This window comes from Elaeis guineensis, chromosome 9 (assembly GCF_000442705.2).
Source record: "Elaeis guineensis isolate ETL-2024a chromosome 9, EG11, whole genome shotgun sequence".
Lineage (NCBI taxonomy): Eukaryota > Viridiplantae > Streptophyta > Magnoliopsida > Arecales > Arecaceae > Elaeis > Elaeis guineensis.
The window spans coordinates 96,889,162-97,033,340 of NC_026001.2; the positions used below are offsets into that span (position 1 = coordinate 96,889,162).

Consider the following 144,179-nt stretch of genomic DNA (forward strand, 5'->3'; position numbering starts at 1 on the left):
AATGATTTCATATTTGTCATATGAGTGCTATATTTCAGCAATCCTCGGTGTTTATTGCCTATCAATTCTTCCCGATCAGGGTGGCAAAAGGTTGTTACAAGAGCCAGAAGTAGTAATATATTCATTCTCCTGTTCATTTGTTTGATAGGAAACTCTATTTCCGTCGACAAATAAAGGAGCAGATTCACTGCAGACTTTGGAGACTGCACAATTTCACTCGTCCTTTTCTTTTTTTTTGTTTTGTGGGCAAACGCGATTTCCATTTGTTAATGCCATTCCACCAGTATAACTGCATGATGATTGCGTGGTAACACATGAAGCAGAGTTTGTGAGCTTCCAGTTATCTATTTGTAGTGGTTAATTTCTAAAGCGGATTTAATATCAAATAGATTCCTATCATCATAAACTTGCTCCAATCGCTTGGATTAAAACTTGATGGTGATAATCCGAGAGATTGCACTGAGTATTTTTGAGAGGAGCTCCTGATTTGGTTTTGTTTGTACACGGGCTATATAAAGGATTAAAGTGTTTTTCTTAAGACGTCAAAAGGTCAGAAATCTAGATCATAAAAGAACAACATCAAGCAACCACTCCGGCATAGCATTCGTCAATTTATGCTGTCTCGATGAAGACGACTTAAAACCACATCTTCCAAAAAAATAGACGAGAAACTGACGTTGTTTCCCCAGCCACGCACATCCGCGAGCTCTCTCTCTCATTGGCAAGCCAATCCCACGTCAATTAGACAGGGTCAATTCCCTTGCACCCACGTCGAAACCAAACCAAACCAAACAACCACGCAAGGCGGACCCTTAACGTCAACCACCCCACTAGCTCTCAATTCAGATTGCAGACATGGTGGGCTCCACCTACAAAAGAAATATGCGGCATCGCACGATGGACAAAATAGTTGGCATCCTCCATCGAGGTTCTTCAACGTACCGCTACCAGTGCATTCGAGTCTCGGAAATCTACCAACGCAAGACCTTTTTCTCTTGAGAGAAAAGAAGAGGATCCCCCAAAGGCTTAAAACCCATGGCCGTTCTGGTCTACCACATCTTCGCCTTCTTCTCCCTGTCCTCCTACGGCCTCTACCACCTCATCTCCGCCACACGGGCCCACCTCAAACACCCTTCCCCTCCCTCCTCCTCCTCCTCCTCCTCAGCCCCCCGCGGCGCCGGCGACCACTTCGCCCATCCTTACTACCCCCTGCCCCTCCCCCCACACCGCCACCATCTTCTCCGCCACCTCCCCCTCTACCTTGCCGCCATCTCTCTCCTCATTGCCATCGCCCACTACGCCTTCTTATCCCCCGCCGCGGCCGACGGTCGCTCCCCCGTCCACCGCCTCGCCACCCTCCAGTCCGCCGCCGCACTTCTCCTCTTCCTCCTCCTCGCCGCCGCCGCCCTCCTCCTTCCGCACCCCCTCCCTCCCGACCTCCTCTTCCTCCTTGCTTCCCTCGCCTTTGCCCTCCTCACCGCAGCTTCTGCCCATTCGGCCGCTGCCTACCAGACCATCGACCTCCAGGCCAAGTGCGACTCCCTCTCCGCAGCCGCCTCCGCCGCCTCCGCCGCCGCCTGCCTTGCCCTAGCCCTCAACCCGGGCCTCTTCCCCGCGGAGCTTGCCCTCGCTGGCTCCATCGTCCTCCAGGGTCTCTGGTCCCTCCAGTCCGGGCTCTCCCTCTACGTGGACGCCTTCATCCCCGACGGCTGCCACCGCCTTCTCGACGTCCCCGCCGGCTCCGCCACCCGCTGCGATCTCGAGGACTCCCGGCTCCGCGCCGCCGCCATCCTCGACCTCGCCTTCGTACTCCACGCCACCCTCGTAGCCGCCGTCGCTGTGCTCGTCTACGCGGCCGTCTCCAGGGCCTCCGTCGCCGGAGGGGGCCTCGGCAGGAGGCACAATGGCGGTTCCTACGAGGCCTTGCCTACCTCCTCCACGGGGGCGCTTGGCGATCTGGACCTCGTCCAGATGAAGCAGCTCGCCAAGAACTCGACGCAGGCCTGAGTTGAGTCTCTTTCTCTCACTCCGATCTTAACTTGTTTTCTCGTAGTTTTACTTAATGGATGGGATTGTTTTGGTTAGGGTTTTCCTAGGATGCTACTAAAATGGGTGGAAATGGCGTGATCCCTTGTAGGAAAAAAAAAAAAGAGGTTTTTTAAGGGGAAAACTAGCTTCCTTTGTATGGATATTTGCAGTGTTCTGAAATCCTTCTCGACGATCGCCTTAAGGATCGGAATTTTAATGTTTGGCAAACCTTATGTGCTTGTTTTATGGAAATGAAATCACTGAACTTTCTTCTTGTTTATGTATCTAATCTTTGCTGTTTCTTGAAAGGAACACTTGCGAGAACTTGGTGCTTTAAATGAATGAATAGACGCTACTTGTTTGTGGCATACATAGTTTAGAAGGAAGATGGACTGCTTCTTTGAGTATTTTTTTTTTCCAACTGATTTACCTCATATAGAATACGTTATACTTCTAAAGTTTAAAGCTGAGATTATTTTTTTGTATTCAGTCGGTGTCTCACCTGGTTCTTAATATCATCATTGCGGTTTCATGCATATGCTCATATTGAAAATAAAATAAAGCTGCCATAACCAATATTAACTGATTTTGTTGCCGAATCAATATAAACAGGACAAGGTGTGTTTTTATTCATGTCTACTTTAGCCTAATGGTATAGACATGTGGAAAATAGATTCATTTTTATGGGATAAGGCATATCCTCCATTATGTAAATGGTTATTGCTTTAGAAGAAGAGTACATTCTCTGGTAGATGGATCTGCGGTAGATAGGTTTTCTTTCTGTTTGTCTCGTGTTTGTCTCCCCACAAAATTCTGTGTGGTGTAAGTGGAAACTGTTGCAAAAGGCTAGTGGCATTATGGTGTCTCTTTACAAACACATAATACGAATTCTTTGGCATTTAGCTTCATTTTTAGACAATGCAATTCTTCTTGCTGCACCAACGCCTTTTCGGGACTGATAAGTCCCCATGCATTTCTACATTTCTCTCAGGTCTTCTTGATGTTTTTGTTCCATATTATTTTTCCTTCTTAGTCAATTAAAGCAAATGGAGGTGAAGATAGGATGACTAAGTCTAGAGGAGGAAGAGAAAGACACAAAGGAAAAAAAATCTGAAAGAAGTTGGAACTTGAGAGGGTTACAGAGGCTCAATTTATTTAGCATATTTAGTATATTCTCAAAAAAAAATGTTGGCATATTAGTATTTTTAATTTTAACTTTGAGTTTGACAGGATTTATAATATAGTTCATCACATATAATATGTGATCTGCACTGTAATTTATGGTGCTCAAATGCTTTCAGTCACTGATTACAATGGTGGGAACCACAACCTTTGGCTGCAGGGATGTGCTAGATAGGTGACTAGCTAATACATGTCATTTTGGGAAAGCTAGAAGTCTGGAAGTTCTGGTCTTATTTACTTCTGCATAAGTGTCTGGTTACTGATCATAAGTTATCTGTTACAGGGGCTCAATTTATTTGGCATATTTAGTATATTCTCAAAAAAAATGTTAGCATATTAGTATTTTGAATTTTAACTTTGAGTTTGACAGGATTTATAATATAGTTCATCACATATAATATGTGATCTGCACTGTAATTTATGGTGCTCAAATGCTTTCAGCCACTGACTACAATGGTGGGAACTACAAAATTTGGCTGCAGGGATGTGCTAGATAGGTGACTAGCTAATACATGTCATATTGGGAAAGCTAGAAGTCTGGAACTTCTGGTCTTATTTGCTTCTGCATAAGTGTCTGGTTACTGATCATAAGTTATCTGTTCTTTTCTGCCACTGATTAGTATTTAAGAAGTGAAAGAAGTCCTACAGCTAGAAAAGGGCTAGAGGAGCTTCAGCTTTTGCTGCCTTGCTATTATGCATTATCAGATTTTTGATCTTTTAATATTTTTCAGGTAACATCTTTTTTAAAGTTGGATTGAGGATATCTATATTGATAGGGATTCAATCCTCTCCTTAGAAAACTAAATTGAAAATTTAGTTTCGTGATCTGATGGATTTTCGAAAAGTTCATTCATTTAAGCTTTAGAGAGAGCTCTATTAAACTGCATTCATGTTAATTTCCTCTAATCCTTCATTGGAGTAATGACTAATCTTTCCTTCTCCTATGATCAACTCTAATCATTGTAGATATATTGGCCACTATTCCTAATCATTTATTTAAAATACTAATCATATTCACCTGAAGGCTCATTTTTTTCTCAACATTTGGCTTCAGCATCAGCCTTACAGCCAACTTATACAAACTATCTCAAAGTCTCATTGCTTGTTGATACAGTCAGGGAGCATTTCTCTACTTTGTCCACCCGTTAGATGTTGTTTCCATTCTGTCTCTAGTCTTGGATATAATTGATCAAGGTTATGGGAGTAATCACATTCAAGATATTGTACAAGCTGCAACTAAACAAGGCCTATTCCATCATTAGCTATAAATATTTATTCATACTCCACTTAAAAGCCCTGCCCTGTTAAATTTTAAAGCCTTTTTAAATCATTAATTACATATTATCTCCATCGGCATCTTCTTCATTTTTTGGTCCTCCTTGTTATACCCTCAAACATTCCTTCATGACTTTCTTATCTGGACTTTTGCACATTTATAATCCATCTCATAAAATTTTTCCTTATTTCATACTTTTTTGGTGCCAGTCCTTATCTCTTTTACTTTATGTATCACTTGATTATAAAATCTCTTTCATTCTATTGATACCAAATTTATTATTCATACACAATTTGTTCAACTTGTTTTCTATTTTCCTTATCTTTGCTCTGTATCTTATCATCTATGTCTATGATACCTTTGTTCTCATCTCAACTTTCATACACCTTGACACCTCCTTAACTTTATCTATCGGTCCTTCAATAACAAGTCTGAAGAGGTGGTGGCCTAAAATTAACAATTGATGTGAGCTGACTTCTTGCAGTCTCGTCATCATTGCTATACTCATTATCAGTGATGTCAATCTAATTCTTCATAGCTTCCTTCCTCCTTCCACATTTCATAAATTGTAAAATTGGTTATATGGAAAAGCATCATTTGAGACTTAACAATATACATATATTGACTTGTTGAGTATTGTTGATCATAGTGATATAAGTCATGATATCAGTGCATGTTGGACCATTTTTTCCTTTCCTTTTTAGTGTGTGCGCCCAGCATGGATCTTGGGCCACCATTGTGATACTCATCATTACTGATTTCAGTCTAATTCTTCGTACATTCTTGCTTCCACATTTGATAAATTGTAAAATTGGTGATGTTGAAAAGCATAATTTGAGACAACAGCATACAGATAAATGTCATAGTTTGCATATCTTAGTGATAAATGTCATAGTTTGCATGCATGTTGGGCCATTTTTTTTCCTTTCCTGTTCTTTTTGTGTGTTTGTATGCACCCCACATACATGTTGGTCCTTCTTTTTCCTTTGGTTTTGTGCATGTGTGTTTTGGAAATAGGGGGTTTTATGCTTCCATATGGCTACTTGGACATCATTTTGAGAATTGAGGATTTCAAAAACAAGGTTGAGATCTGATATTGAAGAGTCTTAATAGGGTACCTGTGAGTGAGGAGCATTAGCTCTTATCACTAGGGAGAAGTCACCTTCATCCAATCAATACAGTGCTTGCTTAATCTGTGAATTTCAACTGGAGTAGCTCTGTAGGTGGTCAAAGGTCCGAGGAGGTCCTCTAGGAAGGGGATCAAAGGGAAGAATACTAGAAAATGCTTTGACAATAAACTAGAATAAGAAGTGCGAATGCCTTGCTCCATTATCATTTTAGAATGGAAGGTTGGTGCCTACCTCTTAACATGCATATACTTTGCTAATTATGTAGATATAAGTTTGTATTAGGTACCAATATATGTGTCTTGGTAGATAAGTGGAGCGTTGGACTGCTCTTTAAGTATTGGATGCATTTAACCTTTAGGACTCTGCATAAGGGGATTATTGCCTGACATTGTATGATGAGAGGACCAATGTGGATTACTTGTTGTGTTGATCCTACGATTGATTTTGATGATAATAAAATATTGAGTAATTATGATGCTAATCATGTGTTTCAAGATTGAATGTAGGATTTTTCAAGTATCTAAAATGAAGAATTTATCTTAAGGACAAATCCTCTCAAGATGCCTAGCCAAAGCACTTAAAAAAATAAGTTCTCATATGTTTGGATGGTTCGTTGTGAAAAAAATGAATTGAAAAAGGCATATGTCATTTGGAAGCATTGGGGTCAAGAAATTTTAGTTTGAGAGGCCAAAATATGAAGAAAAATGATGTTGGAAGGTTTGGAGCCGACTCCGAGAGGTTTCGAGTCGATTTTGGCACGTTGGAAGAAGACTGGCGTAGATTTGAGTCGACTTGAAGTTAATTTAAAGCCGACTCTCTCAGAGAAGATAGAAGACTGCATTTTCAGAACTGCAGCTGGAGTCAATCTCAAAATATCTGGAGTCGACCCCAAGACAGCTGGAGTTGACCCCTGAGAAATTGGTGTCAACCCCTGGCTGGGACATCACTAATGGTTAGTTTTCTGCACACTTTCAAACGGCTAGTTTTTGGTTCTAACGGCTATTCCAGCTTTGCCAACGGTCATAACTCACTCTCAAGCCACTTCTAAGCTCACAAAAGATTAGAGAATCAATTGGGAAGATAGCCAAGTGCATCAAAAAGAGAAAATCATTAATTTGAGTGAGCTTCATTGAATACCATTGAAAAAGAAAGAAAAGAGAGGATTGAGTGCATAGTTTTGAGAGCTTTCAAAGAGGAATCATCACTAACTGCTTCTACATCCTCTCAAGCTTCATTTGAGGAAGAAATCAAGTTTCAAAGAGCAAATCATCAATTTTTTCTTTGGGCTTTATTGAGTTTAAATTTTATTTTTTATTTTGAGAAAAATTTTTGAGGTTAGGCTCATCCAAGTCCGAAATTGGACTTGTTAGGTTTTGGTTAGTGAGCCCATAAAATCAACTGAATTGATTATGAGTCCAAAAAATAATCGATGTAAGATTGTGGTTGGTGATCCCGGAAAATCAATTGGGTTAGTTGGTGAGCCCGGCTAAAACAAATGCACTGTAATCAGGTAGATTATAGTGAAATTCCTAAGGGATTTTTGGGGAGTGAATGTAAGTGCGGGATTGCATCGAATCACTATAAATTGCTTTGTATTTGTGTTGTGCTTTGCCTTCTTACTTTTCTTTCTTGGTTTATACTATTTCAATATTTGCATTGCTTCTTCTATATCTAAATTCCACTACTACAAATTGCATACATCCCACAATCACTTAAGATAACTTAAATTGAAGAACATCATTATTTAGATTTCAAATTTAGTTAAAATTTTTAAAAAAATCCAATTCACCCCTCCTCTTGGGTTGCTACTTTTTTGGGCAACATGTTGTCTGATGATCTTCATTGTCATTTGTGTGAACTCCATTTGTTTCATACTTGAAACCCAACAATGTTAATGTATGTTGGGGCAATTTGCGTATATGTTTATGTTTTGCTCAAACATTATTAAATATCTAAATATCTGACTTATGGTGAATAAACACATGCGCTGTGGGTTAATATCTGCATATGTTTATGCAAATGATCACTGGTGGTTGTTAATGTAGTGAAAAAGGAGACGAAACTCAATCTGTGAGGACTACACCCTACTGTGGAGGTGAATTTTGGAAAGACTTGGCTCCTTTCGATAGGATGTTGGGAAAAGACTTGGTATTGGGATTGTGTCCTAGGTTTAAAGAGGTAGGTGGAACACTCATCAAGTCGGGATATTATATGCCCTCACTCTGTGGTTGAAAATTTAAAAGGGCCATTGTACTGCTAGATAGTGTTTTAAGGTGCAGCAGCGTAGAGGGTGATATTTTGCATTATTTTGTGGTGTCTTGGCTCCCTCAATTTTTTTCTTTTCTGCAGCTTTCACATTTGTTTGTGTGTTGGAGTTGGCTTTTTTAGGTTATTTCAACAAGAAGGGGATGAGTTTGTTTGTTCTACTCTATTTCACATTTGTTTGTGCGCGCCCGCCTGCCCGCACGCGCACACACACAGAGACACAGACACACACGCATGCACAGACCATGCACCCGCATGCATGCGCACACACGAGAGAGAGAGAGAGAGAGAGAGAGAGAGAGATCTGGTTCTCTTATAAGATCCTAGTTTTTTCATGGCTTTTTTTTCTTGAGAAAATGCTGATTGCTATGAAGTTCTAATATCAATTTTTCATCTCGCCAAGCAGGTGAATGTTGCCCTGTTTGCAAATAATTTGATTATTTTTTGTGTGACAGGGTAGTGGGTCGTGAGATGTGCCGAGTATCATGTACTCTTCTTTTACTCTGTTTCTTCTCTTTGTACTGCAGCAATTACTTGTTATAATATTTGATCCTCCACAATTTGATTGGTGTTTGTGTTACTGTGCATATATACTGCTGATATGAGACTAAGTGGCTGTGAGCTGTGCAGCCAGTGTGATCCATTTTGTTGTAAGGTCCGGAAGCAACACCAGGCTGGTTAATTTCAATAATGTGCCTGAAGGGGACTTGGATTACTGCATAAGTTCACGGCAGTAATTGGGAGAAGTGTTTTAAGTCGGCTTTTCTGTTATGCTGTCAAGCAACACCATGCAGGGCAAAGAACACGGAACCAGTGTAGGTTCCAGTTGCCATCGTTGCAGTTTACTGAACTTAAGTTACCATGTTAGTGTGCTGCACTACTCAGGGGGAAAGGCAAAACATTATAGCACTCAACGTCAGCAGGTTCTAATAGGACTGGAGTGCTTCGGAGGGTGGTGAACTTATGTTCCTTCCCAATAACATCACTGCATGCTTTTTGTTTCAGAATATCATCTCAGATGGGTAGCCACTGTTGTTGATGCTGAAGTTTATTTTTATTTTTATTTTTATTCAGGTGAAGTTTTATTTGATTGCTTGAGAATTCAGACAGCCAACACATTAAAAATCTGAGAAGATGACTTTTTCCAAGGGTAGATAACCTTGATGACTATGAGAATTACCTCAGCAAGACATTCCTTATTAAAGTGATTAAGGTTGGCCTTACAAGTTCTATCCCATCATGAATAACTATTTCTAGGACATGGTGATTGATATGAAAATTGTGTGTGAATTTGGAAGTCGCCACCAACAGAGGGAATGGCTATTCATAAGAATGGCTTTTGATCCATAAAATCTGAATATAGTTGGGACAAGCTTGTTGAATGATTTGGGTGATGTGATACACACACACATACACAAATCTGTGTGCTGATAGATACTATTTAACTGAGTGTACCAGCATTTTGATGCCCACTTGCTGGAGTTGAGATCCTCTTATGTGTGCGTATGGCTTGGAGAGCGTGTGCTCGCCCATCACGACCATCAATGTTTGGCATGATGAGCGTGATTGAGCAAGGCCCCAGCAGCAAATGGAATGCAGATCATGCGATCCCGCTCGATCATGGTCGTCATGCCGAACATGGATGGTTGTGATTGGCCAACAGACCCTACTCTCGAATTGGGCACCAACCGGAGATGATCCTGACTGTGTTAGAGTTCAAATTCCCTTGGGTCCGCGCTTGGACTGAAGAGAGCTTGTTAGCCAATCATAATCATCCCCTCCGTTTCAACATCGAACTGGAGATTGGCCGGCCACTATGTATCGTCCGATACAGCAGCGATTGAATAGCATCCACAATATAATGTTTTATAGAGAAATTCTTTGCGCACCGTCTGTGGCGCGAAATGCGTGCATCGTATGTGGTGATTGGTTGATGTATAGGGATAGACAGCATGCAAAATTTTTTTTTTTTTTTTTTTATGGATTTCGTGTATGAGTCAATCACCATGTACGGTGCATAAAATTTTTTTCATATTTTATATATTATGTAGTAGGCATATATGCTCATGGCCATCCCATCATGCATGGAAGGCCGTGATTGATCGACCGGCTATTCCAGTTCAGTATTCGAAAGTATTCGGATGTATTAATGCAGATGCGCCAGCACTTTTGCCCCAAGTGTTGCAGCATAGAGGATGTTCTTTTTGTTGATAAATCGGGCAAATTACGAAGTACGGACAAATTGCAAGGAAATGAGCAAATTACGTACAATGAACTGGAAACGCACCATAGTAGTTTTGGGCCTCTGGCCTGACAAGTTCACTAATTATCTAGGAAACTTGTCTAAGGACTGCTATTCTTTTGACGTTGCTTTACCATAAAAAATCTGCGGACGGATGCAAAGACCAAAAAAAAAAAAAAAAAAAGAAAAAACTATCTCGATCCCTTTCGAAAATATACACGTAATCATCTAGTCAAATATGAAAATTTAAAATTTCAAAACTCAAAATTATGAAAATAAAAAATATAAGATATTTTAAAACTCTAATAGATTAGATAAGACGATGTTATAATAATATCATTAGTTTATCTAACAGAGAGATTCGTATGGGGTCATATGTCATGTGTGTGTGTGTGTATGGGGTAAAGCTAGGACACCAATATTTACACGAAATCGGGCGGCATGCTTTAGGCTTTGAGATGCAATTCCCAGAAACCTGTTATGGTATAACTTGTGCATTCAGGTGTGCACTTGCAGTTGGACTGGTGAGCCGGGTCATGCAAAGACCCAGAAAAGCTTCACTTGGAAGCAGTTCAGGGAATCCTAAAGTATGTGGAAGGAATGCTCCACTACGACCGACCGTATAAGAAATGCACTGGTCTTTGGTTATTGCAGCGTATACTATGCTAGTAGTCACGACGCACATCGATCAACCACTGACTTTGTGTTTAATATGGGTTCGATAGTTATCTCTCGGTGTAGCAACAGACATTTAACTGTCGAGCTAGGGACCTACACCAACATATTTTTGAATAGAAAAGAAGGAAGTAAGAAAGTTCCCATATACCAAGAGGTTGAATATGCAATATCACTACATTGGGATCATTTGCTTCAGTTTTAGTGAAAAATCCAGGATTCATGCAAGAATGAAACACCACACTTGGAGGTGCAGTACCACTTTATTTTATAATACTAAAATAAAATATTCAAGAGTAAAGAAGATGATTTATGTTTTAATTATATCATCACAGTGACTTCATCCGTACTTTCAAGCACATCTTTTAGTCGTCTTGACGGATCAATTGTTGAAGGCAATTCTACACCGACCTGATACTTTAGGTCGAATGGTGAAATAGATAATAAAACTTAGTGAGTTTGATATTCAATATCGCCCATAACCATTCATGAAGACACAAGTTTTAGTTGACTTTGTCATCGAGTGCACCATATCCGACAATAATCCTGAGGATGAACTCGACGACAAATTAAAGCAATTTGAAACTCCTGAGGCCGACTTAACATCGATGTGGGTGCTACATATTAATGGAGCATCCAACGCACAAGGCAGTAGAGCCGGTCTCATCCTCATCAATTTTGAAGAGATTGTAACCGAATATGCCATTCGATTTAATTTTAAAGCTTCAAATAACTAAACCGAGTATGAAGCTCTCTTAGCCGGCTTAAAGATTGTCAAAGAGCTTGACATTGACAACTTGAAGGTCTTCACCGACTCACAGTTGATTACTGAGCAGGTTAAGAGCGAGTTTGAAGCCTGAGATCCCGTTATGATGAAGTATCTTCAGAAAGTGAAAGATCTTATATCGACTCTGAAATATTTTGAGATCTGTCACATTTCAAGAACAGAGAATGCTCGAGTTGACACACTTTCAACTCGCAACCACTTCATTCAACTCGTTGGGTCAGATATTCATCGAATATCTTGAACAATCGAGCATTGATAAAGTCGAAGAAGTACTACAAATCAATGATGAGCCAAACTGGATGGACCCGATCATCTAGTACTTGACTGATGAAATTTTACTTACAAATCTTTTAGAAGCCAAACGACTATGATGGATGGCCTCGCAGTATATTTTGATGAATGGACAACTTTATAAAAGATCATTCTCTATTTCTTTATTGAAGTGCCTGAGGCCGACGAATGTTGACTATGCATTCCGAAAAATTTATGAAGGGATTTATGGAAATCACTTGAGGGCAAATCATTAACTTATAAAATTTTACGACAAAGATATTATTGGCTCACCATAAAAAAAGATGCAGCTGAACTTGTCCGAAGATGTCAACCATGTCAGAAGTATGATAACATACAACATCAACCGGCCAGTCAGCTGACATCAATTATTGCACCATGACCCTTCGCACAATGGAGAATCAACATACTTGATCCTTTCCCTCTGACATCCGGTCAGAGAAAATTTATAGTAGTTGCCATTGATTACTTCACCAAATATGTAGAAGCTGAACCCTGGGCATAAATCATTGAAAGTAAGATGAAAGACTTCATTCAAAAATCAATCATATGTAGATTCGGTCTACCACACACTATTATCACCATCAATGGTTGACAATTCGACAATCAGAATTTCAAAAAATTTTGTATAAAATTTCATATTACATACAAGCTCGCATTAGTCGGTCATCCATAATCTAACGGTGAAGTAAAAGTAACAAATCGAACAATCTTATATGATCTCAAGATCAGACTGAATGAAGCTAAAGACCTATGGGTGGAAGAATTATATTCGATCTTATAGGCATATCAGACAATTCTTCGTATACTGACAGGAGAATCATCATTTAACCTAGTTTATGGGACGGTGACGATAATTCCACTTAAGATCGGATTACCATCACCAAGAGTAGAGCAGTATAATGAGCCAAGTAATTCTGAATATCGGAGAGCCGATCTAGATTACTTTCAAAAATCCGACAGCAAGCTCAAGTTCGGATTGCAGCATATGGATAAAGAATAGCCCGATATTACAATGCAAAAGTCAAATCGAAGGTCTTTTGTTCAAGAGACCTAGTTCTAAGAAAAGCAGAAGTTTCAAAGCTTGTGGATCAGAAAAAATTATCTTCAAACTGCGAAAGACCCTACAGAGTAATTGAGACACTTCGTTCGGACGCATATCGACTAGAAACTCTCGATGGGATGACTATTCCTCAGACTTAGAATGCCGATAATTTGAAGATATACTATCAATAAAGTTGTTCACATATATGACATTCGATATGAAATATTGAAATTCAGAATCATGAAAGCTTTAGTCATCTATAAGTTATCTATAAAATGACATTAGATCAATAAATAATCAATCAATTTTTACCGACTGTATCTTGATTTTTCACTGTAAAAATCGACTTAGGTCCGATTACAAAATTGGACTTAATCTGGTTACAAAAAGAAAAAAAAAGTACACTGATCATCAGTAGGCTTCTTTATCACCTTGCTCCGGTACAACTTCGATGGTTGGAGCTGGTTCGATGGTTGGAGCAGATTTTGGTACAGCTAGTGCATCTTCTTCAGTTGGCATGGTGGTCTTCTCATCAACCTCTTTTCTTGAACTAGGGGGGACGATGCTGCTCAAATTCAAGTTCAGATATGATTTGCTGACTGCATCTCTGTCTTTCTTGTATCCAATGCAGTAGGAGGCAAATCCACCTTCGAGAACTTCATCTTCAAATTCTTGTGAATCCCTGAAATTCTCGATGGCCAAACTCAGAGCACATCTCGCCAACTCAGCTACTTCTTTCGCGAAGACCGGCTCTGCATCGGCCAGTGCTAACCTCTCCATGGTGGCTCGATACCTCCCGCGCTCCACTTCAAGCTCCTCTATACATCCGTCTCTCTCTCTCCGAAGCCGACTGATGGAATGCTTTTTGCTCTTGATCCGAAATTTGAGAGATGTGATGTTCTATTGCGCCAACTCTAGTTTGGCTTTGGAGGACTGTAGTTCGACCGTTATATGGGAGATCTTTTCCTGGAGCATCTTCTCTCGTTTAGTTGTCATCTGAAGTTGTTCAATGACAGTAATTTTTTCGGCATTGGCGACCGCGACTTTATCCATCCACGTCCGACGAAGTTCGATGATTTTTTGATATCCGCTCTTTAGAGCGTACATATTATGTGCCCACTGAAAAAAAATGATAAGTCAAGTCAGATCAAAAAAAAAGAGAAAAAAAAATTATTGACTCACCCCAAGCATCACCGGATAAAATGAAGAAAATATTTCGGATACTATTCGATTTTTTCTGCTCTCCCTGTCAGATGGGAGAAGAGCTGCTTCGATGAGCCGTTTGGCCAAGGTTGGATTGGCCAAAGCCGACTTACCAATCAGGATTCAAATGTCAAAGAGAGTCGGATGACCCGTTGACGATCCAATGTCGGCAGAAGTAGCCGGTGCTTTCCCCTGCTCTCCAGTCGGCGGTCGTTTACTTGAAACCGCCACAAAATCAGTGCTCGACTGTGTCAAAGACTGCACCATCTGATGAGAGGCTTGTGCAGCGGCAAATTATTCTGGTTCAATCGCGACTGCTGATTTGGCCCGAACCCCTACTAATGGAGCCGCTGATGGTTCTGATGCAGCATTTTCATCTCTCACCGTTCCGACTCCAGCTGATGGCACAGTAATCGGAGGAAGCATTGTTGGAGCCGATAGCGTAATAACTGGCTCAGGAGCTGTTACTGACGAAATGTTGGGCCCCCTTGTCGGTACCGACTGAGAATCGATCCGACTTCTTCTTGGTAGTCGGGATGGTCCAGTATTGGCCACTACTCTCTTCTTAGCAGCATGTTGACAGATGTCAACAGCTGAAACTCGCGCTCTCGTCTGCATGACTGCAATCAAAAGACAAAGTTCCGTATAAAATTAAAAAACAAACAAAAAATAAAGCGACCGATTATGCTATACCTAAAGAAGTTACCGAACTAAGTCCGGCATCATAGAGAGTTTGCTCTATCATCAGCTTTCATTGCGGTGGAACTTCTATATTTTTAAGTCAGAGGAATCCTTCCCGATTGATGATGTCAACTCGACTCTGCTCATTGGGGCCGGTTCTCGGATCACCCCAGCGTGAAGGAAAGCCCAAAGAAGATGAAGAAGAAACGAAGAAATTGGTTCTTCCATCCATGAATAGACGATGGAAGACTGGAAATAAAAGAAAGATCCTTCCTCAGATAAAAAAATCACCAAATCTTGACCTTGGGATGAGGACGAAGAACAAAGAAAGTTCGAAAAAGAGAAGGACGAGAGTTGGTCGGGATAAAATGACACAACAACGCGAAACTGATAATCAGTCGGATAGAGTTTAGAGCCAATTGAGCAAGACACAGACCGTAATAATCAAGAAGATTCTGATCGATGAACTCTAGAATCGAAAATCAAAGACCGGCCCGAAGATCCTTGACATAAAAAGCAACCTGATTCAGAGGAAGAGAGTTCACCTGACCATCTGGACCAGGAGCAGAAAGCTGATATTACTTCGAGACACGATACTATTTCTGGAGCTGTTCGACATTGGGCCCGGACAAGGAAGAGACTTTCGTCTTCGGACCCGAAGGAGAATCATCGATCGGATTCTTCGATCGACGATTCTGAGAAGATGAAGCCTTCATTTTCTTACTTGCTATTGAAAATGAAAGAACCTAGAAGAAGAAGAGAAAAACCTAAGAGAAAGGAATGGAAACTCGATCTGGAGCTAGAGGTGTTGCGAAGAACAGAGAAACTTTGAGAGCTCTCAGCACTTGAGGGACAGAACCTTTTGTTATAGAAAAAAATGATGAATGCAAAAGTGGAAAGTCGAAATGAAAGGGAACTGTATATATAAGACCCCTTGGCGGTCCGAATAAAGTTATTCAAATCAAGGCTCTCTCAGATTTTGATACGTGGCTACATCAAAATCGACTACTGATCGGATGGTTTGATGCATCTATCCTCAAATTACACCACCTCACTACTATCTGCGTGAGCGGCACTGAGCTAATGATATCTGGACACATGGTCGAAATCTACTAGTCAAAATCGAATCATTCGGATTCTCCGGATATCGGACTATCTTTTCGAAGGACACTCCAATGATGATATCGCAGTTATCGAAACGACAAAACGGATGAAAATCCTTCATATTTTGAAGAATCATTAATGTCTGCAATCGAATCGGAGCTCGAGACAACACGTGGCAACTCCCTTCGTCCAACGTGATAGACTACGTGACAACATACATGTCAGACTACCTTAGACTTGGGAGTGAGGGGCAACTATTAGGGCAATTCAGCCGACTCTCCGATTCTGACTTTTGATCGGCCTGATAAGCACGACCTGTTGATTATCAATCGGTTGGCCGACTGACAATCGAGTATCCGCAAATTTGATAAACTTTAACTATGACGGCTCGATCGATTTCAGACCGATGACTGTCGGCATATCAGAGTTATCGATCGATGCTCATTCAGACTTCCACAACTATCGACATACGATTGATATATTTTGATTACCGATATATAGTCAGCTTACCAAAAACTACCAGCGCAGAAAGTGCATAATGGTCAGAAACATAATCAGTGACGGGTATAACCACCCATCCCACGATCACATAATACCAGAATAAGTGGGATCCACGTGTCTAACCGTTACAGATGGTTACCAACTACTTGTCTATAAAAGGAGGTAAATGAACAGCATTTGGTAAGGTCTTTTGAGAGATGAAACTCTGCCTCTTTGAATATTCATCTACTATTCACCACTTTTCACTAACTTAAGTATTGGAGAGTTCTCGTCATATACAATTCCGGTCAATATGGACTTCGTTTTACAAGTGCTCTTCACTGATGATAACGCGACAGGGGATTGGTTGCAACAAATATCATTAGTTTATCTGACAGAAAGAGATTCGTATGGGGTTATATGTCGCGCGCGCGTATATGGGGTAAAGCTAGGACACAAATATTTTTACGAAATAAGGCGGCATGCATTTAGGCTTTGAGATGCAATTCCCAGAAACCTGTTATGGTATAACTTGTGCATTCAGGTGTGCAGTTGCAGTTGGACTGGTGAGCCGGGTCATGCAAAGACCCAGAAAAGCTTCACTTGGAAGCAGTTCAGGGAATTCTAAGGTATGTGGAAGGAATGCTCCACTGCGACCGACCGTATAAGAAGTGCACTGGTCTTTGGTTATTGCAGCGTATACTATGCTAGTAGTCACGACGCACATCGATCAACCACTGACTTTGTGTTTAATATGGGTTCGATAGTTATCTCTCGGTGTAGCAACAGACATTTAACTGTCAAGGGACCTACACCAATATCCTTTTGAATAGAAAAGAAGGAAGTAAGAAAGTTCCCATATACCAAGAGGTTGAATATCCAGTATCACTGCACTGGGATGATCTGCTTCAATTCGAGTAGTGAAAAATCCAGTATTCATGCAAGAACGAAACACCACACTTGGAGGTGCAGCACCGCTTTATAAGAGAGAAGATGCTACAGGGAGAGATAAGATGGCAAATAAAGTGGATTTACAAATGGCAGGCTTCTTTGACCTCCCCTTCACTCAAAAAAAAAAAAAGAAATGGCAGACTTCTTTGACCTTCCCTTCACTCAAAAAAATGGCAGACTTGTTCACTATAAGATTGCCTACTTCTACGGTTTGCAGAGCTACGGATGCCACTCGATCGGCATGACTCCAAGGACAGCATGGAAAGAGAGTCAATGCTAGAATTCCCACGCGGCTGTTTCTCTCCCTCTCCTTCCTCCTCATCACCGTACCAGAAGCTAGTTTCCCATCTTTATTACCCCTTCAAACCTAGAGATATCCATTCTTATCACTTTGCATTGGGAGGTGTGTTTCTTGGCCTATACCTGCCACCTGCACCTAGTATAGAAGGAGCCAACGGGGTCCCCTATATGCATCGTCTGAGATAATGCGAGTAGCGTGTCTTCGTGAGAGTATGTGAGAGGGCGTTCGAGTGTGGTCCAGTTTTGGTGCGTCTCGTTTTAGTGAGGTGTCACATTGCCATTTGTGAGTGCATGCCCAGTGTCAACTGATCTTGTGTTGGAGCATCATCAGGTCTTGCTTTGCATGAGTAAGTTTGCTCGTAATAAAATTATTCTGATCTTAAGTTTGAAGTGCACCAACATACACTGCAGCGTTTGGCTCCATATCATCACTAATATTAGGATACCCTTCTCTTGTTCTTAGGAAGATACTTAAGGTTGATTGGTGCGAGTTTCATTTGGTCATTCTTCAATTCTGTGCGTCAGTTTGTTTTAGTCTTTGTTTCCATTCAGACGGCTTCTTGTCACTTGCATAACAAGACGATCGAGAGCAACAAGCTCCTTTGTGAAAGAGATTATTAAAGATTACATGAAAGCATTCAGGCCTAACGATTTATCACTAGAAAAATGGCAAGCATTGTCTCTTCACGCGGATCCCTTCGTTGTCGCCCTCCTTTTGTCTCCGAGAAGTTGTCACTTACCTTCTAGTCCTTATGAATATTTCATTTATTAATATACTTTGATTAAGGCAAATTACCATCAAAACCTTCTCTTAGCAGTACAGATATCCTATTACGTGACTATGAAAAAAATAAGCAACATTTCCTTATTCTGAGAAAAAAATATCTCAATGTTAATATTTAATAAGCCCACACACCTCAAGAGTTTTCATCCGTTTTACTTTTTTTTTTTTTTTTGTTAATATCTGTCTGAGATGATGGTGTAAATTAAGCTAGTCAGGAGGGCATGAGGCACTTAAACTGATCAGATTGTTAGAGCTAAATCTGGCATTAATCTTGGCATGGTCGCCGTTTAGCATATAAAAAATGCTCGTGCATCAAGAGAAAAAAAGTAATTAGAGAAAGAACTTAAATTTTTCTGTCTATTCGGATTTCTAAATGTTTAGGATATTTTTGTTAAGGTTTTGAGGGGGCTCTTAATTGCTCCTTTTTCTTTCACTTAGAGTTTTATCGCTCCCTCTGATGCCATCCTCCACAGGCAAAGAGACAAATAGCAAACTGCTATCGACGATGGAACATCAAAGAAACTTTTTATATAGCAATGGTGCAGTCCTAATGATGGGGAAACAATTCCTTAACCCAATTGAACTCCTATTGGACTGCAGGTTTTGAAATTGAAACGGAATTTTCTCCTTCCTCTCGTCTTTACTTTCACCCTCTTACCTTTCCTTTCTATATATCATCAGTTCTCCTTCCAACGAGACCGGAGTTAATCAATTTCAGACAATGTCCAACACATCTGGAGAAGAGTCCCAGAACACTCCTCGTCAGCAATTACAAATGGGAGGCTGCACGCCTGTCTCAAGTAAAGGAGACACGAGTGCACCCGTGACAAAGAAGAGAAGAAGCCTTCCAGGCAATCCAGGCAAGGAGGCACTACATTCGGTTCCCCATTAGCTCCTGCATTGAGAACTATAATATTGTACTGTATTAACGCACCTATATATTGCTTTGAACAACACTCGAGATTTTGCCGCATATCAGTACTTCAAAAATTTTGCAAATTATGATGCTAAAAAAAAGGAGAAAATTAAAGGCTATGTGGTAGCTAGGTTTTTGATAATTTTATTAGCATACCAGTGTACTAGCTAGAGTTATGTGTTATGACTTGTTAAACAGCTTTTGAACATGAAACATATGGTTTGATTAAGCTATGTGCTATGTCTTTTTGAATTCAGAATTCATGCTTCGATATCATCTGAGCTGAGAAATACAAAAATTGGATTATAACTATCTAGAACCAGGCACCATTTAAACTAACTCAAATTTTTTTAAAGGAAACTCAAAATTTTATGGCGTATCAACCATTCAACATGAGCTTCTGAACCATGATGAATGACCTTTTATGAATTGGAGAAAACTCAAACTTACAAAAACTTACTAGGTTTCACTACTGTGGGTTCAGAAGACTAATTTTAGTATAGCCAACTTGTAGACCCAGACGCAGAGGTGATAGCTCTTTCTCCCAGGACTCTCTTAGCAACAAACCGTTACATATGTGAAGTGTGTCATAAAGGCTTTCAGAGGGATCAGAACCTTCAGCTACACAGGAGGGGTCATAATCTTCCATGGAAGCTGAAACAAAGGAGCAGTACAGAAGCTAAGAAGAGGGTGTATGTCTGCCCTGAGGTGAGCTGCACTCACCATGACCCAAGCCGGGCTCTCGGTGACTTGACAGGCATCAAGAAGCATTACTCTAGAAAGCATGGTGAGAAGAAATGGAAGTGCGACAAGTGTTCCAAGAGATACGCAGTTCAATCAGACTGGAAGGCTCATTCAAAGATATGTGGAACTAAAGAATATCGCTGCGATTGTGGAACAATTTTTTCAAGGTACGCATCCATCGATCCTCATTAATTTTAGAGTAGAATGTATGAACTTAGATCACAAGCAAAGCAGTTTATAACAAGAGTACATAATTTCTATAGGCTAAATTCTGTCTCATGTTGCTTCAGGAAGGACAGCTTCGTGACTCACCGAGCATTCTGCGATGCACTGACTGAAGAGAACTACAGAATCAATCATGGACTCGCCGCCATGGTTGGAAGCTTGCATAGCCAGGCACAGGACATGCTCTCACATTCAATGCCTAGTTTGACCACAGATACCATAACAAACCCATCCAATTCTGATCAGAATTCAAACAATCCTCTAAGATCCTTGTCACTAAATCCTTTAATTCCAGGCAGCTCTGACATGCTTTTTAATCAAAGCTCAGCACACACGTCTTGTCTCCAGCTTAGTGGTAGTGGATCTAGCAGTCACCACATGCCAATGGGCTCTTCTTTTATGTCTGCAACCGCTTTACTCCAGAAAGCAGCGGAGATGGGAGCAAAGGTCAGTGATGATTCAATTTCTCCTATACTTCTCAGAGGTTTCACAGGCTACTCAGCTACATCCAGAGCATCGGGGTCTCGCAAGGAGCCTTTTAGTGGTCATGGTGATACTTCTTCTCAGCAGTGCCTAGACTCCTCCATAGAAACCTCAGCCGTTCGTAATCTGGGATTAATGTCCACAACCTCTGGTGGTTCTTATGTCGAAAATCACAGTGCCCTTCAGGCGAACTCAAAATGGACTACCAGTGATTTTAGACCTACTACATTCCCTCTGCAGGGTGGAGTAGTTAACCTCTCCCTTCCAATGAGAGCAGAAAACCAAAATTCTACGGTTGTTTTGGAAGGACAGATGCAGCAAAACACTTGCCAAGGGATTGCAGAGGATAGAGAAGTGAGAATGACTCAGGATTTCCTAGGCTTGGGACCCCTTGGGAATGTCGGTTTTGGCCATCCTAACTATCATGATGAGAGTGCAGTTGCACTAAATTATTCAGATGGGCAGCAACCAAGTGGACATGCAATGTATCCTTATCATCAGATGCCTGATAGTTCTAATGCATTGGAGAAACCAACATGGGATTTCTAGATAGAGATGACTAGTTTAATTATCTCGATCTGCTAGTTTTAGTTGGCATATCACTGAAACAGTTTTGTAGCCGAGGTTCATTAGAAGTATCAAGCTATCTTTCGTTTTCGCTAATTTTGTTTATCGCCATAGAAATGGATCTTGAATTGGAAGTCAGTTTATGTGATCCTACTTGTAATCCTTGTGAGGTGCGACATGAAAAAGCTGACCATCTCTTCTTTCAACGTTGGTTTGTTCAACCAATTTGGAAGGAGCAAAATGAAGCATTTTTAGTGATGGCGCCCAAGCATGGATCTTTTGGTCTAGCTAGAGGGAGGATGGGACACTTAGATCTAAGAAAAATACAGCAAAGTTTTGAGTTAAAGGCTAATTAAGATATTAATGGAGGATGTTTGGGCATCTGCTTGCTGTGCGTTTTCTTCCTAGATCTTGACTCTCAAGGAACCTGTTTGAGAGGTGGTAAATGAGAAAATAAGTGTATCCAGTTAATTAGGCATTTTAGACTGTACCTTTTTTTCTGATAAAAATGAAGGAAACCAGGAAAATTTATTAGCATGATATTGTGACCAAATTCAAAGAAAGTGTGCTTTCGGTCAAACACCAAGTAATGATATTATCTACTTTTAAGTGATATCTATATGCTACTTCAACCATGAGGAGACAAAAATTATCTCTGCCATCTCGCACTCAAGGATATATGCTCAGTGCAAGCGATACTAGGATGGATAAGGGATAACCCTGTGGAAGCCCTTAAAATATATATATATATATATATCTATCTATACACACACATATATATATATATATACATATACATACATATGTATATATATATATATATATATATATATATATATATATATACATGTGTGTGTATATATATATATATATATATATATATATATATATATATAGACACACACGTATATATATACATATACATACATATGTATGTGTGTGTGTGTATATATATATATATATATATATATATATATATATATATATATATATATATATACACACACACACACACACACACACACACACATACATACGTATGTATATGTGTATATATACATATACATACATACGTATGTATATGTGTGTGTATATATATATATACATACATACGTATATATATGCATATATATATATATATATATATACAATACTTACTAGGAGAGACCACGGCACATCTATAGTCAGTCTGATCATATAAAATTTTATGATCGGACCGTCATCATGTACCACGTGTCCCCCACCCATTAAAAAAAAAAAAAGAAAAAAAGATGTTTCTTCTTCTCCATGCCCAACTACCCTCCCTCGGCAGCTTCGTCCTGACGCCTGCACCCTGCCCCAGCTCCCACCAAGCCGGCGCCTGCACCCCATCCCCCCACCCCCGCTCTGCCCCCCCCCCACCCCGACCCTCCGCCCGGATGCCTGCACCCCGAAACCCGACCGCCTGCACCCCGGTCCCCCAACGTCCGTGCCGCCCCTGCCGCGACTCCAACCCCGACGCCTCCGCGCCCAAACCCCCTTCGATGACTGCACTCCGGCCCCCCCGCCCCCGCCCCCGCCCCCGCCCCCGCCTCCACACCTCGGCCCCTCACCCCCACTCTGCCACCCCACCCCGATGCCTGCACCCCGGCCTCTTGATGTCTACACCGCCCCCATTGCAGGCCCCCACCTCGATGCCTGCACCCCTGCTGCTCGCCCCCACCCCGGCCCCCTGTCCTGACGCCTGCACCTCGGTCCCCGACCACCTGCACCTCGGCCCCCATTGTCCGTGCCACCCTCGCTACGACTCCGTCCCTCCCTTTCCCAGCTCCGACGCCACCAACCTCTCTCCCTTCCCCCTCCTCTTCTCCCTTTTTTTCTCTCTCTCTTGCTTCTGTTTTGTGATCTGTGAGATAGAGGACACGTGGCAGATGATGATGGTCCGATCATAATTTTTTTTATGGTCGGATCAACTGTAGAAGTTTTATCTCTTATTAGGGATGAAACTAATCAATTTATTTGGAGATGAAATGGGCACACATTTCATTAGAGAAAAATGGGAAGTTATGAGAAAATTACCTTTGTCTTTGGAGTATCATTGTGATCAGGAAAATGTGAAAGGCATTTTGAGGGGTATGCTCTCTGTCTCCCCAAGTCCTCCAACTGGAGGCCTTGGAGGGAGACAAAGAACACACCCCTCAGTTATAATACCACAAGACCATTGGACAGCGATCTTTTCTCGACTCCTGTCCCAGAATTTGAGCCACTTTGGTAGGATGTGCAAGGAGTGCACAAACCTATCTATTAACTGCTGTGCCGAACCATCCATTAGCATGGAATTATATAGAAGTATAATCACTATGCTTAATTAACAGTATAGAGTTGACAGAATCTTGATATATCTTCTTTCTTTTCTATCTCATCATGCATCAAATGCTTAACGTGACTCACGGGTCTAGAGGAATATATTTGTTGATATATTTTACGATGTAAATCCTGCCTAACAATTTGTTTAAGTGAGCCTCAACTTTGGATAAAATCTATCAAGAATAAGGTGCAAGCATAAAGTTTGACCATTAACCCAGCTGAAGGGCCATGAGAATGTCTGCCAATATTCTTCTGAGAACCGATACTTTAAACCAATGTTAAAATTGACCTTGCGCCTAAGCCATTGCACCACTTGTGAAAGACCTCCATGAAGATAGACAATGACTGTATGACAACATTCTGATGGGAGCCCAAGGCATCATCAAGTTATCATCTTTCTACGCTAATATATAAATTTTGGGAAAAGGTTTATGGTGGATAGCGCGCCCACACGTTTATAAATCTCCACGGATAAAATGGTGCGGAAACCAAGAATCTATGATTTCTTTGGGTAAGCCGCTTTGGAGTCTTCATGGAATTCTCTCTAACCACAGCCCTGCACAAACTTCTTTTACGTACACATCTATTGTTCTTAATAATATATAAGTCCAGGATGATTTTATAACTTCCCTCTTCCATCATATATATACACTATAAATTTAGAGCTGATAACAGTTGATTGGTACTTGAATTGAATTGTTTAGATGGACCATAGCATCTATTCGTGGACCAGAGCATGAACCTCAATTACACATTCCTTCATGGACCATAGCATGGGCCCGTCCAATTATGGCTGCCATGCCAGTCATGGACGGACATGATTAGAGCATCCATCCTCGCCATTACAAACCAGAGAGGATCAGAACTGGGTGCAAGTGTATGTAACATTGACATAATTGTGCGAAATTTTGCTTGCATGCATGATGGATATAAATGCATGCAGAAAAATATTAACGTATATGATACTATCTTAAGAATCAATTTGCAAAGTACTGGATGGAAGTGTGCATTAGTAAACATCAAAGTTCCAAGGGTTTGAGGACCAGTGTAAAATGGTAACTTAGAGGACCAAGTGTTTAAGTTTCCCATAATTACCTGAAATAATAATCGTGATAACCCTGCCATGAGAAAAGGAAAAACTATTACATATGGAGACTGTCATCCACAGGAATTTATCGGCCAACAGACCAGCAAAAACTAAAACACTATAGTCCAGATTTTGAAAATACTATATTATATCTTCCTATCGATTTTGTCGCATCAAATAATCTAACTTTTGAGGGAAATGTTGTGGGGATGCCACCACCTGGATTCAGAATTAATCAGGACCTCTTGGTTCCAATCGAAGAACTCCTTCAAGGTAATGTCACATAGGATAAGGTTATGTTAAAGCAAGATTATTTCACTGAGTTACTTAGAGCTCAAAGCTGAGACTATCTTCTGAAGTAACTTTAGAAGTAGGATAATAACTGAAAATACAGGTGCTTAGCAGGCTGGCTAGCTAGTTTATGCATGTGCAAAAGAAGTTATAGTATATGTTTGTTTATAGATTTCTTTTACTAACCAGAGATTAGTAGTCATCAAACATAGGTTTTCTCATAGCATTTTTTTTAATTGTACATATTATGAGTTTATAAAACACAAGTCACCAGTTGAGCGACAATGCACTATATTATGAGTTCTGGACCATATCTTATCTATCTAGACAATAAATTGGACAAGTTGAAATGCTTCAAGTGCTAAACTGTGTCCAGGGTGCTTTGATAGAGATCAGTATATTAGTATTAGATGAGTGTGCGCCATTATGTAAAAGACTTTCTACAGAGAATATTGAAGAGACTTGTCAATTGATAATGGGTAGTTTTCAGGAGAATGCTTTTCAATGAGTTGGGCATGCAATATTCACAGTAAAACAAATAGAAAAGTGCATAACTTTGTTCTCCTTTTTACAATAGTGGAGTTTTCATTGGGTTGTCACCAAGTTACCCTTGTCACTAGGCTGTACTAGAGGCTGAATCATAGGCTTTAAGGTTTTTGTTGATGAGGAGAATGAATGCATGGTACAAAGCTGGATTCTGATGGTGTTGCCTTTTTCGGTGTATTGGGCAAAGTTTGGTTCTTTCCTTAAGGCATAAACAAGGATTTAGTTCATGACTTCATGTGGATCACGAAATGGATTGACGTCGATAGAACAGGTCAGGTTGAGCTCTAAATATATTTCATGACTGTTCGAGTTATGGTGCGAGGGCCCATTATTCAAAATCATAGGGAAGAACAAAATTGGGCTTAAACTACTGATCTCCACCTTAGCTGTTAGACCTACACGTTGCGCTTGAAAGATTCACAAATTAGCTAGACCCGCTCACTCTAAAATTTAACACATTTGCAGGATTCTCTGCGTTGAATGCCAAAATGACTGCTCTCTGTGTTTAGATAAAAATTTTTATAAACATTTTCAATGAACATCTTAAAATACTTGCAATCTAAGCTATATCATGCTAGTGACACCACTCTTAAGTGAGGTTAATGTGAAATATTAGCTATCTTTTTTCAGGCATATAATGAATTATGAGCTATCGGATGCTTCCGGATGCACCTTGCACTGACTTTCCTTACCTCATAGTCGAAACTGGGGATATTGTATACAAGGCAATTACCTGACATGCATGCAGACGTGTGGTTATGCTGTCTGTCATAGCTGTCTTCTTAAGTATCAGGATGCAATGCAGCTACAGGCTAAGCGCACCACTGTCATGCATGGATGATCTATATATACCATGGCATTTGTCAAACTCATCAGCCATTGGAACTATCAAGAAAATCATCTGGGTGCCATCTTTAAAGCACCATTCTACAGGCTTTCAATTTAGGTCTAAATAGTGTACTCCTTGATACAAGAAGTATTTCTGACATAAAATATCGGAGTCTGATCATCCAACATCAACAATAAGAGAACAACGAGAATACCCTAACCACCGTGAGAAAGAATATAGGAGCTTAGGACACCGCCATGCGTGAAAGCCTCTCTTTTTTTTTTTCCTTTTTTTTTCTTTTTTTCTTTTTTTTTGTGACAAACAAAGGAGACAACTGTGCATAAGCATAGCAGTCACCATCTTCATTCAAAAAAAGACTGTACAATCAAGAGGTTACAGAAAAGAGATTACAGATAGAGCTAAGGTAAGGGGTGTACAATTTTTACGTACACCAATGTAAGAAAAGAACACAAAGAAGGGTTTGGGGACTCGGCAGCAATCACAGACCGACGAACAACCAGGTTACATAAGAAAAAAGCTGCAACAAGCGAAATCAGATAACCCTGCTTCCTTTCACTCGCCAAGAGATAGGAGTTCAGAAAAAAAGAGGACTCTGAAGAAGTAGCAATATCTGAGATAAGGAGGGATCATGGAAGATCACCCAAAATCTTCTTCATTATAGTCTCTCAAGAGTAACCTTTCAGATAGGCTGCACTAGACAGGGAAGTCAGGTTGGTACCGGACCTTCAGATATGTTATCCCATTATTTATGCAAGCACCACAAACCAATCCTCTTCACTTGGTTGGAAACCCTATATACAGCCAACGCTTTTGGAAGCACCTATTTTGCTTTGAAGCCTAATGGCTTCTGTTCATTATTTGGTTGTTATTTGCCCAAAATATTTTTGTTTGATTGAAGTTATTTGCCCAAAATATGTACTTGAATTGTTAATTTTAACTGGCGCGTTGGACTTTTCAGACCAATAACTAGGGAGATGGACCAGAGCTTGTTTCCTTCTTATAAATGAAACGAGTGAGTTGCCACCTTTTCTTCCCAAAAAAGAAAAAGAAAAAAATAAAATAGAAGGGCTTGCAAACCTGTGGTTGTGAGACAATAGCGTTAGAAAGTCATACTAGCTTGCTATTGTAGTTTGGGAGCTTTTTCATTCTCTTAATTAATGAAATAGCTGGGGTGGAGAGTGGCTTACACAATTTCTCCATTCTCCTGTAAATTTGATCAAAGTCTCACCCCCTTCCTTTCACCTAATGAGGTTAGCATAATTTGAATGTGTTGGTAGTTGTCTGGTCAGGACACCACCTCTTAAGACCTTTTCGATACCGCATGATGCAGCAAGAAGAAAGAAAAAATAAAACAAAAATAATAAAATACGTAGATCAGCCAAAAAAAAACTCGTCACTATGGAGCATGCAAATTTCACTATGAAAAAGAAATACTACAAGAGGAGATCTCACCCTCAATCCTCGTATACCCAATTTCTCCCTCACAAAAACTCTCTCTCTAAAAAAATCCCCTTAAACCCCTGAAGTGACCGCTGTCCGCTGTGCAGGAGCCTCCCTGCTCCTTCTCTTCGCAGCACCGCACGTCACCTCTCTCTGGATTCGGGTTCTCTACTGAAACTTGTGTACGCCACTAAAAAACTGAGCCACCACCCCTTCTGTTCATGATCAGAGGCTTTATAGGCCTTAAAAATGGGTTAGATTAAGATTAGGAATCCTACTCAGGCCCAAACAAAGCCCAGAAAACCTCTCATACTGTTGGATCGAGATCGAGATCAACTCACACCGTTGGATCATGCATCGGTGCACGGAACAATGCCGTGGATCGGGATACACGGGCTCTGAACCCACTCTCGTGCATGCATGGGCCTAGGCCGGCCCGCGCTGCGCGCCTGGGCCGCACCCTGCACGCCTGAGCCTGGGCCGAGCACCACACGTTGGGCTGCGCCCAGCTGCACATTGCTCCACCGGCCCACCGCCAACTGCTGGCGGTCCTCCATCGCTCTAGATTTTGTGCCGACTTCTCTCGTGCGTATCTTGGCCATCCGGACTCTGTTTGAGGTGATTTTGGTTTCGTTGGACTTAATTTTTCATCGCAGATCTCGTTGTGGGCTCAATATGGATCGAATCTCGAGACATCAAATCCTAACAATCTTCATCTTGACTCGATATTTAGCCTCCTCCTAATTTCGAAAGCTTCTGGATCTCCTCGTCCCCATGCCTTGGAGTAATCGTCTGCTGATCATGGATGGACAAACATGAGAGTTGAGCCAGATCGCTCGATCCCATCTTTGTCATATGCTGTGCTCCTCCTGACCTAAGATTTGCTCGGGGTATCATCCTGCGGCAATAGGAATTTCATTTTGCGATGTCGCTTCTCGTCCTCTCGAGCTCCTGTCTTGTGTCCGATCCACCTCCACCTAGAGCTCCACCTCGCTCTGGGCTTTACCTGGCTCCTGAAGCTCCACCTCGCACTAGGCTCTTCGCCAGGTAATAATGTCTTCTCCTCCCCTTCTTTTCCTCCAGTACAATCCTATCACCGCGTAGCACCTTCAGGATTTCTCCATCAGTTACCGTCCTGTAGCCTCTCAAATCTAGTCTGCTCAGTGAGATAAGATTTTGTCTGAAATCGGATATATTTCGGACCTCCCCCAATCTCCTCACTGCATCATTATGTGTCCTCAAGCAGACCGTCCCGATGCCTTTGATCGCACAGCTTGATCCATCCGACAGATAAACAGTGCCCTCACTGCTCTCCAGAGAGTCAAACTGCTCCTCTCTGCAATATACATGATAGGTGCATGCAGAATCTAAAATTCACTGCTGGAAAAATATAGATACATCGTCAGATATCTCCAAAACATCTTTCTCTGAATCGCTACTGACCGTCGCTACAGTAGCCCTCGTCCGATTCCTGAGTTGAGAGCAATCTCTGGCTAGATGCCCCAACTCGTCACATCGGTAACACCTGATTTTGCTCAAGTCCCTTCTAAACTTGGACCGTCCTCGTCGCGATCTCCTGTCACTCCGTCTACCGCCTCCTGCTCCTTTGAAAATCACCAAAGCTGAGCTACCGTCACTTGAGCTCGAAGCTGGATTCTTTCTTTTGAGAACCTCATTTTGGAGTATCGTTGCGGTGACCTCATCCATCTTGATGGTGTTCTTCTCTACTAGAAGAGCAGTCACTAAGGACTTGTACGAAGGAGAAAATGATGCCAGCAAAACCAGCGTCCTGATCTTCTCCTTAACATTCTTACCAATACTGAGGAGGTCGGTGAGAATCTTCTGAAAGTGGCTGAGATACTCTTGCACGCTCTGTCCCTCAGTCATCCGCAGTTGGTAGAACTGCCTTCAGAGGAAAAAAGTGTTGGTGAGAGGTTTTGCCATGTACAAGTCCTCGAGCTTCGACCACAGCACCGTTGGGGAAGTCTCGCTAAGCACATAGATCACCACCTCATCCGCTAGGTACATGCAAATGGTACTCACTGCTTGAATCTGTAGTTATTTTCAATCATGCACCTCCATGGTGATCGGCTTCTCCTTGCACAATAGAGCATCAATCAATCCTTGCTAGATGAGCACATCCTTCACCCTTGCTTGCCACAAAGAGAAATTATTCTTTCCATCAAACTTATTGATCTCCATCTTGATTGATCCTATCTTCTCCATCTTCAGTCTTGCTCGCCACCGCTACAATCTGCGTCCTTGTACGTTCTCGCTCTGATACCACTTGTTGGTGGATGTCTGGCCAGGACACCACCTTCCAGAACTTTTTCGATATTGTGTGATGTAGCAGAAAGAAAGAAGAAATAAAATAAAAATAATCAAATACGTGGATCAGCCAAAAAAAGGCTCGCCTCCACGGGACATGCAAACTTCGCTATGAAAAAGAAATATTATAAGAGAAGATCTCATCCTCAACCTTCATGCATCCAATTTCTCCCTCATAGAAAGTTCTCCATCACAAAAACTCTCTTTAGAAAAATCCCCTTGAACCTCTGAAGTGACTGCTGTCCACTATCCAGGAGCCTCCCTACTTCTCCTCGCAGTGCTGCGCATCATCTCCCTCTAGATTTGTGTTCTCTGCTGAAGCCCCTGCGCACCACCAAAAGACCGAGCCACCACCCCTTATGTTCACGATTAGGGGCTTTATAGGCCTTAAAAACGGATTAGATTAGGATTAAAAATCCTAATCAAACCCAAACAAAGCTCAGAAAACCTTCCAAATCGTTGGATCAAGATCGAAATCAATCCACACCATTGAATCATGCATCGGTTCATGAAACAGTGCCGTGGACCACGAGAAATATGTGAAAAATGCCCATGCGGTCCATGCAGCCCGATCGTGGACCGTCCGATCCACCGTGGATCGAGATACACGGGCTCTGAACCTGTGCTCGCACGTGCGTGGGCCTGGACCGGCCCGCACCACGCACCTAGGGGCTGGCCTGTGTGCCCTAGCCGCACCCCGCACGCTCGTGCCTGGGTCGGACGCCGTGCGCTGGGCCGTGCCCTGCACCACCGCCGCTCCACCGGCCACTGGCGGTCCTCTGCTGCTCCGAATTTCATGCCAACTTCTTTCACGCGTATCTTGGCCATCCGAACTCCATTTGAGATGATTTTGGTATCGTTGGACTCCATTTTTCATCGCGGACCTCATCGTGGGCTCAATATAGATCGAATCTTGAGGTATCAAATTTTAACAGAATGCAAGATGTTGTGTAAGTTCAAAGACAACCTACTATAGTTCAATGGTAGCAGTACTAGTGCAGAGAACCTTCTTAAGCGTTGTAATTGTATAGTGGAGGTGAATCCTCTTCCTCTCCAACAAAGGCTCCTGTTAGAGGCCTTTGAGGGAGAAGAAAAGCAAACACCTCAAACCCTGCTTCCACATCATATTTTTTCCACGCAAGCCTCCAATTAATGCAAGAAACTCCCAAGTTTCAAGAACTAATTAAACACCAATATTTTTTAGGTTGCCATGCCAAACTACGGACCTCCATGAATTTATACAGATGATAAAAGTGGTGCACTTCATGTGCCAAGGTGGCACGTTTGCCCACCTGTATCCTCAATTTGATACGAATGATGGATAGAAAAAAAATAAATAGAGAAGAAGGGATGGATGAGAGATGGGATAGATCTATCCATCTTCCTATATATTTGATGAAATATAGATGATATTTATATAATATTTTTACTAAAATAGAGATAGAATGGGTGGATCTTTCATCGATCCAAAGTATTCTATAATAAAAAAATATTATGATCAATTTATAACACTTGCTTATACTAAAAAAATAGAATAATGTATAAACTTATAATCCTTATAGTTTATAATTATATAAATCTTTAACTTTAATTAAATTTAATTTAGTAGATGATTTTATAAATTAATTATATATGAGTTAATTTATTTCTACGTATTAAGTATATAAATAACTAGTTAATTTATAATTTAATTTAAATGGTTACTTAATTTAATACAAATTATTAACTAAAAATAGTAAATGTAAATAAAAAATAAAAGAAAACTCTAATTATTTATTTATAATTATGAAAAATTATATATTAAAATTAAAATAATTAATAATAAAATTTAATAGTATATGATTAATAATATAGATAAAATAAAAATATATATAAATAAAATAAATGAAAAGATAAATAAATATTATAATTTTATTAAAAAATTAAATAAAAGATAACATTGTCAATGCAGAAATTTACCCTTGACCTCCTTTTACATGTTTCATCCACCCTTATTTGAACTTTTTGAGCTAAATAAAGTCACCTGTCCTTCCACCCCATCCAACCTCGCGACCCCAACCAAACACAGGAGTAAAGCTAGAAAGTCATTTCCCTCAAAAAAAAAAAAAAAAAAAAATGCAAAGGCGACAACGCTAGTTATTTATAGCTCATCTCTCCAAGTCACTTGATATATATCAAACACCTAGCAGTAGAATGGGGGTCCTGATCAAACATCGATGTTGATAGGTATTCTCCCTTTATGGTCATCTTTTAGGATGGTATCTACTCGAATGTTTGTGGCGGCTCGGAAATCAAGGTACAGTGCTTGACTCAAATCCCAACTCAAAGGTCACTCTAGAGATTCCACTCTTACCTAAAGGATCTAATCCATAATCCAGAAAAGAGCACTAATTCAGTGGTTAGCTAGTAATGGCCACGAATTCTCCACGTTGAAATAAAGAAGCCTAACAAGTTGATGACAGGTCTACTGACGTCAAGGAATTAGGATGGGAGGGAATACGCAGAAGTCTGTGAATTCCTTTACAGGATTTGTTGTTGACCTCGAAACATTATTTTCAGTTTCATAGAGAGGAAAAAGGTGGAAGGACTCCACCAATTTCCTGTAGGATTCTGATTCTTGCATCCTTGCTTCAAGTGGAGCTCCTGGTGGGTTGTCACCACTTAGGTGACCTGGTAACTTACTTAAACAGCAAGAGAAGCGGTACTGGCCTACCGGATCCCGCACTAATTGACACTTCCTTTTAGGTAGAAGAATATCTTGGTTGATAAATTAAGATGGCCGAGTCCCACGGTTTTAGGCTTTCCAAGGCTCTGTGCATGTGGTTATTCAGTTACCAATGTAAAATAATTAAGTACTTCCTCACCATTAAAAAATTCTACAACATGCGATGCAGCTTAGAAGGTGCCAACTTACCAAGCTGATAAGATTTTTTACAATTTTACAAAGTAACATGGTATTGAAGCTTGTCTTCACCCATCCTCCCTATGGGACCATGCTAGGAAAAAATATACGGCTTAAAATGTTAGTCATGGATCAAATTAATTTGGGCTATCTAAATCCGTGGATCAGGTTTTAAGGTGGTGTACATATCTCAATGTGAAGATCTAGTTGAGGAATCATAGATAAAGAGAGGCTACTGGAGCTTGAGGAAGAGATAAAAGAGAACTATTTTTGTCTTTTTAAAGACTTAAGTATAGTAGTTTCAAGGATAAAATTCAATTAAGAAAGAGAGGAAAATGGACCGGGAACATGGCCCAGCCTACCATATAGAGTCATGACAGCTGTCTTTGTAACTGGTGCCTCTTTTGCCGGTAGCATGTGCACGCGCTACATGCGCATGATAAGAGAGTCTATTCAATAATTCTGGCTACCCCAACCAAGTGGAGGAGAATCGGCGTTGGAGAGGAAATCTTAGTTTCTTGAAACGCAGTCAGGTAGCAGTTGGTAGAGTATGAGGCATCTAATAGCTCTACACTTTGACACTATCATTGCATTCCAAGTTAATACTGTCATGGTTAACCAGATATCAAAGTCATGGCAAAAGAGAAACTGCGAACTGAAATTAGGCCAGCATTCTTTTTCAAGGGCAGAATTTAGCTACAACATGGAAAATAATACTCGGGGCATGGGGCAGGCTAGTGACATATGGAAACCAGAAACTGACCAACAATACAAACTAAAATACAGAGGTGCAACATCTTAAGAACATGTCCGGATCTATGCCAATGGAGCCGCTGCCTTTTCCTTTCACCATCTTGAGGACGACAATCATAACCCTAGCTTCCCTTTGCAGACAAAGCAAGTCCGCTCCTCCCTCACTCACCTCTTGTATGGTAATCGGAAGCAGGCCAATGAAAGGCGAAATGGTTTTCTAGAACGCATTTAGAATCCAGATTTATTTTGTATCTTTCGCACGAAAGCATGATTGGTCTTCTTTTACGATATCAACAATTAAGTCGTGCATTATACACTACTTTAAACCATTCCAACCTCTTTTTTCCATCCCCACCCCCTCCCCCCTTCGACCAATGAGATTTTCAAAAAGATATGGGTTCACAATATCAACCATTGAGTCGAGCATTATACACTACTTCAAAACATTCCAATTTCTTTCTTCCCATCTATAGAGAAATGAGATTATGTGGTTATTAGATGGCCGGACCTGGACTTCCGCTAAACGGATTCAACCGTTAACCTACTTAAAAAATAAATAATTAATTAATTTTTTATATTACTTTTAAAAAAATTATAACAACACAACTTCAAGCTTGGGCGTGAAACATTTTGATCCTAAATTTTTAAACTTTTTAATTAACCAACCACAAATTTCATTTCAAGATATGTCCTCAAGTTCAAGGTTTTAACTGCACCAGCCACATACATAACCAACTATGGCCGATAGCTGGCGAATAAATCAAAATCATCCATGTTAAATCGGATGGCCAGAGATTTACAAAAATAAAAAAACTTAAAAGACCTATGGAGTACTGTAGCATATGATGCAAAATTTCAGCAGCAAAGAGGTAAAACAAATGCAGATTTTGCATAATGCAGCTTCTCTAGAGTTTAACTAACAAAATACCCCAAAGTGAAAAGTGATAATTACCAAATGGGAATAAAAAATAACAATCTAGATCAGTATTTAATTATATTAAATCATATTTATGACAAGCTAATTCAATGATAACGAGAAAAAGAATTTTTGAAGATCTTCACATGATACAAGATTTCTCAAAATATGATGATATGATACCGTAACTGTGTGTCATTGTACCAGCAAGGTTTTCTATACCTGTTTCACAGGTCAAAGTAAAATCTTCTCTGAGAGCATGAGCTTGGAGTAACTATCCCAAATAACCATTGATATAACAAAATAATGACATGAAGCAATATAAATTCAAGGATTAATGATAATAATAATACAAAATACAACACGTTTCAAATAAATCAGCAAAACACATTGAAGAAAGTTATACCAGGAAGCAGGAACTTCTGAACTCAAATTAGTAACAATCACTTAAATCAATGTTCAGCTATTGCAGTACACTCACTTGGCACGAAGCTTTCTGTGCCAACCAGAACCAACTAGGCAGCTTTTCAGTTCCAGTGGGACATGACCGGCAAGAAAGATTGGCAGCTGACAATATAGCCAGTTCGTAACAAGATGATGTTATGATAGCAGAGCATAATTTCAAGTTTAAATCCATCTTTAGGCTTTCAGCCATTCACGGAAATAGGCCTGCATCTTCTCACGATTAGTAGGATTGCCAACATTGACAGTGGGAATGATTTTGTGAGGCTTCAGGAACTAGAGGAACAGGCATGAACAAAAGTGTCAGATTAAAAAGATACGAATCAAATTAGAGCAAAAGATTTGCTAATTTTACCTTTACAAAATCTCTAAGCTCTATGAAACTCGAATGCTCACTATAAGGAACCCCTGCAGAACAAAGTAGCTGATATCTCAGACTGTCTTAAATTCAGAAAAACAAGCAACGTGCATTTCATGGCAAGCAGCAGTAACATGGAGGTTTTAAGAATGCTTAGTAACTGATTCAAATAATGATAGCACCAATGTAGTTTAGGTAACAAATACAAAACCTAACTCGATTTCTACAGATATAGGCAAATTTGCATAAACCAAAAGCATTTTATCAATGTCCGAGCACACAAGAAATTCCATGAATACCTTCCAATACAGACCATGATTCTGTACATTTTCCACTATTAGAAACAGCAGTTCAAGTTTAGCTTTGAAACAGTTTTAAATGGATTTATTGATGCTTGTATACTTAGATATATATAGATGCATATTTTTGGGTGGATTTTTGCTTTCTCTGCTCCTGTGTATATGTCACTGCAAATGTCTTATCAAATTCACATATCCTCTCCCAAGGGACAGGCACATATGACATAACGATGCTTACAGAAAAATATTCCGAATGACTTATGATGTAGAGAAACAATAGAAAAGTGAGAGACATTACAATCATTCCACAATAGTATACCATTTTGCCATTTGTGTGCGTGTGTGTGTTGCGAGAGGGAGGGAGGGAGGGAGAGAGGGAGAGAGGGCATACAGGAAAGTCACTTTGTCTTGCCTGTGGAAGATGATATGAAAAAACAGAGACATTTAGGCAGTAAGAAACTTGTTGTCAAAGTGAAAGAAGGAAAAAGCTTACCGTAGAGGGTGATGTTGCCTTTAGAACTGGGTTTAATTAGATCTAGCGTAGTCCCAGAGTATGTCCAACCTAGAGAAATAGACCAAATGAGAAAAAGTTTAGATTAACAACTGCCAGTAGAAGCTTGTTAGATAGAAGGTAAACGAGTCACCTGTAGGACGAAATGCCAGGACAGCTGCAAATTGTTGCTTGTAAGTATTCAAGTATTCACACAGGTTCTAAAATACAACCAATGCTACATGAGCAAACGTAAGGATTATGTATAGTAACAGGAGAAAAAATAAAAATGTTATGCCACGCCACTCTATTTACCACCCAGTTCGCCCTCTTATGTGGTGCCTGATAAATGCCCCACCCCAACCCAACCCCATGAATCATATGAATCCCCTCCTACCATGTTCGATGATGAACTGAGTGGTGAATAGGGTGGTGCTTCATAGCATTACTGAAGGACAAATAATGTCCAGACCTCATGTCGTAAGAAAGAAATTGGTAGAACATGCAGTGGAGAGCTCTGCCCACATGAACAAAGCTTTCTAGATAGCTCAGGCCAACCAAATGACTGCAAAATCCGTCTCCTTGAAGAATCTGTGTATATTGGGACCTAGAAAAGCCAAAGCACTAATTTAAGGACTAGAAATAACGTAGATCTTCAGATGTATTAAAAACCATTAAATATATGCGGAATCATCTAAAATAGATAAATCTAAAACCGTAGGACGTCCTGTCTTTAAAAACCAAATAAGAGTCATATATCAATATCAGATTGATCATACTTAATGGGACCAGTGCCAAGTCCTATGGAAATTTTAGTCTTCCATCCAATACTGCTTGAGTTTGTACATCAAACTAAAGGGCCCGTGAAGAATATATACAGTTAAAAAATGAGTTTGGATTTTTCTACCTCTAAAGCTTGAGAAATCGAAACATAGACATGCTCTTTCCCTATGCTGTAAGCTCCAACAGCAATAAGAGTTTTTGGCTGCTTTTCAAGACATTTACGAGCTGTCCTCACGATAAAATTGACAACATCTTCTTTTGGTGGGAACCTGGAATTCAGAAGTCAGCTTGTACAAAGATGATAAAGGATAAAAATATAGACCTGAAAGGACCGGGGAATTCACCTATACTTGGGGTTGCAATATGTTGTATCAAGGTAAAGCACATTGATGCGATGATTGAGAAGAAGAGGGTAAGACTGCATCTGTTTACATGCCCTAAAATCTCCAGTATGTAGATGAATTTGCCCATTGCTCAGCCTAAAATGGATCAGCGCTGCACCAGGGCAGTGATTGGCTTCCAACAGTGTCACTTTGGTTCCCTCAATAACATGTTCAGTATCAAGCTCCAAAGGGCAGATGTAACTGAAAACATGGTTTCAAATCAACAGTTCCTAACAGTTAAAATTCAAGTAGCCGCAAATTTCAAGTATTAGTTTATAAAATTAATATTGAAAAACTGCAAAAAACAATAGTATCAATAAGAGACTTCTTTATCAAAATATATGTCTTACAGTGAATTTATCGAGAGACACAATTTGACTAAGCGGGCTGTGAGTGGAGTGCAGTAGATAGGGCCATGAGACCATTTCTTGCTCAGGCCACCATAATGATCATGGTGGAAGTGGCTGAGAAAATATGCCGAGCACCCTTCAATTGGCCCATACCGAAAAGCATCTACTGTGAACGGTGTTCCTGCAGGTATTAAGGTAAAGAAAAAGCTAAAAAAATATTGAAAATGCAGTTCTCAGAAGCTGCTATTCAATAGCAGAAAATAAAAGTAACAGAGGAACTCGAAGACACAGCTTTAACAATCATGAGAACCAAGTATAATTTAGGGATAGCCTACTGAAAAAATTTCTTTAGAAAATTATAACCATTTGGAAAAATAATCAACAGGAGAACAGATAGCAAAGCAGAAAAAAGGGCTTGTGCCTGCTAGGAATGTTGGCAAGCACTACTTTTTTGATAATAATCAAAAAAATACAATATGCTGTGGCCAAAGACTATCATACAATATAAAATCCAAATGTAACGAATCTTTCTACAGTGGTGTAGGCATGCCAAGCATCCATCTCAGAAAGTAGGTCTGGCCAACAATTAGACACCCAACTCACATGGATAAGTCGGGCCTCCATTATAACCATTACATTGGCATTCTACCATATAAGCAACAGTAAGACATTCTGCAGTCGATCACATCCATCCTAAAAAATGCTTCTGTTACTTTCGATCACCTTATCCAGTTGAAATTTTCTAGCCAATATGAAAATAAAAGGTAGTTCTCCCAAAAAGACATTTCCTTTATACCATACCTCATTCTACCCGTTACCCAACCACATAACCAGTAGCAAGCAAACAGCAATTTATTTAACAAATAGAGCGATCTTAGCTTTAGATCAGCAACGTGATCTTCATTTCTGTAGAGGTGTCTTGCATTTAGATTAGCACCGGCCACAGAGATAATAGGGGCCTTTCCAATTTTTTTAGGGTTTTCTTTTGCCTTATACTCTGTAATCTCCACGATTGAAGATAGTGAAAATCTCCATCCTTCTCCACCGTGGTTTTTTCTTTTGATTTAAAGGGTTGTTGCGGCCAATCGCCTCGTCGTCCGATCGCCGGGGAGCGTGCACCTGCAAAATAAAGTCCGCACTGACCGGAGGCGGCTCCGGCGGGGACCCTCCGACGGTCAAGTCAGAGAGGTGACTGGGCAACAGTGAAATGTAGACAGAGAGCTCTTATCGAGAGAGAGAGAGAGGGAGAAAGGAGCGAGCCTGTGTTTTCGGAAGAGACGGAGCGGATCGATCCCTCGCACTGTTGCCTTCCCCGATTTAAATAGTGGAGCACGGTATGGCGCCGTCATTAATGGCGCGGACAAGTGAGGAACTGTCAACTCACTGTGGACTGTCAGAGTCGCCGTGAAAATGTCACGTCGCCGTGCGGCTGTCAAATCACCAGAGTTGACAATGCCCTCGGCGGGACAATGCCCCTAGGTAGCCGTGCCGCATGTTGCCGTCAGAGCTGACAAGGTCTGGCGGCTGTACGGCGATCGGAGGAGTCGGCCGACCCTAGGTCGGTGGCCAGCTGAGTGGCGTCGGGCACCTCCGTTGGTCGGTGAGCCTTTCGTGAGTCGGCCATCGGACCTCTGGGTTCAGTCGGTCGGGGAAAGGTGCGCCCGACGTATCTTCAGTCGGTCGTGAGCCGATAATTAGCCGGTGATTGCATCCATTAGTCGGTCGGTCGGGCCGCAAGTCGGTCGGGCCGCCAGTCGGTCGGTGGGTATCCCCCAACAGTTGCCCCCCTCCACTCCTAAGTCGGGTGGTGAGCTGGCCGATGCTTTCGTTCGGGCAGCAATCCCGGACGACTGGGAGTGGATTCGTCGTATGCATAGATCCGACCGTACTCCCGGCTGATCCGATGTCAGACGCCTCATAAATGCCGAGCGATCCGGACGTCTAGTCGGTGTCAGAAGTCATGTCGGCGTCAGGTGTCAGACGTCGCGTCTTGTCGTCGTCAGACGTTACGTCGGTGTCAGAAGATCGGGCGCCGGACGATACGGCGTCAGACGATCGGATATTCGGCGCCGATCGCGGGAGTGTGGGCCGCTGTCAGGCATCCCATCGGGAACGCGAATCGACGCGGTGCATAAATGCGGAACCGCGCCCCCACGTGCCGCGTGTCGAGGGTAGTTGGCCGGCGCCCCCCGCATTTAATGTGGGCGGTGCGGCCGTCTCGGGACGGGGCGCGCCGAATCCTCCGCCAACCGGCGGGCGCCACGCGTCGCGCATCTGCGGGCCTTCGGTCGGAGCGGAAGCATCTCGGCCGTCGGTCGGCCCTATATATATAGGACCTTCCGGACCCTTGACCCACATTTGCCATTTTGCTGGAGAAACTCTGTTCGGACGATTTCTCGGTCGTCGCGGGCAGAGCTTTCTTGCTTCCGGAGGGATTCATCTGGTTCGTGGTCCCGTCTTCTTCTTCTTCCTCTTCTTCTCTTTCTTCTTCTTCTTCCTTTGGTTCCGGTGCAATGACCAGAAATCCGACTAAGGGAGCTCGGTCGGGGAACCCGACCGAAGACTCCCGATCGGCTCCGGAAGATGAGGCCTCCTCGCTTTCGGGGCCGAATGTCGATCGGCTTCGGGAGCAATATCGCATCCCGGAGCAGTTTCGGCTCTCCGCTCCAGGGGCCGGCGGTCGGGTTAACAGCCCTCCGCCCGACGATCTGGCGCTGTATGTCGAAGACCTTCGCGCGGGTCTTCGGCTTCCAATTTCGGAGTTTGTCCGGAATTTATTAGATTATTACGGACTCTGTCCGGCGCAACTGGCGCCGAACTCTGTCCGTCTGATCATCTCCTTCGCGTTGTTGTGTCAGCTCTTGCCGACCAACCCTCGCGTTTCACTCTTCCGGGCATTCTTTGTGCTCCGACCCCACCCTAAAGCCCGAGGGTGGTGGCTCTTCAACCCCCGGAAGGGTCTTGCCTTCATCACCGGTCTTCCATCATCCATTCATGGGTGGAAGAACCAATTCTTTTTTGTTTCCTCCTCATCTCCTTGGGGCTTTCCTTCCCGCTGGGGTGTGCCTCGAACCGAAGCCAACGACAACAGCCGGGTGGAGGCGGACGACCGGGAGGACTTCCACCGACTGAAAGACATGTCGGTCCCGAAGCAGAGGGAGCTTGTTACCGAACAAGCTCTCTATGATGCCAGCTTGAGTCTGATCCCCCGAATAGGTATTGCCCGATCCCCCGGTCTTTCTTTTCATTCGGCTCTTGGTCCGGTCTTTAACATTTTTGTCGGTATTGCAGGGACACCTCCAAGGATGCGGCCGACAGATGCCGAGATTCGGCGGTTCGCAACGAGGAAGAGGCCAGCATCGGGGGCCGGTCCTTCGCGCCCCCCGAAGAGACCTGCTCCAGCGGTGCCGACCGTCGAGGCGTCGGCGATGGACCAGTCGGAGCCCGTAATAGCCCTCGCGGCTCCGACGGTTCACGCGGAGGAGAGACCGGCTGAGGAGGCGGTCGAGGGAACATCGGCGGCTTCGCCGGTGTGAGTGGAGCCGGATGACGTTCGGGAAACCGAACATCGTCCGGCGGCGTCCGTTGGCGCAACGGGGGGCGCCGGGTCGAACTCAAGCGTCCCCTCACTGTCGGTCCCGTCGGTCGGGGCAGCTGATCGGGGGAAAGCCCCGATGGAGCCCGCAGACGAGACAAGGTCGGGGAGCCGATCCGCGCCTCCCAGCGCGCATTACCCCGAAGGAGCGTCGGCGTTGGCCGACCACAACCTTGCGAGGAGGTTGTGTCAGGGGATCCTCCTCCCAACCGACGTAGAGTCGCTGCGATCTCGGCAAGTGACCGAGATGCTGTCGCGGTTCTACCCGACCATGGTCGAGGTAAGCTTCGCATCACTTCTTCTTTCCCTTAGAAATTTTCCTTGTTATGCGATTCTGACGAAGTCTTTTCGATCGGCAGCTGATCTTCACGATGTCTGAACTGGAGGCCGGGTACCAAAGGTTCGGCAACGTTCGGGCAGCTTACAAGGAGAGGTCGGCGGCGGCCGAAGCTGAGAGGGCGATGTTGGCCGACCAACTTCAGCAATCGGCCGACCGGGAGGCCAAGTTAGTTGACGAGGTCTCCCGGCTTAGGTCCGAACTTCGGTCGGCCAAGAAGGAGGCCAGACATAAGGGTCGGGCCGTGCGTCGTCTTCGGCGCGAACGAGACGGTGCCACCGCCGAACTCCAAGGGGAACGCGAGCAACTTCGGGTCAGCCTGGAGAAGCTCGTCGAAGCCGAAGAGGAGCTATCCATCGCCCAGATCGACGCCGAAATGACGAAGGTTGAGGCGGAGTCGGCGAGGGAGTCGCTCGCCCGTGCGGAGGACGAGGCAAGGTCGGCGAAAGAGTCGGCTGATCGGGCGGTGGAAGACTTCCGGGCCTCCGACCGATACCGGGAGGAGATGCTCGAGTCGGGCTTCGCCTCGTACCGGGTAGGGTTCGAGGATGGTCGGGATGCCGTCCATGCTTTGTACCCGGAGCTGGACGTCAGCCGCGTCGTCCCGCCATTAGCCGAGGAGGAAGGAGCCGAAGGGGAAGGAACCGAGGAGATGGCCGACCAGCCGTCGGGAGGCGTCGTCGTGGCAGAGGAAGCCGTCCCGGAGCAGGCGCCGACCGATATCCCCTCGCCGACCGAAGCCCCTCGTTCAGCCGCCGACCCAACACCGCTTATGGCTGACACGTCGGTCATCCCCGATCCTCCGTCGGTCGAGGAGATCGACTAAGACAGATGATCGGGCCCTGCCGACTTTCCTTTACTTTTTTGTTTTCTGAGAATATATGTAATCGGGCTTCGATCCGACTTTGTAATTCCCTTTCAGTAATAAATGAAACTTTTTCACTTTCTCCTTTTGTCTGCTTCTTCCAGTTGAATGCCTTAGTGAGTAATTTACTTGTGTAAGTCGCTAACTCACATAAGTCGGCAGGACGTTCGGCAACTCGTGCCGCTACGAAGGAAGGGTAAGTCCCGACTTTGGGTCGGCTTCTGGTAGTCGAGCTCATCAGTCGGGCGCGTCTTGTTGAGTCGGGAGCCGACCGAACCTGGTAAAGGTTCGGTAGTCGGGCTTCCATAGACGCGTTCAGTCGAATGTCGTCCGGCGCAGTGTCGGGGGAACGACAACAAGTCGGATCCCCATGCTCTTGCGTCGGGTATTCGTTATGTGTCTTTCGACATACAGTAGCAAGCCAAATGTCGTCCAGCCGAATGTCGTTCAGCCGGCCGTAGGTCGGTCGGCAAGTCGTCGATGCGACTAAGGTCGCGTTGTGCGATAGACGGTGGTAAGCCGAATATCCCTCGACCGGCCGTAGCCTGGTCGGAAGTCGCGACGACAGTCGCGTGGGCTTTTTGCCTCTCTTTGGTCGGGGCCCGATCGGCCTGTCGGCCGGTGGTTCGGCCCAAAAGTTCGACCGTAGAAAGAGTGTGAACTCCCGTCACAACAGATGCATCGACCCTTGTAAGGATGGATGTGTTGCCGAAAGTCGAAGGAGTGCAACTCCCGTTGATATGGATACATCGGTCCTGGTAAGGGTCCGATTTATCATTGATCGTCGAAGGAGTGTCAACTCCCGTTCTTGTAGATGCGTCGGTCCTCGCAAGAGTCCGATGCGTTACCGATGATGAGGTCGTCGGTTTTAGGTGGACGCTAGGTCCACGTCAATACGCTGGGGCTTTGGCGAGCGCCGATCATTAGTCGAAGAGTTAAGACTCCGAGATTTCAAACTGAATTTGCATTCCGACTACTGCATTACAAAATTCACTGGCAATACAGCTTCAGGTTGTCGGCGTTCCAAGTCCGGGGAATGGGCTTCCCCTCAAGGGTCTCCAGCCGATAGGCTCTCGGTCCGTAGGTGTCTGCAACCTTGTAGGGTCCTTCCCAGTTCGGAGCCAACTTCCCCTGATCCAAGGGCTTCGAGACCTCCGCCTTCCTCAAGACCAAGTCACCAGGCCTGAAGAGCTTTGGTCTGACCTTGGCGTTGTAATACCGGGCGACCCTCTGCCGGTATGAAGCCATTCGGATTTGAGCCTCGTCTCGTAGTTCGGGGAGGAGGTCCAGGTCGGCCCTCCGACCCTCGGAGTTGTCCGGCTCTTGATACCATTCGACCCTTGAAGATGGCAGGCCAATCTCGAGCAGGATCATAGCCTCTGTCCCGTAGGTCAAGCTGAACGGCGACTCCCCGGTCGGGACACGGGGGGTCATTCGGTAAGCCCACAGAACGGAGCCCAGCTCGTCGACCCAGAGACCTTTGGCTTCATTCAGTCGGGTCTTGAGTCCATGGAGCAAGGTCCGGTTGGTCACCTCAACCTCACCGTTGGACTGTGGGTGCCCGACTGAAGTCAGTCGGTGCCGGATGTGGAACCTGGCGCAGAAGTCTCTGAAGTCCTGGTTGTCGAATTGCCGTCCGTTGTCGGTGATGATGGTGTGCGGCAATCCGAACCTGAAAATGATGGATTTTTGGATAAAGTCCTCCATCTTCCGCTCGGTGATCTGCGCCAAGGGCTCGGCCTCGACCCACTTCGTGAAGTAGTCGATGGCGACAACGATGAACTTCCTCTGGCCCGACGCAGGCGGGAAAGGGTCGAGAATGTCGACTCCCCACTGGGCGAAGGGCCACGGAGTGACAATAGGAGCGATTTGGCTGACCGGTTGGTGCTGGATATTCGCGTATTTTTGACATGGCTCGCATCTCCGGACCAACTCTGCCGCATCCCTCTTCATGGTAGGCCAGTAGTAGCCTTGTCGCAGGACCTTGAAGGCTAGGGACTTGCCCCCCAAGTGGTTCTCGCAAATTCCTTCGTAAACCTCTCGGAGAGCGTAGTCGGCGTCGGTCGGCCCCAAACACCTGAGCAGGGGAAGGGAGAACGACCTTTTGTAGAGTCGGCCGTCCATGATGACATATTGCGAGGCCGACCATCGGAGTCGCTTGGCCTCCGTGGGATCTTCAGGACTGATCCCGTCGGTCAGGTACCGGACGATCGGGTCCATCCAACTTGGTTCGGACGTTAGCTGCTGTACTTCTTCGACCCGATCGATGCTCGGCTGCTGGAGGTTCTCCACAAACGTCCGACCCAAAGAGTCGTAGGCCGACGTTGCCAATCTGGAGAGTGCGTCGGCACGGGCGTTCTCCGACCTAGGGATGTGGAAAATTTCGAAATACTCAAGGCGGGCCACGAGGTCCTTCACTTTCTGAAGGTACTTGATCATGGTCGGATCTCGCGCCTCGAATTCGCCCTTGACCTGCCCCACGATCAGCTGAGAGTCGGAGAATGCCCGAAGGCTGTCGATGCCCAGCTCCTTCGCCATCCTCAAGCCAGCGAGGAGTGCCTCGTATTCGGCTTGATTGTTGGAGGCCTTGAAGTCGAACCGGAGGGCGTATTCGGTGACCACCCCATCCGAATTCGTGAGCAGGAGCCCAGCCCCGCTTCCCTGAGCGTTTGAGGCTCCGTCGATGTGGAGTACCCAGGTGGAGATCGGGTCTGGCTCAGAGATCGCATCTCATCCTGGGTCTTCAGCTCCCGACCCTTAGTCGGTTGTCGGACACTCGGCGATGAAGTCGGCCAAGACCTGAGCCTTCAGGGCAGGTTTTGGTCGGTACTGAATGTCAAACTCGCTGAGCTTCATCGCCCACTTGGCCAGTCGTCCGGACGTGTCCGGTCGGTGCAAAATCGCCCTCAGGGGCTGGTTGGAGAGCACCACTATGGCATGGGCCTAGAAGTATGGTCGAAGTCGTTGCGCGGAGACGGTCAGGGCGAAAATCACATTTTCCGTCTCCGAGTATCTGGCTTCGGCCCCGTGGAGCACCTTGCTAGTGTAGTAGATGGGCTGATGAGTTCGGCACTCGTTTTCCCGAACGAGCACCGAACTGATCGCCTCGGAAGATGTGGCCAAGTAGAGATACAAGGTCTCTCCGACCTGCGGCTTCACGAGCAACGGTGGGGAAGCCAAGTACTTCTTCAGGTCTTCGAAGGCCTGCTGGCACTCATCCGACCAAGAAAAACCATTCGCGTGGCGCAGAGTCTTGAAGAACGGGAGGCACCTTTCAGCCGATCGGGAAATGAATCGGCTAAGAGCGACGATCTTTCTGTTCAGCTGTTGGACCTCCTTCTTGGTGTTCGGATGGCGCATGCCGAGGATCGCCTTTATTTTCTCAGGGTTGGCCTCGATCCCTCTCTGAGAAATGAGGAATCCGAGGAACTTCCCTGAGGTCACCCTGAAAGCACATTTGGTCGGGTTGAGCTTCATTCGGTGTCGTCGAAGGGTGCTAAAGGTCTCCTCGAGATCCTGAACATGGTCCGGGATCTGCGTGCTTTTCACCAGCATGTCGTCCACGTACACCTCCATGTTGCGCCCGATCTGGTCTTTGAAGACCTTATTGACGAGTCGCTGGTAGGTGGCGCCGGCATTCTTCAATCTGAAGGGCATCACCCGATAACAGTAGAGGCCCTTGGGAGTCACGAACGCGGTGTGCTCCTCGTCTTCAGGTGCCATCCGGATCTGGTTGTATCCGGCGAAGGCGTCCATGAAGCTGAGCAGTCGAAATCCGGACGTCGCATCCACCAGCTGGTCGATCTTCGGAAGTGGGAAGCTATCTTTTGGGCAGGCTCGGTTTAGGTCGGTATAGTCGATGCAGATCCTCCACTTCCCGTTGGCTTTCTTGACCATGACAACATTGACGAGCCAATCGGGATACGTGGATTCTCGGATGAAGCCTGCTTCGAGTAGTTTGTCCATTTCTTCGTCGATGGCCCTCTGCCTCTCTGGGGCGAAGGACCTTTTCTTCTGCCTCACCGGCCTCATCGTCGGGTCGATGTTGAGTCGGTGGGTTATTGTTTCTGGGGGGATGCCCGACATATCTGCTGCCGACCAAGCAATATGTCGGCATTGGCCGTCAGCAGCTCCGTCAGTCGGCGTCGTTTGGTGTCGGGCAATTGAGTCCCGACCCAAACTTTTCTGTCGGGATTTTCTCCTATCGGGATCGCCTCGAGCTGCTCGGCCGGCGAACCTCATTCTTCCTCCTCCCGTTGGTCCAGCTTGTCGATCGTCAGAGATCCCCTCGACTCGTCGCTTTGAGCGGAGATTTGGAAGCATCGTCGGGCGAGCTGTTGATCTCCGCGCATCTCCCCGATTCCGTTTTTGGTCGGAAACCGAACAAGAAGATGGTACGTCGAGACGATCGCCTTGAGGGCGTTCAATCCGGGTCGTCCAAGTATGGCATTGTAAGCCGAAGGGACTTGGACGACCACGAAAGTGAGAGAGACCGTGCTTTGCCGTGGTTCGGTGCCGACCGTCACGGGCAGGGTGATTTCTCCTTCTGTCGTGACGGCGTCTCCGGCAAAGCCGATCAAGGGCATGGAGACCCTCTTGAGTCGGTCAGTTGACAGTCGCATTCGAGAGAAGGTCGAGTAAAACAAAATATTTGTCGAACTTTCATTATCAACAAAAATTCGTTTTACATCATAATTCGCTATTGTCGCCGACACAACAACAGCATCGTCGTGGGGAGTTTGGATGCCCCGAACGTCGTCTTCCATAAAGGTGATCACGTCGTCCGGGCGCGGCTTTTTCGTCGGCTCCCCTCCTGCAGATGTCCCCGGGCCCAGCCGCTTGGAGATCATGTTGATGACTCCGGCCGTCGGCTGGTTGGTTGCCGCCTCTTCAGTCGGCTGGGGGCGTCGATCGGCAACTGGTTGGGTCGGCGGACCCTTCCGGAATTTGCCGAGGTACCCCCGGCGGATGAGAGCTTCAATCTCATCCTTCAACTGGATGCACCGCTCGGTGTCGTGGCCGTGGCTTCGATGGAACCGGCAGTACTTCCGACGGTCGAGGCCCTTTGCCTTCAGAGGCGGAGGCCGTCGCAGGTATTCCTCTCCCTCGATCTCCATCAGGATCTGCACACGGGGAGCGGAGAGAGGAGTGTAGGAGTCATACCTGGGGCGCACCGGCCTCGGAGTCTGTTGCCGGGGCGATTTTTGGATCCGTCGGGGTGGCGAGACCCGACTATCGGTCGGGGGCCTGCTTGGTTCGGCGGGCTCCCGACCTTTTCTCCGCTTCTCTTTCGGGCCTCTGGGCTCGGCCAAGCGTCAGTCGGACGCTCCTTCGTCCGCGCGCATATACTTGTATGCGCGCTCCAGTAGCTCGGCATAAGTTCGGGGGAGGGTCTTGTCCAGAGAATAGGTGAATCGGGACGCCCTCAGGCCCCGCTTCATGGCTGAGACAGTCATGTCTTCGTTGAGGTCCCGGACCTCGAGCGTGGCTGCGTTGAATCACGCCATGAAGTGTCGGAGCGTCTCGTTTTCCCCCTGCTTGAGGGAGAAAAGGCTGTCCGACGTTCGCGGCGGCTTTCGGCTGGTGCTGAAATGGGCCACGAACGAGTGCTCGAGCTGCCCGAAGGAGTGGATACTTCCCGATCGGAGATCGAAATACCAGGCCCTGGCAGCCTTGCGGAGTGTGGCGGGGAAGCCGATGCAAAAAAGAGCGTCGGTTGCCCCTTGGATCGTCATGAGAGCTTTATAGCTCTCGAGGTGGTCGACTGGGTCGGTGGAGCCGTCGTATGGCTCCACGTGCGGCATTTTGAACCGACTGAGAATCGGCTCGTCGAGGACCAGTCGAGAAAGAGGTTGGGCGGTCTGGAAGTCGACGTCGTTCGAAGACTTCTGACCGTCCATCTGCAACTGGGCGAGTCGGCGGTCGATTTCCTCAAACCGTCGCTCGTAGTCGCCCGCTCGTCGACGCTGGGAGACCCCAGGGGTGGAGTCTCCGGAAGATTCTGAGAGGGAGGCCGACGGCGTGCGCGGCCGTTTCTCCTTCCTTGCCCATTCTAACGGGGAAGGAGAGGGCCGCTGGGACCGTCGGTCGTCGCGCCATGGTCGTCCCTCCTCTTCTCCGTGGGAGCGCTGTTGGGGGCGCTCGCATGGAGGCGACAGGGATCGACGCGGTCGTCGGCGGCTGCTCCTGGAAGGCATAGGTCGGGCCGCCGGTTGCTACTGGAGGCTTTTGACTGCGTCGGTCAGTACGGTCATCTGCCGTACGATGGCCGCAATCTGGGCCTCCGTGGTCACTGCAGGGCGCGGAGAGCTAGGCTCCGCCGTCGGTGGGGGCGGGGAGGCCTCTTCCCGGCGGGAAGAGCGCCTTGCCGACCCAGTGATTCTCGATCGTTGAGCTCTTGTCTTTGTCATGCTGCCCCCCTACCTGGCGCGCCAATCTGTTGCGGCTAATCGCCTCGTCGTCCGATCGCCGGGGAGTGTGCACCTGCAAAATGAAGTCCGCACTGACCGGAGGCGGCTCCGGCGGGGACCCTCCGACGGTCAAGTTAGAGAGGTGACTGGGCAACAGTGAAATGTAGACAGAGAGCTCTTATCGAGAGAGAGAGAGGAGCGAGCCTGTGTTTTCGGGAGAGACGGAGCGGATCGATCCCTCGCACTGTTGCCTTCCCCGGTTTAAATAGTGGAGCACGGTATGGCGCCGTCATTAATGACGCGGACAAGTGAGGAACTGTCAACTCACTGTGGACTGTCAGAGTCGCCGTGAAAATGTCACGTCGCCGTGCGGCTGTCAAATCACCAGAGTTGACAATGCCCTCGGCGGGACAATGCCCCTAGGTAGCCGTGCCGCATGTTGCCGTCAGATCTGACAAGGTCTGGCGGCTGTACGGCGATCGGAGGAGTCGGCCGACCCTAGGTCGGTGGCCAACTGAGTGGCGTCGGGCACCTCCGTTGGTCGGCGAGCCTTTCGTGAGTCGGCCATCGGACCTCTGGGTTCAGTCGGTCGGAGAAAGGTGCGCCCGACGTATCTTCAGTCGGTCGTGAGCCGATAATTAGCCGGTGATTGCATCCGTCAGTCGATCGGTCGGGCCGTCAGTCGGTCGGTGGGTATCTCCCAACAAGAGTTTTCCATGTGAATCCTGTATTTGCATTGATCTTAGCCTCTTCGATTTCTCTTTTATTGACGTCTTGCTACACCAATTTCTATGAATGCAACATTTTGGCAGAAAAGGTAGAACTCTCCATCAATTTCAGATACATAACAAATCAAATTTCTAAGCAGGAATATGATTTAATGAAGCTCAACTACTTATCTCCTGATTTTTAATAACGTCCTTTGGTGCCTCACACGGTCACCCCATTGCCCTCGAAAAAGGAAAAAAAGAAGGAAAGCTCAACGTCTACAAATAAACAAGACCTGATATAATTCCTACATAGTTGAATTTAATCTAATTTTTTTGGGAAAACTACATCGAAAGATTGAGTCCAGTAAATGATCATAAACGATGTAAACATTCTAAGAAGCTTCACCTGGAATTTTCTTATAGAAGGGGCAGACAGGATGCCGATCGGATCCCCTATCAAATCCCATCCTTTCTAGCTGAGGAACCTCCTGATCCACACAATCCCCGCCTCCAACACCTCCGATCATCGTCCGCCGCCTCTTGCGAGACGAATAGGAAACCCCAGAACCCGATCCCCATCCATCCGCCGGCTTCTTGATTCCCCACATCTGGAACAGATCTCTCTGAACAAGTCCCCTAATCTCCTTCCCCGCCGGCGGCTCCTCCAGCAGGGACGACCAATCCGTCCCGCATCGATAGAAATCCGAAGCGAAATCGCTGGTGCTCGCGATCGAAGTTTCGATCTGGGGATCGTCTCGGCGCTCCCCGCCGCCGTCGTCGAAGGACGAGGAGGAGAGGGGGCCGACGGGGAAGCCGTTCTCGTCGAGCTCGTCGGAGAGGTGGAGGCGATCGTCGGTGGTGGTTTCTAATGCCATCGGAGGGGAGGAAGAGCTAGACGGCGATGGCTTCATTATCTTCGGTTCTTCTTCTATGGGTGCCCGCGACGAAGGTCTTTGAAATGGGCGGCGGGAAACGACGCCATGTGAGAGATTTCCGTGAGGGCGGGGGGGAGCGCTGCGAAGCGTTGAAATCCTTTGGTGGCGACGTGGCCTTTCACGAGTCGCTGGTTTAGATGCACCATCCCGCAGAAAGTACCATTTGAATTCTCTCATGATGCGAGGATGCCAATTGCCAACTAAGGCGGGACCCGCGGGTGCGGTTTTGGGTGTCTTGTTGTCTCGTCGGGAAAGATCGTCGGTGCGATTGCTTCGGGTCAAGGCCAGATCTCTAGCCTGGCTCAGATCTGGCTCGTCTGACTTGATTCTATAGATTGATGCATTAATAAACAAGAATCGGTTTGGTTTAGTATTGGTGTCGCATCTAGGAGTTGAACCTAATTTTGTGTTTGATAAATATTGATTTGCTTTACTAGAAAAGTACTAGCGTAGGATTGGAATTTGCGATGACCCACCAAAGAATATTTTAAGTATAATTTTGCTTAAGCAAATGAATCAATATACAAACTAGGCATAAGGTGCTCTTGAAAACAGCTCTCCTCATGGCAAAAATGGGAATCAAGGATGCACCAATTCAATATTCTTACATCCAATAATGACAAAAATATTTTTGAGTATAATTCTGTATCCTAAAAAAATATTTTGAGTATAATTTGATGCAGGGTGTGGAATATTATTTTGTATTCACGTTATTCCCGACAAATTTGCAAGTACATTGCTAATTGTTGAATGCAGATTATAGAATTCTACCTGTCGTGTTAGTAGATCATATTAAATCTCATACGACTCAACTAGCCACCAACAATATTTAAGCTAAAGTGAGTAATTTGCACCTCCAAATAGTTGCTTATTTGATTTCTTATCTTCCCTTGATGGGACACATGGAGTTAGCCAATAATTTTAGAGAGATTGAGAATATTTTCATCTAGAATAATTATAAAGTAGAACAATATAGTATTGTATTGTGAAAAATCAATCGTTATTATAATTTTTAGTAATATACTACGTACAACATAGTCTTTGCACGTTGCGAAAAAATATGGAAGACGTGCCATAACTTGGATTAGTTAATCTCCGTCTCCATCCTCAAGAGGTCTAATATTCAAACCTTAGTGACGGCATCTCAAATATATTTCTCAAGAAAGACTTAGCTAGGGAGATTATCATGATATGTATGTGTGTGCATGAATGTCAAAAAATATATGATTAGATTTGTAATGATCTACTAAATAATATTTTAGATATAATTGATATAGAGAATGTTACATTATTTGTGTCGATGCTAAACATAACAAATTTGCAATCATATTGTTTTCCGTCGAAGTACCATTAATATTTTTTTATGGTGTAGAACTAACAAATGAAGTATATATAGTCAGGCAATTTGGTCATGGCAATTAAAACCTCACCTGATCTCTATTTTTAATGTAGATGAGGGCATTTGTTTGTTAAAAAGTAAACAATAACAATAAACTAATCATGTTTGCTAGGGCAAGATAGGACATGGAAGTTAGTCTTTGTTTTTTGGTAAGATGCATGGAGCTAGATAGAAGATAAGCTAAGAATTTATAAACTGCAATAGTGTGGTGCCATTTCATGAATCATCATCCATTATATAAATTTTTTAACTCTACTGCATGTCAGACAATCTCTGTCTCAACAAGAATAATATTCTCACCTATACATAAGAAAAACTCAAAAAGCAGCATAACTTATATGTAGCCCATTAATCTCCCTCTACATGTTTGCATTCAAACCTCAATGGTTGCATTCTCATTATTTTTCTCAAAAATATTAATCAAATAAATCATCATGGATCTGAATCTTTAACTAATCATAATATCCAAGTGCAACTAGATTGATGAGCAATCCCTACTCCAAAGTAACAGGATTTAATTTTTCAGGACTTCTTCAGCCAAAATGAAAAAAAGGGTTGCAATCTAAATATAGTTATTTGAGAGTTGACCGATTCAAATTTGTTTGCAGATTTTGACGCTGTTTTGCATGTTTTTTCTCTGCTCGACATAGCCTTGGTGCCAAGTAAATTTGTGAGATTTTTTGACGAGTTGCTGTAATTTTTCCCTCTTGATTTCTAACCTAATGCCACAAATAAAGCGGTGCAAATAGCCAATGAGCCGAGTGGAATTACCAACACCCTCACCCCACTCATGTAGGCATCTCACCTTTGCTTTCCATTGAAGACCGGCAATTTCTTGACCAAAAAAAAAAAAAATGAAGACCAGCAACCTGCTGAATATTAAAAGACGTGGGCGAGTGGGATGGGAGTAATGAATGAGCCACCTGTCCAACCCAAGAAAAATAATATGTGCGTAAGTCCACCTACCTAAAAGAACTTACGAAGCCATCAGGGTAAGCGACAAACTCGTCATCCCCGCCGAGACGTAGGTCACTTTTTAACCGACAAACAGGCAACCCGTGCAGTCCATTTATCAAAAAAAAAAAAAAAAGAAACAATCAATTTCACCGAATGCACAAACCCAATCAGAACTTCCGGAATTCCAACCACATATAAATATGAGGCGTGGGTGGATGTTGCCGGTCATTTCCTGGGTTACATTTTCGGGCCCTGAAGCAGAGAAAGTGTAGGTAAGGCGTCTATTGGACCCAGATTGGGGGAGTTACGACCGGTCAAATAATTAAAGATGATGAGCAACGACGAGATTTGGAAGCGCGATTAATATTTGAGGATGAAAAATTAGCATATGATACTGGTAATATTTGACGGTTGAGGACGGCGGGAGAAGCGGTCGGTCGGTGTCGCGCACGCATCCATCCGCCCATCTTTCCCTCCTCGCATAATCGGGAGAGAGGCGTCGACCGTCGCTGCCTCGCCTTCCCCCTACCTTCCTTTCCTTCCCTTTCTGGCGGCGAGAGCGAGAATTTCTTTTTTTTTTTTTTTTAATCTCCCATCGATGGTTTGATTCGTTTCTAGGGTCAGAAGTAGCTCCGGAAGACGGATTGTGAACGGATTTGGTGAGGTAAGGAATCCAAATTTAATGGTTTTCTGGTTAAATTTCCGATCCGATCTGCGTGATTTCTGTTTCCAATGCTACGGGATCTGGGAGCTGGATCTGGTTATTAGTTTCTTTCGTGAAAATTAGGTGGTAACGGAGTCCCAATTTTTTTCTTTCTTTTCTCCTTCTTCTATTAAATTTGTTCATCCGGTTGTGCTTGTTTCCCCTTTAATTTTGTCGGTCAAATTGTTTGGGCTTTTGCGCTGCTTTGTTAATCAGAGTTGCGGTGAGATCTGGAGCCGGGATTATGGAGCTTAGACCAAGTTTTTAGATTTTGTTGCTTTGTTTCTCAGGGTCGTTTTCCTTTTACATTTATTTGTCATGGATCAGCATAATGGGAAACTTGTTTCCGTTTCACTGGTGCTGTTTTTTTTTTTTCCTCCTTCCCATCAATGGATTCTTGAAAATTTCCAACCTTATTCATTTTTCATGCTAATGGTGAGAAGAGTTAGCTCTTCGAATGGTGTAACGGCGCACACAAAGACCTGCTTTTATTCTCTCTAAAACCATTATATGAGGTGACTATGGATGAAAAAATGAAGGAAATACCAGTAGGTAATATGGACAATGGAAAACAAATACACAAAAAAAATAAAAGAGATGGATCCACGAGAAGCCAGGAATTGGATCTGTGACACAGAACGAAGATGACAACAGAGGTTATGACTGTAAGGTATGCTTGATGACCTTTTGAGTTCAGCCAAGTTTTTTATGAAGTTCAACTTATGCTCGAGGATGACCAAACCATTGATGTGAGCTGAACGGTCAGTCAGGATGGTGCAAGGTTGATGGCAGCGCAATTATGAGAACTCACAGCATAATTGCAAGTTGATGTGGGTTCATGAAGTAGACGGATATTGTTTGAAATCTGATAGTAGGCAATCACCAGAGGATTCTGTGATGGGGAGAGGAATAGGTGAGTTATGAGACAGGAATTCCAAGTAATATAGGGAAAGTCTGGGGACTAATAACAAAGCCAAAGATGTTGGCATGCATGTAATGTGAGGATGATTGTTTGTTAAGATACACAAACTCCAGTGTTGCATAAATGGTTGTTATAACAATAGATGGCCTAGTACATGATTCTTTTCTGTTGCTCATGTGGTTCAATAAGGTCAGTTTGAAAGTATCAGCTTGTCCATTGAAGCAATCTGATCAAAGAGGAGATTGTATATGAAGATGAATTAGCTTAAGAGTATAACTAAAATGGTCAACAGAGGGTCTCAACAAAAGTGAGAAGCATTTATTTAAAATTTTTCATTCAAAATTGTAGATTTCACAGAAGATGTCTTGGGCTTTCAGGAGTCAAATAAAAATGCGAACACAATATGAGATAGAAAACAAAACCTTCAGAAGTACAATGTTCTTGTTTGAGAATTTCAGGGTTATTCAATATCACTCAGGTTTGAACCTTAGACCATTCATTTAGAGAGGATGGTACCAACCAGCTAAGCTAACAGCTATTGCTAACATGTACAAAGTAAGCATTCACATTATTTTTGTCCTGTTCATGTCAAGATGCCAATAGATGATGCCTACTAGATGTTCTGTTGTGTATATAACAAGAATTCTCATGCCCTTTGAAGGATCCGAACAGAACACCCTTCCTTTCCTCTTCTGTTCCTTTAAAGGTCTTTGCCTCGGTCAGTTTTCCTCTCTTCAGTGCTACAGTGAATGCTAACATCTCATTGATGCATTGAGCTAAAGGTCCCAAATACTAGCATACTTAACATACTTTGCATGTGGGGTTAAAGATTAGAATTTATTTTTTCTACATATTACCTACGTTAGTAAGTGTAATAAAAATTTCTTTTCCCTCTTTTTAAAGAAAAGATTGGGAGAGCCCAAACAAATTCATTAAATATTTTATAATGGCAATATATTTATTTTAGTTTTAGTTATTAGTGGAGTGTTTGTATAATCATAGTTATATGTTAGACACTTACTTTTATAGAGAATTCCATATGATTTTATATTCCAAAGACAAATAGATATCGATAGTGTTATGGAATTAAATTTGCTGGGCAGGTACATTGGCAAGCTAATACTGCAAAAATACATGCTATATAAAATTTAAATTACTTGTTAGGCAGTAAGCAACCTTTGAAGCAAAAAGAGATCATGTGTTTTGATGCAAGTAGAGATTGGAAGAGAAGAGACGTTATAGTTTGGATCTTGTTATAGTGTAGGAGGGAGGGCATTATTAGTTTCACATTGGTTGTGAGTCAAGGAGGATTCTGGCTTATATAGAATGGAATCTTGTTTCTCCTGTAAGGCACCTTTTGAAGGGCAAAATCGTGAGACCCCATGCCATAGTGGCTAGAGGTCGAAGCGGATAATATCTCACATCTGCAGGATCAGAAACCGACCCACCCAAGCAACGAGTCTTTGACCGCAACATTGGTATGCCAGTTAGGGGGCGATGTGCCTCCGGTGGACTGTGGTACACCTCTTGCAATCTTGCGTAGAGTCTCCTTTGATTGGAGGGCTATGTTGTCGTGTTGGAGGGAGGGCATCATTAGTCTCACATTGGTTGTGAGTCAAAGAAAACTCTGACTTATATAAATGGGACCTTCTCTCCCCATGAGGCATCTTTTGAATGGCAAAACCATAAGACCCTGTGCCATAGCGGTCAGAGATCGAAGCGGACAATATTTCACATACACGAGAGCGGAGACCGACCCGCCTAAGCCACGAGCTCTTGATCGCAATAGATCTATATAACATCAAAACAACCATTATAACAATTACATGATGGGTACCAAACATAAGCACTTATTGAACCATTAGTCTTATTAGAAAGGTTAACATACAATAGAAGTAATGACCCTTTTTTGAGATACGGAAGGGAAGTCCTACGCCGTGAGAAGAGGAGGGGATTGGGCCTATCCGAGATGTGAAAATGCAAACCCAGGATTTTTGCTTGGGCAAATCCCCAGAAGATTGTATATCATGAGGGATAACACCAGACTCAAATCCTTGACCCCTTCCTTCCAAGTGAAGGGATGCAATCATTCAGCTAAATCACAGTTCAAGTAACAACAATTATTCGATACTTTCACTTTTTTGTCATTTATTCCATTGAAATAATATTATGTCAAATTGAATGTCCATTCCACCTAAAAAAGATAAGTATCTTTTTCTTTAAAAAATGGTTTAAATAACACTGTTTTTACTCCAATTACTATTTGTTATTTCTTGTTACAATGGCCAAGATAGATAATGACTGTTAAAGAATTTATTATTTTGTTCTAGAAATATCCAGTCACTGGGTTGATTTGGGAAGTTATGGCCATCATTTCCATTACAATCACCAAACGGGATCCCAAATGGGATCATAGTAGAAAAATTGTTTGGGGGTGATAGACCTGCTTGGGGAGGGAAGGTGGGAGGGGGATTTTGCTGCCGCTGGAGAAAACTCCATGGCAGGCCATGCATCCCGTATGAGAGAGAGAGGCAGGGCTTTCAGGGAAACAGAAGCTCCACTTTGTGGTGGCACATGGAACCATATACAAATTCTATATGATACAATACACAGAGTCATAAAACAGAATAAGCTGCATAGGTCAAGAGCATGGTAAACCTATGTGCACTGTAGTATATCTACGCTGCCAAAGGTTACTAACAATCACTTTAGTAAGTCTAATTGGTGGATTAAATTATCAGGAATGTAACAGGATTCTTGTTTAGGCTTATCTATAAGTAATGAGCTCAAAGTTCAACTACAGTCAAAGCACAATCTGTCGTATCAGTTTTAAGGTGTGATGTTCTACTTAATGATATCCCAGGACTAGGGGGTATTTATATGCCATTATATTAGCAAACAGGAGGATTACATATAGAGGATCAGATTCACTATTTGTTGCAAAATGACAATGAGATTCATGATTTGTTGCAAAAAGACATCGAGCCACATCTACTGGTCAAGGGCTTTAGATCATGCTTTGTCATGAGGACCTCCATTCTTTCAAACTGTATATCAAAGCTCGATCCTCTGGATTGTAATTTAAATTCTTGACATGTTAGACATTCATAAATGTATTTTTCTTCCCTCAATTCAGTTAGCATAATACATTGCGGGTCTGCCTGAGTACGTTGGCAGATGATGACAATTTTGTTATTGCTAGAAATGTTTGAGAAATAAAAATTAACAGTAATCTGAAGTATCTTTTAACAAATGTTTTTCTAAACAATAATGTAAGTTGGAGTATTTGAGGGTTTTGAAGATTTTATAAAAACATCTAACTTTAAAATAGAACCTCACAACTTGAGTTTATTCTCTTCCTCGCGCATTAAATCCTTTTTCAAATTTCAGTTTTTTTCAAACAAACAACATAAATTATACTCAACATTAATTTTTTTAATCTTTTGGTATTAAAAGAACTACTTATGCTCTTTAATTAGTTCAGATCATGTTCTGTCTCTTCATCCATTTATCTTGATTTGCTATTCTTTCCTTACTCTCCTTTGTTCCTTCCAGTCACTGGAGATCATTTGCTAAGTGGTTACGTAGTATTTCATATATAAACTGTTGTATCTTGTAGTGTGTGACCCCTGTATAATTTAGAAGTTAAGAATGTTGTTAATGCAAAAATTATTTGTATACTAGCTTTAGAAATGTGCAGGTATATGAAGGATTGAATTCAGTTCTTTTAACTGTATCTGTTTACTTGATATAGCACAAAGAGCTTCACTGATGATTTGAGGAGACCTTGACAATTGCTTAAAGGATCTGCTGTTAAACACAACACTATGCGATCATCAGCAACTACAAAAGTAAAGAACTGGCTTTTGTTATAATATAGGAGTTCTTCAGCAGCATTTGATCCATGGGCGAGTGGGTTATTGGTGCATTGATCAACATAGTTGGAAGTATTGCCATAAATTTTGGAACTAACCTTCTAAAACTGGGTCATGATCAGGTACATATTTTACTTCCCTAGTTGTTCCGGCCATGTTTTGTTTCTCTGGTTTCTGGCATTTTGTGCTTGTGCATATACCTTGCCTATTCCCAGTTCAGTGGTTGAATCTTGTTAAATAATTATTGTTTAATAGTCTCGGATTGTCAGTTCTTACAAATCCTCCCTCTGCCAAAACACCATCTCGACCCCTCCTTTGCTTGTGTATGTAATGCTAGAAGGGAGGTCCATACACCATAGGAGCAGTAAGGGTTAGTGCGCACACGCACAGACACAAACACATATATGCGTACATGCATGTGCATGCATATATGTAAAAGTATAATGTATGTGTATGGTAGAAGAGACCCGTCCCCCAAATACCCAGAACTTAGTCAAGACAATATTTAACCCAGGTTTTTGGTACAACTACTGAGAGACTTTACGAGCAAGATAAGCTGACATCTTTCAAACATCCCTAGTTTGTTGAGAATCAATATGTTATTCATAGACTTCAAAACCACAGATGTTAAACTTTTTGTAACTTCATGTTTGCATGCTTTCTATAGTTCTAATTGTGCTCTCTTTTTTTTTTTTCAGCGAGAAAAACTTTCCACACTTGGGGGCGATGGAGCCAATGGCAAATTTATTCTGAAACCAATCATATATTTTCAGACATGGAGAGTTGGTAATGTTTCTTTCTATTAATTTGGTTATTCATTGTTCATATTTGGTGTCAGTCTGGAGAGATTTTGCTTAAGTTCTTTAATGCCTTATATTTGGATGCAGGTATTCTCTTTTTTGCTTTGGGGAACTGCCTTAATTTCATCTCCTTCGCATATGCTGCACAGGTTAGATACATATCTTAGAAATGATCATGAGTTAGGAATAGCTTGCACATAAAATGGAGTGAGGTCTGAAGTTCCTCATGCTGGTGCTGTGCAATCCTAGAACGGGTACGATATATGCCATGCCATGCGATGCCACTGCTTGTAATTTGCAACATATATGCCAGTTTTCCTAGGATTGCAATGGGGCTAAACATGCATTCATGCCACATGCCGGTCCATTGCATGCATAATATGTACATCTAGCACAGACCTGCACAGGCTAGTACAGCACTACTTGAAATGGAGACATATGTGATAATCATGTCTATATATCAGTAACCACTCATGAGTGCATGTGGCTTCTTTTTACTTTGCATCTTTGAACAGGCATGTTTGATCAACTTTGGTGAAGTGGGCTCAAACAGAATTACAAGTAGAACTTACTTCCTTATCTATGTTTGATGAAGTTGTTGGCTATATAAAATTGAAGTTAGTGTCTACCAGGGGGACATTATATGATAAAACTAGAGGAGATTCTTCTCTTGTTGGATTCTTACGTTATTCTGAATAATTTTTTTTGCTTCATGCTTTCATGATTCATTAACTATTGCAACATAACCATAGAAGGATGCGTATGTTAAGCTTGCTGCGACTGATTTCTGCATGCACTTTCATTATGCACATGTACTTGAGTAGTCTTCTTTAATAGCAATTTTACTGGTTGGGACCACATATTAGTTATTTTTGACATCTTTTTTAACAGTTTAAGCTGTTGGGATCTAGTGGTAAGCTAACATCATATGAGAGCCAAAAGTCATGGATTCAAATCCCCATTCAGGCCAATTTTACCCATTTAAGTCTTTTCTTTTCTTGACTTATTCCCTGCTGAGTGAATCCTGACCCATTCGTATCTCGAGTCATTCTTGACTTGTTCATGCCTTCACGTGTGTGGTTTGGGCTGCATGGGAGTGTAGGTGTTAAGGCCTGATATACATTGCTGACCACTTCCCTAACAGGATGCTTTGGGATATAGTGGTACGTTAACAATTTTGAGGTTCAAGTTATTCTTATTGTTTTCTGAAACTCGAAAGTTCAGGATAGTTTGAGTAATTTCCACATAAGTGGTTGTTTACCAGGTTCTTAAACTTAATTCTATCATTATGCTCTTAACTGAAAGATGACTAGTCATATGAGTTTATTTAGTGATTTCTTTTGTTTACTAAATTTGGCTGTTCTGTGCTTTTGTTGCAGTCACTTCTTGCAGCCCTGGGGTCGATACAATTTATATCAAATATTGCATTTGCTTACTTTGTCTTAAGTAAGACAGTGTCAGTCAAGTATGTTCTTTCTGAAATGAGATCATTACCTGTCTTAAGGATGGATATGCTTAAATATCAAATTGTCATATGATATTATCATGTTGTTTTTGCAGAGTTATGGTAGCAACAGCTTTTATTGTTTTTGGCAATATCTTCCTAGTTTCTTTTGGCAATCACCAGTCACCTGGTACTGGCCTTAACCTTATTTTGGAATACTGATATATGCAGTCGCTAACATTATAGATGGGGTCTTAATTTTACTATATTTTCTACTCATGTATTTCAATTGGCATATATATGCACTGATTTATGACCATACTCTGCCTCCATGTTTTTTTCGTGAGTATATAAGTAATTAACTGATGATTCTTTTTTCCTCCAGTGTACACACCTGAGCAGTTAATTGCTAAGTACAGCAATTTAGTGTTTCTCCTTTATTGCCTGATGTTGGTGTTGGTTGTTGCTGGAAATCACTATATTTACAGGTCAGACAGTAAATTTTGTTAATGTGTTGCCAATGCTTGATATTTTTTGCTTTGTAGAAGCTGCTCTCTCTATCTGGCATGTCTTTTCTATTATCACACATTTTTTAAAGATACTGCTGGAACGAAGTTGTATGCCCTTCATATTAACACTAGCTAGAACCAACAGGAGAGGAGAGGCTTATCTTGCACTTTCTGGAAAAGATTTTAGCCCCTATTGGCGCACGCTTCTGCCATTTTCATATGCCACTGTTTCTGGTGCTGTAGGATCCTGCTCAGTGTTGTTTGCAAAATCATTGTAAGTTGGTCAATAAGAATGTGCAATTATCATTTATAATCATTTTTTAAGTAAAGTAACCATTTGAATTTTATCTTTTTGATTTACCCTAGTATACCAGTTTCTGACGAGCATTTGCTGCTCTTTTTCTTGTTACGTCCCAGGTCTAACATGCTGAGACTGACCATTGGCAGCAACTATCAACTGCATAGCTGGTTTACATATTCCATGCTTTTGTTGTTTTTTAGCACAGCAGGATTTTGGGTAATGATGTGATTAAGAAGCACTATAATATTTGATTGGTTTTATTATTTTTGCAAATTTCTGTAATGTTGAGAGCTGTCTACTTCAATGTATCTCATTTAACTTTGCCGGCATGTCAGATGGCGAGATTGAATGAAGGATTGTCTCTGTTTGATGCAATCCTCATTGTTCCCATGCTTCAGATTGCATGGACCTTCTTTTCTATCTGTACAGGATTTGTATACTTTCAAGAATATCAAGTGAGCCTGCATTTTACATAGATCTTTATCTCCAGTTCTGCTTCGATTGTATTTTTTGTATGTATCTAAATAAGTTGAATTCTTTGACAGGTATTTGATACTCTAAGAATAACAATGTTTCTCTTGGGTATGACATTTGTATTTGTAGGCATTTCCCTGTTGGCACCTGATGATGTCAAAGGTATTCCAGCTAATATTCCTTCTATTGTCATGATTTAGAACCATCCAGTTGGTACAAATGAAATGTTGTTGTGAAAATTTTCAGGAAGTGATGCAAAGGATTCTTCTTTGCCTTCCTCAACAGCTCAAGGTGTTGCTGATATAAACAGGTACTCTGGATGCCTTCTATCATGGTTTGTCATTATAATGCATGTATTGTCTCTGATACAGATCAACTTGCACGCTTTTTAATATGTTGGATGCCTTTTTCAACTTTTTTTCCTCTTAAAAAAAAAATCAACAGCAGTGACTGCTATTGAATTAGTGGAGAAATTATATGAATATCCATTATCTGAACTGCAGATTTGTCAAGCTACCATCAGAAGAGGCTGAAATAAATGATGTGACATCTTTCATGAATGTGATGAGGACAAAAGCAAACTCTATTATAGTGAAGGCAAAGGTAATGTTACTTGCAATTGTTTCAACCTTTGATATTTTACATTCAAATGTTACTAAACCTGGTTCTATTGCAGGCTGCTTGCTCACTCTCATTAGGTCTAGGTGAGGAGTCAATTAGTGCTTCTTCGGTGCTTGTAATGCCTATGGTGTCTTCAAGGACAACTGGTTTTAGAGGAACCGTTTTTGAACGGGCAAAGTTCATTCCTGTTAGAAGTTCTAGTTGGAGCTATCCTTCTATTGATGATGATCTTGATCATGATGACGCAGAATTGCAGGACACGAGGACTCTGCTTTCATAGAGCCATGGGTATAGGTGGTGTGAATTTGTTGTTTGTTGATGAGATGGTTATTTTTTATAACTTGTATTTTGAATGTATAGATTTATAAATTTTCCTTTTTTAAAAAATCCTTCTGTCATCAAAATTGAATTTGTCAGACCTTGGTTATATATGAATCCCTGTTTCCGGAATATCCATTGATTCATTTGACATCCATGTTTCTTCTCCATTTCATATGTATCCTATCAGTTCTAAGTATCAGCGCTTAAGAGCAATGAAGAGTACTTTGTGCTATATTGCCCACATTTGAACATATGGTTGCTGAAGTTCAACAGACAGCACTTTCTGAAAATATCTGAAATGTGTCAAAACATACCAGGAAATCGCAACCTGGTTTTTTTGGCTTTTTATGCCTCCAAGAAAAACATGTTGCTCTTTCGAATCTCAAAGACCGCACAAACATGGAATTTCATAGCAGCTGCACATCAGTGATATCTGAATTCATCAGCTTCGTTTAGCCTTGAAAATATTAAGGCCAACCTCTTTAAACACTGAACATTTGTTTCAACTGTTTGGTGATTGGAAGAACAGTGGCGGAATACTTGCATGTGCTATATCTTTAATTGCAACTGTTTGTTTCCGAGCCATGGGTGGTGGCAATGAAACATCTAGTTTGCTTTCCGAGATTTTATTCTACCATGTTCCTTGTTCAGACTTGTAATTTTACTCCTGAAAATGAGCTAGGATATACATACATATATGTATATATGTTGTTTCCTTTACCTATCAAAAATGCTTGTTAGGGATAAGTTCCTCTGTGCTTGTCTGCCCCCATGCCATGCTTGTGAATCTTTTTCAGTAGACATATATTGAGGTTGTGAAAAGCAAACCACTTGTCTTAGCATCAGATTCAAAGCAACTAGAGGTGGGGGAATAACTTTTATCTACTTTATTCTGTCATATTGTTGGGTTACCCTTATTCTCCTCGTCTTGCTGGATATTAGCCTCATCACCATTAAAGAGCTGTCTCTCTATGGAAAACAAAGCAAGGATGATTTAAGTTCAGGGATTGTACACTTTATGGGTGCTTTGAATCTCACTGTCCAGGTGCTTAACATTTCCCCCAAGGCAAGTAGGGAAGATCTTCTAACCTTTTTTTCATACTGTGGTACAGTTGCTGAAATCCAGCTGCAGAGGTGAGTTCTCTTATATAGTCTCTCCTCATTTGCTTCGTTAAAATACTTCCTATCCATGTCTTGATGTTATAACTTGTCCACCGTGATCAGGGACAAAGATAAGTCTCAGCTGGCTTTTGTGACTTTTCGGCAACCGTATGCCCTTCAAACTGCTCTTCTCTTGAATGTAAGCAACAATTAAATCCTAAGAATGATTTGATTAGGCACTTGTTGACTTGATTCATGTGATGAGTAATGTGCTTGATTTCAATGAGATATCTTAGTTATATATATATATATATATATAAAGATGAAGAAGAACCACAACTGTTTCATGCTATTTTTATAGAACAAGCAAGCATGATTGATTAGCTAGCTCTATCTCTTTCTCCCATTTTCTTTGAACTAAATATTTGCTGAATTGTTATTATACTTTTGTCAGCTATACTTTTAGGTTACAGCATAATGGTCTTTTTTATTAGAATGTGTAAATCTAAATCCTCATGGGATATGAAACTTCTATATATAATTCTTCTTGTAGCTTTGAAACTGGTGCTCCTATGAGAGAGTTTAGAACTTGTTTGAAAAATATATTTATTGTTTTCGCAATATATTACCATCAGTTCTTTTCCATAACAGTTTGCATTTCTCCATGTGCAGGACGTGCCCATAATAGATCGTCAAGTCCGCATATTACCTCTGGACAATATGAAGAACATACCAATAAACTCTTGCACTTCAGACAGCATGAACTCCAAGGCATCTTTTTCTCCACCAACTTTTATGGTTGATCAATTACTTGCTCTATCACTGTTGAACAAGTAAATTAGAATTTATAATATACTAAAAACATATCTGTTCATACGTGTAGCTTAGTTACTGATTTTTTTTTTCCTTCAGTATTAGGTAAAGCTATAAAGGTCTCTCAGTTTTTTGTGGGTAAATATATAATTGAAAAATAAAATATCTTAGAATTCATCTTTTACAGTCCTGTGTTGGATTCTGATAAGACTTTAAAAGTTTATAGAATTGGCTCCTTCACCCGATAGGTGAGCCTCAGCTTATCTGAAGATTATTCAGCGGTAACCTTTTTTTTTCTCAAGAGAGAGGGAGGGAGACCCATGCTGTGTCAATTACCTAGGTTCAAATAGTGGAGGATGCACCATGCCAAGGACTTGAATTGAGAACCTCCTCTTCTTATGATGAGAGGTGTGATCGATGTGACCATGCCCAGTTCGTGCGAATCATTATCTAAATCTGATGATGCAATACAGAAGTCCCTGTTGACTGTTGATCTATTTGCTACATTTCTCTGTTTCCAATTGGTTATTATTCATTTTGACGTAGAAATATTCCAAGATTTTCTCCTTCTCCATAAAGCATTTGAAGTCAATCGACTCTTTTGAGGTATGTATACCAATAAAATATATTGAAGCATACTTAAGCAGAGTTTTTGCTTTTGTTATACTCCAGTACTACAATTGTTGACCCTTGCATGCTTGACTAGTTGTTTAGCTTAGGACTCTGAACTCTCCCTTGTTCCTCAAATTTCCTTCTTCCTTGCTGCTTTTGAGCTAAATACTGCTCTTCTTACATTCTGGTCCTACAGAGAGACAGGGAAGGCTCCCTTCCGGCCGCTGATGTGGTGCAAGCACTAGCATCGAAAAGCCACGAGGCCTTAAGCAGCGCAAAGGAGCAAGTCTCAGCTACTGGCAGAATACTCACCAAGCAGGCAAATTCAGCTATCTCAGCAGCAGAGCAGTCAGTGGGCAACATCAGATCGGCAGTCATGAATAATAACTACTTCTCAAAGGGTGCGCTGTGGCTCTCAGATGTTCTTGACAAAGCCTCAAAAAGCATGGCTGAGCTCGCTAATGTTGAGGATAGAGACATGACATCCGGAAAGCAGAAATGAGCAGTCATTTGTATTGACGAAATGCTTTGTTGTTGCCATGGAAGTCCAATAAATGTTTTTATTTGTCGTTGTTATATAAATGACAAAAGCTTGCTAAAATGGAAGGAAGTTTGGGTGAAACTCATGGCTCACTGTGGTGTCATTTGGGCTGTAAAAATCAATGGCCTCACGCCCAAGAAAAACAAAATATATGGTAGGAAGAATTGTAGGAGAATTTTATGATACATTGTGTAATTTGGATCAAGATTTGCTGTATCAATTGCTATCGTATGGTACTGGTCATACTGTTCTGTACTCTCATATGATATTGATATTCGGGATATTTTGTCATCTCGTATCTAGATGTGTACAAGCACTATAATAAGATGATGCCAATGTGAGATCCGGCATCAAAACAGCGAATCTTGATTTGGATAATAAATATTGATGGCTTACGAAATGAAGCGGAGGAAGAAGAAGATGCAAGTGCTTTCAACGTCAAGATATAGGCCTAGCTTCAACCAAGATACTTACCTCTGGGCTAAACCGATCTACTGTACAATATAGCCCTTGAAATGCATACTATCTGGTGTAGGTTGATTGACTGGTGAGGTTTTGTATAATTCATTTCGCACTTGGATTCATCAAGCTCATGACTCCTGTCTTACATCATGCATTTTAGATGAAACTTGACTAGATGAATTTTCTTAGCAGGCATAGTTCACATTCATTTGTTATTATGTGGGTCCCAAATGCCCAATTAGTAGAGTATCACTCTAGCAGGCTTCCCCAACGTAATCATATGACAGTTCCTTGTAAAACTTCTATTTACACTTATACTTGCCCAGCCTAGCCTTAAACCTGATTATTTTGAGATAAAATAGTAGCTACTTTAAGAGGATGTTTGGTTCGTAATCGAAATCAGAATGAGAATAAAAATCAGAAGGATCAAATTCCTCAAAGCGTTTGATTCGTGATCGGAATAGAAAATTGAATCCATAAAGAAGAATAGGGATTGAGTTCTATATAAATTGAGCCATTCCCATTCCAATCCAGAATCGGGCTCACGGTTGGAATGAGAGTCATTCATTCTGATTTCGATTTCAAATCCCCACTTCCTCCAACCAAACACCCATTAACATCCTTCGCTACTGTAATCAGAAACAACACAGTAGTATTAAAATATGATTTCATTTGATCAGATCATTATTGGCAAAATAAATCATTATTTTTTACTCGATATGAAAAAATTTGAGTGACACAAGGATAACATTAATTGTTGAACGATGGATAGGTCAAAATATAGCGGCTGCTTTTAGATTTGATGTAGATTATAACAGAACGGGTCTCAAAGCTATCATCAGGTCCTGTTCTATGACAAACGGTTGTTAAATATCTCCAACAGAGCTTTGTTACCCACCACATCTCTATCAGAGGAAGAACATAATCACCCCGATAACCTTGTTAAAGTGCGAAAACCCACCAAATCTTAATCAACATACCACACATTTTGCTTTCCTTTCTAAGGGTAGATTCAAGTATCTAAATCAATACATAGCTAGAGAAACATCACTAAAAGGAGGAGTTCTCAAAATAATAATAATAATGAAAATAATAATAATTTAAAAAATAAAATAAATAAAAATAAAAATCATCAGTAGTTCACCACCAAAAGCAACAGAGTGGACCAAAGGATGATTCCTCCTCCAAGGCGGGTGTGGGCCTTCCTGAGCATGATGTCAGTCCAGGCCTGAGCCCAGTCCGGCCCACACCCCGCCCAAGTATATATTTATGAAAATTTAGCACGGTTGTTAAGCTAGAGATATGGGGCTGCCCTTGACCGTAACCTGAGGACCACCAACGATAAACATTGGCTGCAAAAGAGGAGCAAGAAGGGAAAAAAGGATTCCATAATAAGAATTAAAGAAAAGCATTCATCTTCTGAAGTCAAATTTGACATCCAGATACCCCTCCTGAGCATATAACAGAACTGGAAAGTTGGTTGGTAGGCCTGCACTACTTCCACCATATTCATCCCATGAGAACAGATCTTTCTATCTCCGGAGCTCAAAGTGGATGGGTGAATCTCACGAGCTAGCATGCATCCACCATCCAGATAGCAAAAAGTTTGCAGTACTTCCACCATATTCATGTGATTTTTTTCTTTTTATTTTCCTGATACAAGAAATATGGTCAGGGATAATATCACAGTAACTTGCATTTCCCAAAATAGACACCATCAGATGGCTAGTTTCCTCATGCCATCATATTAAGAATGTCGCATGCTTCGAATCTTATGCAATTCTGAGCTAAATTTGAGCAACAAAGCTTCTGTGGCATCACAAATCCACCAAATAAATAAATTCCCACCACAGTAATGCAACAGTTTCATCGATGGAATCTGGTACCACAAAGAGCATTAAAACCACAAATATGGAGGTGATTCACTGGAAATTTGGAATTTTATACTCCCCAAGATCCTTGCAGTGGATCCTTCCTCATCGAGTCTTTGTCTTCTTTTCAATTTGAAATGCTGCACTAATCTTCTTCCAACTCCTGATTGCAATGAGTGCTGGTATGACGACCCAAGAGCCGTTTGCCCCGATGTAGTATGCCCAATAGTAATACCGGCTTGCTGAGAAGTCGTCACCTTCCAATAATGCAGTTATGAAATATACCAGACATCCATAAAGCTGGCCAAGACATATTGCAAATTGAAGAATATGACTGTATGGTTTTCTTGAAGCTATAGCATACCTGTTGTGCATCCGAAAAAATGAATGAGAGGAGAAAAAAAATGAGAAACAAAAATTCTGGTATTCTTTTACCATGTAGACAAAATAGTAGTGCATTATTATCATCACAGGAAAACAAATTGTTGAATAATAAGAATGATGACTTCTTGTAATCAAGTCAACTTAATTCTAGCCAGGTCTCATCCACCGATGAGGGGTTCGTCACCATGAGAATAAACAACCCTCCTAATAAATTAGGTCAAATACAAATGCACCGAAGTCTAATGATTCCATGCAGCATACAATGTGAAAACTTCACTCTTACACCAATTTTGTGGTGTTTGATTTACCATGAGAAACCAAAGGCTGACCTTCCCATACCCATGCTCAACTCAAAGCCAATGACCTGACCGAACTAAAATGAAACCTGAGAACCTTAAAGACATCTCATGTTGATTTATAAACTTTTACACGTGAGAGATGCATATATCGTTCACAACAAGCATCAAAAGGACAAGTCTTATCATATCGATTCCTAAAGTCTCTGATTATTTGCTCTCCAAGTTTTCCTTTTTACAGTACAAACCCTCCATTGTAAACTAGGCCTTTGACTCTTATGGCCTGCTGAAATGTGTTGTGGACTCCTCCATTCTTTTGCTCCAAAAAAAAAAAAAGAAAAAAAAAAGAGAAAAAGACTCATGACCTGCTATAGTTTTATCTTTTCACCTCACTCTCAATTATCCTCACACTCCAAAGTCCAAACCATATGAGGTGTTGGCTTCAAAGGGAAAGCAAGATTTTATATCACCACTAGAAAGCAAAGAATCTAGTCTAGTAAAAGCATCATGGTATCCATGGCATTACACATTCAGATGTAGCAGATACACATGCCATATCAAAATACATTTCAACTCATGAGGAAAATGCCATTAAAAATATTCTTCTCTTTTCTTTTTATTTCATTTTGGACCACTACCTAAGGACATTTGAAACGATAAAGATTTTATTTACTGAATAACAAAATTCCTTTTGAGCCTTTCTAGACAGTCATTGGTTTATTGCTTTCTCTTCATTGGTACTTGACCTCTAATAAGCCACAAGAACAAACTTCATACTAATCACTGCTCTATGCTTGTTAAGAAAATAGATAACAATGCGAATCCAACATGTTACTTATAAGTGAATTAAATTGCAAAGGAATGAGTGGTAAGCAATAAAGAGACAAAGTAAACATCCTGGAATGCAGACATAGAATGCAGATGATTTAGACCATCTAGCAACATCTGCAAGCGATAGCGGACAAAGGGACATTCCAAAAGAGGAGAAATGAGAAAGGGTGAGAGAAACTCACAAACTTTGAACTTTTAATGTTCTCTTAGGTGTCTAAATATTACCTAATTAGCTTTTCAGTCATACCTTAGTCCCTAAAGTACATTAGAAGGTAGCCAACCAAAACACAAACAAAAAAAGTAAAAAAGGTAAATCTGCAAGCCAATAGAAAATCTAGGAAACTGTTGTCAATACTGTTAAGGTGCCATGGGATATATTATTTGTCCAGTAGATTTAAGCCATGGAATGGGGAGTTGCTACAACACATCTAGCAACTTTTCAAGCATCCATGTAATTGTTAGGTTCCAAGTAGATCATGTTGCATCAAGAACGACAAGTCCCAAGTACTGGCATCATATGACAACCACAAACTTTTGCAAGTACACATGAATACACCAGAAAAATAGCACTACTCCCATTCTAAAATACTTAAGGATGCTTAATCGTGATAAACAAGGCATACTTTAAGCATTTAAGTTATGAATTCAATGCATGCACATGAATCTGGATCTGAGCATTTCTTTGGGATGACAATTGATGTCATTGATTGTGAATGAATGCACACCATGCAACTGTTCTCACAATCCCACCCAAAAGCAAATAAAATAGGAATATGGAGTTTGCACAGTATGATAAAAAGCACCATAGAAGCAAGGTTCAAAATAGAGCAGTAAAGTGACAATGAACTAAATATCACATACACTAGGGCCATCATTTTGCATCCAAGTGCTGTTATAAAGTCATAAACAAAATTTTGGTTAGTTTATAATGAATTCAATAATTAACTTAAAGAAGATATACTGGAGAATGTCTAGAACAAAGTAATGGGTTATTCTAGTCACTCCAAGTGAAACCTGATCAAATAAAGCAACTTGAGTATGTCTAATTTCTCCAACATTAATCTTCTTTTCGCTAATACTTTCTCTCTCTAAAAAATCCTCCACCAGTTTATATCATTAACATGCATTACAAAAATGAGAAAAATATCTGAAATAGCCTATATTAAACACTATCTGAATGGCAAAACCTTGAATTTAAGAAAATGTAGTTATGCATGTTGGTTACTCTGGACATTAAGGTTTAAATGCATGCAGTCAAAATTTAGTTGCACTTCCAAGTTTCATACATACACATCAAAACAAATAACATGTAAAGGTACTCAAAAACTACACATATCATGTAGATAGCAAAAAACAGTAAGTTATCAAGAAAGATTGTGGCTGAAGTGAAAGTGATTCCAAGTCTTACACAGCAAGAATGCTAGCTGGACCCTCTATGACAGCAGTGATTCCTTCAACAGTAACCACTCCAGCATCTCTTGCTGCATATCTGGAGTCACCTTTGCTGTATTCCTTCCCTGCATTGTCATGGTAGCAAACATAACATTAACAAGTTCAAACTCCTGAGAAATTTCATTTCAACATTCAAAGGGACACATGGAATACATTGTTACAAAAACTTACAGACTTCAGCCAAAAAGTGTGGAGTCTTTTTCTTGTAAAACTCTGGAGAGAAAGCAAAATAGCCCTCAAGGATAATGTGAGTCAGACCAGTAAATGCCCACCAGCACATAAGCAGCCTATCAGTCTTTGATATCTTTGACAAACGCCCTAGAACAAAAAAAAAAGTAAAACATTAGCACAAATAGAAAAAAAAATAAAAGGCTGTCCAATCAACAAGTAGCACAGGTAATAACAGAGATATGGGTCATCAAAATGCCACCTTGTTTTGTAATGATGGAAAACGATAACATACTCTAAACAAACTGATCGAGTTCCCCTGGTTAAGGAAATAACTCAAAGAAACTCTCCTTTCCGAGATCCCATTTTACATTACATTCAACATGGACTTGTTAAAAGAAAGAAAACTGTAATTTCCCTTTCCATATTAAAAGAAAGAACAGGTGACCATATTCCGATCAGCTAAAACGTTTTAGGGCTATATTACATAGTAATTGGCCACAAGATGAAACCTGTTGCGGATGAAATCCGTCCTGGGTTGGGGGTGTTGGAGTGTGACGAAACCAGGCCAGTCGACGGCGGTCGGACTTGCAAGAAAAATCTCCACCGAAGATGGCTCCAGCGAGGACCCTCCGACGCTCAAGTCAGATTTCTCGCAACGGATGGAAAAAAGTGAGCATTTTCGAGAGGGAGAGGAGGCATACCTAGAGTGTCCCTATTTACCTTTTTATATGAGCGAGGTTGGAGCCGTGGGAGAGCAGAGATTGTCCGAGATATTTCATCTCCCATTTAATATCTTCAAACATTATGCCCGGCAATATTACTTCGTGGCACGTGAAGGCCATGCCCATTAAGGGCATGGGTTGACAAAAGGGGCCTGAGGGCTTTGTCCTACCTCAGGCCATTCTCATATTTTGAGGGAAAGATATGAAAAGACCGTAATAAAGCCATTGATAGTTATCATAACAAGTTATTATTTCTAATGGCCTGACGTGAGAGCCATTTGGAGACTGAAATTATTAGATGCCTTGGCCGAACCAAGAACCGGAGGGAGAAGGCCTCACGAGGGCCAATGACCGAAGCTGATAGTGGAGGCCGAAGGAGGCCAGAGGGCCGAGGAAGATCAATAGTCGATGTAAGAGCCAAGGCCGCCATGGGGGTCGTCGGCTGAGGTGGGGATTGGGCGTGCGTAGGGAGTGCGAGCACTCACGGGCAGAAGCCTGTCGCATAGGTGCAGTTTCTCCTTACCCTCTCTCTCTGCCACCATTTCTCTCTCCTCCCTCTTTTTTTTTCTTTTCCTTTGTCTTATTCTAATGTTGATAGGAGGATGGGATATAAGAGGAGGGGAGGCAATTAAAGCCTCTGACAGGTCCAAATGACCCTGGGCAATGCTCAAGCATGTGCGTGGTGGGCAGTGTGATACGAAGGTCCTTCGTCACACATCTTCAGCCAATAGAAGAATACCCCCAACATTAGCCCCTCCACTCTCGTGTCTGAATCATGTTGGGTCGGGTGAAGGAAGTATCACAGATTTGCCGAAGATGTGCCAAGGTCATCTTTCTTGGGATTTGCTTGCTGAGAAATGAGGAGCTTTCTTTTGGTCTGTCTTCAGTGTTGTCGAAATATTACCCCCCTCAACAATCTCTATATTATTTCAATCTCTTCTTCTCTTAGGCGCTCCTTTGGAACACCTAGCTGACAAGCTTCCAAGCCAACCATCAGTAGAATCCAAATAATACTCAGAGTATATTACATTAGGTAAAGCCAAAGATATCATCTTTTTCTACTATCTCGTGGTAGCTGAGGGAGTATGAATGCTTTTTTTTTTTACCATGAAATATTTATGGTGCGGCTCGGCCATTTTGTAATAGCTTCAGTGCATCGAGATTGGCATTAATATCGGATGGGACGTTGTTTGGCCTGTGCCTTATCATCCCCACATGTGGCTCAGGCTTGAGCCTTTTGAACTTGATAACTTGTCATCTTCCTGCAGGAGACCTTGGCTCCATTTAAAGGCAAAAAAGGGGGCTTTGGACAACTGGACGGTGCAGTGGTGCGCCTCTTCCTCCTTTTGTCATTCATGAATCCCGGCATAAGAGATTCCATCTCCCACGAACTAGCAGCCCATTATGAATTTTGATTGTGGGTGGCTTCAGTACCGTCGGAGGTACATGCGGGCATGCAAGGAGCCTTCAGACCTGATGGGGTTCGGTGCTGGCAGAGGCATGTCCACAACTGTCAAGGGGGCCCGAACGGTCAAGGATGCAAGACTTCAGAGCGGGTAGGGGTGCGACACGTGGGTTCGGAGGTGGTCTTGGTGCCGTCTAAAAGGGGTCCGAAGGTGGGTTCAACATGGTCTAAGGCCGGACTAGCAACGAGGGTCTCGACGCTGGCAAGGACAAGACCGATCGGTGGGCTCTCTTTGGGTTTCGACGCTCAAGAGAGGATCAAAGCTGGAGGGGTTCAGCATCGAGATGGGTTGGATTGTTGATGCCGGCTTCGGCGTCGCCAGTAGCTTCGGCCATGTTGAGGATGCGCAGGAGCTTCTTAGATCTACGAATCCGGCAAGGGTTTGTGCCAGCGAACGTCTGGGGAGGGCTTCAGAGCCCTCGTTGCTGGTTTCCATCACGCATGGGGACACACGAGGGGGGTTCGACCGCATGGAAATACGCGAAAGCGCACGGAGGGTGCACGTGGAGAAAATGAGAAAGGGTGCTGAACGAGCTCCTGCCAGTGACCTCCATCTTGTTGAACTAGATCCTGGGCCAGAAGTGCACGGCGATGAAGCGGACGAAGCTAATTTGGATGCTGAAGCTGCATGCTCGTCGGAATACCCGAGGCACATGAGGGTGCCGTGGGAGATGGAGGCTCGCCGTAGAGACTTCGGGTATCGGATCCCGTGAAGCGCGTCAGGCGATCAGGGGGAACGGGTGGCTTGCTGTGGCTGAATCCACCTTGGGTGAAATCGGTGTTATCGGCGGCCCCTTCGATAGCTTTGGAGGTGAAAGTCGACATCCGTAAGGGAGAACCTAGGTTGACGAAAGCCGAACTTGCTTCATCCGAATCTCTCTCGATCGAGTATGCAGGAGAAACATGATGGTTCGTTGAAGATCCGGCTTGCTTCAATCACCGACCGATTCTTCATGCCGGCTGGTAGGTTCGGTTAGCAGAGATGGTGGAGTCGACAGTCCGATGGAAGTTTCGGAGGCCACTTGCAGGCCGTCTCGATGCTGACAGGGGGTGCTCGCGAGGAAGTTTTGAGAGCCATCGGTGGACGCACGAGGGGTTCGATTGTCCTCCAATTACCTTGGTGTTGACAGAAACATGAGTAGTGTCACTGGTGGTCGATTTCAGGGTCATCAATGGGATCGACCGGTGGCAACCTCGGCACCGCCTAAGCTTAGGTCCACCAGTGATTCTGGAGGGACCTCAGTGTTATCATTCAGGATTGGTCCCAGGTTCGATTAGGCCCAAAATCATCCATTCCGATGGCATCTGGCACAGACGGAGGCAAAATGAATAGGTCTTTTGGGTTGCCATGGACAGCTTCGATTGGTCTGAGGGAACCTCAATGCCATCTAGGGCCGGGTTCGGTGAGGGCCAGACATGCACGTGAGGGGTGTGGCCGACCATGGGGGACCTGCTCCGATGTCATTGGTCATGGATCCGAGGTGATCGGCCATGAATGGGGGTGGAACACACAAGTGAACTCCAATGGTGATGGGGGTCAGTGCAAGAGTGATGCCGCTGGTTGTGGAGGACCCGTGTGATCGAGGAGAACAAGAGCATCGGTGCGATCCACGGGAGATTCGCCAGCTGTTGGAAGATCACCGTTAGAGAAATCCACGCGGTCTTCCAAAAAACTTTCCTCCTTGTTCCTTTTTGGGGCGTGCATGTACGGAGGAGATTTGGAGCTGTTGAAGGCGGCTTCAGTGCTGTTGGATGGGTGCCCCGAGAGTATGGCCCGAGCATCTACGGTGACAAGTGCACGCGGGCTTCGTCCTGTCGAGATGGATTCAGGATTATGTAGAGATTGGTAAATAGGAGGGATTCGGCCTGACCATTCTTCTATCATTGCTGATGTACAGCCTTTAATATAGATCTCTGACATTTATGGATGGGTCATGAATGATGCCCCCATATTACATGATCTCTTATTCAAAGAGTGGCTTGGATTTTTCTATCTCTACATCTCTTCCGCTTTTACTTCATCCTAACTATGAGCCAGCCGATCATGTTTTCTGTCTTTATTTCATATATACTGCATACATTTTGGCACCTGAAAAAATGCCAACTCCACCTCCTGTCAATTATTTTGATTTATTTTATTTTCAAAAATTCGCAGCCATTTTTACTTGAAGATGAGGTATCTTCGAAAAAATATGGGATCATACGAGGTAGTCCCAGTATTATGGGAGGTAGTGCAGCAGGAGATTTGTTCCCTTCATCCGGGGTAGTTGTTAGAGGAAGGAATCCCAATCAAGAGATTTGTCAGCTCGGGTATTGCGATGCATTTATCTTGAAACCATATCCTCTGGATCAAATGTAATGTTATTGTGTGGTCCTGGCAGATGCACGGAGTTGCTAGCTAGTGGTTTGGCATCATCCGATGTCAAGTGCGCGCACGGGCACTTTTTCCTTTTCTTGTTTCCACCACCATCTCTTTCCTCTCACTTTTTCTTCTTTTATTTTGTCGTGAGAAGTGTCGTATTTTGTGCGTTAATGACGTCCTGAGGCATATGGTACAGGAGCAATCCAAGATGCTCAAATACTTTGTGTTGAGATCGAATCCTACGACATCGAGTGGACAACTCTGGTGCCACCTGCACATATAACTTCAGGGGTAGCAAATGCAAAGATGCAGAAGGGGTTTTCGGATTCCCTACCGGGGGGTTCGACACCACTAAAGGCCAGCCCCATTTTTGGGGTTGCTTATGTACATTAGAGGGGCCCGACCACTCATGGGGGTCCATGCATCGATGGCCTCGTTGGACGCGTGGGGCTCTTTTTTCTTGTAATTGAGCTATTGTCAAAATATATTGAAATTGTCCACCTGTCTGTATTTATTGCTTCAGTTTTCTCGTGTTGCTGCATTTCAGACTTGAAAATGCTAAAGTTTAGCGTCGGCAAGGTTTTCTACCCTCGACTGAATTGTAGGATCCTTGGCCCCTCACTGAAAAGTGAGGGCTTTGGCCAGCGGGTAACTTTAGTCTTGCTCACAAATAAATGTAAGGACGTGCATGTAGAACGTTTGCAGATAATCACAACCAAACAAATACGTGAGCACTCAAATCAAGTTCTTTGGTTTCATTAGAGGTGGGTCAGTGCAGTAAGATGCAGATCGACGCCATGTAAGGTGGTCAGCGCTGTCGGATGCACAGGAGGTGTGCGGGGAGGTCTTTCGATCGGGACTGCTCGCTTTAGATAATGACACGAAAGCAGCAGATGGTGCTTTGATCCCATATCATCGTAGGAGCTTTATCTGCATTTCAATCATCGTGGAGGCTCTATTTGCATTCCCACCGTAGTGGGGGCTTCATCTGCTCTCCCATTATTATGGAGGCTTCATCTGCACTCCTACCATCGTGAGGGCTTCAGATGCTCTTTCATCAGTGTGGGGGATTCATTTGCACTCCAACCATCGTGGGGGTTTCGTCTACACTTCCACCGTCATGGGGGCTTCATCTGCACTGCCACCGTCGTGGGGGCTTCGGATGCTCTTCCATCGATGTGGGGGCTTCATCTACACTCTCATTGTCGTTGAGGCTTCATCTGCACTCCCACTAAAGAATGAGGGCTTTGGCTGTACTTTTATTGGACAGTGAAGATTTCAGCTGCCCTCCCATTGAGCAGTGGAGGCTCCGACTGCTCTTCCGTTGAAGAGTGGGGGCTTTGCCTGCTCTTCGACTAAACAATGGTGGCTTTGCCAACTCTCCTACTGAACAATGGGGGCTTTGCCTACTCTCCCCAAAGAAACAAGTGGTCGTTCATGCCCTCCATAGAAATTATGAGTTCTGTTAAAGAGCTCTTGGATCTTATTTGACTCTTCATTAATTACTTTGGCTTGCACCTAAGCTCTTCCTTAGTTCGGGCTTATTGTTTCTTAGATCAATTTGATTCTGTACTTTGGATCGATTTAGACTTGACTCCGGCCTCAGCCCTTTGATTTTAATGCCCATAGGCTTGTAAGTTTTCTAAAAGGAAAGAAAATAAAGTAAAAGATGAGGGCTTGAGAATCTCTTACCAAGAAAATTTTGTACAAGTTTGTTGAAGCTTGGTTTCTCTTCCGATCTGGGTTGCATGCCCCCTTTGTTAGATCAGACTAGGAGTGCTTAGAGGGACATTCTTCAATCCATTCGATTGATGACCGTGGAAGAGAAAGCACTTGAGCAGTTGGGTTCGGCACTATTTACGAACTCATAGATCACCTAAGGAGCTTTCTTTAAGAAGTCCTTTCGTATCCTGATAAGAAAGAGGAAATGACATCTATGGGAGATATCAAATAATGAAGAGGGTGTGGAGTCCCATCATATGAGGTACAGAAAGGAGGGGACATCGAGATTAGTTAGAAATCCCTTGTGTATTTTTATCTTCTCCTTCTTCGTTGATCTTTGGGAGATCTTTTCTCCCCTTATCTTTCTCTCTCTTCTTTTAATGCACACTTGAAAAGAAGAGAAGCCATGAGGAGAAAGCAGGCTTCAGAGGGTGGATACGCAAATGTATCCTCGCTTTTTCTCCTTCCATCTTTTTTTTTCTCCCTTCACTTCTTTTCCTTTTTTCTCTCCTCTCTTCTTTTTGTTGTCACCCGTGACAGGATGGGATAAGAGGAGAAAAAGAAAAGCTGTCAATTCGAGATAAATCTCGAAGCATATATGCAGCAGATAATGCACAGTTGGGAGTCGATGACGTCCAAGGGGCCCAGCATGGCATATTAGTGCTATTCGAGATCGGATGCGCGTAGGAGAAATGACACTAACCGCTCCTATTCCTTTCTTCTTTCTTTTTATTCGTTTCCTTCCTCAGCTCGAGAAATTTATGGAGGTTCCTTCTGGAGTTTGTCCTCCCCCCTTGTTTAGAGTGCATGCCCCCCATGCTTTCAAGCCTAAATGACGAACTGACTGTGATTCCCCCCAAGATGCGACAAAGTGGGCTATGGGAGTGCCTTTAGTTGCTAGTATAGAGCATGGCTTCCGACCAGCAGAAGTGGGCTGGTCGGTACGCCATAGCATTGGAATGTCCCAAGGATGCCCTTCGCAAGAAAATGAAAATGGTTGCACGGCATGAATCACCTTGTTTTTACTAAGAGCCAGCAGAGGGGGTTGTGAGACTGCCCCTTAGTGGCTAGCACAAGGCATGATTTCTGATTGGAGCTTGCGCCGACTGGCGTATCTTGGTGTCAAGATACCTCGAGGATGCCCTTCTCGACAACGTTGTAATAGGTTATGCACTCTTCTCCAAAGACAGGCAAGGCAGCCCCTGCCTTTCCTCTAGCGCCAATATGTTACAGATGAAAGTCGTCCTGGATTGGGGGTGCTGAAGTGTGACGAAGCCCAACGAGTCGACGGCAACCGGATTTGCAAGAAAAGTTTTCATCGGAGGTGGCTCCGACGAGGACACTCCGATGCTCAAATCAGATTTCTCGCAACAGGTGGGAAAGAGCGAACATTTTCGAGAGGAAGAAGAGGCGCATCTAGAAGGTCCCTATTTATCTTTTTATATAAGCGAGGTTGGAGCTGTGAGAGAGCATAGATTGTCAGAGATATTTCATCTCCCATTAAATATTTTTGAACATTGTGTCCGACAATATTACTTCATGGCACGTGAAGGCCATGCCCAATAAGAGCATGGGTTGACAAAAGGGGCTTGAGGGCTTGTCCTGCCTCAGGCCATTCTCATATTTTGAGGGAAAGATATGACAAAGCCGTAATAAAGTCTTTAATAGTCATCATAACAAACTATTATTTCTAATGGCTAGAGGAGACAGTCATTTGGAGACTGAAATTATTAGATGCCTTGGCCGAACCAATAATCGGAGGGAGAAGGCCTCACAGGGGCCAATGATCGAAGCTGATAGTGGAGACTGATTCTGGGATGCGGAAGCCGAAGGAAGAAGAAAGCCAGAGGGCCGAAGGAGGCCCGTTAGCCGAAGAAGATCAATAGCCGATGTAAGAGCCAAGGCCGCCATGAGGGTTGTCGGCCAAGGTGGGGATCGGGCATGCGTAGGGAGCGCGGGCCTGCGCGCCTGCCGCACAGGTGCAATTTCTCCTTGCCCTCTCTCTCTCTGCCACCATTTCTCTCTCCTCCCTCTTTTTTTTTCTTTTCTTTTGTCTTATTCTAATGCTGATGGGAGGATGGGATACAAGAGGAGGGGAGGCAATTAAAGCCTCTGACAGATCCAAATGACCCTGGGCAATGATCAAGCATGTGCATGGTGGGCAGCGCGATCCGAAGGCCCTTCGTCGGCCAATAGAAGAATACCCCCAACAAAACCTTTTCTAAGCTAAAGTCCGTAAAAGCCCTTTTTATGGTCCCAAATGGGTTCAACTAATCCCAAGACTGAAACATCAAGGACAATCAGATTTCACACATCATTATACAATGACTAGGGGAAAAATAAACAGATGGAAAACTATTGCCAAATATCAGAATCTAAACTAATCTGGAGAGCAAAAACGAAAAATTCAAGAAGGATGACAGATAGCTAGATCACAAACAAGATCGGATTTTTCCACTGATCTTTGGGATAATTTCGCAAACACTGGCATGCACCTTCCGACCGTGGACTTCAAGATCGATAAATCAGAAAGTGAGATGATAAACCAAAAGAGGAAGGAACCGAAGACGAGGAGAGGAGTAGAGTCGTTACCGGAGAAGAGCCAGATGAGGGCGACGCCAACGACGGAGGTGGCGAGGTATGGAACGAGGATGTCCTTCTGGGAGAGGAAGCATGGGACGTAGCCCGGGAGGTGTAGTTCTTTTGGCACGTATGGGTGCTCGAACGCCGTCGCCATTGCCGAGTCCTCTCTTCTCCTGTGCTGCGTTCAGACGGAGTATGGTCCGAATGGGAGAGCGAGCGGCGGGGGTCTTAAGGGAGGAAAGACACGGTCCGGATCTTCTCGCCAAATTTTTTTATATTTCTTCCTTATCGGATTCCAAACGGGATATCTTGCCTCGATATCCGAGCGGAAGGTGCCGGTGCCTTGATGACATGGTGGGCCGACGGCCCAGACATCAAATATTAAACGGACATCATGGCCCAAAGGCCGAGAAAGGATATATTTCATTTCCACTGGTATGGCAGAGGATGACGACATGGATGCCAGATTGGGAGATTGGGAAACGATTTTGTTTAAAATGATAATTCTTCTAAATTGGAGGGATCACTTTTTCTGGTTGGCGGCAGTTCAATGCTCGCCAGATTATTTGATGGTTTGATGCAATAGAAAATCCGTGAAAACGCAGGCTATATGCGGACTTAGATATTAAGCTTCGTCACGTATTTTACTGGGTGATCGCATAACCAATGTTGAACGATACCTTCAAATGGTCCAATAAAATGTTGGAACTTAGCTCTTCGTCGGCCAAAGATGTTAAAACTGGAAACCTAAATTTTGAGTAGGAAACTATAATTTTGTTAAGGGAAAATTGGTTCAGTGGGCGAGGAGAAAGAGGAATAAGAATTGTATGCCAACAACAAGAAATGGTAACAATTTCCATAGATACATTCATATTATAAAGAGAGAGAGAGAAAACGAGAGCCAGACTAAAATCAGATCGATCAGATTTGGACTCATATCCGATCAAATCAAAAATCTATAATAGAAGTCTTACATCAATGATTCAAACTATTGAATATGATCTACTACCTCAAAACTATTGATACACAAAAAAATTATATGATTTGGAGACTCCTAATCTATGCATCAAATAGTCAAAAATTGAACAATATAAATAAAATTAAATTAAATATCTTTTTTAATCACTTAATATATAGACTAGGGATCTTCAAATCATATGATATTTGATATGTAAGCAGTTATGAGGTAGTAGATCATATCTAGTATCTTGGGTCATCGATGTAGAACCTTCATTATTTACTTTTGATCTGACCGAATCCAAGCCCAAATTAGATCGACTTTATCCAAATCTACTCCATAATATATATATATATATATATATATATATATATATATATATATATATATATATATATATATATATATATATATATGTGAATGGCATGTATACTGTTCTCACAGTTACTGTACAAAATTTTGGTTTGGAGTATTTAGTTATTATTGAGAGAACATCAACCTTTTCTGGGGCAGGCCGTAGAGGGCGATCATGCATCAATTTAATTAGTGGATCTTTCTCTGAAAGGTTGCTTTAGACCAGCTTTCGATGTGTATGTTACTCAAGAACAGGGATATGAAGCTTCTGATTTCTTGCCTGATTTGTAGCTTAGATGATGGATCGATAGAGTATGCCATTCTATATTGTCCAAGGGTGAGATTGATTTGGAGGATGGTGGATGGTCCATCTTGAGGGACGAGCAGCAGCTCTTGATTGGATCCTTTTCTAGACGTGATCTATTGGACTACAGGTGAGGTGTCAACCTATACTTGGGGAGGTAGGATAGCATCTATCCCCTATCAAATCTGGCTTCCCAAGAACAGCCTAGTTTTCAAAGCCAAGGTTGTGCTTGTGCATCAAGTGTTGGAGAGAGCTATTTGCTCGATTGTAGAGTGCAATCGTTCGACATTGTTGGTTTGTCCCTTGATATTTCGGATTTCTGGGACTCCTATGCTACTCCTGCAACAATCTAGAGGATTCTTTTCATTTTCTGGGAGCCATCTCCTTCAAAATTTGTTAAGGTTAACTTTGAAGGTGCTGTTAGGGATGACAAAAGTGGTGCCTGCTATGTCATCCGAGGTTCAAATGTCAGGTTGCTGGCAGTGAGGGGCTTATATCTTTTTGAGCCTTTCATCCTCAAAGCTTAGCTTCGAGCCATCTAGATGCGTATCATCTATGCCAAGCAGGAGCAGCAGACAGAGATGACTTTTATAGAGAAAACTTTTGTCATCGTTATTGGCTGGATCCAGGATGAGGCTAAGCAATTGGAGGCCCATCCGATCTTCCATGACATCTGGAGTTTGCATCGTGATTTCATCGTGATGTCTGTTCGGCATGTCTTTCGATAGGTGAATATCGCAGCAAATTGGGTTATATCATACGTTGTCGAGTACACCAGAGACTGGACCTGACAAAAGGTGAGGCTTACCCACAGATCCTACAAGATTTTTTATTTTTTGATCTTTTGGACTACACTCACACTAAAATGATGGGATCGTCCATATGTTATCAAAAAAGAATACGATTAAGGTGGGATGCTAAAGTACATATTGCGTAATGATGAATACTTAATTTAAATCACTAGAGATATATATTATAATAATTGATATTATTTTATTAAAATTTAATGCTCTCTAATCTATTTTGCAGGTAATTGAGAGTTTGGATTCATATGACTTAAATTTGACTCAAATTGGATCAAACTTGAGTGAACCAGGCAACCAGCTCCTATTCCAGTATGAACATGACTTAAAGATCAATGAAGGAGAATCAATATAAAGATCCAAAGGTCCTTATTTACGCTCCCACATCTCTTTTTATGAAATCCTAGCCTCCCCACTCTATAAATAGAACTCCAAGACCTCCATCTTCTTCAATCAAACCAACCCTAAGTTCTCTTCAAGCTTTTCTCTTTCTCTCTCTCTCTTCTTCTTCATAAGTGTAAGGGAGGTACTAACTCTAGCACGACACCATATTCCTCCACAGATCTCTTTTTCACATCCCATCAAATCTAAAAGAGGTCCTAATCCTAGTGTCGCTATCCTTTCTCTTCTACATACCTACTTCCATCAATCTTTTTTTCTTGGAGTTTCTAGACCAAGCCTTCCAGCCATCCTGCCGCTGTCTGCATGGAGGAAGATGAAGAATTCAAGGAGACACATTCACTATCGGATGCAGCAAGAAGATCAGCTTAGTTTAGTTATTTTGTATCATAATTTTATTTCTTTTCTTTATATACGCTTCTTTATTTGATTAATGAAAAATAATTTTATTATAATTTTTATACTTCTTTCTTAATTTTTTATAATTTTTTATTTTTTTATATTTTCAAAACAATCAACTAAGATTTCTGCGGATACGATCTCGACTCATCCTATCTATATAATGGTGAGTAAGATTAATTTTGGTGTGCTACGATACGCATCAAATTTTAGCACTGTTGCCGGAATCTTGACGTGATTATTTAAAAAAAAATAAAAAAAATCTATAAAATAATAAAAAAATATTTTACTATTTTTTTAATTTTTATTTCTTATATTAGATTGCTTGACTGCCTTATATGCTTTACTGCTTTATATTTTTAATTGATTATTTTCTTCTCTTGTACTCTTGCTTTCCATATTTTGTTTTATTGATTAGAAGTTTGCCTTTTATTGTTAGTTAATTTATTTTAATTACTTGATTATCTTTTATTTATTTTTTTTAAAAAAAATTTACCTCATATTACTTTTTGTATATGGTAGATTTACTATTTTATATCTAGATTTCTTTATTTGCATGCATAGAAAAATTTTCTACTTTCTATAGCCTGATGATCTACTGCTTTTTATAGGTTAGAATAATTTACTACTTTATATAATTAATAATTTTTTACTTTCTAAGTAGATTAGATTCTTTGTCTTTTATTTAGATGACATAATTATCTTTTATTCTTAACTGTGAGATTACTTTATTTGCATAGGAGTAGCTACCTTATTTATTATTATCCATTATTCCTAATAATTTACTACTTTTCATAGCTTAGAATAATTTATTGTCCTAAAAGTAGATTTGATTTGTTGCTTTATTTGTAAGCTACCTACTTACTTTTTAATCTTAGCATTATTTACTTTCTATTTAATTAGATTTACTAAATCTTTTCATACTTAATTAACTTAATTTAAAACTTACCTCTTATTCCTTCTTGTTTAAAGATAACATAATATAAAAAGAATACAAAGACACCACATAACACTTAACTAATATAAATAAACTAATTAAATCTTAAAAGCTACTTAACATGTTTGGACACTTTTTCTTTTTGCATTGCATATTTTCATAAAAAAATCTTAAGAGCAAAACCCTAATCAACATAAGGTGGAGATTTCATCATCCTTCCTTGATCCATAAACCACCATCTTGCAATTGCATTGACCTAAACCTCTAATTTAAAATTGATTAGACGTTGACCCCTAAAGATCTTCGAGCTCAGTAGGACAAGGATCCTAAAAATTGGATCAAATTCAGATTAGTCAGTTTAACTGGTGTCTCGAAAAGTGATTCAGAGATTACGTCCTGAAGGAAGGTGGTTCATTAATTAGTTTCGTTTGCTTACCTGACCAATGCAATTGGTATCTAAGAAAAGCAATGGGGGGACCCCCACCAACTTTACACTTATCTGGCCAGTTGAACGGTTAGTCTACTATTTGGAGTGCTTGAAGGTGATCATGACAGTTAGGAGCTGTCTAGATCTAAGATAACCCATAGATAGGATTGATTGAACTATTTAATTTTTAACTAAAAATATCAAATCTAATTAATTCTTCTCTATCTTCTTAGTATTAAAACTCCTTAGATTCTCTTCTTTAGAATTCTTTTTCCTCTTCTTTTTCTCTTCTCTTTCAAAAAAAAATTATTAAAATTAAAAGTTGATGAGATCTTTTGGGTGCATGCTAGGACGCTGATCATTACAACCTGATTTACACCTATTAGACCTAAAACTAGAAAGAATGACTCGAATAAATCAAATCAAAATCATGGATCCAAAATAAGAGACTGACCCACCACGACAATTGAGGGAGTAATTTACTCCCTTATCTTATACCTACTCGCCATGTATCCAGCCTCCTCCTGTGGAGGCGACATAATACGAAATCAAGTCTAGCATTATTCAAATGCTACCATCATTCTATGAATTGACGAATGAGGATCTGTATAAATACTTGGATAAATTTTTTGAGATATGCTCTACAGTAAAAATCCAAAGCTTCTCTGATGATGTCCTCAGGTTGAAACTGTTCCTTTTTTCACTTAAGGACAAAGCCAAGCATTGATTAAACTCCCTAGATTCCATAATCATTTCAACTTGGGATCATCTTTAGAGAGAATTTCTCAAAAAATATTTTTTAATTAAAAAAATAAATCAAATTAGAAAAGCTATCACTAGTTTTTCTCAATTGGATAGTGAACTTTTTCATGAGACATGAAAAAGGTTAAGAGATCTTATTCGTAAATGCCCCCACCACGTAGTCCCCAAATAGCAACTTGTTCAGTGTTTCCATGATGATCTATCGAAGAAACACCAATAAATAATCGATGTATCATGTGGTGGGACATTCATGCTAAAGAGTGAGGATGAGGCTTGGTAGCTTTTTGAAATACTTAGTGAGAACTTTCTGCATCACATCTCTGCTATCTCTAGAGAACAACCCATGTCTCAACAAAAAAGAGGTGGAATATATCAGATTAGAAATGTTATGGATATCCACAGTAAGGTAGATGAGTTGTCTCAAAAATTAGACCGTCTTCTGAATACTTGACACTCTTCGACTCTATCTCATCCAGTCCAAGATGTTTGTACATTGTGTGCAAGTCCGACCTATTTTATTAGTGAATGCCCAACTACACCTCAATTTTTTGAGTTTGTGCACGAACAAGTCCAACAAGCTCAAATCCAACAAGCTTATAGATCAGAAAATAATTCATATTCGAACACTTATAACTCCGACTGGAGAAACTATCCAAATTTTTTCTGGAGACCATAGCCAGTGGTTGGCCCTACTGTACCTAGACCTAACTATCAGGACCCGACATATCGACATGGACCATACCATCAATTTCAAAATACTCCTCAACTGTCTATCACTGGTCACAGCTCAGCTTTTGAGGAGAAGATTCTAAAAGTGCTAGAACGATTAGAAGTCAACACCCAAACTGTTAACTTCCACACGCAATCCATTGCTAAGCTAGAGACCCAAATAGGTCAACTAGCAACCGCAGTCAGTAAGAGGGAAGGAGAGAAATTATCTAGCCAATTTGAGAGCAATCCAAGAGGACAATTCATAGTTGAGAGCTTCAATACTCCAGATACCTTTTCTGAACATGCCAAATCAATCATGACTCTCAAAAGTGAAAAGATCATTGAATACACGAGTAAAACCAATGAGACCGACCCTAGACCTCTGACCAAGCCCGAAGCATCCAAGAACAAGGAGGATCCAAAAGTAGAGAATAGACCAACTACATCAGAATCATCTTACTTGCCTAAAGCTCCATTTTTGAGTGTCCTAAAAGCTCCTACTCCTACGGATAAGAAGGGAGCAAGACTCGACGAGATGTTAGAACTATTTAAGCAAGTCTAAATTAATCTCTCCCTTCTAGATGCAATCAAATAGGTCCCAGCTTATGCAAAATTTTTGAAAGAATTGTGCACTCAGAAACGTAAATTTCGATCATAACTCTTGAAGAAAGTATGCCTCACCGAACAAGCTAGCTCTGTATTCTAGCACGCTATCCCTCCAAAGCTTGAAGATCCAGGTACCTCTATCATTTCTTGCATTATAGGAGCCTTTCACATCGAACAAGCTCTTTTGGATTTAGGGACCAGTGGGAACCTGTTACCTAGCTCGATTTATAAACTTTTTGGGTTTGGAGAACTGAAATCTACGTCAGTCACTTTACAGTTAGCTGATAAATCAATTAAGATACTATGTGGGATGATCGAAGATGTTTTGGTCAAGGTAGATGAGTTCTATTTTTCAGTTGATTTTTTAATCTTTGACATGAAACTAAGTGACAATCTAAGATAAATTTTCATTATCTTAGGCAGACCCTTCCTAGCTACGGCAAACGCGTGAATCAATTGTAGGATAGGAGTCATGGACATATCGTTGGAAAATAAGAAACTAAGACTGAATGTGTTCAGTGCATCCCAGGGACTATCAACTGATAGTTGCTTCGAGATAGATACATTCGAGGACATCATAGAGGAAGAAACATCAATAATTTTTGCACATGATTTTCGAGACACTCACTTGACGCACTTTGGATTGGATGACTGTGATATGAAGAGAGATAGCGAAGAAGTAAATATTTTAGTTGATACATCAAATGCTGAAACTACTCCCTCTTGGACAATCAAGTATTAGTCATTGCCCACATTAGCCAATACACCCACTTGCACTAGAATTAAAACCAGTTTTAGCCGCACTCAAGTATGCATTCCTAGGACCTAATGACACCCTCCCAGGGATCATAGCATCAGACTTGACCCCAGATCAGGAAGCACAATTGGTTGGTGTTCTGAAAAAAAATAAAGAGGCTATCGGCTGATCTATCACCGATCTAAAAAGAATTGATCCCTCCATCTGTATGCACCATATTCATTGCGAGGCAGATGTCAAACTCCATCAAGACATGCAGAGGAGACTGAACCCAAATATGCAGGAAGTAGTGAAGAAAGAGGTGATAAAATGGTTAAATACTGGAATCATCTACCCCATATCCAATAGTAAATGGATTAGTTCTACCCAAATAGTACCTAAGAAATCAGGTATTACTGTGGTGGAGAATGAAGAAGATGAATTGTTTCCCACTCGCACACCATCTAGCTGGCAAGTATGCATTGACTATAGGAAACTAAATGCTGTTACTAAAAAGGACCATTTTCTATTACCCTTCATCGATCAAATCCTAGAACGGCTAGCGGATCAATATATTTTTTTATTTTCTAGATGGTTATTCAGGGTACAATCAGGTACTTGTATTTTTAGATGATCAAGAGAAAATCACCTTCACTTGCCCCTATCGCTTTTTGACGTATGCCGTTCGGACTTTGCAATGCACCCGCTATATTTCAATGGTATATTTTGGCCATTTTTTCAGATATGATGGACAAATATCTCGAAATTTTCATAGATAATTTTTCTGTATTTAGAACCACCTTTGAAGATTGTCTTTATAACCTCTCCAAAGTCTTTAAGTGCTGCACAGAAACAAATCTGATTTTAAGTTGGAAAAAGATCCATTTTATGATTTGGAAAGGAATCGTATTGGGACATTATTTCTGAAAAGAAGATTGAGGTAGACAAAGCCAAAATCGAGGTCATTTCAAAACTACCACCTCCCACTTCGATTCGACAAATACGATCCTTCCTAGGTCACATTGGATTTTACAGATACTTCATTAAAGATTTTAACAAAATATTGAGATTCTTGTGCAATTTGCTAGCCAAAGACACGTCATTTGTCTTTAATGAAGAATGTCTACAAGCCTTCCACATATTACGAGCAGCCTGATCAATACATTAATTATGCCACGAGAAGTATTATACCTGTACTATTTAATCTCTATTATTTTATTTTTTTCAAGAATTATCAAGTATAAAAGTCTAATTACAGATCGACTATGTGACCAAGCCTGAGCTCGAATCCAAGTCGATTAGGTGCATATCCAAGTTCTAAGATCACAACACCTGATGGACTAAGCAAATGTGCATGAATTTTAAAATATATTTAATGCAAGGCTTGGCATGTTATGAAGTCAATAAATGGAATGCAAGCTTTGACGTGCATGGTTTTTAGTACACAACCCTCCCAGTGGCTTAAAAGAAAGCGGTTCACATGATAAAAACTGACTTTTTAGATGGGACCCATGCGATTTGGTGTTGGGAAGTTAACTATAAATAGAGGAAGTGGTGCGTGGCTTATGCTGGTATGTGGGTTGGCATGGCGCGCGACTTTTTGGTGTTGGGATCAAGTGCTGGTAAGGTGCGGGAATTGGACGCGGACGCTGGACCAAGAGCTGAGAGATTTAAATGCATAGCTGACAGATTAATAAAAGCGGCATCCACGCGGTTTGCGCGCGAGTTAGGAGCTGGCAACGAAGACGTTATGAAGCAGACAGAACTAACGTGGGAGCTACGGAACAGATGCGAGAACGCGGTGCGGAAGCATTTACGTGACTCAGATGCGGCTTGGAGCTTTATTAAAAGGAAAACCACAAGAGCGAAGAAGGAGGACACGCTGGACACCGCCATTCTCCATCTCTTCTTCCATCATTCTCATTCCATATTTCATCTAACCTAACCCTCCAAACATCCAAAAAAGCTTCCACCATCCATCACACACTAGTCCTCCTCTTCTATCTCCAACCTTCCAAACAATCCATCTGTTCAATCCCAGGATGTCAGCACGCAAGAGTTTCATGGAAGGCTAGACTCCTTCAACTCGGAAAGACGATGAAGCCTGCAACACAGATTTATTTTCTTTATCTTGTATTTATTTTCCATGCAATGAAATAAAAAATTATTTTATGCTTCATACTCATTTAATATTCTTTCTTATTTCTTAGAGATTTGGATTCGACGTGTACGATTTATTCTTTTCACAGACATGCCATGATGATCTACAGATATTGTACGCGCTAGGAGAGATAGATTGTTACATTTCAAGTTCAAGTCTCTAACTTGTAGTTGAGTTAAGGTAATCTATACTCCGGACGGACGAACCATAATCCAAGGATATGGTTCGTACCTATCCGAAGTAAATTACGCTGCTTCTTAATTACAAATCTCATCATTGCGACATAAAGTAAAAGAAAATAGAATCTGTTTTACATAGTGGATTCTGAATTTTCGAGGTTTCTTTCCTATTCAATTTTCTTTCATGAATTAAACTTAAATTATTATTTTCTTAGTAATTAATTAAAATCAATCTTCTCTTTTTTTATTAATTATAAATAATTATCCGAGATCCCTATGAAATAATTCTGATTCACCCTAGCTACGTAGTAAGTTAGAATTGGGTTTATTTTTGGTGCCCTGACGACGCGCATCAAAGCCCTGACAATAGCACCCATAATAAAACTCTCTGATTAGTCCTTCCCATTTGAAATCATGTGTGACGCTTTCGATTTCACAATAGGAGTCGTCTTAGGTCAAAGAATCAATAAGGAGCCACATGTGATCTATTACGCTAGCAAAACTCTATCCGATGTCCAATTGAACTACACCATGACATAAAAAGAGCTACTAGTGGTGGTATTCATCCTTGATAAATTTCGTTGATCTAAAGTTCTAGTATATTTTGATCACGCGGCTCTGAAACATCTGCTCTCAAAGAAAGATACTAAACCATGATTGATCAGATGGATCCTTCTGTTTTAAGAATTTGATCTAGAAATCTGAGAAGAAGGATTCTGAAAATATGATCGCTGATTATATTTCTAAAATCTTAGTTGATCATACGATGAGTACAGATGAAATTAAGAAGAATTTTTCTGATGAATAACTTTTTGCAGCTATCTCTGACCAAATCCCATGGTTTGCCCACATCATTAGCTATTTGACAATAGGACAAATTCCTCTCCATTGGACAAAATAGGAGAAAGATCGATTCTTCTCATAGGTCAAATATTATTATTGGGAGGAACCCAAATTATTTAAATATTATCCTGACCAAGTGATTCGATGCTGTGTCCCTGAGAGTGAGTATTAAAGTATACTTATCTTTTGTCACCCTCATACATGCGGGGGACATTTCAGTGGGAAGAGAACGATCGCAAAAGTATTACAAAGTGAGTTTTACTGACTGACATTATTTAAGGATGCATATAAATTTTGCCTTGAGTGCTTGTGCTGTCAGCAGAGAGGGAATATTTCTAGAAAAAATATGATGCCCCTATCTCTCATTTTAGTCGTGAAAGTTTTTGATGTTTAGAGAATCAATTTTATGGGCCCCTTTCCTCCATCCTATGGATACAAATATACTTTGGTTGTGGTAGATTACGTATCTAAATGGGTTAAGGCTATGACAATCAGGATGAATGTGTTGAAAAATATGTCCCAAAAGCCAATTGTCAACCTGTTGACGGTTGAGCAACCTTGCATTGTAATTAATTTATTAATAAATAAAATATATTTTTGATATTTTTATCATAAGTTTTCATCTTCTAATGAACTCCGTTGTTGTGATGAAGTCCTTAGGACTATTTAGGTTCGATAAAGAGAGGATTTATCGATGAGTCCTTAAAACTGTTCACGATCAAATGATAGGCTGTTAATAAGGACGACAGCTTCTATCGAGCATAGATCGCTGTAGGCCATAAAGATTGGCTGTCCTCTTAACCAAGGAGTATGGAGACACTGGAATGGCATACAGATGAGATATAAGGGTGCATCATCATTGAATATGATCAACTCCAGAGCATTCTGCTATCGAGAATATCTCTGATGGGATATAGATATAAGTGTCCCTTAGACCTGAGATCGCCTCAGTGACTTGCAAACAACTCACTGTGCTTTGGTACTGGACTAACTGAATTTTTAATTCAATGATGGAAGGCTTCTGGACACAGTCAAGTACTTGCAAAGTCAGAGTGTGATTGAGATGGGATTGATCACTCCAAGAGTTGGAGAAGAATGAGTCGCTGTATTTCAATTTAGCAAAATCTTGGCCAGGATAATCCATCAGATGGATTTGATATTTTGAAATACAATGTGGACAATCTGATCATAGTTGACAGTTGAACTCTGAGATGTCCTATGAGTATTTTGGTCAAGGAGATGAATTATATGAAAACTATATCCGCATGGATTCTAAGGATATTGTTCTACACATTCGATCTATCCAACCGTCGGATACCATTACTAGATGGTCACTTCGATTAGTATAAAAATTTATTTCTGTACTATCAGCTTAGGTTCGAACGTATGAGGTTACACACATTAGAATTCATGATCCGATCGGATGGTTGATCAATAATTAAGAATCATTCTAGGATTAAACGATCAATACGATTGACATTTAACCTAGTGCAAATGTTGCAGGAGGATCGATTAGTAATTCAATTGTTAATTGACTTAATTTGATTAAGATAATGGGCTGAGATTAAGTCCAATTGAATATGATTTAATTAAATTTGGTTTGGACTTGATTGGATCAAGTTCAATTGGTTTTTTGGATAAGCCAAGCGCAAGAAAAAACTAGTCCCAGTTCAATTAGGACTTGGGTCAACCTAATTTCTAATTTGATTAAAAAATTAAATCAGATTTAAATCTAATTTAATCTAATTAAATTAGATTCTTAATTGGGTTAAGACCTATTTTAATTGGATTGATTTAGTTTTTGGTTTGATTTGGTTTGAGAAACCAAATTTGAACAAGTCATAGATTGAATCCTAGTAAGACTAGGATTCCATCTTGCACCACCTTAGTCCCCCATGCCCACTCTCTCTTATTTTGTGCGACAAAATCTTCTCTCCCAGGCCTTCACACATGCCCAAAGCTTTCTATTCTTTCTCTTTTACATGGAATGTGGTTGTGGACCAAGTCAAAGTAGGAATTAATTTGGATTTCAAATTTTATGAGATAGAATTTTAGGAAATCAAAACTCTTTCCTTATGGCACTGATTTTATCCAAATTTTTTTTAAATTTTTGTGATTTTTATGGCATATATTGTGCACCCTTTGTTGGTGGTCCATGGTAGAAAAAGGAGGGGGCACCCATGAGTTGGGCACCCCTTGTCTTGCCCTGTTTGGATTTTTCTTGACTAGGTATTTGACCTAGATAAGAATTCTTCATATCTCATTATTTAAGATAATTTTTTTTTGAGACTTTTGTGGATTATAGAGCATTGAGAGACCTTTGAGGCATGTAAAAATCAGGGAGAAAGAGTTTTGGGATGTGGAGATATAATAAACACAAAACTAAGTGTCTAGGTGAGAGCAAAGAGAAAAAGAAGAGGGTCTTCGTCTAGGGTTGCTGAGTTCACCTCTTCACTTCCTCCATCTCTGAGTTTTCTGAGAGTGTCTCACATCTAAAACTCCTTTTCCTACTTCTCATTTTTGGAAGAATCCAAATCAAAAAGAAGGAGGCATCTGATCGACCATCGAAGAAGGATCAGCACAGTACTAGCATACTGTGCTGATTTTCTGGATCAGAATTTCTGATCATGATTCGTGGGCTCGTATGGACGACTCCTAGTAATCAGAGGTGTGTGCGGCTCACAACATCATCCTCAAGTCCGAATCACTAAAGTTAGAACGTCTAACTTGCAAGGTAATAGATTTGATCTATTATATTTTACATATATTAGATGTAGTATAGAAACATGTTGATATGATCAACATGTAGTTCTTGCTCTTTATATTTTAATTTTTGATTTAATGCCATGTAATAGGATCTTAGATCTAGAGATTCTCTGATTTTATAAGATAAATTTTGATTTATTTTAGTCTTCCGCTGTCTGATCTTAAAAAAATTTTAAGATCTAATCCTGAAATCCTAGATCTAGTTCTTTCAGAATGATCACAAGGTGGTAATCAAATTCATCCAACAGAATATTTTAAATCGATTCAATTATCCAAGGACCATTATTAGTGACAGAGGTGCACATTTCACGAATAAATACTTTGAAAATTTAATGAAGAAATACGGAATCACTCACAAAGTTGCCACACCATATCACCCCCAAACTAGTGGCCAAGTGAAAGTCTCCAATAGGGAGATCAAATGAATTCTTGAGAAGATGGTTAAGTCTGATCGAAAAGATTGATCTGGACGATTAGACAATGCATTATAGGTCTATTGTATTGCATACAGGACTCCAATAAGAATGTCTCCTTACTAGCTCATTTTTTAAAAAGCCTGCCATCTACCGGTAGAGCTAAAACACCGTACATTTTGGGCTATAAAGCAATTCAACTTCGACATAAAAAATACGAGTAGTAATAGGAGACTACAATTGAACGAATTTGAAGAGCTACGCAATAAAGCATATGAGAGTTCACAAATTTATAAGGGTCGAACTAAAGCTTATCATGATAAATATATTTTATGAAAAAATATTCGAACCTAATCAAAAAGTATAGCTTTATAATTTGAGGCTACAACTATGCCCTATAAAATTTTGTTCACATTGGGATGGACCATATATCGTAACTTAGGTATTCCCTTATGGAGTAATTAAAATCAAAGATCCTAAATAGAAAAATACCTTCAAAGTAATGGCCAACGATTGAAACATTATGTGGATGAAATCAGAGATGGCGAGCAAGTTGACTCAATTGAATTACAGGATCCAGTCTACAATTGAACTTTAGCTTGGTGTAGCTGAAGATCTTAAATTTAGCGCTTGTTGGGAGACAACCCAATATTTTATTTTTTAGTTATCCAATTTTTTTTATTGTATAAAAATTTTTGAGAAAGACAATTAGCCAAGTTGGGGGGAGCACCACAATTAATGGAGTCAAGAACACATTACAATCAGCAATAAAAGACCTCTCAATCAAGATTACACACATCAAACTCAGGTGGTGTCCTTCCTTGTTACATTCTATTTTAGCTTTATTATGATTCTCTTCTTCCATTGGGGACAATAAAAATTAAGTTGGAGGAGAGAATGACTAATTTAATTAAGTCTTCGAGTATGGTCAGAAATAATTAGTTATGTATCTGAATTTTATCTCGATTTGAAGTTAACTAGGTACCTTAATCAATGAGTGATTAACGATCTAAATAATTTTAGAGATATTAAAAAAAATTATTAAGGACATCTAATTAATGAAAGAATTTAAATCAGACTAAATTTTGAAGTGATTCTAGAACCCTCTTCCCACCATCTCAATGAAGAATCTGCTTTATGGGGGGTATGGGTGGAAAGATCGAGGTATGAAAAAAAAATTTATTATAAAAAAAGATAAAATAAAAAAGAGAGGTTTTTAGCATTTCTCACTAAGTAACCAGACTCCTTCGCCTAAGTAAGCATTGTTGTTCGCGTCAAAAGGTGAGAATATGAAGAAACCTCTTGTATAGTTAGTTTTTAACTCGTAGTCTTTTTGACTCGAGTCAGTAAGTCTGAGAGATATTTTACACCTAATATTCTAATGCCAACTGGTTTGGGAGTCATTGGCTTAAAACTCGCTATAAGAGTCAATTAGAAAGCTTAAGAGGTTAGGACATTGCACTGACTGTACATATAAATATTTTTATAAATAAAATAAAATTAAAAAAAAAAGATTAAATTGTAAAAAGATAATAAACCCTGCTCACATCAAGTTAGAAGACTTAAAGAGTAGAGTGAAAAGTTGATGAAAGAAGATCTTTAAAAATTTCTATGGCTAATACTCAACCATTAATTGGGTCGAATTGATAATCTAATAAAGTACCTCATTGATGGTCTAACCGGATATCCACTACAGTTAGGAATGTCTGGGATAATTTTCGATTCAAGGATAATTTGGTGCACAATGCTAATGTATCTATTTTACTCGAGGACGAGTAAAAGTTCAAGTTGGGAGGTATGATGAATACTTAATTTAAGTCGCTAGAAGTACTAAATATTGTAATAATTGATGTTATTTTATTGAAATTTGATACTCTCTAGTCTATTTTGCAGGTAATTGAGAGTTTGAATTTATATGACTCAAATTAGACTCGAATTGGATCAGACTTGAGTGAACCAGACAACCAGCTCCTATTTCAGTGTAAACACGACTTAAAGGCCAACGAAGGATAATCAATATGAAGATCCAAAGATTCTTTTTCACGCTCCCACTTTTCTTTTTATGAAATTCTAGCCTCCCCACTCTATAAATAAAATCCCAAGGCCTCTATCTTCTTCAATCAAGCTAACCCTACGTTCTCTTCAATCTTCTCTCTTTCTCTCTCCCTCTTCTTCTTCTCCATAAGTCTAAGAGAGGTACTAACCCTAGCACGATATCATATTCCTCCACAGATCTCTTTTCTACATCCCATCAAATCTAAAAGATGTCCTAATCCTAATGCCGCTATCTTTTTTCTTTTACATACCCGCTTTCATCAACCTTTCTTCCTTGGAGTTCTTAGACCAAGCCTTCCAGCCATCCTGCCGCTGTCTGCACGGAGGAAGACGAAAATTTCAAAGAGACACATCCACCATCGAATGTAGTAAGAAGATCAACTTGATTTAGTTATCTTGTATCGCAATTTTATTTCTTTTCTTTATGTACGCTTCTAATTTATTTGATTAATAAAAAATAATTTTATTATAATTTTCATATTTTTTTCTTAGTTTCTTACAAGCTATTATTCTTTTCTTTTGTGTTTTCGAAACAATCAACTAAAATTTCTGCAGATACAATACTGACTTATCCTATCTACATAGTAGTGAGTAGGATTAATTTTGATGTGCTATGATATGCATCACATAACAATGATCAAAATGATCATCCAACCATAGACATTGATGAAGCATGGGCTGGGGCGACATAAAATAGAGATACGACAGGACGTGAAACATTATCAATTGGCAGTCAAGATATTCATCTGCAAATTCATCCTCCATGCCCATCATCCTGAAACTCAAGAATACGATATTTCCAAAGCTTTTTTTGATGTCTAATTAGTATGAACTTGCTAGAAAATTTATCTGATGACAAAATGATTTGATGAGTGCATTGGTGTTAGATTGGAAAAGGAACAATCCAAGGGATAATATATATAAGTCTTGATCTTCAAGAATTCTCACCATTATCATACTAGTATTTGAAAAAAATTGATCTAAATAAGATAAGATATAGTTAGGCTATGATACAAGAAATTTATGTTAGTATTACTCTTAAGCCTACTAATAAATAAAATATGAGATAAAGAAATACTAAAGCAAGAATAAATTAAAATTCATTAACAAGTTGAATATCAAAGAATTCTATTTTTAATATTATTATATAATATTTATAAATAATCCTCATTAATTATCGTGATACTTATTCTTATCCTTATATACTACGTAGACAGGATATGTAGATTGTGCTGCTACTCTATTTACATACCCAATAATTTTTAGGTGGGTATCATTAATTGGTTCCGCTATTTGTCTTTGCCAATGTTCGCATGACTCACTCTTTCACACATGATGCATAATACCATCCTTCCTATCTCATCGTAATAAATGGGAAGATGGGTAGCACTACTCACCGTAAACGTTGCTCCTAGCATCCTATCACATCGTACTAAATGGGAAGATGGGTAGCACTGCTCACCGTAAACGTTGGTCCTAACTATTATATGCCGCGTGAACCATGTAGTCCTTTTCCTTCGCAACGGATTTGCTCAACTTCCCCGCCCACAACACTGGGACAATGATCTGCAATATGTTCAATCCTTCCACATAAAAAATATAATAAAAAAAAAATTATATTGAAACTATTGCTAGGTTTTTTTTTTTTTTATTTTACAACAATATCAACTCTTACCGCAATGATTTTGAAAGATCAATTTGGATACAAGCTTTGGCATAAACTCCTACGATCATCTTTACTGTACAATTATCAATGAGCAATGAAGTATGCTTTATGAAATCCATTTTTCAAATAGGATAGATCTAGAAGCTGCAAGCATACGTCATGAAATCGATAACCAATCGGAAGTTTGGATGCCTTCCACCTCACCTTTAATTCCAGCAACAATCAAATACCAAGTTTGGATAGCCAATCGGAAGCTTTAGCGTGAACTCCAGCAACAATCAAATACCAAGAAATTTCCCGACCAACAAGGATGATGACTACCGTTTACATGCACGAGGTAATCTGTATTATAGAAGATCACCGCCTTGGAAAACTTTTTTCTAGAGACGAGCAACAGCAATTTCCTGGCCTCCTGAGCCCTAGACCTAGTTATGTTGCTTCGTGGGAGATCTCCTCCGTTCTTTCATCCCTTGGCAGTTGGCACCGTCCATCAATACATCGTTGTGGATCAATGTTGACCCCGCCGTGGCCGCGGTCAATCGCCGGGTCTTTTCCACGTAGGCCACCAGGATCACCCACCGTTTCACGGTCCCCCACTCTCTGCCTTCTGCCGCTTTTTCCTCCCTCGGATGTCAGAAACTTTTCGTCTTGAATCCTTCGCCAGACTACCAAGTCGACTTGGTCCGCGTTGAACTTTCTTCTCTTGCGTCGAAACAACCTGCCCCAGAAAGTGCGGAAAAAAAAAAATCTAGAATAAATTACAATGACCCCTCTAATTTCCATCCAATACATTGAAAATATACATTTCACTATATATATATATATAAAATAAATTACAATGATCCTCTTTAATTTCCATCCAATACATTGAAAATATATATATATATTAAAAATATATATTTTACTATATATATATATATATATATAGAATAAATTATAATGACTCCTCTAATTTTTATTCAATATATTGAAAATATACGTTCCACTGTATGTATGTATATATATATATAATTTATAATTATTATAAATATTTTTTTAAATAAATTAATAATTTTGCTAACATCGTGACTATCTATTCTATTTGAATCTTCAAATATTTTATATTTTATATTTTATATTTTAATAATTTTTTAATTTTTTAATTTTAAATTTTTATATTTTATTTAAAAATTATATATATTTTTTCGAAATGTTGAACGAGAACGTGTAACTACCTCAAACCTCAAGAGGGCTCAAAGATAATTTACTCAAAAATCTAACTCAGGAAAATAATAGCCCTGTTCTTTTCCGGTGGAACCAGTTAAGTTATTTAGCCAGGAAGAAATATCTAACCCAAATTTTCCTCTATATATTCAAGCCCAACCACCGTCGCCTTCGCCTCGTGGAGTTTTAAATTAAAAAAAAGGAGAATTAGTGCAAGAAAACGGTAAGTAAACAAAGAGAGAGCAAGCGAATGCGATCGATGGAGCGGCGTTCCATAGATCTGAAGACGATCTCCGGCAAGGGCATCAAGTCTTTCGCCTTGCTTAAGTCCTCCCTCTACGCCACCGTCTTCCTTGCCGGCGGCAGCGGCGGCCACCGGCCGGACTTGAAGCGGAAGAAGCAGCGCACGCCGGCCGACCGGACCGGCGGCGAGAACCCGGAGTGGGAGCACCCGATCCGGATCGTTCTCGACTCCCAGGACAAGGGCCTCGTTCTCCAATTCGATATCACGGCTCACGGTTTCCTTGGAGACCGGCTTGTCGGCCGCGTCCGCGTTCCCGTCGCCGATCTCTTGCCGGAGGACCCCGCCGGAGCCTTCCACGCCGCCAGCTACCGCGTTCAGACCTCCGGCGGGAAGCCCAACGGCGTCCTTAGCTTCTTATACAAGATGAACGGCGGCGAAGGGAGAAGTCTACCGCCGGATCCGGCTGTCTATTCCCCGCCGCCCACATCTGCTGCCGGCTATACTCCTCCTAAGATGGAGCATCACCCACCGTCGACGTCGGCCAGCGGCTACTACCCGCCGCCGCCGGTTGGATACCCCCCGGCGCCGGTTTCCGCGATCTATTACCCGCCGCAGGAACCAGCGATCTATTACCCGCCTCCGCCGGTGGATTCGGGGTACTGTCCGAGGCCGTATCCGGCGATCGGATACCCAGCGGCTACCGTCGGCGGGTATTATCCCCCAGCATCGCAGGTACACGTGGCATGTTATCCGCCGCAGGAACCGTATGGCTATCTAATGGAGGATTACGATCGGGACACGTACCGATGCTACAGAGGGTAGAAATTATTACCCACACTGCGTGCGGGTCGCGCACGCAGCCAATCACGATGCCTGCGGACGTCATTTATCGAGTACATATCTCGATGCACCATTGTAAAAATCAGCCGCTGTGATTGGCTGCGTATCATATTACTGCGCCCAGTGCAGACAACAATTTCTGGATTGAGGACTACGAGAAGCTTCCTCTCTAAGGAAGCATTGCGGAGAGACGTGGACTGCATGATTCCTCTGGATGGTTGGTGATTGATCAGGACCGTTTAAGAGTGGGCTTCCGCTGGTGTAATATAATTGTTTATGTTTTTGGGAATGGTTTGCTTTACCAACCTTATAATCAGGTGGGGAAAAAAAAAAAAATTATGATCATGTCGAGAGAGATAGAGAGAGAGAGAGAGAGAGACAAAAAAAAAGAAAACGGTGATTATATAGATGGCATGTCTTTTTTCTTTTTTGCTTGTGTGGATGATCTGATCATTGTTGTCCTATTGCTCTACATGGTTTCTCTCCCACTAACACTAACCCTTAGTACCCTACGGTGGTTTGAGAATTTGCATGTTCCCCCAGCAATTGGACATGGATAACTAAACATGAGCAATTCATCATTTGTCACACTCTTTTAGTCTTTTTACACCCTATTCTTGTCCTAATTCACTTTGTGTGTTCAATATACGTAAGTTTTCCATAGTTTATAAATTCTAATGTATTTTTTTTAAATAAAATATAACTCAGCCATTGTACTGACAATGAAGGTGAGCTCGGCAAGTTGGGGTTTCATTCTCTCATCGATCCCTTAAACAAGTTCTAACTTGGCCTGTTGTGTCTTGATTGGATCGCATCGTTGCAAGTGTTAGACCTATGGAATCTTTTGTGGACTGAAATGGAAAGTTACTAGAAGATATTGGAGAAGCAGCTTGCTAGAGGTGTTGCTGTCGGAAGCCAATCCAATCAGGATATCGAGTGAGTTGATCAACTAGAGAGTTTGATGAAATGCTAAGAAATATTTGGTTTGTGATCGGAATCAGAATGGGAATCGGAATGGATTGAAATCAGAATAGGAATGGTCAAATTCTCCAAAGCGCTTGGTTCGCTTGGTTCATGATCAGAATCGGAATGAAAATTTGAATACATAGGAGAGAATGGGGATTAAGTTCTAAATAAATTGGGCTATCCCATTCCACCTTAGAATTAGAATCGGAATGGGACTTTTCCTAACCAAACGTTGGAATGGGAGTCATCTATTTTCATTTTGATTCTGGATCTTTATTCTCCCCAATCAAGCACCCCTTAAATAGATTGGAGGAGTCCATCAAATATAATGATGTACCTTCAAGGAAGTTACATGGTGATTGTTGGGCTCAAGAAGTGATTGCATTGATGTCGGATTTGATCTGAAACAACGCAGGAAGGAAAAGATCATTTAGGAAATAATAGAGATGTTGTGAGAGCGGCGGAATAATGGCATAAGCATAAAAGGTTTTGAGAGAACTTATCTGAAGAGTCCAATAGGAGTGGTTTATATAAACAAGGATCGATGCTCATTGCAGAAGAATCTAGATGTACAGATGATCAGCTATTTCTTGTAACATATTGCCCGTTCTGAAGATCTCACGCAAGCAATCCATCTGCACCTCATGTGCTGTATATCTCTCCTCCCACAGTTATCGAAGTCGTTCGCAATCATGGCGAAGCTATCGCTAGATGGGGGGAGACCTTGGCATCTCTGCGCATCTATAGATGGGCCATATGGTAGGCACTGATTGATCAGACAGAGGCTTCATAAAGAATTTTAATTGGTCGGTCTACCACGTTGGCTGTGGTCGATTCCAAAACATATCTAGGGGATATTAGAAAAACACATCATAACTTCGAGAAACTTCATGGAACCAAGGAATGGTGAGTAATCTGACGAAGGATGTGTTCTGCTTGTGAATAGATTACGGGCAGGTATGACTTCTAGTTTCCTAACGGGCAGGTATGACTTCTAGTTTCCTGACCACGGAAAACATTCAAACGACCCAGCGATGGAATCCCGCGTTGTGGCAGACGATGCGATGCATGGTGTCCTGGTGATTTTGATGTAGGCGCCATCCGCGAAGACAGGATTAACATTTTAAGTGCAATTTAATATGTGTTGGAACGAGCATGTTCAGTTTGTACGCATGCGATAGCTTGTGGACTTCTGCAGCAGGTTTAACCATAACACTATAATACACGAGTCTTTGGTTACATTTGAAGCTACGGTACTGATGAGTTCCATGCATTTTTTTTGTCTTTAACAGTTTAAGATCTGTATTAAGAAAAGATAATGAAGAATGTTATCTAACAACAAGTAAAGATATATGTTCTTTAATGATGTCATTGGATCTTTACGAGACAAATTACCGTTGAGCATCTAACACCAAACAAGTTGAAAGACATAATACCAAAAGAAGGGAAAAAAAAAAGGCACATAGCCTCTTGTTACATTTATAGCTTCAGCAATGTTAGTGAGTTCCATACATAATTTTTAACACTTTAAGATCTATATTAAGAACAAAGAGAGAGTGTGTGATCTAAAAAATATACGTTCTCAAATCGTATTATTTATCTTTCAAAGATTTAACTGCTACACAACATGTATGACCTCTTAGAAATTGGATCCAGCAATTATCTGTTGGAAATCCCTCCTAATTGGCCTATTTAATGGTGGCTGGTGGCACAGAAACCAGGCTGTGGAAAATCAAACATATGGCTGTGGCATGAAAAGGATCAGAGTGCGAAAAAGATGATGCTCGTAGAAAAACAGAGGCCGCAGCAAGGGGAGAGATATTGATAAAATTCTAGTATATCGTTCATCAAGAGCTACAAGTTGATCGGTTCTAATCTTTAAAAAGTCTTCTCTATAAATTATTTCAAATACTTACTTTCAGTGAGATCTACCTTCTGTTCTTGTTTATCATTGAAATCTATCTTATTGATGATAAATATTTTTGTAGAACCAAGATTTATTCTTAATAACATCTATATATCTATCCTATACATGAAAGGAGAGTTCAGAGCTCTCCAGACGTAACACATATTGCTTTCTATAAGACACACGTGTCAGCACCCTGGCTACTAAATCTCTTTCATTTTGTGTTGAGGCCGATAGAGGATTTGGTGGAGAAAATTAGGAGGGAGGGAGGAAAATAGCGAGGTCAAACAGAAGCCTTACGGGAGAGGAGAAAAGTGCGTTTGATTTTTCATCCTATACATGAAAAAAGATTCAGAGCTCCCCAGGCGTGACATGTGTTGTCTTCTATAAGACACGTGTCAATGCTCTGGCTACTGAATCCCTTTCATTATGTGTTGAGGTCGACAGAGGATTCGGTGGAGAAATTTAGGAGGGAGGGAGAGAAACAGCGATGTCAAACAGAAGTCTTACGGGAGAGGAGAAAAGGTCTTTGCATTTGATTTTTTCACACCGAAATGTATGCTTAAGCCAGTATCCACATCGGATCTGTAGCCAACCTGTGACAGAGAAAAAAAATGAAACAATACATGGATTTAAAAGGGACATAACATGTTTTTGATTACAGGATTGAGGGTTAAGAAAAGAAATCACAAAGGCTTTAATTAGCGAGAGCAGGTTTTTGGGCAAACAAAATAGAAGACATCGATGGCCAGGATGGATTGTCTTATCATCCATTTTCTTGCTCAAGGCTATATATATGTGGGAAGTTCAGAGATCGATTCAAACACGGAGAACGGTTGAATAAAGAAGGTTATTTTTCTTTTGTTTTTGGTAAGGTTTATTGAAGAATCAAAGAGACTGAATCGAGAAAAAAAAGCTGCAGAAGGTGATTTACAAGACTCTTTCATATTTTTTTGTTTATTTTTACTAAATATTTTTTATTTTCGTTCCCTCATCAGTTTGGTCTAAAGCTCTTTCATTGTGGCATCAAAATTAGCACTGTGTTTAAGAAACAGGATATATGAGGGTTGCTGTTTGGTAGCCTTTCAGTCCTTTGTTTAAAAATATTATTTGATGGAGAGAGGAAAGCTCTATAGAAAAATAGACTATTAGTGATGGCTAACTAGCCTTTGCTAATAACGACATTTATCGATAATAATTTTTCATCATAATAACTTTAAATAATTATTAGCGATGATGATTTTGTTATTAGAGACAGCAAGGTCGTTGCTAATTAAATTATTATTAGTGACGTCATTAGCGATAAAATATTACTATTGCTAATAATTAAGCCCTAATAACCCTCTCAGATCACCGACGGGCTTACAGAAACCCTCCCCTTGATCCCCCACCGGTTCCCTTTCTCTAGTCACCTCTCTCTCTCTCCACACCATCGGAGTCCCTGGCCTCCTTCCCCCAATCTCGCACCGTCATCCCTACCTCGAATTTGCCGTTCCTATGTCGAATCGAAGCTTCCCAAGCCCCCATCCCTTTCTTCTTTGGCGCTGCCGGCCATGTCCTGAAACTGGCGTCCCACTGCCCGACCTCTCCTCTTCTTCCCAGCCTCCCCTTTCCTTCCCCACCATCGTGCCCCATCGAATCGGGCTTCTCCTTTTCAGATCGGCCGTGCCCCGCCTCCCTCTTCTTCCCCTGCCTCCTCCTTTGTTCCCCCGCCGTGCCAGACCCGCGCCCCTGCCTCCCCCTTCATAGTGCCATGCCACAGACCCACCACCAGACCCACACCGCTACTAGACCCGTGCAGGTGAGTATTGGCGACGGCGACGTCGCCGTTGCTATATCCCGTTCCCATCTTTTTAATTTTAAATATTTAAAATTAAATTTATCCGATTAATTTAAATTAATAATATTTAAATATATTATCACTGGTGTTACCTTTCCCCACCAATCTCTGAGATCAAGTGCTTTCCATCCTATAGATCTCCGAAAAAGAGAAAAAATGAAAAGAAAACAAAGGGAAATGAAATAAAATTGATCAATATACGTGGGAAAAGTTCTTGCCTTTTAATTTTTCAACATTTCCTAAGTTTTCTTTGATTTCTCCTATGTTTTCCCCTACCTTTTCCTCTATTTTTGGAGTCAAAAGCAGAGGGCTTCTGGACTCTCCCATCTACAGCTTAGGGTGAAAAAATGCGCACTTTCCATGAGAATAGAACTCCATAAATTAAAAATTTTGTAATTAAAGAAGAATCCTTTCGATAAAAAAATCTCGAAACCCTATAAAATATTATGCTTACCTCAATGGACCAACTCATCTGCCACTGCTCACACAAAATCTCGAAAACCCTAAGAAACCCCTCACAGATCTCCAAAAAAGAGGAAAAAAGAAAAAAAAAAGCAAAAAGAAAAATAAATGATCAAATGATGTGCAAAAAGGTCCTGTCTTTTAATTTCTTCCATCTTTCCTTTGTTTTTGTTGATCCTTCCTGCATTTTCCTTTAGTGCCTCCATTTTTTCCGTTCTGAGTTTGAAATGGGTGGGACCGTGGGAGGCTGGCCAAATAGGGAAGTTTAGATGATGGCCAGGGTTTTGTGCGGATAGTTATATATAAGAGTTTAAAGGATATAAATATATTATGAATTGATTTGAATATATATTTAATTTAATTAATTAAGGAAGTGATTAGGCCATCTAAAGGTTTAAAGGTTCAAATCTTTTCATTCTTTAGTTATATATATATCGGATTGGGTTTTGGGCATCTGAAGGTAAATACCAAATTCATCTCAAATTCGAATAAATTCTAATTTTAAATTTTAAATCCATTCCAAACTTCGTAACTATTAAGATTCGAAAGAAATCGAATATCCAAAAACATCTATTCAATTGTCATTCCTAGATCCATTGTAGTATTAATACGGATGAAAAAATTAAAAAATTAAAAAAACAAAGTTGATTGTATTAATTGAATGGACTAATTCATGGAAAAAAGATTATTTTTTGATTTTTTTAGATTAATTATAGGATGTAAAAAATATTTAAATTTATTATATATGATTCAAAAAATATTCAAAGATCAACATAAATAAATTTTATGATCCTATATTGAAATATAAGAATTTTTTCAATTTATTATATGTGGTTTGTAAAAGATCCATAGTTCAATATAAATAAAGATGATAATTTTGATTCTATGAAATTATAGTATATATATGTATTTAGTTTAGAAAATTAATATTTAGAAATAAAAATTTAAAATTATGGATTATATTTATTGATTGATTTTAAGATTTAATATTTAATAATAAATAATTTGTTTATATTTTTGGGTCTATTTGGGATATGTTAGGTTAGATTAGTTTTATGTTATACAAGAGATTGGGCTCGAAAAATTAGTGGTTAAGGTTAGATTAAAATATAAAATTTATTTATTTTGTAAAATTGAGTTTGTATATATTGTTGATTCAAGTAGGATTGATTTTGGGTTCGTTTGATAATATTTCAGATACGGGATATTATTTCATTATATCCACTAACTTGCATATGCAAAAAAAATTAAATTATTTAATTATTTTTTTAGAGAGTAAATTCACTTGCAAGGTCAATTTAAAATTAATTGGTATCTCCTATAGTTGATGGTATAAAGTATGTTATAGTTACGAAGTTGCAGCAAAAATTTGTGGTGATCTGGCTTTTTGTATAATTAATATGATAAAAATGATCGGCCTCCTATACCATGGTAAAGTTATAATATTAATTTTTTAATGCTACATTTTATTTACTAAAATAAATATATTTTTTATTTAAAAAATTAATATATCTATTGTTTTAACTTATAAATTAAACAATACTGTTGAAGATGAAACTGGTACAGTAATTTTTATAATTTTTAAAAAGTTAGCTTAGCAACTAATTAATGTTCTAGCACTTACAATAGATACAAAATGTAACAGCTTTAGTATACCAGTTGTTATCAAAAACATCCTTAATTATGCTTACATATTTTAGATTACATTTATTTCACAAAGTTTTAATGATAGCATATATAATTTGAAGTTCACAAACATATTTTTAGATAATAAATCTCAGCTTGCAAATTTATCAAAAAATTTTAACTTTGAATCTTTTTCATCTAATATTCAACAAAAATTTATTATTTCAACTCTTAAAAAATGAATTCATACTGAATTTATCAATAAACACCTTAAAAATTGCCTAACACAATCTAATAACATATCTTAATTATTAGTTTTTTTTCTTTTCTTTTTTATTCCGCTGGTGGTAATTTAGTTTTAAACATTACAATTTATTTCTTTAATCATTTTGAATCATAATTGGTTATGGAACCTTCACAATTCAATAGTACCTTAATAATTTTTTGGTATTCATATTTTTAATTTAAATAAAAAGATTATGAAAGATGAAGATTAGCATGAATGTAAGTTTATTAAATAATAAAAATATTATATATTATATTGTATGAAAATCTATATATTGATAAATATTTTGAAGCTTATATTTGATTTTAACTAAGCCCGCCGCAAAGTGTGGGTTACATATTAGTGTGTGTGTGTATATATATTTGTATAGTCTCTAGTTGATTTGGAGAAGAACTGCAGTAATCTTATTATTTTATATAGTAAAAAATTTACAATACAAACCTAATGTCCTTGAACTTGGTTTGATTTATATTCATTGGATTTGATATTGTTAAGTTATTGTCTATTTTAATTTACACAAAGAGAGTCAAATTTATCCTGGGTATAATTCTATTTGTGATCCTTTCACCACACACCTGGTATCAGAGCACTGTGGTTAGACAATCAGTGTCGTTTGTGCTAATTAAAATGAAAGATAAATCTAGTATGGTTAAATTAACTTCATCGAATTATTTCTTATGGAGGATGACGATGGAGGATTATTATATTGTCAAGATTTATTTGAGCCGGTGGAATTGTAGGGAATAATGTCAGATAATGTAAAGACTAATGAGTGAAAAAAATTGAATAGGAAAATCATGACCATGATCAAACAGTGAATTGATGTGAGTATAATCCATGATGTTGCTACAGAGATATATGCTTACTAGATTAGGAAGAAACTAGAGGATCTATATCAATAGAAGAATGTACGGAATAAAGTCTACCTGATTAGAAAACTTATGAACCTAAAGTATAAGGATGGGCAGAATGCTTTAGAGCACTTGAATAATTTTTAAGAGATCCTGAATCAGTTGGCCATGGTGAAACTGCTTCTTGATGATGAGGTGCAGGCATTAATCTTGCTGAGTTTCTTAGTAGATAGTTGGGAGATATTGAGGGTGACGATGAGTAATTCCACTACTAGTAACAAACTTATTCTGACTATAGTGAAGAATAGTGTATTGAACGAAGTAAACAGATGAAAAAAGTCAGATTTTACAGATACTAGTTCTGAGGCACTAGTTATAGAGCAAAAAGAGAGAAATAAAATAGACCTTTCTACAGCAAAAAAGATGGTGAGTCCCATGACAGAAAAGACAACGAAAAATTCAGAGGCTGGTCAAAGTCCAAAAAGGGTATCTATCACATCCTAACTCAATGACACAAGCCGGACATGCGGCAAACGGCTGCATATCCTTAAGGTTTAATCTCCTCCAACATGCAAGGCCTGCCTTACAATAAAACATAATTATCTCAATTTAACTCAAACTGTGGTAAAAGCAAATTCTCTAATATCTTTATTAAATATAAAATAAAATCTCAATAACTAATAACAAACTAAATAAAAATTTAATAAAATTTAAAATAATATTTTTAAAATAAAATTATTTGAATATAGCTAAGCAAATAACTATCTAAGTTCTATGCTCCTTATTGATCAATTTTCAGCCCTATAGGATCTTCTGGATCTGAAAAAAATAAAAAAATAGAATAAGCTTTATAGGCTCAATAAATTATCAATATCTCTGAAGGATCAAGAATAAAATAAAAATAAATTTCAAATATGCCATAATGGATGCAAAAATTTATATAATTTGATTTTTCAAGCCAATGCCATATGTAATAATAAGATTTAAAAATCTTTCTCAGTCTTCTTGACTACGGCCACGATCAGCTCGTAATGAGGTCTAAGAGAGACTGGTCTTTAGAAATAGAACATCTAATCCATCAATGTGTACCAATAATCAGCCTCAATGGTTAGGCCTAAGAGATAACTAGCTCTAATTCACACGGTCATGATTTATCTTGTGACAAGATAAAGAGATTAGTCCTAAAATAAGAAACATGTGACATATCAGCATGTACCAGAAATCAGTCCCGACTGACTAGGCCCAAAAGAAATACGTTTCTGACATGTGGTCAACAATCAATTCCGTTGGCTAGATCCAAATCATAGTCTAACTAGAGAGTTTTTTTCATTATTTCCACAATAACTAGTTTTCATAGTAATAATAATTCAAACTTGCACATCTCATTTTCAAAAAGCAACTCAATACTTTTTATTCAAAAAGCTCATGTAGGGATAAAAATATAAAATTTTTATTTTTAAAAATCATACAATATTAATTAATCTTCTTTTCAAGTACCATAGAATAGATTTAAAACAAAAAATTTAATTTATTTCAAATTATAGTTTGCAATAATCATATCAATCATCTTATGCTTAATCCATAATTTGAACAATTATTTTCATGAGAGCATGCATAACATAAATAATTTTCTCAAATTTTTAAATATTTATACATATTATTTTATAAAATTAATTTGAAATACATGATAGAAATTTCAAAGAACATAGAAAACTTACAATTGATCAGATCCACAATTCTATGATCTTTTTAGTTCGATCTCTAGATTCGATGTTCTTCTGATGATGAAGGCTCTAATACAAATAATCAACAAGTTTTAGTACCCTTCAATACAGAAAAAAATTGAGATAAATAGAAAAATGCTCTCAATCTGGCCTGGGTCTAGGTCTAGATTTGGGTCTATTATTGAGCCAGATTTATACAATTTGTGTTAATCCAGACTCAATTAGATTCGATCCAATCAATACATTAGGTTCACCCAGAATTTGAGTTCCTCTCTCTCCCCATTTCTCTCTCTCTCTCTTCGCTCCTTGTCTCTTATTTTTCTTCTTTCTTTCTCTCTTAACCGATCAGAAGACCCCTTGGGGTTTAATGAGGGTCGACCAACAATGGGGTTTCGGTGATGAGGCATCCAAAGAGGTCTGCGGTGGTAGCACGGCGATGGTCAGGGGTGCTCCAGCCAACAACGACAGGGAATTTGAATGGAAGAAAAGGGGATCTGCCCCCTATTCCAAGGCGGTGACACTTGGGGTCAAAAGGAAAAGGGAGAGAAAGGAAGGGAGCTTACTAGAGGCGGCAGCGGCGATGATGGCAGCAGTCGGTGGGACATTTTCGACAATATCTCTCTCTAAATCTTTCGAAACAAGATATGTTGGGTTTTAAAAAGAAGGGTTAGGATTTTTAGGGGTGTGGTGGCACTCGACATGGTGGCACAATGACCGTCAAAGATGGAAAAAAGGAGGAGGATGATGGGGGATTTGGTAAGGGATTCGGCTAAGAAGTGGTGGGTTTAAATAGATTAGGGATTGGAGAAGATAGGGTCAATCCTCCTCGGGTAAGGTCGGATCTTGCTGGCGTGTCCTATCCAAACTCTTCCCCCACCATGGATCAACAGGGAACAGGGTTCCCTTATTTCAATCGAACTCGTCTTCTCTCCTCCCCTACGTGTTTTTTTTTCGTTTGGTTTCGTTGAAGTCAGCAAAGGAGGCCGATTTCAAGGTGAATCGGGTCCAAAGGGATCGGTTCTCACATTCTCTCCCCTTTAAAAAAAAAAATTCATCCTCAAAATTGACATACCCGAGTCAAAAAATAATTGAGGGTATTTGGCTCACATCTCTTTCTCAAGTTTCAGATTGCTTCTCATTCTGTATGGTTGCTCTATTGGACTTTGACATAAGGAATAGTATGTCGTTTCAAAACTTGATCTTTCTTATCAACAACTCGTATTGGCCACTCCTCATAAGATAAATCTTCTCTAAGCTGAAATAGTTCAAACTCCACCACATGGCTAGGGTTAGGTACATATTTTCTCAATATGGAGATATGAAAAACATTATATACTACGATAAGAGGGTGGTAAAGCAAGACGGTAGGCAACCACTCCAATTTTCTTCAAGATTTCAAAGAGACCTACATATCTAGGGCTTAGCTTTTCAAGAACTCCAAATCTTATCACACCTTTAGTGGAGGATATCTTGAGAAACACGTGATCTCCCACTTAGAATCTCAATTCTCTCCTTCTATTATCAGCATCACTTTTCTGCCAGCTCTAAGTTGAGTGAATTCACTTCCTGATAAGCTAGATCTTATCTACTGTTTGTTAAATAATATCAGGTCCTAATAGTCTTCTCTCACCAATATCGTCTCAATATGCAGGTGAAGGAAAAAATTATTTGATCTGATTGGATCATCAGGGTGCATCTAAAAATTTTTTTATTCTAGTGATAACATAACATACCCAAGATGCAATGGAATAGGGATCAAAATCCTAGAAGATTGCTTGGTTTAATGCCTCACGAGGTTTGAATGCATAGATCCTCTACTTCGCACGTACGCCAAGCTCCATTGGGAAGAGGGATGAAGCCTTGCACATCAATCTTTAAAAAAAAAGCAAGGAGAGAGAGGAAATCTAATTTCCTCTCCTTGGGGATGCCAGGTAGAGAGTCTTCACACCCAGAAGAGAGCGCCCAGAAGAACTCCATGCAAGAAAGGAACCGACCTCCCTCTCTTTAGTTTTATCACACACAAACTTCTCAACGATGATTCCTTTTTTTTTATCACAAAAGTAAAAGCCTTCTTATCAGTTAGTTAGTGCCTTCTCTTAAATAAATGAGGCACCACATTATCTGATCATGTCCCAAAGTAGTTAGGACCCCTAACCAAGTAGGAAACCCAAGTTAGAAAGTTTTTGCACCAACCTTGTGGATGCCAAAACATCTCATGCACGCACAAAGAGATGGGGCAGAAATAAGTAAATCGCTCCCTCCTCTCTCGATTGACTTCTCATGAGAGAGAGTCCCAAGTACATGGGACTCTTTGATCTAATCCAATCTAAGTCCAATTCGAACTTAATTCGAACCAAACTCGAAGAGGCTGTCAATCCTAATCTAATATGGATTCTAGTCCAAATCTAACTTGAATTTTTAATCCAATCAAATCTTAATTAAATCAGATCTAATCTGAAATTAATTAAGATATAAATTCAATCTCTCATAATTCTCTTGGATCATTGATTAGATCATTATCATCCTTAAAATTAAACCTGTACCTCACGTCCAATGCTAGTTAGACATAGATAATTCTTTAATTCTGTATGATCTCTAACTTAATTTTCAATTAAGCTAATCTATTTGTCTAATCAAGTCACATACTTTCAAATTGAACATATAGACTTAGGTCAATTTTTTTCTACTTTGCCTGATTTTTGTGCGTGACTCCATAGGTTTGAACACTAAGCTGGTAGCATAGGAACTACTTCCTATACTAATCAAAGTTACCATCTAGCAGTGATTTTTGATGTCCGAATAGATCAAATATTTACAAGATAATATTCAGGAACCACGAAATATGGTTACTGCATAATTCATTCCTTTGACCCTGAATTCTGAGGACGACCTAGAGTTTAACTATCAACCCTGAATTAGTCATCTACATTGTATTTCAATCTTTTTTAAATTCTGTGACATATCACATGGATTGCCCTGACTGAGATTTTACTCAATTGAAATACAGTGATGCATCAACTCCTAAAATGTGAAGGGGTCAATCTCATTTTGATCCACACATCGACTACTATAAGTACTTGACTGTGTCCAAAAATTTTTTATCACTGAATTAAAAATTCAGATAGTCCGATATCAAAGTACAATGAGTTGCTTACAAGTCACCATGGTGATCTCAGATCGAAGAGACACTTATTCTCATATTCTTTGTGAGTAACCTTTGACAACAGAGCACTCTACAGGTGAGTCACTTATTCAGTGATGATGTACTCTTACATCTTACCTGTATGCTTTATCAGTATCTTCACACTTCTTGATTAAGAGCACATCCAACCTATATGGCACACAACAACCTACGTTTGATAAACATCATCATTCTTTAATGACATATCATTTAGTCACGGACATATTTAAAAACTATTCGATAAATTCTCCTTTATCGATTGTCATATAGTTCTAAAAACTTTATCACAACATTAAAGTTCAATCAAAGAAGATGTACACCTTGTGATGAAAAATAATAAATAATTTTTATTAATTCATAATTCATATATAAAATATAAAGAGCATAATCATCCAAACGATTGGCTTTAAGATATATTTCCTAACAACTCTCACTTAGACTAAAGTCAATCGATACAATATCTAATACCCATCTTCTATTTGTGTTCAATGAACTCTTTAATTCTGAAAGCTTTTAGCAAATGAGTCGATCAAGTTTTACTTTTCATCAATCTTCTGAAAGTCGACGTCACCTCAATCCATGTCGCACGGACAAGGTGATAGCAATGCAGAGCATATTTGGTTTTTTTATGGGATTACTATTCATTTGCCTAAGCTTTGGCTCCAGTGCTGTCCATACAAAAGGACTGGACCATCGATGAAGGGTGCCTCTCCAAGCTTGCTAATAAACTTTTACAACCAAACTGCTTCCTTTGCAGCATCGAATACCGCAAGGTACTCCACCTCCCATATTAAATTGGCTATGGTATGCTGCTTGAAACTTTTACAATACATTGCTCCTTCATTTCGGATAAACACATAACCTGATACACACTTGCCATCATCAAGATCTGACTGAAACTGAAATTAATATATCCCATAAGTTTTAAGTCAGTTTCTCCATAGATTAGTCATTGATCCTTAGTATTTTTCAAATACTTAAGGATTGTCTCTACAACCTTCCAATGATTCTCACCCTGATCAGACTGGTACCTACTCACTACCTCTAGTGAGTATGCCACATCCAACCTCGTACGTATCATAGCGTATATGATAGATTTCACTATCGAAGCATATGAGATTTTACTCATGCGCTCTCTCTCTCTCTTTTGTGAAGTTGTCAGATAATCTTTCTTAGAGAGAATAATTTCATGATCTATCAGAAGATAGCCTTTCATAAAATTCTATATGCTGAATCATTTCAGCATAGTATTTATGTATGTGGATCCAAGCAGCCTTTAAGATCTATTCTTATAGATCTTCATTCCTAAGATGTAGGATGCTTCTCCCAAATTCTTCATAGAGAACTGTGAAGACAGCCAAAATTTTATACTTTGTAAAGTATAAACATCATTTTTCATTATCAGTATGTCATCCACATACAATATAAAAAATATGACTGCAGAATCATTAGCCCACTTCTATATATAGGGTTCTTCTCTGTTCTTAATGAAATTATATGTTTTGATCTTATCAAAATGCATGTTCCAACTCTGAGAGTATTGCCATAGGAGAAAATATCTCGTCATAGTTAATACTATAACAGATATTTTACGACGCTAATAAGCATCGGATTTAAGTTTTACGATGCTTCAAAAAGCATCGCGAAAGCGTCGTCTATGTAAGAGTGGAGACGAAAAGTGCCGACGCTTTTTAAAAGCATCGCAATATTTTCTAACGACGCTTTAAAGCATTGTAAAATTAACTTTTAGCGATGCTTTTTAGCATCGTTAATGACAACACGTCCTTCACTCTACCAAGATGCTTTTCGAAGTGTCAGCAGTTAAGTCATTAGCGATGCTTATAAGCATCGTTAAAGAGTCTATTAACGACGCTTATAAGCATCGTTAAATTTTTTAACCGAAAAAAAATATACATATTTTATATATAAAAAAAAAGAATACATATATTTTTGTATAAAATTATACCAATTATTCAAACATAAACCTGTACAATCACCACCATTCACACCAAAAGCAAACTTTAATAGCAAATTTAACCAAATCAAAAGATATTATTTTATATAAATAAAAATAAAGTACTAATCGTCCATTACAATCAAGAGTAATATAAATAAATATAAGACTATAATAAAAATAAAATGATGTCAATCTACAGGCGGATGGTCGTCGCTGTCTCTACGTGATGTGCCACCGTCTCGACGAGTGCCTGATGTGCCAGGAGCCTACAAGAAACATATGAAAAGCTTGATTTGCATATCTATAAATAAAAATATATAGATCATTAAATTAATATAAAAATATATATTTAATAATATATATTTACCTAAGATGGGTCATACATCTCTAATAAAGATGTAAATCGATCAATCTGTCCCCTCATGGCCTGCATCTCGGTATGACTCTGTCGCATCTCCTCTATCTCAGCGGCATGACTCTGTCTAATCTCCTGTATCTCTGCCTCGAGTCTGCGGACGCGTGAATCCTGAGCATCTACTACAGCATGCTACGTATATCTACTAACCTCAGATAACTGAGTGGGGGTGACTCCTACTCCATAACTCCTCACTCGATCGTAGCGCTCTGGTCCTATCAACTCTGTGAACACCTCAGCCTCGATACGGCTCTACTGCGTAGATGCTGTAGACTCGTCGTCACGCTCCGCAATGAGAGATGTAGCCCTCTCCTGTATTTATTTTGAAAACAAGAGTTATACATTAATAACTAACAAAATTAAATTAAAATTATTGTAAAAAATAGAATATTAATAATACCGTACATATAAATCTCTCGACTCATCTCGAATAAAAGTGCCATCCTGATGAGTATGAGTCATCTGGTAAAACTCCACTTTACCGGGTTCCCTCCCATGCTCATCCACCTACACAAATAATTTTAATTTTAAGCAAACAGTTATAATAATTTAAAAAAATATATGAGTATCATGATACAGACATGATCCACGATACATAATGATATTAGTTATATAAATATTTCAACATAAAAATTAGAAATTAATTATAAAAATTTAAGGAACATACAAACTCCTGTCGGAGTCGTGCATAACTCTTCGACCCCGATGTATGAGGAACAGACTGAGCTGCTCATGCAGCTCTACCAATAACAAAATAAGTCGGTAAAATAAAGTAAAAAACTTGTTATATGTATAATATATAATATACAATATAAATCAATATTTTTATAAAATATTTTAAAAAAAAGATAATGAGCAGATAATATACCTGTGCTCTCTCGAAGAACTAATAATGAACCAACTCCATCCACTGATGAGGGGGTACATCAGGAGGATAATTTCTAGCAACCTCCTCCTCTGTCATACCCTATCTCATATAGTCCCTCTTCAATTGTGCTCTATATTCTTTCCATTTGCGGTTGAGAGACTTCATTACAAAATCATGTGGATGGAGGGAGAACAAACTTGCTCTATAAAAAAAAAAGTTAAATAAAATAAATTATATAAGTGATTAACAATTAATATACAGTATGAAGATCAATTCATTACCTCTATAACTCAGAGGAGCTCAACTTTGTACGTTGGAAGCATGTCATTCCATTTTGCATAGCCCAACAGACATAGCTGAGGCCTCTGAGCAACAGTCCCCAAAAATGAAGTCAATAAGCAGGCAGCTTTCTTAATTGGCTGACCTAGCTGATTGCACTCCACAATAATTCTCTCATCCTCACGCATCTGCCACACATCTCGTACTACTGTGGATCTGCATCGGGGGTGTACTCTCCCGATCTGTCTGTAAAAAATACATAAAAGTAACGATATCATAAATATATATAAAATAAAATAAAAATAAAATTATATGAAAGATAATATATACCCTGCACGTGTATCTCATCATCTGACTGATGAACAGGAGGATCGTGCTATGCTGATGATGAAGAAGGATAGGGCTCGGAATGCTATGCAGCTGAACTGGCCTCAGACTGCTGTGCTAAAGAAGACGTACCGGTCTCTGTCTATGAAAACTGAAATTGTACACTAGCATATCGTCCCCTGTGATGCATGATGTCACCTAGCATTTATGTAAATAAAAGATAGAATTAGTTAATATATGGAGTAAAATAACATAATAATTAATATAAATTATATACATCATAAATAATTATTACCAGTAACAATCAAGCAGTAGTGTTTCCTTCAAATTCTGTCCTAACCAACGTCCTCGTAGCATTTAAATCATCAGCTGGCACAAAATTGTAGGGCATACATTGTGTATAAGTATCATCGTCATCATCCTCCACTTGATTTTCCATATCATATAAGTCTCTAGGTTTTGTTTTAATGACAGTAAATCAATCTTTATCTTTTGCGTCTTGTACATAAAATACTTGACGAGCTTGAGATAAAAAAATGAATGGATCATCCTTCAATAACACACCAGTGTGTATCAACCTTGAACAATTTACAAGTGTAAATCCATTTGCATCTTGTTTTAAACCTCTTGGTGAGTTTATGTCTACCCAATCACATCTAAACAATACTATTTTAAATTTTTCATAATAATCCAACTCATATATATCTTTAAGTGCACCATAATAGGATTTTCCATCCGCTTCCACCATAACACCGCTATTCTGTATTTTTCTAAATTTCTCCCGTTCTCTAGTATGAAATTTAAAGCCATTAATTATGAAACCGTTATATCTATTCACAATCTTGTTAGGTCCTCGAGCAAGAGCTATTAGTTCATCTGAATTATTTCTCTCCATCATCTTTGATACCTAAAAAAAAATAATATAAAGTGCTGTTGAGTTATCTGATATTAAATATGTATCTAAAATTAATGTATCCCATAATTAAATATAAATCACACCTGATTCGAAAGTCACATAGGAAATAACTCGACCAACCATCGCTGCTCAATCCTTGCATTAGGATGAATATTATGATTGGCTCGTCTCTGATAAATTAAAAATTTACTGCATAAAATATAAATATATCATTTAAAACATTATATCAATATAAAATTTAAATCTTAATGTCATGCCTTAAATATACTAACCTGCGATGGTCAGATATTATGTCACTATGAAGTAACACATAACGATGTGCTTGTGCTAAGGATTTTTGATCAAGTACAATACTTTCAGCTCTTCCTAAGAATTTTTCAGCAGTTGAGAACTTATACAGTTCTGCATTCTTCACAAAGTTATTATGCCGTTGAGGTCGACTAAAAATAGTCTCTACACCTTGAAGATATCTTGAACAAAATGTCAAACATTCATCCGCAATATATCCTTCAGCAATCGAGCCCTCGGGATAGGCTCTATTTCGCACATAATCTTTAAGACACACAAGATACCTTGAAGAATTAAATATTTATTAAAATATCAGTATACTGTTGTTTCTAATAAAATTATCAAAAGATTTAAGGTTTGCAATAATATCACTCAATAGGATACATCCATCTATAATGTACCAGTCTACCAACTTTAACTTCTGAAGCTAGGTGAATGAGCAGATGTACCATAATAGTGAAAAATTCAAGAGGAAAAATCTTTTCCATCTGGCAAAGTGTAATTGCAATATCGGATTCTAACTGATCAAGTTTTTGAGGATCAATAACTTTTGAACATAATGCCTTAAAGAATGACGATAATCGAAGTACAATTGTAATAATTTATTTCGGCAATGACGATCTTAAAGCTATTGAAAAGATATCTTGCATCAATATGTGACTATCATGACTTTTAAGATTTGAAAGTTTTCGATCCTTTAGATGCACACATCGTGAAACATTTGATGCATATCCATCAGGTACCTTGATACTTTTCAAAACTCCCAAAAAAATTATCCTTTTTTCGAGCAGACATTGTGTAACATGCAGGAGGCACATAAATTCTATCATTAGCAAGTATTTTAGAATGAAGCTCCTGTCGGATACCCATTTCTTTTAAATCAAGATGCACCTTCATGTTATCTTTGCTCTTTCCATCAAGGTTTAAAAATATTTCAAGTAAATTATCACAAACATTCTTCTCTATATGCATGACATTAAGATTATGCCGAATAAGATTATGTTTCCAATAAGGTAAGTCAAAAAAGATACTTTATTTTTTTTATAAATATTTACTGGGTTGTTGTGTAGATGCTATCTGTGTGTCTTCCTCATTTTCATCCTCGAAATAATTGTCTGGATCTTGAAACACCTTTGCATCTATAGTACTGATACTGACTTCCTCTGGTAACCCTTCGTGCATTGAGCTTTCAACATCATCCCTTTCTCTTTTTTTAGAGGACTTTGAGTGCTTACCATAGCTATAATTGATGCCATCCATTTGTCTATGAACATCAGTTTCAGAAGATGGAATAGGGGCACATCTCAATTCTATAGTACCATCAAACAAATCTTTCTGAAATCGAAACGGATGATTTGCTTCCAACCATCGACGATGTCCCATATAACAAAATTTACCTCCATGTTTTAACCAAATTGAATGTGTTGAATCTCCACAACAAGAGCATGCGACCCGTCCCTTTGTACTCCAGCCAGATAAATTGACATATGCTGGAAAATTATTAATAGTCCATAACAAAGCTGCCCGTAGTTTAAATGTTTGGCCGTTGGAAGCATCAAATGCATCAATACCCTTCCACAACTGTTTCAATTCCTCTATTAAAGGTTGTAGGAAAATATTAATATCATTGCCTGGACCCTTATCTCCTGGAAAAATCATTGACAAGATAAGTGATGATTGTTTCATGCACATCTACGATGGTAAATTGTAAGGTATCAAAATGACTGGCCAAGTACTGTAGGTAGAACTCAGGGTCCAAAATGGATTGAAGCCATCAGAAGCTAAGCCAAACCTAACACTGCGAACATCAGAGGCAAAATCAGGATGCCTATCATCAAATGCTTTCCATTGAAGATTATCTGCTGGATGTCTCAACATTCCATCCTTTGTACGTCCTTCGTCATGCCATCTCATTGATGAAGCTATTTTTGATGATGCATAAATCTTTTTCAATCTAGGTATAAGAGGAAAGTAATGCAATACTTTTGCCGGTTTCTTTTTACTCCGCGTTGCATCCAATTCATTCAGTACATCGTCTCGATCTTCTTTTTGTGTTATCCATCTTGAAGATCCACATACATTGCATGACTCTTGATTAGCATTTTCATCCCGATATAACATACAATCTTTCGGACAACTATGAATCTTTTTGTATCCAAGATCCAATTCCTTTACTACTTTCTTGGCTTCATAATACGATGGTGGTAAACGAGTGCTTTCTGAAAATGCATCCTTTAATAACTTGAGCAGTATGGTAAAACTCTTCCCAGACCATCCATTCAAATATTTTAAATAGAATAAATATACAAGAAAAGAAATCTTAGAAAATTTCGTACAACCCGGATATAATTCTTCATCTGTATCTTTTATTAAGGTGTGATAACGAGCTGTTTCATCATTAGATGTATGTATAGGCTCCTCAACATGCATACGTTCCATATGCGTATATCCATCAAACATCCCAACTGTTTCTTGTATACTACTGGATTCTCCTAAATTTTGAATACCAAGTCCAAAAGCATCTGTGAACGAGCCCCCCGATATCATGCCACGGCCATGCTGCTCCTTGGCGAACCATTGCTCCCTCACTACTCCAGCAAGGCATCCCCCTAAATCTCACCCTGGGGGTTCCAAATGATCGAGTAGCATTGCAAATTTTTGCCAAGCCAAATCCTTCGCAGCACCGTGCCACGCCCATGCCGGCACCCCCTGCGACATGCCTGTGAATAAGTCCCTGACAATTCTCCCCTACTCAAGCTGTCGACGTCCTCGTCGACGTCCAAGCCACTACTTGAACATTAGTCACCACAGCCAAATTTTCACTGCAGTAACTGAAGATACGGTTCCTCAAGTCAGAGACCCACGGTCTTGATGTCCTTGATTCTTTCTCCACCATTGAGAATCCATCATCTACACCACACTGACTCCTCCACAGAACCAAACTGCTACAAAATCCAACACCAACCTCTGCTTTTGTCCTCCTCTAATGGTCTTTTAACCTTCAATTACATGGCATTCCTCGGACTCCTCCAAGGCTTAACTCTCGATTGCCCCAATCTAAGAGCTGCCATTGCCTCCATCAATGCAAAGATCCATTGTCAGAAACACAAAATGTCACTCCTTGAACTGTGTCCAAGGCTTAACTCCTATCCACCAGTCTTGAAGTGGCCCATCACATGAGTCCCCTCTGGCAACTCACTTCCAAACACCTGATCTTGCAACATACCCACCATGCAGTCTTGTGGTAATTCCGACCTTTTCCACTCAACACCAAGACTTCGGACCCTACCACAGTGCACCGATGCCAAGTACACACAAGTTGCCTCCATAACTCTGTGCTGTCCCATACCAACATAGATACATGGCTGCTTCCAAGCGGGATCTTGATATCCGATCAAAGCCACTTTCCACTTTGCTCAAGTGCCTAGACAATCCAGTCTTCACTCCGAGCACCAGTTGTCTGTCTCTACAGAACCATTTGTCCATGCTGTTTCCTGCGATCCCCAACTCGACTGCTTCTGTGTCTTGACTCTGAGTCTGTAATGCCAATGCAAGGCTACCCCTTTGGCCTGCCTCACTCTTATGACTCTAGCGCATCGACACCCATTTGCCTCAACATCAGTGCCTTGTAATGCCTCACAGCATGGCCACCACATGGCCAACCCAGCCAACATTAAACACCCTTCGTGCCTCATCTCCTACACCCTGACATCACATGCCTGTGTAGCAAGAAGACACCTTCAGCCAAATATCTACCTCTAGTACCTCGGCTTACCAACGCCTTCACCCTGAGAGCAGTTCCATTAAGTTTGATTGATATCTCATACCATTCAAGTGCTTCAGCTCCACAATCATCCACACAAGAGATGGCTCTTTCCAATGTTCCCATATCTTGTGCAACTGAGTCCCATGACTTTCCAAGTTCTCATCTCAGCTTGCACTTTTAAAAATGAGTGCTACATCATTCCCTACACTATAGATACACCCAAGTATCTCAGTCTATTTGCCCAGCTTTGTCTCTTTGGAAATTCTAGTCCCTCGAGATGCTCTGCCTTGCAACTTTGCATGCAGCCCAAGTGCTTTAGCATTCACGAGCACTCTTCACCCTGAATTCCTTTTCCTCAGCCATGAACTGGTAGACTTTCACATTCATAGGCCTCCATCCACTAGTGCCATTGATGAGCAACCCTTTTTCATTCTGCACTGAGCACATTGCCCTACAACATGCTCCCCCATCCTGAGTCGTTGACACCCACAACAAACTCAGACATCCAGTACATCTGAACTTAGCCTTCAAATTCACATTGCTTTGGATACCCCCGTATCTGCAACCAAAACATGCAACTTGATACCACACGTATCAGAAGCTAACATCAAGCATAACGTCGACCATCGACTTAGCCAACCTGACTCTGATACCACTTGTCATGGGGTGAGCGTTTTCTTACCCAAACACCCGTGCGGCGCCCCAGCATGCCACACACCAAGGCCAGCCCTCTCGAGTCCTTTCCTCGGACATACCAATAAGCACGCAGCAGTCCAGCCACATAGCCAAGCTTGTACCTCTATGCCCCTGCCTGGCAACACTGTTGTACAGAACACAAATGACACCCTCAAGTGCCCATAAGCAATTCGACCTCTCGAATCAACTGCAATGCTCATGCGCACCTCCATGCCATAACATAGACTCTTCCCAAGAGTGGTCCGCAGCTCAACACCTCTGTGTCAACTCTAAGGCTTTGCCCCTCAAGCCAAGCACTGCTCATCCCAGATGTCTTGATCCTCAACATACCCTCGTGCCAAGACATAACCACTGTGTCACTGATCTGCAACCCACCAAGCTGCCCTTCAGTACTACACATATCAAATCCATATAGCACGACCATGCAATGCCACCACTATGCATGAGGCCCGGGCAAACCCATCTTTAATACAGCCCAGCTAAACTACCAAGCTGACATGACCTGTAGCTCTCCCAAGCTACAGATGATCGTACACATCCGAGTCCTCTGGGGTTCGACTATCCAAGCTTTCCCCATAAACTCTTGTGCCACAATCCCGATCTTGCATCCTTGATATGCCTTTCCATCCCTGGTCATATCGTTTGACAATATTCATGGCCTGCTCGCCCATCACTGTGCATTACCATGATCCTGGGGATACATGACCGCACCACCCAATATCTTAGGTCCACAGCCTACTCACACATTGAGCACTGCCACAATATCGGCATTCCAGTCTGCCCCATCAAGTAAATATCTTCGACCGGATGATAAATGCATCAAGCTGTCCTCTCCTCGGCATGACCCTCTTGGCCATCCATGATCCTTGGCCCAGCTCCAAGGCACATATACTGATCGATATATCATAAGCCTTCCCTTGTTCTCCACAACCGACCGGTTCCCGTGGATCCCCGTGAGACATCACCTTGCGATGCTCACAAGACTTGCCTGTTTGGGTAGGCCACACCCTTGCCCGACTAGCCCTCTATCGCCTCTTCGCTCCACTACAGAGATCAAGAATGCATAGAGTAGTCTAGACAAACCCCTCAAGGATAAAACCTCGAGATATCCCCTTCCCACACAATGTGGCCAGCTCGTCCAACCAACATTGCCCCGAATACCTCCACATGAGATCATTCGGGCGTGGCACCACCATTGCCCACACAACTGTGCCACGGCGGACCCGTCTCCTATGGGTCTGGGGGAGTCGGGTACGCGGCCAAAGCTTCGCGCCCCTCCTCAAACCAAGAGGAATCCTTGAGTATCCACAAATATCATGGCGGACCACCACCATTCCAAATATCACGCGTTCCGAGCCCCCCGATATCATGCCACTGCCATGCCGCTCCTTGGCGAACCATTGCTCCCTCACTACCCCAGTAAGGCATCCCCCTAAATCTCATCCTGGGGGTTCCAAATGATCGAGTAGCATTGTAAATTTTTGCCAAGCCAAATCCTTCGCAGCACCGTGCCACGCCCATGCCGGCACCCCTGCGACATGCCTGCGGATAAGTCCCTGACAGGACGGCGTACGGCGTGGATGGTGCGGGTGCGGCATGGACGGATGCGGCAGCAGAGGGGAGCGGCGGACGGCGGTGCGGTGTGGACGGCGGGTGCGGTGCCGGCAGCGGAGAATCGACGGAGATGGGGGTCGGCGGAGATGAAAGAATGGGTGGGAGGAGGCGGCGGCAGATAGATTAGGACACGGAAGAATGGAGATATTAATCGAACCTAACGATGCTTTTTAGCGATATTAAATAATGACGTAAAAAAATGTCGGTATTTTTTTTATTTAACGACGTTTTTGCTGAAAGCGTCGGCATTGAAAATGATGAAATTTTACGATATTTTTAAGCATCGTTGAAACATGATGCTTTTTAAAAGCGTTGGCAGATCAACGTAATCTGCCGACGCTTTCAAAAAATGTCAACAAAAAATGATCGTTGAGCAACAGCAAGTTCCTGGTCTCCTGAGCCCAAGACCTAGTTAGGTTGCTTCGTGGGAGATCTCCTCCGTTCTTTCATCCCCTGGCAGGTGGCACCATCCATCAACACATCATTGTGGATCAATGTTGACCCTCCAGGATCCCCCATCGTTTCATGGTCCCCCCCTCTCCGCCTTCTGCCGCTTCTTCCTCCCTCGGATGTCAGAAATTTTTCGTCTTGACTCCTTCGCCAGACTACCAAGTCGATTTGGTCCGTGTTGACTTTCTTCTCTTGCGTCTAAACAACCTGCCCCAGAAAGTGCGAAAAAAAAAAATCTAGAATAAATTACAATGACCCTTCTAATTTCCATCCAATACGTTAAAAATATACATTCCACTATATATATATATATATATATATATATATATTTTTTTTTTTTTTTTTTTTTCATCCAATATATAAAAAATATATGTTCCACTACACATATATATATATATATATATACACACACACACATATATATATATATATATACATATATATATATATATATATATACACACACACATATATATATATATATATACATATATAGATATATATAATTCATAATTATTATAAATATTTTTTTAAATAAATTCATAATCTTGCTAACATCGTCATTATCTATTTTATTTAAGTCTTGAAATATTTTATATTTTTTATTATAATAATTTTTTATTTTTTAAATTTTAAATTTTTATATTTAATTAAAAAATTATATATATTTTTTTTTGAAATGTTGGATGGGGTCACGTAACTGCCTCAAACCTCGAGAGGGCTCAAAGGTAATTTAATTCAAAATCTAACTCAGGAAAATAATAGCCCTGTCCTTTTCCGGTGGAACCAGTTAAGTTATTTAGCCAGGAAGAAATATCTAACCCAAATTTTCCTCTATGTATTCAAGCCCAACCAGCCTCGCCTTCGCCTCGTGGAGTTTTAAATTAAAAAAAAAGGAGAATTAGTGCAAAAAAACTGTAAGTAAACAAAGAGAGAGCAAGCAAATGCGATCGATGGAGCGGCGTTCCATAGATCTGAAGACGATCTCCGGCAAGGGCATCAAGTCTCTCGCCTTGCTTAAGTCCTCACTCTACGCCACCGTCTTCCTTGCCGGCGGCAGCGGCGGCCACCGGCCGGACTTGAAGCAGAAGAAGCAGCGCACGCCGGCCGACCGGACCGGCGGCGAGAACCCGGAGTGGGAGCACCCGATCCGGATCGTTCTCGACTCCCAGGACAAGGGCCTCGTTCTCCAATTCGATATCACGGCTCACGGTTTCCTTGGAGACCGGCTTGTCGGCCACGTCCGCGTTCCCGTCGCCGATCTCTTGCCGGAGGACCCCGCCGGAGCCTTCCACGCCGCCAGCTACCTCGTTCAGACCTCCGGCGGGAAGCCCAACGGCGTCCTTAGCTTCTTATACAAGATGAACGGCGGCGAAGGGAGAAGTCCACCGCCGGATCCGGCTGTCTATTCCCCAACGCCCACATCTGCTGCCGGCTATACTCCTCCTAAGATGGAGCATCACCCACCGTCGACGTCGGCCAGCGGCTACTACCCGCCGCCGCCGGTTGGATACCCCCCGGCGCCGGATTCCGCGATCTATTACCCGCCGCAGGAACCAGCGATCTATGACCCGCCTCCGCCGGTGGATTCGGGGTACTGTCCGAGGCCGTATCCGGCGATCGGATACCCAGCGGCTACCGTCGGCGGGTATTATCCCCCAGCATCGCAGGTACACGTGGCATGTTATCCGCCGCAGGAACCGTATGGCTGTCTAATGGAGGATTACCATCGGGACACGTACCGATGCTACAGAGGGTAGAAATTATTATCCACACTGCGTGCGGGTCGCGCACGCAGCCAATCACGATGCCTGCGGGCGTCATTTATCGAGTACATATCTCGATGCACCATTGTAAAAATCAGCCGCTGTGATTGGCTGCGTATCATATTACTGCGCGCAGTGCAGACAACAATTTCTGGATTGAGGAGTACGAGAAGCTTCCTCTCTAAGGAAGCATTGCGGAGAGACGTGGACAGCATGATTCGTCTGGATGGTTGGTGATTGATCAGGACCGTTTAAGAGTGGGCTTCCGCTGGTGTAATATAATTGTTTATGTGTTTGGGAATGGTTTACTTTACCAACCTTATAATCAGGTGGGGAAAAAAAAAAAAATTATGATCATGTCGAGAGAGAGAGAGAGAGAGAGAGAGAGCAAAAAAAAAAAGAAAACGGTGATTATATAGATGGCATGTCTTTTTTCTTTTTTGCTTGTGTGGATGATCTGATCATTGTTGTCCTATTGCTCTACATAGTTTCTCTCCCACTAACACTAACCCTTAGTACCCTACGGTGGTTTGAGAATTTGCATGTTCCCCCACCAATTGGACATGGATAACTAAACATGAGCAATTCATCATTTGTCACACTCTTTTAGTCTTTTTACACCCTATTCTTGTCCTAATTCACTTTGTGTGTTCAATATACGTAAGTTTTCCTTAGTTTATAAATTCTAATGTATTTTTTCTTAAATAAAATATAACTCAGCCATTGTACTGACAATGAAGGTGGGCTCGACAAGTTGGGGCTTCATTCTCTCATCGATCCCTTGAACAAGTTCAGACTTGGCCTGTTGTGTCTTGATTGGACCGCATCGTTGCAAGTGTTAGACCTATGGAATCCTTTGCGGACTAAAATGAAAAGTTACTAGAAGATATTGGAGAAGCAGCTTGCTAGAGGTGTTGCTGTCGGAAGCCAATCCAGTCAGGATATCGAGTGAGTTGATCAACTAGAGGGCTTGATGAAATGCTAAGAAATATTTGGTTTATGATCAGAATGAGAATCGGAATGGATTGAAATCAGAATAGGAATGGTCAAATTCTCCAAAGCGCTTGGTTTATGATCAGAATTGGAATCGGAATGAAAATTTGAATACATAGAAGAGAATGGGGATTAAGTTCTAGATAGATTGGGCCATCCCATTCCATCTTAGAATCAGAATGGGATTTTTCCTAACTAAACGTTAGAATGGGAGTCATCTATTTTCATTTTGATTTCAGATCTCTATTCTCCCCAATCAAGCACCCCTTAAATAGATTGGAGGAGTCCATCAAATATCATGATGTACCTTCAAGGAAGTTACATGGTGATTGTTGGGCTCAAGAAGTGATTACATTGATGTCGGATTTGATCTGAAACAACGCAGGAAGGAAAAGATCATTTAGGAAATGATAGAGATGTTGTGAGAGCAGCGGAATAATGGCATAAGCATAAAAGGTTTTGAGAGAACTTATCCGAAGAGTTCAATAGGAGTGGTTTATATAAACAAGGATCGATGCTCATTGCTGAAGAATCTAGATGTACAGATGTACAGAAGAACTTATCGAAGTCGTTCGCAATCATGGCGAAGCTATCGCCAGATGGGGGAGACCTTGGCATCTCTAGATGGGCCATATGGTAGGCACTGATTGATCAGACAGAGGCTTCATAAAGAATTTTAATTGGTCGGTCTACCAGGTCGATTCCAAAACATATCTAGGGGATATTGGAAAAACACATCATAACTTCGAAAAACTTCATGGAACCAAGGAATGGTGAGTAATCCGACGAAGGATGTGTTCTGCTTGTGGAATAGATTACGTTGTGGCAGACGATGCGATGCATGGTGTCCTGGTGATTTTGATGAAGGCGCCATCCGCCAAGACAGGATTAACATTTTAAGTGCAATTTAATATGTGTTGGAATGAGCATGCTCAGTTTGTAAGCATGCGATAGCTTGTGGGCTTCTACAGCAGGTTTAACCATAACACTATAATACACGAGTCTTTGGTTATATTTGAAGCTACGGTACTGCTGAGTTCCATGCATTTTTTTTGTCTTTAACAGTTTAAGATCTGTATTAAGAAAAGATAATGAAGAATGTTATCTAACAACAAGTAAAGATATATGTTCTTTAATGATGTCATTGGATCTTTATGAGACAAATTACCGTTGTGCATCTAACACCAAACAAGTTGAAAGACATAGTACCAAAAGAAGGGGAAAAACAAAAAGGCACATAGCCTCTTGTTACATTTATAGCTTCAGCAATGTTAGTGAGTTCCATACATAATTTTTAACAGTTTAAGATCTATATTAAGAACAAAGAGAGAGAGTGTGATCTAAAAAATATACGTTCTCAAATCGTATTATTTATCTTTGAAAGATTTAACTGCTACACAACATGTATGACCTCTTAGAAATTGGATCCAGCAATTATCCGTTGGAAATCCCTCCTAATTGGCCTATTTAATGGTGGCTGGTGGCACAGAAATCAGGATGCGGAAAATCAAAGATATGGCTGCGGCATGAAAAGGATCAGAGTGCGAAAAAGATGATGCTCGTGGAAAAACAGAGGCCGCAGCAAGGAGAGAGATATTGATAAAATTTTAGTACGTCGTTCCTAACATCAAGAGCTACAAGTTGATCGGTTCTAATCTTTAAAAAATCTTCTCTATAAAATATTTCAAATACTTACTTTCAATGAGATCTACCTTCTGTTCTTGTTTATCATTGAAATCCATCTTATTGATGATAAATATTTTTGTAGAACCAAGATTTATTCTTAATAACATCTATATATCTATTCTATACATGAAAGGAGAGTTCAGAGCTCTCCAGACGTGACACATATTATTTTCTATAAGACACACGTGTCAGCACCCTAGCTACTGAATCTCTTTCATTTTGTGTTGAGGTCGATAGAGGATTTGGTGGAGAAAGTCAGGAGAGAGGGAGGAAAATAGCGAGGTCAAACAGAAGCCTTACGGGAGAGAAGAAAAGATCTTTGCGTTTGATTTTTCATCCTATATGAAAAAAAAGTCAGAGCTCCCCAGGCGTGACATGTGTTGTCTTCTATAAGACACGTGTCAATACTCTGGCTACTGAATCCCTTTCATTATGTGTTGAGGTCGACAGAGGATTCAGTGGAGAAATTTAGGAGGGAGGGAGAGACACAGCGAGGTCAAATAGAAGTCTTACGGGAGAGGAGAAAAGGTCTTTGCGTTTGATTTTTTTCACACCAAAATATATGCTTGAGCCAGTATCCACATCAGATCTGTAGCCAACCTGTGACAGAGAAAAAAATGAAACAATACATAGATTTAAAAGGGACATAACATGATTTTTTATTACAGGATTGAGGGTTAAGAAAAGAAATCACGGAGGCTTTAATTAGCGAGAGCAGGTTTTTGGGCAAAAAAAATAGAAGACATTGATGGCCAGGATGGATTGTCATATCATCCATTTTCCTGCTCAAGGGTATATATATGTGGGAAGTTCAGAGGTCGATTCAAACACGGAGAACGGTTGAATAAAGAAGGTTAATTTTCTTTTATTTTTGGTTAGGTTTATTGAGGAATCAAAGAGACTGAATCAAGAAAAAAAAGCTGCAGAAAATGATTTACAAGACTCTTTCATATTTTTTTGTTTATTTTTACTAAATATTTTTTATTTTCATTCCCTCATCAGTTTGGTCTAAAGCTCTTTCGTTGTAGCATCAAAATTAGCACTGTGTTTAAGAAACAGTATTGTGTTACTTATTAAGGATATATGAGGGTTGCTATTTCGTAGCCTTTCAGTTCTTTGTTTAAAAACATTATTTGATGGAGAGAGGAAAGTTCTATAGGAAAATAGACTATTAGTGATGGCTAACTAGCCGTCGCTAATAACGATATTTATCGATAATAATTTTTCATCACAATAACTTTAAATAATTATTAGCGATGATGATTTTGTTATTAGAGACGGCAAGGTCCTAATTAAATTATTATTAGCGATGGCATTAGCGATAAAATATTACTGTTGCTAATAATTAAGCCCTAATAACCCTCCCAGATCACCGACGGGCTTACAGAAACCCTCCCCATGATCCCCCACCGGTTCCCTTTCTCTAGTCACCTCTCTCCCTCTCCACACCGTCGGAGTCCCTGGCCTCCTCCTCCTAGTCTCGCACCGTCATCCCTACCTTGAATCTGGCATTCCTATGTCGAATCGAAGCTTCCCAAGCCCCCATCCCTTTCTTCTTTGGTGCTGCTGGCCGTGTCCTGAAACTGGAGTCCCACTACCCGATCTCTCCTCTTCTTCCCAGCCTCCCCTTTCCTTCCCCACCACCGTGCCCCATCGGATCGGGGTTCTCCTTTCCGGATCGGTCGTGCCCCGCCTCCCTCTTCTTCCCCCGCCTCCTCCTTTGTTCCCCCACTATGCCAAACCCGCACCCCTGCCTCCCCCCTTCAGAGCGCCGTGCCACAGACCCACCATCGGACCCACACCGCTACTAGACCCGTGCAGGTGAGTATTGGCGACGGCGCCGTTGCTATATCCCGTTTCCATCTTTTTTATTTTAAATATTTAAAATTAAAATTTTTCGATTAATTTAAATTAATAATATTTAAATACATTATCACCGGTGTTACCTTTCCCCTCCGATCTCTGAGATCAAGTGCTTTCCATCCTACAGATCTCCGAAAAAGAGAAAAAATGAAAAGAAAACAAAGGGAAATGAAATAAAATTGATCAATATACGTGGGAAAAGTTCTTGCCTTTTAATTTTTCAACCTTTCCTATGTTTTCCTTGATTTCTCCTATGTTTTCCTCTACTTTTTCCTCTGTTTTTGGAGTCAAAAGCAGAGGGCTTCTAGACTCTCCCAGCTACAGCTTAGGATGAAAAAATGTGCACTTTCCATGAGAATAGAACTCCATAAATTGAAAATTTTGTAATTAAAGAAGAATCCTTTCGATAAAAAAATTTCAAAACCCTATAAAATATCATGCTTACCTCAATGGACCAACTCATCTGCCACTGCTCACACAAAATCCCGAAAACCCTAAGAAACCCCTCACAGATCTCCAAAAAAGAGGAAAAAAAGAAAAAAAAAGAAGCGAAAAGAAAAATAAATGATCAAATGATGTGCAAAAAGATCCTGTCTTTTAATTTCTTCCATCTTTCCTTTGTTTTTGTTGATCCTTCCTACGTTTTCCTTTAGTGCCTCCATTTTTTCCGTTCTGAGTTTGAAATGGGTGGGACCATGGGAGGCTGGCCAAATAGGGAAGTTTAGATGGTGGCCAAGGTTTTGTGCGGATAGTTATATATAAGAGTTTAAAGGATATAAATATATTATGAATTGATTTGAATATATATATAATTTAATTAATTAAGGAAGTGGTTAGGCCATCTAAAGGTTTAGAGGTTCAAATCTTTTCATTCTTTAGTTATATATATATCAGATTGGGTTTTGGGCATCTGAAGGTAAATACCAAATTAATCTCAAATTCAAATAAATTTTAATTTTAAATTTTAAATCCATTCCAAACTTCGTAACTATTAAGATTCGAAAGAAATCGAATATCCAAAAACATCTGTTCAATTGTCATTCCTAGATCCATTGTAGTATTGATACGGATGAAAAAATTAGAAAATTAAAAAAACAAAGTTGATTGTATTAATTGAATGGCACTAATTCATGGAAAAAAGATTATTTTTTGATTTTTTAAGATTAATTATAGGATGTCAAAAATATTTAAATTTATTATATATGATTCAAAAAATATTCAAAGATCAACATAAATAAATTTTATGATCCTATATTGAAATATAAGAATTTTTCAATTTATTATATGTGGTTTGTAAAAGATCCATAGATCAATATAAATAAAGATGATAATTTTGATTCTACGAAATTATAGTATATATATGTATTTAGTTTAGAAAATTAATATTTAGAAATAAAAATTTAAAATTATGGATTATATTTATTGATTGATTTTAAGATTTGATATTTAATAATAAATAATTTGTTTACATTTTTGGGTCTATTTGGGATATGTTAGGTTAGATTAGTTTGATGTTATACAAGAGATTGGGCTCGAAAAATAAGTGATTAAGGTTGGATTAAAATATAAAATTTGTTTATTTTTTAAAATTGAGTTTGTATATATTGTTGATTCAAGTAGGATTGATTTTGGGTTCGTTTGATAATATTTCAGATACGGGATAATATTTCATTATATCCACTAACTTGCATATGCAAAAAAAATTAAATTATTTAATTATTTTTTTAGAGAGTAAATTCACTTGCAAGGTCAATTTAAAATTAATTGGCATCTCCTATAGTTGATGGTATAAAGTATGTTACAGTTACGAAGTTGCAATAAAAATTTGTGGTGATCTGGTTTTTAGTATAATTAATATAATAAAAATGATCGGCCTCCTATACCATGGTAAAGTTATAATATTAATTTTTTAATACTACATTTTATTTACTAAAATGAATATATTTTTTATTTAAAAAATTAATATATCTATTATTTTAACTTATAAATTAAATAATACTGTTGAACATGAAACTAGTATAGTAATTTTTATAATTTTTAAACAGTTAGCTCAGTAACTAATTAATATTCTAGCACTTACAATAGATACAAAATGTAACAGCTTTAGTATACCGGTTGTTATCAAAAACATCCTTAATTGTGCTTACATATTTTAGATTACATTTATTTCACAAAGTTTGAATGATAGCATATATAATTTGAAGGTCACTAACATATTTTTAGATAATAAATCTTAGCTTGCTAATTTATCAAAAAATTTTAACTTCGAATCTTTTTCATCTAATATTCAACAAAAATTTATTATTTCAACTCTTAAAAAATGAATTCATACTGAATTTATCAATAAACACCTTAAAAATTGCCTAACACAATCTAATAACATATCTTAATTATTAGTTTTTTCTCTTTTCTTTTTTATTTTGCTGGTGGTAATTTAGTTTTAAACATTACAATTTATTTCTTTAATCATTTTGAATCATAATTGGTTATGGAACCTTCTCAATTCAATAGTACCTTAATAATTTTTTTGGTATTCATATTTTTAATTTAAATAAAAAGATTATGAAAGATAAAGATTAGCATGAATGTAAGTTTATTAAATAATAAAAATATTATATATTATATTGTATGAAAATCTATATATTGATAAATATTTTGAAGATTATCTTTGATTTTAACTAAGCCCGCCGCAAAGTGTGGGTTACATATTAGTGTGTGTGTATATATATTTGTATAGTCTCTAGTTGATTTAGAGAAGAACTGCAGTAATCTCATTATTTTATATAGTAAAAAATTTACAATACAAACCTAATGTCCTTGAACTTGGTTTGATTTATATTCGCTGGATTTGATATTATTGAGTTATTGTCTGTTTTAATTTACACAAAGAGAGTCAAATTTATCCTGGGTATAATTCTATTTGTGATCCTTTCACCGCATACCTGGTATCAGAGTGCTGTAGTTAGACAATCAGTATTGTTTGTGCTAATTAAAATGAAAGATAAATCTAGTATGGTTAAATTAACTTCATCGAATTATTTCTTATGGTGGATGATGATGGAGGATTATTATATTGTCCAGATTTATTTGAGCCGGTGGAATTGTAGGGAATAATGTTAGATAATGTAAAGACTGATGAGTGAAAAAATTTGAATAGAAAAATCAAGACCATGATCAAACAGTGAATTGATGTGAATATAATCCATGATGTTGCTACAGAGACATATGCTTACTAGATTTGGAAGAAACTAGAGGATCTATATCAATAGAAGAATGTACGGAATAAAGTCTACCTGATCAAAAAACTTATGAACCTGAAGTATAAGGATGGGCAGAATGCTTTAGAGCACTTGAATAATTTCTAAGAGATCCTGAATCAGTTGGCCATGGTGAAACTGCTTCTTGATGATGAGGTGCAAGCATTAATCTTACTAAGTTCCTTAGCAGATAGTTGGGAGACATTGAGGGTGACGATGAGTAATTCCACTGCTAGTAACAAACTTATTCCGACTATAGTGAAGAATAGTATATTAAACGAAAAAAAACAGATGAAAGGAGCCGAATTTGACAGATACTGGTTCTGAGGCACTAGTTATAGAGCAGAAAGAGAGAAGTAAAATAGATCTTTCTACAGCAAAAAGGATGGTGAGTCCCATGACAGAAAAGACAACGAAAAATTCAGAGGCTTGTCAAAATCCAAAAAGGGTATCTATCACATCCTGACTCAATGACCCAAGCCGGATATGCGGCAAATGGCTGCATATCCTTAAGGTTTAATCTCCTCGAACATGCAAGGCCTGCCTTACAATAAAACATAATTATCTCAATTTAACTCAAATTATGGTAAAAGCAAATTCTCTAATATCTTTATTAAATATAAAATAAAGTCTCAATAACTGATAACAAACTAAATAAAAATTTAATAAAATTCAAAATAATATATTTAAAATAAAATTATTTGAATATAGCTAAGCAAATAACTACCTAAGTTCTATGCTCTTTACTGATCAATTTTCAGCCCCATAGGATCTTCTGGATTTGAAAAAAATAAAAAAAATGGAATAAGCTTTACAGGCTCAATAAATCATCAATATCTCTGAAGGATCAAGAATAAAATAAAAATTCTTTTCCAAATATGCCATAATAGATGCAAAAATTTATATAATTTAATTTTTCAAGACAATGCCATATGTAATAATAAGATTTAAAAACCTCTCTCAGTCTTCTTGACTGCGGCCACGATCAGCTCGTAATGAGGTCCAAGAGAGACTGGTCCTTAGAAATAGAACATCTAATCCATCAACGTGTACCAATAATCAGTCTCAATGGTTAGGCCTAAGAGAGAACTAGCTCTAATTCACACGGTCATGATTTATCTTGTGATAAGGTAAAAAGATTAGTCCTAAAATAAGAAACATGTAACATATCAGCGATCAGTCCCGACTGACTAGGCTCGAAAGAAATATGTTTCTGACATGTGGTCAACAATCAGTTCTGTTGGCTAGATCCAGATTATAGTCTAATTAGAGAGTTTTTCTCATTATTTTCACAATAACTAGTTTTCATAGTAATAATAATTCAAACTTGCACATCTCATTTTCAAAAAGCAACTGAATACTTTTTATTCAAAAAGCTCATGTAGGGATAAAAATGTAAAATTTTTATTTTAAAAATCATACAATATTAATTAATCTTCTTTCCAAGTACCACAGAATAGATTTAAAACAAAAAATTTAATTTATTTCAAATTATAGTTTGCAATAATCATATCAATCATCTTATGCTTGATCCATAATTTGAACAATCATTTTCATGAGAGCATGCATAATATAAATAATTTTCTCAAATTTTTAAATATTTATACATATTATTTTATAAAATCAATTGAAATACATGATAGAAATTTCAAAGAACATTGAAAACTTACAATTGATCAAATCCACAATTCTATGATCTTTTTAGTTCGATCTCTAGATCCGATGTTCTTCTGATGATGAAGGCTCTCATACAAATAATCAACAAGTTTTAGTACCCTTCAATATAGAAAAAAATTGAGATAAATAGAAAAATGCTCTCAATCTGGCCTAGGTTTAGGTCTAGATTTGGGTCTATTATTGAGCCAGATTTATACAATTTGTGTTAATCCAGACTCAATTAGATTGAGTCCAATCAATACATTAGGTTCACCCAGAATTTGAGTTCCTCTCTCTCCCCCTTTCTCTCTCTCTCTCTTCCCTCCTTGTCTCTTATGTTTCTTCTTTCTTTCTCTCTTAACCGACCACAAGACCCCTTGGGGTTTAATGAGGGTCGACCAACAATAGGGTTTCGGTGATGAGGCAGCCAAAGAGATCTGCGATGGTAGCACGGCGATGAATAGGGGTGCTCCGGCCAACAACGATAGGGAATCTGAATGGAAGAAAAGGGGATCTACCCCCTATTCCAAGGCAGTGACACCTGGGGTCAAAAGGAAAAGGGAGAGAAAGGAAGGGAGCTTACCAGAGGCAGCAGCGGCGATGATGGCAGCAGTCGGTGGGACATTTTCGACAATATCTCTCTCTAAATCTTTCAAAACAAGGTATGTTGGGTTTTAAGGAGAAGGGTTAGGATTTTTAGGGGAGTGGTGGCACTCGACATGGTGGCACAGTGACCGTCAAAGATGGAAAAAGGAGGAGGATGATGGGGGATTTGGTAAGGGATTCGGCTAAGAAGTGGTGGGTTTAAATAGATTAGGGATTTGAGAAGATAGGGTCAATCCTCCTCGGGTAAGGTCGGATCTCGCTGGCGTGTCCTATCCAAACTCCTCTCCCATCATGGATCAACAGGGAATGGGGTTCCCTTATTTCAATTGAACTCGTCTTCTCTCCTCCCCTGCATGTTTTTTTTTCGTTTGGTTTCATTGAAGTCAGCAAAGGAAGCCGCTTCAAGGTGAATCAGGTCCAAAGAGATCGGTTCTCACATTCTCTCCCCTTTAAAAAAAATTTTCATCCTCAAAATTGACATACCTGAGTCAAAAAATAATTGAGGGTATTTGGCTCACATCTCTTTCTCAAGTTTCAGATTGCTTCTCATTTTGTGTGGTTGCTCTATTAGACTTTGACATAAGGAATAGTATGTCATTTCAAAACTTGATCTTTCTTATCAACAACTCGTATTGGCCGCTCCTCATAAGATAAATCTTCTTTAAGCTGAAATAGTTCAAACTCCACCACATGGCTAGGGTTAGGTACATATTTTCTCAATATGGAGATAAGAAAGACATTATATACTTCGATAAGAGGGTCGTAAAGCAAGATGGTAGGCAACCACTCCAATTTTCTTCAAGATTTCAAAGAGACCTACATATCTAGGGCTTAGCTTTTCAAGAACTCCAAATCTTATCACACCTTTAGTGGGGGATATCTTGAGAAACACGTGATCTCCCACTTAGAATCTCAATTCTTTCCTTCTATTATCAGCATCACTTTTCTGCCAGCTCTAAGTTGAGTGAATTCACTTTCTGATAAGCTGGATCTTATCTACTGTTTGTTAAATAATATCAAGTCCTAATAGTCTTCTCTTACCAATATTGTCTCTGAAGCGAAAATTTAGTGCAGGGACAAAATGGTAATTTTAAAACTTTTCAAAATTACTATTTTACAGCAAAATTATTAATTAATCTTATTAATTAATACTAATTAACCCTATACTAGGATCTAAATATGATACAACAGCATGCATTTAAATTTGAAATTCAAATTTGAATCAGTAAACATTTTACAGTGCTGTGTTCAGAACACATCACCTTTTGTGGGTAGTCGATCACCGCAATCTGATCACCGTCAGGGGGTTCTGATCATCACATCGCAGCCACATAAATGTCTGGTCTCTGTGGATCATCCACACGAAGCTCCCGTCTGATCAGCTCCTCACGAATGCTAGTTCGTGATTTCACCCTTTTGATGGCAGATGTTGATCGAACTCCTTCGATCGATGTGTGCCGACTTCTTGAATGCTCCAGATCGTCTGCACAGTTGCTTGAGAGGCTGATGGATCTCTTCCTAAAATTTGGTGGACTCACGACACTCGTGGCACACCAATCTCACTTCCCGAACCCTAGGTAGAAACCCTAGGGTACACACCAAAAACCCTGCGCCCAATTTTCTCTCTTTTCCTTCTTTTTCTCTCGGAAGGTTTTGGACCTTCACCTTGCACAGAAGCCTTCCTCACGCCCCAAAGTTTCTCTCCTAAAATTTCTACGCATGTCCCACCTTTCTCCTCTTTTTAAAACAACGTCGAACGTGTCTTATCCGCGTGAGAGGATAAAGACAAGAGGTTACACATTTGAATTCAAATCAAATTTGAATTCAAACGAAAACCAACTTATCCCTATCCTTTTGGGCGTGAGAAGAGAAGGGGCGTGGCTCTTTATGCGTAGAAAATGTTTCACGAGAAATCTTTTCTCGTGTAAGTAATGTGGCGCACAAAATGGATAAGGATGAAAGGGCAAGTGATAAGTTATCCATTCAAATTCAAACATGCTTTGAATTTGAATGGCTAACTAATTATTTTATCCATATGGCGCACAAATGAGGGCATGGGGAAGGGTTTTGCATGAGAAAAATTTCACGAGAAGTTTCTTCTCGTGAATTAAAATGGGTGCAAGGAAGTTGGGTGTCGCAGAGAATTTAAAACAAGGTGGTTTGATTCAAATTGAGCCAACCTAGTTTAAAATAGGTCAAGCACAATTAGACCAGATTAAACCCAACATAATTAGGCTTAATTAGGCTCAATAAAATTCTAATCAAATCAAGAATTAACTAAACCTAACCCCTGATCAAATCAGGGACTAAACCACCTTAGCGATTAGGTCAACATTTAACCTAATCGGGTCAATCCAAACTGAATCCAATTCAATTAGACTTGATCCAAAAATAATTACTCAATCAAATTGAGTTAATTAGTGATTAAATTACTAATTAAATCTCTCATAAATATTGAGTCTAAATCTGATGGGCAATCAGGCATCAGAGACCATCGATATGAAACCCTGATCAAAGAGTTCAAATTTCAAATTCAAAATTTGAAATTCAAAATTTTGACCCCGATACCCAAAATGTGTGAAACTCATGATTAGAGAATCCTAATTCTCAATCATAGAGTCCCAGATAGATAAGACTCATAATCAGCCATCAGATCAGAAAGGAACCTCTAATGTGTGTGACCCTGCAGGTTCGAACCTAAGCCGGTAGCACAGAAATCAATTTCTGTACTAATCGAAGTGACCATCTAGCAATGGTACCCGATGATCGGATAGGTCGAATAATCACAATCGTAACATTCAGAACCTACGTGAATATGGTTACCGTATAATTCATCCCTTTTGACCCCTGTGTTTAGGATGACTCAGGGTTAAACTGTCAACCCTGATGATATCATCCGAATCATGCTCAACTCAATTAGTCCTGTGACTCCTCACTAGGACTACCCTGGCCAAGGTTTTGCTAAATTGAAACATGACTGTACACAGCTCCTAAACTGGAGTGGTCAATCCCATCTTGACACACGCACCGACAAGTCAAGTACTTGACTACACCCAGCAACCTTCCGTCACTGAATTAGAAATTGAGGTAGTCCAGTGCCTAAGTGCAGTGAGTTGCTTGTAAGTCACTGTGACGGTCTCAGGTCGGAGGGACATTTATACCCATATCCCATCGGAGCAAATCTTGATAGCAGAAATAGCTCCGGAGTTGGTCACGTTCAGTACAGATGTACCATTATATCTCACCTGTATGCCATACCAGTGTCTCCACACTCTTTGGTTATGAGGACAACCAACCCATATGGCACACAACGACCAATGCTCAATAAACGTTGTCGTCCTTGGTAACAACGTATCATTTGGTCGCGAACATGTTTAAGGACTAAGCGACAAATCCTTCTTTGTCGAGTCTAAATAGTCCTAAGGACTTCACCACAACACAGGAGTTCATTAGAAGATGAAACATTTGTGATGAAAAAATATCAAAATAATTTTTATTTATTTATAATTCATGTACTAATACAAAAAGGAGCACAACCGTCAACAGACTGACGATTGGCTTTGGGACACTATTCCCAACAATCTCCCACTTGGCCTAAAGCCTATCGGTGCAGTATCTAATACCCATCTTCGACTTGTAGTCGTTGAACTCCTTCACCGCAATGGCTTTAGTGAATGGGTCGGTCAAGTTCTCTTTCCCGTCGATCTTCTGAAAGTCGACATCACCTCGATCCACGATCTCCCGGATGAGATGGTAGCGGCGCAGAATATGCTTCGTCCGCTGGTGTGCCTTTGGTTCCTTCGCCTGAGCAATGACTCCAGAGCTGTCGCAGTAGAGCAGAACTGGACCAACAAGGGAGGGTGCTACTCCGAGCTCGGTGATGAATTTTCTCAGCCACACCGCTTCTTTGGCAGCATCTGATGCAGCAATATACTCCGCCTCGCATACTGAATCAGCCACAGTGTGCTGCTTGGAACTCTTCCAGCAGACAGCCCCACCATTAAGGATAAAAATAAATCCTGACACACTCTTGCTATCATCGCGATCAGACTGGAAACTAGAGTCTGTAAACCCTATAAGTCTCAAGTCTGATTCACCATATATAAGCCACTGGTCCTTAGTATTTCTTAAATACTTCAGGATGGTTTTAACAACCTTCCAGTGATTCTCTCCTGGATCAGATTGGAATCTACTCACTACCCCTAGTGAGTATGCCACATCTGATCGTGTACATGTCATGGCGTACATGATAGATCCCACTGCCGAAGCATATGGAATCCTATCCATACGCTCTCTCTCTTGAGGTGTTGTCGGACAATCCCTCTTCGAGAGAGAAATTCCATGGCCTATCGGTAGATAGCCTTTTCTGAAATTTTCCATGCTGAACCTTCTCAGCATATTATCAATGTACATGGACTGGGATAAGCCAAACAACTTTTTGGATCTATCCCTATAGATCCTCATCCCTAGGATGTAGGAAGCTTCTCCCAGATCCTTCATGGAGAACTGTGACGATAGCCAAATCTTTATTCCCTGTAATGCAGAGACATCATTCTCGATTAAGAGAATGTCATCCACATACAATACAAGAAATACTACTACTGGACCATTAGCCCACTTATAAATGCAGGGCTCTTCTTCGTTCTTAACAAAGTCATACGTTTTGATCGTCCTATCAAAACGTATGTTCCAACTCCGAGATGCCTGCTTAAGTCCATAAATGGACCTCTGTAGCTTGCACACCTTGGACTCATCTGTAGATGTGAACCCTTCAGGTTGTATCATATACACCTCTTCGTCCAGCTCTCCATTTAGGAAAGCTGTCTTCACATCCATCTGTCAGATTTCATAGTCCAGATGGGCAGCTATCGCAAGCATAATCCGAATGGATTTGAGCATTGCCACAGGAGAAAACGTCTCGTCATAGTCTATACCATAACGTTGACGATATCCCTTGGCAACCAGACGGGCTTTATAGGTCTCCACCTTTCCGTCTGCGCCCCTCTTCCTTTTGAAGACCCACTTACACCCTATGGGTTTTACTCCTTCGGGTGGGTCAACCAATGTCCACACATCGTTGACCTTCGTGGACTCTATTTCGGATTTCATGGCCTCTAGCCATTTTTCAGAATCAGGTCTCTGCATTGCATCCATGTAGGTGATCGGATCCTCATCGTTTTCATCAAGTTCGACAGGATCACCATCTCGGACCAAGAAACCATAGTATCTGTCCGGTTGATGTGGTACTCTACCAGACCGCCTTAAGAGTGCATAATCAATGGGCTCCGGATCTGATCTAATCAAATCCGATTCAGGTTCAGTAACATGTGTCGATTTTTCCACCTGTCGAACTTCGTCAAGTTCGACTTTAGAGGCAACAGTTCCTTCACTAAGGAACTTCTTTTCTAAAAAGATTGCCTTAAGGCTGACAAACACCTTTTGCTCATCAGCAAGGTAGAAATAATACTTTTGGTCTCTTTTGGGTACCCTATAAAATTACACTTGTCAGATCTAGGTCCAAGCTTGTCTGTAATTAAACGTTTAACATAAGCCGGACACCCCCAAACCCTAAGGTGCGAGAGTACTGGCTTACGTCCTATCCATATCTCATATGGCATTTTGACTACAGACTTACTCGGAACTCTATTTAGAAGGTAACAAGCCGATTCGAGCGCATATCTCCAGAGGGAGATCGGCAGACCAGCAAATCCCATCATGGATCGAACCATGTCTAACAGGGTCCGATTCCTCCTTTCAGACACACCATTATGCTGTGGTGTTCCAGGAGGAGTCCACTGAGAGAGAATCCCATTCTCCCCTAGATACATCAGAAACTTATTGGAAAGGTATTCACCTCCTCGATCAGATCGAAGAGTTTTAATACACTTCCCAGTTTGTTTTTCTACCTCATTTCGGAATAGTTTGAATATTTCAAATGATTCCGACTTATGCTTCATTAAATAGACATACCCATACCTAGATAGGTCGTCTGTGAAGGTTATGAAGTAGAAAAATCCATCTCTTGCATTTGAGCTCATGGGTCCACATACATCAGAATGTACCAGACCTAAGAGTTCACTGGCTCGCTCACCTTTTCCAGTAAAAGGTGACTTGGTCATCTTCCCAAGAAGACAGGACTCACAGGTTGGAAGTGATTCACAATCACTAACTTCAAGAATTTCTTCTTGAGCCAACCTGTTTAACCTGTTCTTATTGATATGACCTAGCCTACAGTGCCAAAGGTAGACTTCTGACACATTATCTATTCTAGAGCGTTTACCGAATTTTTGAACCACATTAACAGGCTGTGATAGTAAGTAAATTCTATTATTTAATTGTCCAACAAATATTATAACACCATTCAAAATGATATTGTAAATATTTCTTTTTATTAAAAAATCATAACCGTACATGGCTAAAAGGCCTACAGAAATAATATTTAATAAAAAACTTGGACAATAGTGACATTCACTCAGAATTACATTACGAGAATTGATTACAAGACTCATGATTCCTAAAGCTAGAACTGGAACTTTGCTTCCATCTCCAACATTCAGGAACCTCTCGCCTTCATCAAATCTCCTACTGACCTGCAGACCCTGCATCGAATTACAAATATGATAAGGGCTTCCGGTATCCAATACCCAAGCAGTAGTATCACAAATTGAAAAGTTGCAAGGAGTTATCATATAATTACCTTGCTTCTTCTTTGGCCTGTTCAGGTCCAGGGAGGCAATGTATTGAGGACAGTTCCTCTTCCAATGCCCGTGCTTCTTGCAAAAGAAGCACTCCGCCTGGCTCTGGTCGTGCTTGCGCTTCTTGGTCTGACCCCGTGCTACTGTCCCAGCATGAGATTGCACCCTTATTTTTTTTCTTCTTGTTCTTCTTCCCCTTCCCAAAGGGTTGACGACGAGAAGAAGACCCTCCCACTACATTCACCGACTCCTTATGGAGTTGGTGATCCTTCTCAAAGTTCTGCAGCAACCCCAACAATCCGTGGTAGTTTACTGCAGGCTTTGTCATTCGAAAATGAGTAAGGAATGGGAGGAAGGACTTGGACAAGGAATTAAGGATCGCATCCTTACCGAGCTGCTCGTGCAGAGGAAAGCCCAATTTGCTTAGGCGCTCAATCATCTCGATCATGTACAGTACATGATCAGTGACTGAGGCCCCATCCCTCATTCGAGCATTGAAAATGGCACAACTAGTTTTGTGCCTTTCAACGTCGTCATGCGTGCCAAAGGAGTCGTTCAACATTTGAAGCATCTCCTGTGGCTGGGTGTTCCCAAACCTTGACTGAACTCGTCATTCATTGCTGTCAGTATAATACATCGAACGGTGGTGCGGTCATTGAGCCACTTCAAGTAAGTATCTCGGATCACCTTACTAGCGTTCGGAGCTGGCTCCTCAGGTGCTGGATCCATTACTACATAAAGGATCCGCTCATGCTCAAGGATGATTTTCAATTTTCGATACCAGCTATCGAAATTGGGTCCCATGAGCTTGTCATTATCTAATAATGACCGGAGCGACAGGGTAGTGGCCATAGCTGCTTAAAGAAAAACGAGACCTCTATTAGTACATAAATTAATACTAAAGACTTGGATTTTAGTCTAAAGTTTTTCCCAATATTTTTATGAACTGGTAGCCTCATCCTCC

The 144,179-nt window shown here is 40.4% G+C and overlaps 8 protein-coding genes and 1 non-coding gene across 12 annotated transcripts; 6 read left to right on the plus strand and 3 right to left on the minus strand.

The window, feature by feature from the left end:
• Positions 1-909: 909 nt before the first annotated feature.
• On the plus strand, positions 910-8,960 carry LOC105050971 (uncharacterized). Of its 2 annotated transcripts, none has more exons than XM_019852634.3 (2): positions 910-2,007; positions 8,512-8,960. In XM_019852634.3, exon 1 carries the CDS (start codon positions 1,036-1,038, stop codon positions 2,005-2,007), a length of 972 nt encoding a protein of 323 aa, XP_019708193.1. In that variant the 5' UTR covers positions 910-1,035; the 3' UTR covers positions 8,512-8,960. The 2 variants fall into 2 exon arrangements, with proteins under 2 accessions (XP_019708193.1, XP_010929507.1); XM_010931205.4 differs by lacking the exon at positions 8,512-8,960 and adding an exon at positions 8,337-8,504.
• Positions 8,961-16,826: 7,866 nt separating this feature from the next.
• On the plus strand, positions 16,827-21,851 carry LOC105051003 (uncharacterized). The gene is made up of 4 exons (XM_073243044.1): positions 16,827-16,831; positions 16,934-17,018; positions 19,839-20,251; positions 20,375-21,851. Exons 1-4 carry the CDS (start codon positions 16,827-16,829, stop codon positions 21,339-21,341), a joined length of 1,470 nt encoding a protein of 489 aa, XP_073099145.1. The 3' UTR covers positions 21,342-21,851.
• A 13,240-nt stretch (positions 21,852-35,091) lies between these two features.
• Positions 35,092-50,865, minus strand: LOC105051004 (DNA cross-link repair protein SNM1). 2 transcript variants are annotated; one of them, XM_019852728.3, is made up of 9 exons: positions 50,267-50,863; positions 37,944-38,124; positions 37,555-37,794; positions 37,335-37,479; positions 36,900-37,034; positions 36,582-36,648; positions 36,431-36,499; positions 35,636-35,688; positions 35,092-35,556 (listed from the first exon to the last, which is right to left on the minus strand). In XM_019852728.3, exons 1-9 carry the CDS (start codon positions 50,769-50,771, stop codon positions 35,458-35,460), a joined length of 1,494 nt encoding a protein of 497 aa, XP_019708287.1. In that variant the 5' UTR covers positions 50,772-50,863; the 3' UTR covers positions 35,092-35,457. The 2 variants fall into 2 exon arrangements, 1 of the variants encoding a protein (XP_019708287.1); XR_003801758.2 differs by lacking the exon at positions 35,092-35,556 and having other exon boundaries at positions 36,582-36,665; positions 50,267-50,865.
• Positions 50,866-53,506: 2,641 nt separating this feature from the next.
• Positions 53,507-63,250, plus strand: LOC105050972 (probable magnesium transporter NIPA8). Its single transcript, XM_010931206.4, has 14 exons — positions 53,507-53,815; positions 58,531-58,773; positions 59,350-59,437; positions 59,539-59,600; positions 60,831-60,916; positions 61,012-61,085; positions 61,281-61,383; positions 61,550-61,678; positions 61,822-61,921; positions 62,041-62,160; positions 62,251-62,341; positions 62,426-62,489; positions 62,683-62,782; positions 62,856-63,250. Exons 2-14 carry the CDS (start codon positions 58,681-58,683, stop codon positions 63,078-63,080), a joined length of 1,335 nt encoding a protein of 444 aa, XP_010929508.1. The 5' UTR covers positions 53,507-53,815; positions 58,531-58,680; the 3' UTR covers positions 63,081-63,250.
• Positions 63,251-63,396: 146 nt separating this feature from the next.
• Positions 63,397-66,479, plus strand: LOC105050973 (binding partner of ACD11 1). Of its 2 annotated transcripts, XM_073243533.1 has the most exons (5): positions 63,397-64,255; positions 64,346-64,421; positions 64,895-64,993; positions 65,582-65,641; positions 65,844-66,479. In XM_073243533.1, the coding sequence occupies exons 1-5, from the start codon at positions 64,140-64,142 to the stop codon at positions 66,147-66,149; spliced, it is 657 nt and encodes a 218-aa protein (XP_073099634.1). In that variant the 5' UTR covers positions 63,397-64,139; the 3' UTR covers positions 66,150-66,479. The 2 variants fall into 2 exon arrangements, with proteins under 2 accessions (XP_073099634.1, XP_010929509.1); XM_010931207.4 differs by lacking the exon at positions 65,582-65,641.
• Positions 66,480-68,275: 1,796 nt separating this feature from the next.
• Positions 68,276-80,775, minus strand: LOC105050974 (probable 3-beta-hydroxysteroid-Delta(8),Delta(7)-isomerase). Its single transcript, XM_010931208.4, has 4 exons — positions 80,519-80,775; positions 71,656-71,802; positions 71,441-71,549; positions 68,276-68,885 (listed from the first exon to the last, which is right to left on the minus strand). Exons 1-4 carry the CDS (start codon positions 80,661-80,663, stop codon positions 68,627-68,629), a joined length of 660 nt encoding a protein of 219 aa, XP_010929510.1. The 5' UTR covers positions 80,664-80,775; the 3' UTR covers positions 68,276-68,626.
• A 5,133-nt stretch (positions 80,776-85,908) lies between these two features.
• On the minus strand, positions 85,909-86,014 carry LOC114914532 (small nucleolar RNA R71). Its single transcript, XR_003801877.1, has one exon. It is a non-coding gene; the product is annotated as a small nucleolar RNA R71 (small nucleolar RNA).
• Positions 86,015-99,380: 13,366 nt separating this feature from the next.
• Positions 99,381-100,865, plus strand: LOC140851604 (uncharacterized). Its single transcript, XM_073243532.1, has one exon. The coding sequence runs from the start codon at positions 99,442-99,444 to the stop codon at positions 100,255-100,257; it is 816 nt and encodes a 271-aa protein (XP_073099633.1). The 5' UTR covers positions 99,381-99,441; the 3' UTR covers positions 100,258-100,865.
• Positions 100,866-125,574: 24,709 nt separating this feature from the next.
• On the plus strand, positions 125,575-127,060 carry LOC140851748 (uncharacterized). Its single transcript, XM_073243853.1, has one exon. It carries the CDS (start codon positions 125,638-125,640, stop codon positions 126,451-126,453), a length of 816 nt encoding a protein of 271 aa, XP_073099954.1. The 5' UTR covers positions 125,575-125,637; the 3' UTR covers positions 126,454-127,060.
• The last annotated feature ends 17,119 nt before the right edge of the window (positions 127,061-144,179 follow it).

Excerpts from the sequence above, each read along its gene's own strand:
- LOC105050971 (XM_019852634.3), top strand. The coding sequence starts at position 1,036 with ATGGCCGTTCTGGTCTACCACATCTTCGCCTTCTTCTCCCTGTCCTCC.
- LOC105051003 (XM_073243044.1), top strand. Across the intron at positions 17,019-19,838 it reads GCAGTTCAGGGAATTCTAAG|TATAGCCAACTTGTAGACCC; the intron begins GTATGTGGAAGG and ends GACTAATTTTAG. Across the intron at positions 20,252-20,374 it reads TGTGGAACAATTTTTTCAAG|GAAGGACAGCTTCGTGACTC; the intron begins GTACGCATCCAT and ends ATGTTGCTTCAG.
- LOC105051004 (XM_019852728.3), bottom strand. The coding sequence starts at position 50,771 with ATGAAGCCATCGCCGTCTAGCTCTTCCTCCCCTCCGATGGCATTAGAA. Across the intron at positions 38,125-50,266 it reads CTTCTATAAGAAAATTCCAG|GAACACCGTTCACAGTAGAT; the intron begins GTGAAGCTTCTT and ends TAATACCTGCAG. Across the intron at positions 35,557-35,635 it reads AGCTTAGAGATTTTGTAAAG|TTCCTGAAGCCTCACAAAAT; the intron begins GTAAAATTAGCA and ends CTGTTCCTCTAG.
- LOC105050972 (XM_010931206.4), top strand. The coding sequence starts at position 58,681 with ATGGGCGAGTGGGTTATTGGTGCATTGATCAACATAGTTGGAAGTATT. Across the intron at positions 60,917-61,011 it reads AGTAAGACAGTGTCAGTCAA|AGTTATGGTAGCAACAGCTT; the intron begins GTATGTTCTTTC and ends TTGTTTTTGCAG. Across the intron at positions 62,161-62,250 it reads TATACTTTCAAGAATATCAA|GTATTTGATACTCTAAGAAT; the intron begins GTGAGCCTGCAT and ends ATTCTTTGACAG.
- LOC105050973 (XM_073243533.1), top strand. The coding sequence starts at position 64,140 with ATGGGTGCTTTGAATCTCACTGTCCAGGTGCTTAACATTTCCCCCAAG. Across the intron at positions 64,422-64,894 it reads AAACTGCTCTTCTCTTGAAT|GACGTGCCCATAATAGATCG; the intron begins GTAAGCAACAAT and ends CTCCATGTGCAG. Across the intron at positions 65,642-65,843 it reads AGTCAATCGACTCTTTTGAG|AGAGACAGGGAAGGCTCCCT; the intron begins GTATGTATACCA and ends CTGGTCCTACAG.
- LOC105050974 (XM_010931208.4), bottom strand. The coding sequence starts at position 80,663 with ATGGCGACGGCGTTCGAGCACCCATACGTGCCAAAAGAACTACACCTC. Across the intron at positions 71,803-80,518 it reads CCTCATCTGGCTCTTCTCCG|GGCGTTTGTCAAAGATATCA; the intron begins GTAACGACTCTA and ends TTTTTGTTCTAG. Across the intron at positions 71,550-71,655 it reads ACACTTTTTGGCTGAAGTCT|GGAAGGAATACAGCAAAGGT; the intron begins GTAAGTTTTTGT and ends ATGACAATGCAG.
- LOC140851604 (XM_073243532.1), top strand. The coding sequence starts at position 99,442 with ATGCGATCGATGGAGCGGCGTTCCATAGATCTGAAGACGATCTCCGGC.
- LOC140851748 (XM_073243853.1), top strand. The coding sequence starts at position 125,638 with ATGCGATCGATGGAGCGGCGTTCCATAGATCTGAAGACGATCTCCGGC.